General features: G+C 40.9%; 1 protein-coding gene across 1 annotated transcript; it reads right to left on the reverse strand.

Annotated features, from left to right (window-relative positions):
• Positions 1-39,850: 39,850 nt before the first annotated feature.
• LOC124788374 (piggyBac transposable element-derived protein 4-like) lies at positions 39,851-100,723 on the reverse strand. The gene is made up of 2 exons (XM_047255639.1): positions 100,519-100,723; positions 39,851-41,466 (listed from the first exon to the last, which is right to left on the reverse strand). Exons 1-2 carry the CDS (start codon positions 100,721-100,723, stop codon positions 39,851-39,853), a joined length of 1,821 nt encoding a protein of 606 aa, XP_047111595.1.
• Positions 100,724-144,179: the final 43,456 nt, after the last annotated feature.

Consider the following 144,179-nt stretch of genomic DNA (forward strand, 5'->3'; position numbering starts at 1 on the left):
GATTAGGTTCTCCAGGCTGTCCTCTGGAATGCAATTACACCAGTTATACTGGGTAAAACAACAACAAAATAATACATTATTGTGAAGCACATAGTATCTAACTAGTGTCTTAGGTGGGTCAAGTGCAGATTGTATTCTGATTTCTCTCCACCTAGGATTCCTGTCTTGGAGATGACACACATTGCTGCTGACATGAAACACAGACAATAAGTGTTATCATGCACCAGAAAGACATTATATTTAGAACTTCATCCCTCAGAGCAAAAGTTACTGGATATTTCTTCAGGTAAACATGGTAATGTGTCAGTTACTACATTGTTCTGTTCCATGACAAACTATTTTTAAATTGTATTACTGAAGTGAACCACTTCTGCATACACTAATTTGCAACTGAGAAGAAAGCTTAAAGGTTGGCAACCACAATATACTTTGGTGTAATTATCAACAAAATAGTGGTGGAATTTCCTGAAAGGGTAAATAATTGTGACAACTTCATATTCAATGGCTGTGTAGGCCCATTAGGAAAGGGTAGTGTACAGACACTTCATCTACCATCTAAACCCCTAATTTGGAAGAGAGAAGCTCCCAACCTGGTAAATGAAGCATCAGTTGACAAGCAAAAATCCTGGGACATTCATATGGTACACCAACTGTTTATTTGCTAGTGCATCTTTGATCTTATTAAAAGCAGACTGGATTACTTCAGACCCAATCTAAGGGATCAGTCTGCGTACAAAATTTTGTAATTGTTCTGCATATAAAAACTGGTTTGGAACAAAATGACAATGTTCATTGGCTAAATCTGAAGATACTTTTAACTGCACCTGTTTGGTATACTGGGAAGTTATGAACTCTTTGTATTTTTGTTTTGTCAATTACGATATATTGAGGCATAATAATGTGCCAGAAGATATTTATTCATTCTCTCTCTCTCTCTCTCTCTCTCTCTCTCTATATATATCTCTCTCTCTATATCTCTCTCTCTATATCTCTCTCTCTATATCTCTCTCTCTATATCTCTCTCTCTATATCTCTCTCTCTATATCTCTCTCTCTATATCTCTCTCTCTATATCTCTCTCTCTATATCTCTCTCTCTATATCTCTCTCTCTATATCTCTCTCTCTATATCTCTCTCTCTATCTATCTCTCTCTCTCTATCTATCTCTCTCTCTCTATCTATCTCTCTCTCTATCTATCTCTCTCTCTCTCTATCTCTCTCTCTCTATCTATCTCTCTCTGTCTCTCTCTGTCTCTCTCTGTCTCTCTCTGTCTCTCTCTGTCTCTCTCTCTGTCTCTCTCTCTGTCTCTCTCTGTCTCTCTCTGTCTAGAATTTTTTTTTTTTTTTTTTTTTTATATTGCCTTTAACATCATATTGCTGAAAGTATTCTAAAACATTCTCTACCAATGACATGTGCACTTCCAAAATTTGTGTGGCATTCATCAAATCACCCACATATAAAGTAATTCTTTGTAGTAATTCTGGGCCTAACACATCATGTAATGTTATTATAAACACACGAACACTCATGTTTAGAGTAACTGATGTCATTCTAAATGGGTAGGTATGACATGCAGAAATAAAAGCAGTGTACATTACAGGAGCTCTGTTTAGACTTATCTGTCGATACGACATACTCAAATTGATGGAAACGAGGTACTTGATCCTTGGCTCCACTGTACTTGGTGAACTAAATTTTCTGCTCAGATTCTCACACGATTATTATTTTATTAATTGCCCTCATGTCCAATACCAGCCTAGTGCTTCTCCTAGTCTTACCTACAGCCAACAGGGGGTTGCAGTGCTGTCTTTTTGATGGCTTCCAATCCATCATTGAATGGTTCATGTGGTAGAATGTTGTCTCAATGACATAGTCTACTTTATGCTCAAAATCTCTCATTTATGCACAGTATGGAACACTGCTAGGGAATGAAATTCTCATTTTCATCTTTTAGTTGACTGCAAAGAATTTTGTGATAGACACTCAGAGTTACACAATAGTTTTTACAAAAATTGCGTGAGAACAATGATATAGTAGTCCTCTCCTGTAGCAAATGCCAGAAGCAGTGAACTAAAAAAAAAGTGTGTTAACAGATGTAACAGTATGCAATGTCTGATCTCTGGCGTCTCAGATCATGTAAAATATTGTTGTATGGATGATGTAATATGTGCTGCAATCCATCAAGACATATTTGGATTTTCCAGTAGTAAATATGAAGGTACGAGTGATTAATGGAGACTGGATATAAGTATGGAGTGTGGGTGCCTTTAAAGAAGCACTATAACATTACAGATTAGGTATCTGAATGAAGATTGTTAATTGGAAGCCATATGGAAATTCACAAGAAGAAAGAAGCAGCTTTGGATTGCATCTTATCTGATAAATACCAATAGCATTGGGCAAGCTACAATTAAGCAACTTTTGCATCCCCCCAAAAATAATTTTTGGTACTAGTCAACTTGTACTTACCCAGCACTGCATTGTAACATATGTGTCACACCACTTGTATTTGGTTACATGAGTAATGAACCTAAGAAGTAAAATGAAAGGGTCACAGCCCACAGAATCTTTAATGCCATGCGTTTGCAATGTAATCACAGTGTCACACCACAACACTCCCAGCAATGTCTGATGTTCCAGTTGTTAGCAAGACTTTCTGCTGGAATAGCCCTACCTAACTAAGCTAGATTCTCCTCTCTGGAGGGTACCTGTCTACATACAGACAGGTTAGTGTATGTAACGGACACAGGTCTCCACTCTGCAGCACCAGAAATACAACCTGGAGCCTGAACTCCCATGCTGCAGTCACTACAGACCCTTCTGTTAGCAGAGCTACCATAGCTCCAGGTCACATAGCAATACAGGGGATATACAGTGCACTGTGCAGCCCAAATGGAAAAAGCCTGTCAGTAGGAAGACAAAGAGTTAATGATTATCGAGTTTTCCCAGTTACTGTAGCACAGTGCCTTAAATATAGGCCATGTCTTTTAGTTACAGACCCTGCTTCATATGAAAACAGTGGTCTACTACTGAAGGAGAGCTTTTGTGCCTAACCATTGCTACCTATAGCTGGGGCATCTTTCAAGGTTGTAAAAGTTGTGCAGTAATCTTGCATGCATTAAGTGTTGTGGGCACCCTTTAACTGTCTGAAACTCCTTGGGTCTTTCCTGCCAAGTAAAAGCAATACCATCATGACAATTATAGGAAATGCAGCTCCTTCTGGCAAGAGATAGCTAATTACAATATCAGACAATTAACGTTAACAGATGACACATCTTGCTGATCTTCACTCATACCTCACATTCACTTGAGGGTAGCAAGTTTCCATGTGATGTGCACAACTACTCTGGAGTAGTTATCTATGGAGTTCGTGGGGAAATCTTCATTGTTGCACAGTTTCTGATCATCATATGACATTGAGCAGTATTTGTATATTTTCAGTGATGAGGATTTCATAATCATGGAAATGAGCTAATTCTCTTGGTGATTTATTCACTGACCTGATGTGGCACTGGACAAATACACAACATGACATTGAACCACTTCTGCAGCTGCAAAGGTCTAAAAAATCCTCTAGTTCATACACCCCAAGAAATCAGCATTTTGGAACTAAGTATGTTGATTGCGGTGTTAAGAATATCTCACATGAAAGAACCTAGTGGCAGTCTTTTATATGCAAGTATTAGGTGAACAGAGTGTCTTTGGAATTCATACATCAAGAGCTTTCATACACAACTAAAGCATTTGGCATAACACTATGATGTGTATTTTATCTGTATGTAAGCTCTCAGGAGCTATGTACAATGTAATATAAAACTATGTTCATATGTGATCTTGCTTTCGTGTCCAGCATTACTATATCGTTATTACTCATAACCAGGCTCCAGCCAGAACATAACGTCAGCCAAGAGGTTCACCTGGCCAGCATCTTCAGGTGATTAATCCGGCACACTAACTCATTCAAACAGAAATTAAAGCATATAGCAGCTCCTGTGTACACTATCTAGGTCTACTACACTTGCACCACTCTAACTGTCCACCAGTGCTAAGCGTGACAGTGCACCGACAGTGAAAACTTGCAGAAATCGAATACCAAACACTTATTAAAAAACAAACAGAACAAGATACCCCTGTAATTCTGTTTATAATGGACATAAGGGGTATCACTTAAGAGAGATCTGAAACCCTGTTTTGTTTGACATTAAAAACTACTGTCTTTGTTTTGGGCATCAATTTTTAGCAAATTCAAGTTCTCACAGCTTTAAGTGTCTTTTCCTCAGGAACTATTTGCATTACAGAGTGAACTGGGTGGTGTTTTACTTGTGACAATTGAAGAGAGCAGTTTTTCTCACTTTCCTTAGGAAAGTGAATAAGGAAGTGAATGGAAGGTTTAATCAGATTGTGTCATCTTTTTTGGTGCAATGATTACAAATTTTAAGAATGTCCTATTTACTTAACTGCTTATCATGTTTTGTTTACTTCGCAATAATTTTTCTGTTCTCACCCACAAACTGTGTTTGAGTAACTGAGAATGAAAGTGATCTCAGCTTGTAGAATAGTGGTTTTCAGTAAACATCACATTCTCTATTCCAAAAGTTTGAGCCATGCACATTATAATTAGTATGAATGATTGTATGAATGTAACATGCAATTGTACACAGCTTGAAACAAAATGGAGAGAAAGTGAATTTCGGCGTTTTCAAAATGGGCATCTTCACTAGCCTGTATCATTAATTTATAACATGGAAGTAATATCACATGTGACGGTGAATTTTGGGTTCAAGTTTAGTAAACCCAAAGAAATCACTTTCCAGTCAGATCACTATTCTCTGGAAGACAAGAAAAAAAGGAAAAAGCCAGTGAGTGCAGAAGTTATGTCACAACACACGTTCACTTTTCTCAGTAATCACATCCCTCCACGACTGATGCAGCAGTGAAAAACACTCCTTTCCAGAAGCTCTGAATTCGGCAAATGAGAAGTTGCAGGATTTACTAGTGGGCCAACTCAAGTCAATACAAATATTCCAGGTGTCTTTCAATCAGATTGACAAATTTGATGAGCTGCTCACTGAATTACAACAACCACTATAAACTATTAACAATGATGCAGATGATGATTTACAGTTATTGCATACTGCAAATAGGAATTAATTTCTCTCCCTACAGTAGACAGATTGAGGTAACTTCTAAACTTTGCACACAAGCAGACAATTCAATTCATATCCAGGAAAGGAGAATCTGAAGGTTTGTTGAACAGAAAATATAAACATGAACATTTGAAAGCTGAATGTAGAGCAATATTGAAAATAATAAAATACTAGAATCTAAGAAGTTAGTGTAACATCCTTACACCTCTCACTGAAAGTTCTTCATCTGACCACCCTATGTTAGTGTGCTGAGTATGTAAGATAGCACTGGGCTCCAAATGTCAAATACATCCAACTGTGGGATGTAGTGTACTGTATCACATTGATCTTTAGCCGCATGTATACCATTATTGAGACACAGTGCAGTTGCAACTGTGTAGAAGTGCAGAATCCAAAATGAGAGGATTATTTTAATACCAGTAATGGTAGACTTGGCATTCAGAATAAATATTACTGTACTAACAAAGACCTGTTGGAGCATTAAAAAAAAAATTAAAAAAAAAATAAAAAAAAAAATCACTGCCCCTGGAATTAGTCAGTTTTTAGTTTTGTTATTCCACATAATGACTGACCAACTCTGAAAATTTAAAATGCCCTCATAATCTGAAACTGCACATTAGGAAATATATTATAAGTTTAAAACAGAAAGAAACAAGTATTAGATTTAGGCACTGTGAACTTGTCTTTAAGAAGTGTAACTGACAGCATGCTGCTACCTGGGGTCTGTTTATCCAGTATTTGAGAATGTGACCTCTTAATGGAATCCAATTAACTTTTAGCACATAAGTGGAAAAAGTTTAGGTAAGGTTTGTTATTGTACTTGAAGTCAAATATTTAACACACTAACTCACTGTGAAGTAATCAAACTCATTTTAAAGTAATTGGACTATTAAAGTTGCTTCACACACGGGAGTTTGATTGTTTAATGGATCTGTAATTTACTGGTACATTTGTACCTTGTCATCCATGTGCTACAAAATTTCCACAAGTAAATTAGGCACGTTTGGAAATCCACTGCATTAACCTGTTTGTATTCAAGATATCTACATGATAACCATGCAAGCATGTTATAAGTTTCTAAGAAACTGTTGTCATGATATGTCCATAAAGTTGTTTGTTCATAACAACAACATTTGTCAATATAATAGAAATAGTAACGTTAAGTAAGCATTAATCAAGTCAATATTCTGTCATTCATAGGTATTTATTTTTTAATTATTGTACAACAAGTTTCAGAGCTACATCTCCATTTTCACTGACTGTGTGAATGTAATGAGCATTACATTTGTTTCAATTTTTCACCTTACATCTAATGATACAATTGTATAGTTAACTTCCTTCAATTTAACATCAGCTGGGATGATGGCAGAGTGCAAAAGAGATGGAGAATTATGTCTACTAACATTACATACATCAGACCACAGAACTTCCTCTGTCTTGTGCATTGTTGAAATAGTTCCACATTTAGACTTACATTCTGAAACTATTTTTGAGATGTCTATGACTATACTACATACTAATAATACATATTTAACCAATATTACAGTGATGTGATGTAGATTATAATCGATTTACAATTATTTCCATTCACATAATTGAAGAAATAAAATATGACATTAAAAGATTATTTGGAGAACTATACACTAGCCATTTTAGTTTATGTACTAACACACTGAGCATAAATTTTACATTCTAATTTAAATACAGAGTGACTTTATACTCAGTGCTGTTTGCTATTTGCTGCTTCTATTGCTATATGAGCAACAGAGCAGGTCGAGGGGAAGGGGGTTTGGAGAGGGGGAAAAGTGTGTCTCACTGACATAAGAGCTGCTGATCATTAAACAGGCACTGTCATTACCACATCCTGTTGAGGTGCGGGCTGCTGCTTGCATCTTGACTATATTTCTTTTCAGCTGGCTGCTTTCTGATTAGGTGTAAGTAATAGTCCAATGGTACTAAATATTACTATCAGCTGAAAACTCATCAGAATACCTTGATGTGCCACATCTACTACAGTGAAATGTGCCAGAGAATATACTACCTGTAGTTTGGGACTAACTGCCATTTACAACCTCAGCATCTATAATGCTGATGGCCGTCAGGGAAGGTGAGACTTGTACAGTACCAGTGAAGCATGTTGTTGGCCAGGTAGTCCTCTTGAATTGCCAATTCCACCAAGGCTGTTGCCCTACATGCAGTTGATGTCCTTTGCCCCAAGTGAAGTACTGCAGGTCCACATCTGGCTGGAACTCTTCATATGATGGCAAAGATGGAGAATGATCATAAGCAACAAACAGTCACTGTCTTCATAGTAATAGTCACGGACAGTAGGAACAGTGCACACATCCGTGAGCTCCAGGACAGAGACCTTCAGACATCGTACTACTTGAGAGGCCGTGCACTGAAGAGAGACTGCCTTGGGAAGAAGTAACTTTTGGCAGTGTTCCATCACAGCATAGTGTAATCATTTTCACTTTGGTCTCCTCTTCAGATCTGGCAGCCACAATTATGTTCTTCATCTGCTGCACACTGTCATTGGTATTACAGAACAGGAGTCTGCTCTGTCTCATCCGTATTTATTCAGTAACCATCGAGTTCACCTCATTGATATACACCACTCCAGTATTGTCCATGTAGTAGTGGCAGCAATGTGAGATTATGTGTTTCCAAAACACCTCATAACGCCTTTCAGTGGAATCACAACCAAACCCAGCAACCCTTCTTCCAAGGGTGCTTCCTTATTCAGTAGGCTCATGTTTCCATACCACTTACTTCATGCAAAGAACATCCCCAACTGTGGTCACATTTTGTTACAAAACCAGAGCTTAATCAGAGTGATATCATATGAACACTGCTCTCTACACATCCACAATAACCCTTTCCGACCTCACCGCCTCTTACTTCGCATTCGTATTTGAGGATGATTATTTTCAGGTGTGTGCGGACATCTACATGGGTATGTTACCAGCCTTAAACAAATAACCTGCAACTTGGAGGACCAGGCTTAGTATTATGTGATTGCTCTACAAGGAATGCTGGCTTCACAACACCTGAGCATGCCCTCCTCCCCCCTTCCACATAATGATTAGAGAAAGAATATGAAAGACACCGCCCGGCTTCACAACCTAATACCATTGGGGTCGAAAAATCAAGAGTTGGCCAAGGGAGGCTGACAGGAAAGGTGATAGTAGTCTGATAAATAAGTGGAATCAATGTCAGAATTAGGTAACAGCTTAGTCAGTCATGTGGCGGCATTTTCAAAAACTGTCAGAGAGTGCCTGATGAAAAAGGAGCATTGTTGTATGAAGGACAGAGTATTTCCATGGATTGTGAAATTTTGTACATCATAGTTGTAGTCTAACTACAATTTTATATCAGTGCACAGAAAAGGAATCAAGTTGTTACTTATACAGTAATGACACTGTTACTGAATAAATATAACTTTTAGAACAAAACCTGTAAGAAGTGTCTGTAATGGTTATCTTTTATTGCACATGGGAGGTTGTGTACATCTACACAACAAAAGCTACATTCAGGCTACAACTTAGCTATCAGTACCAGCTCTCTGAGTCAAATAATTAGCTGTTATTCTTGAAACAAAGTTACTTCATCCCATCATAATATAAACAGTAAGTTATTTCTAACAAGCAAATTGTGCGACAATTTTTGTCTCTACCATTTAACAAAGCATGCCCAATACAGATACATTTTTACAACAGTCTTCATTACAGTGCTTGAAAAAGTTACATTAACTTAAGAATTTCAGTAAGATTAATATGAAATATTTGCTTCCTTTAAAGGAGAGCAAATTCCAATGACATTAATCGTACAAATGACAGTGACACCAAACTTATGCATTACAAATATCAAAGAGTTTCTCTTTCACAGTCAGTACTCCAAGCACACCACAAATTCCATTTTCACAAAGTACTTTGCACTGATGTTCACATGAATTTCCCAGTGTTATTGAAAAGTAAATAAATATGAAAAATTATCTAATTTTACACAAACTCTTCAGCACACTGTCAGACTGCAACAGTATTAACATACAAATTTCACGCAAGGAAATTTATGTATCAAATGAAAAATTTAACTGCAAAATCTAAAGTTTCTGTAACAGTTACTTCCACAATCAGGAGAGGGTGGTATGTCTGGAGAAGTTAAGACATGAGGAGGAACTCAATCCAAGCCCACAATCTGAGTCACCCCTTGAGGAGATGGTGAGCATACAAAATGATCAGATGGTAGACAAAGATACTTTTGTGTTTAAGTCTTCACACAAAGACATTCATGTGCACTTAGAGTCTCCCTAAAATTGTTAGATAACTATTGTCTTTGAGAAATGTATGACACTGCTGCTTCCTGAAACTTATAACACCTGCGTTCTGTCATTGACCATCCTCACAGTTCCATATAATTGACAAAACTGAAAATAAAGCAATGTAACAATGAAATAGTGTATTATAGTTGAAGTGTACTTTTAATATTTGCAGAAAAATATTTTGTCAATTGTCATACATTTCTCCACATAGGAAAAAAAAATTGTCCCAATCAAAATGTAAGGAATGCAAACATACATATCCAGTGCTTCAGACTATACACTGTCTGTCAGGTACACATGTTTCATTTAAGAAGCCAACAAGGTAATACAAAGTAGATCATACAGATAAAGAGCGTATATGTGGATAGTGTAGAGTGACAGTAAATGATAATTTTCAATGTATGTACTTCAAAATTTTTAAACTATTTACCCCATGATCAAACTGTATGTTCAGAGTGCATATACTGTATGTGTATATGCCACACAAGTATAATAAAAGAAACAGTGCACAAACCGCAATTTAAGTAAATGGCATACGTATCAAATGTCATGAGGAGTTTCATTATTAAGCCTACTTGAGTTCAATTTAATGAAATCATCAAGAAATATAGTAACACATTTATGTACTATATTTCTGAAGTTTATAACACTAAGACGAGATTGGAATACATGAGTGATTAAATAATCATATTAAATAATGTATCATCTGGAAGTATATAGAAAATCACATTGAATAGCAAGACAACACATCAAAATAACCTGAGAGCTTCATAATGTAATCACACACATGGTTTACTACTTTACTTAAGGGGCAGGGAGATCAATATGAATATATCACTGGCACTCTAGGTACCTGCATGTTATTTTTCCACATGCACAAAAACTAAAAGGAAATGGAAATATTCACAATTCAAGCATAATCATGGAAACAAAACATTTAGAGCAAAATACAGTACATAATGCCCACCAATTGATGAGGAAGTACTCATAGAGAGTGAAGGATTGGGAAAGCTTTGAAAGCACTAGAGGAGTAATATGTTTTTCTGTACTTATACATCACGTTCAGATTACACTGAACCCATCATTACAATTATTAACACAAATCTACACTCAAACCACAATGTTGAGTTCAAATGGTTCAAATGGCTCTGAGCACTATGGGACTTAACAGCTATGGTCATCAGTCCCCTAGAACTTAGAACTACTTAAACCTAACTAACCTAAGGACAGCACACAACACCCAGCCATCACGAGGCAGAGAAAATCCCTGACCCCGCCGGGAATCGAACCCGCGAACCCGGGCGTAGGAAGCGTGAACGCTACCGCACGACCACGAGATGCGGGCACAATGTTGAGTAATTAAGTAAAAACTGTCATGTGATATAACAAAAGAACAGGAGTCCTAACACTACATGACTGTGTAAAGATAGAACAAACGTTTATACTGTATACAATAAAAGCCATGAGTGGTCAGAAGTCTGAAATTCACAAAATCAGGAATGTAATCTAATTTTGTTGGCCCTTGTTAACTTCAAAGGCATATGATGGGATTAGAAGACAAGCAATATGGTGGCCAAAGTGTGTGCTAAAACATAGCTTAAGTTGGTAATGTAATTCTCAAGGGACTAAATGTATTACAACTCAAGTGCATATTTAAAATACACTGAAAGGAGGCAAAATATAAACCACAGAAAAACCCTCCATCTGGAGAAGCAGTAATAGCAAATCAACATTAAACAGTGAACCTATGATATCTTAAGGAACCAAACACTCAAGTTTTTAAATTATTTGTAAAGCAATCAGATGTTTGCAGCAGTTTAAATGTGTTAAATATCTGAATCACAGGCAAAAAAGAAAGAAAATTAGATAACGTTTGAACTTATGTTTGAAGTCACCAAGTTTTCTCAGTATGAAGCACTGCATTAATATAGTCTGTGTAATTTGCCAATCATGAGCTACACTGATTGAAAACACCATCATGTCCATATTACAGTCAAACTGTATTAAACCTTTGACCTAACATTATACCTGTTAATGAGTAGATCAAAACAGGTATTTAATTATTGACTGAATATAAAAATATATATAAAATGTTTAAATTCAAATTCTTGTTGCCCCTGGAAACTGTTACATAGCCACCATGCATCTGGTGCTGGGTGTCATGAACCAGGTTAGTCATTAGGTAGTATTGATGGAATACTGTTTGGGCATACAATAAATACTGATCTATATCCATTACTCTCTCTGATTTAGGCCAATGATGTACGTGCAGTTGTGAACAGTGCAGAGCAGTGGTTTCCAACCCATGGTAAGTTGACTGCAGTGTGGCAATGGACGCCAGCTACTTGAAGTCAAACATTTAACACAATAATTCATTTTTAAAGTAATCAAACTATTGACGCTGTTTTATGCAAGCGTGTTTGATTCTTTAAGGGCTCAGATGTTTACTGGTACATTTTTAACATGTGGATGATAATGTGCAGAACATACATGAAAAAAATAGTGATCTATGGAAACTCCACTTCAGTGACTTGCTTGTATTTAAAATATTGATGTGATAACCATGCAATGAGGTTATTACTTTACAACGAACTGTTATGAATGAACGACTTTATGGACATCACATAACAAAAATTTTTGTGAACATGCAGTAACACAAACAAATGTAGCGAGTCTTGAGTTTGTTGGTATTCTGTCATTCACAAATTGATCACTTATTTATTATTTTCAAATGAGGTTTGGAGCTACATCTCCATTTTCACCAACTGTATGTATCTAAAGAGCATTAAATCTGCTACAGTTTTTCACCCAACACACAAAAATGCAGTTGTTACATTTAAGGAGGTGAATTACACCTCATGTGGAATACTGGCAGAGTGCAAGAGCAATGCCACAATAATGCCTATTAACATTACTTGCATTTGACCACACAACTTACGTTTTCTGCATTGGTGTAATACTTCCACATTTTCACTTACATTTTGAAAAGACGTTATGACAATATAGCACAACTTATGCAGTAGGCTCATTCTCCATTCTGCTTACTTCATGCAGACAAACATATCTAACTCTGGGCACATTTCGTTCCAAAACCAGAGCTGAGTGAGACTGGTATCATATGAACACTGTTCTATGACCTGTTCCAACATCACCACCGCTTACTTGTAATTCATATCTGAGGATTATTATTTTCTGGATTTTGAGGACAATTTTTACATGGTCATATTAACAACCTTATATAACCCACAGCAATGAAGACTGAGCTTTGTGCTGTGCATTTGCTTCACAAGAAATCCTGGCTTCACCACACCTGAACATGCCCTCCTGCCCCCTTCCACATAATGATTAGAGAAAGCAAATGAAAGACACCCTCTGGCCTCGCAACCTAATACCATCGGGGTCGAAAAAACAAGAGTTGGCCAAGGGAGGCCGAGAGGAAAGGTGATAGTACAGTAGTCTGGCAAATAAGTGGAAGCAATGTCAGACTTAGTTAACAGCTTAATAGCTGTCAGTCATGTGGTGGCATTTTCAAAGATTGTCAAGGACCATATGACAAAAAGAAAATTGTATGAGGCATTAGATATTCTCATGGATAGCAAAATTTCTTGAATGAGTAACAGCACTGTTACTCATTAAACATAAATTTACAACATACACTCACTGCTCACATGATATCTTGTATTCCACAATGGAATTTATGTGCTTTTACACAATCACAGTTACATGCACATATATCATAGCTATAAACAGAAACTTCATTAAAATAAGGCCTGTAATATTTGAACCAATAATAATGAATGATGCTTGATCTGGTCAGAATATAAAAAATTAAGATTTTGTAACAACTCAACTGTAGGCCAATAATTTCATTATCTACCATTTACAAAATTATTTTGAATACAGAGAAGTATTTTTAAAACTCACTTAATTAGAATGCAAGAGAAGAGCATCACTAACATAAAAAACTTTTGTTTCCTTTCGAAGAGAGCATATTCCAATGACTTTGATAACAGAAAAAGGTAATGATGATTACATAATGTAATATGAACATCTAAAAATTTCTCTGAACACAGGAAAAATAATCTATTGTGGAATCGATACGAGTACTCAAACACACCACAGATTCAATTTTTATGAAGTACTTTGCAGAATTTATGTGAAAATTAGTGCAAGTTATTGAAAAGTAAATAAACATGAAATAATTATGAAATTTTACACAAACTGCCAAGTACACAGAAAAACTGCAACAGAGTATATACTGACATAAAAATTCATACAAAGAATTTCTGTATCAAATGAAAAAGTTAACTGTGAAAACTACAGCTTTTGTAGCAGTCATTTCCTCAGGATATGATGGTACATTGGGAGACAGTAAGAAAGGAAATACAAGCCCACAGTCTAAGGGACCCATCCATGGTGGTGGTAGTGGTCAGGGTACAGGATAGATAATGATCAAATGATATAACAGATATATTTGTGAGTGTGTGTATGTGTGTGTGTGTGTGTGTGTGTGTGTGTGTGCGCGCCTTCATACAGAGACATTGAGGTACACAGAGGCTCTGCCTAAAATTATTAAGCAAGTACTGTCTTTGAGAAATGCATGACACAGCTACTTTCTGAAACTTATTACAGCTGGTTTCTGTCACTGACCATCTTCACAGTTCCATATAATTGACAAAACTGAAGAAAACTCAATGTAACAATGAAATAGTATATAACATTGGAAGGGTTCTTTTGATATTTGCAGAATAAATTTTTATCAGTCATCATACATTTCTCCACGTATGAAGAAAAACTGTGGAAATCAAAATGTAAAGAACACAAACCGACATTTCTGGAGCTAAACACTATACATTGTCTGTCAGGTACATATGCTTCATTTAAGAAGCCAACAAGGTAATACACAGAAGATCATACAGATATGAGCATATATGTGGATAGCAACATACAACTGTTTCCTCTAATATTATATATATGTAGTTCTAGAACAAGAGTGACAGTAAATGGTCAGTTTCAATGAATGTGCTTTTTAAATTCTTGAAATATTTACTCAATGACCAAACTGTTTGTTCAGAGTGCATGTGTATATTACACACAAATGTAATAAAGGAAACAGTGCACAAACCGCAATTTAAGTAAATGTCATCAGGAGCTCCATCAGTAAGCCTACTCGAGTTCGATGTAATGAAATCATCGAGGAATTTAGTAACACATTTATGTCCTATATTTCTGAAGTTTATAGCGCTAAGATGAGACTGCAATACAAGAGTCATTAAACATTTATATTAAATAATGCATCATTCAAAAGCATATTGAAAAATACATAGCAAGACAACACACCACAATAACTTTAGAGCTTCATAATGTAATCACACACCTGGATTACTACTTCACTTAAGGGGCAGACAGATCAATATGAGTAGACCACTGGCACTTCAAGTATCTGCATATTATATTTTCATATGCACAATAACTAAATGGAAAGAGAAATATTCACAATTTAACCATAATAGTGGAAAAAACATTTAGAGCAAAATACAGTACATAATGCCCATCAATTGGTGAGGAAGTACTCATAGAGAGTTAAGGACTGTGAAACCTTTGAGGCACTAGAGGAGTAATATGTATTTTTGTACTTACACATCACATTCAGATTACACTGAACCCATCATTACAATTATTAACACAAATCTACACTCAAACCACAATGTTGAGTAATTAAGTAAAAATTGTCATGTGATATAACAAAAGAACAGGAGTCCTAACACTACATGACTGTGTAAAGATAGAACAAATGTTTATACTGTATACAATAAAAGCCATGAGTGGTCAGAAGACTGAAATTCACAAAATCAGGAATGTAATTTAATTTTGTTGGCCCTTGTTAACTTCAAAGGCATATGATGGGATTAGAAGACAAGCAATATGGTGGCCAAAGTGTGTGCTAAAACATAGCTTAAATTGGTAATGTAATTCTCAAGGGACTAAATGTATTACAACTCAAGTACATGTTTAAAATACACTGAAAGGAGGCAAAATATAAACCACAGAAGAACCCACCATCTGGAGAAGCAGTAATAGCAAATCAACATTAAACAGTGAACCTATGATATCTTAAGGAACCAAACACTCAAGTTTTTAAATTATTTGTAAAGCAATCAGATGTTTGCAGCAGTTTAAATGTGTTAAATATCTGAATTGCAAGTAAAAAAGAAAAAAAAAATAGATAACATTTGAACTTATGTTTGAGGTCACCAAGTTTTCTCAGTATGAAACACTGCATTAATATAGTCCATGTAATTTGCCAATTATGAGCTACACTGACTGAAAACACCATCATGTCCATATTACAGTCAAACTGTGTTAAACCTTTGACCTAACATTATACCTTGTTAATGAGTAGATCAAAACAGGTATTTAATTATTGACTGAATATAAAAATATATATAAAATGTTGAAATTCAAATTCTTGTTGCCCCTGGAAGCTGTTACATAGCCACCATGCATCTGGTGCTGGGTATCATGAACCAGGTTAGACATTAGGTTGTATTGATGGAATACTGTTTGGGAATACAATAAATACTGACCTATATCCATTACTCTCTCTGATTTAGGCTAATGATGTACATGCAGTTGTGAACAGTGCAGAGCAGTGGTTTCCAACCCATGATAAGTGGACTGCAGTGTGGCAATGGTCACCAGCTACTTGAAGTCAAATATTTAACACAATAATTCATTTTTAAAGTAATCAGACTATTGACTCTGTGTTATGCAAGCATGTTTGATTCTTTAAGGGATCAGATTACTTGGATTAGTGGCCTTTAACAATATTAGTTCAAGTGCTTACATCTACAGCATGAAATTTTACAAGCTAATTTAGACACAGAGTAGCTCTCTCTCTCTCTCTCTCTCTCTCTCTCTCTCTCTCTCTCTCTCTCTCTCTCTGGCTATGAGTAATAAGTATTCAAACCAACATTACTCGCTGACTTCTCATAAAAAACTGGGAAACAACTTACACATTTGAGGTGCCTGGCAACTGCTGGTATCTTGCACTGTATTTCTTGTAAGCTGTCTGCTTTCTAGTAAGTCTAAAGCAGTAGTCCATTAATACTTAATAATGTGCCATGAGTAACTACGCTGTTGAAGAGTGCCAGAGAATGCATGTGTGTAGTTAGGCACCCAAACTTCTATTCATTACCCTGGCTATTATAATGCTGAAGGGCATGTTAGCAAATCTGAGACACATACAGTACTGCATCAAGCACGCTACTTGGCAGGTAGAGCTTCTTATCTGTCACATTTCTATCACACTGTTATGGAAGGAAGTTGCCCTATAGGCAGTTGACATCTTTTCCGTAAGTGAAGGAGAGCTGGTATACATCTGGTTGAAACTCTTCATATTCCTGCTTGCAGGGATGCAGAAAAATCTTGAGTGACAAACAGTTGTCATTCTCCAAGTAGTAGACACCAATATAAAAATGAGGATTGGTGCCAACATCAGTGAGGTCCAGGATGACAGACCTTTGAATATGGTACCATTTGAGATGGTCTGTGGAAGATTTTGTGGACAGATCAAGCACACTTCCATCTGACAAGATATGTCAATACACAGAACTATCAAATATGGGCATAGTAAATCCACACTCAAATCAACCAATTCCCCTTCATCCTAAAAAGGTCATTGTGTGGTGTGTGGGTACAGCATCATTTACAAAGAGAAATGCTTTTGATCCTGTTACTTGTACCATCACTGCTAAGTGCTGTCAGTCTCTTTTGCACAACCACATCATTACAGCTCTCCAACAGCTTGTATGTGTGGTTGGGATTATTTTTATGCAAGATGGCGCACTTCCACACATTGCAAATCCAGTTAAGCAGTTGCTGAAGCGTCATTTTGGAAAAGCTAGAATAATCAGCCGCCATTTCCCTACATCTTGGCCATCCTGATCATTTGATCTTAATCCATGTTACTTCTGGCTGTGGGGCTACCTCAGGGACATTGTGTTCAGTGTTCTGATTGCAAACTTAGCTGCACTGAGGTCATGTATTGTGCAAAACATTCTGAACATGACCCCAGAAACACTTCACTTCAATCAGTTGTGGAACATGCTGTTTCTGATTTCAACTTGTTGCGAAAAACAGTGGGCAGGATATTGAACATATTTTGAGCCAATGGCACAGAAATTAATAATCTGATCTGATTTGATCTTGATTGATTCTTTTTATGCGGTTTTTGGCCTCAGGACAATTAAAAATCAAATTTTGTCATTCAATGTGATATGAACCTGTTGTGGTTGGTGGGCTTACATTACTAATGGTATCACACCTTTACACCCATATACACTGAGTAGCACAGTTTGTTTAATATGAAACACACATCTTAAGCATTGTTGTACAATTAATTTCTGTTTTGTGGTTGAAAACTATTAAATTATGATACTTGCAGTGCTATTGCTACGTTTTGTAACTATTTATTTTTCATCTGCCATACGATTTCCCCATCTCTGATAATATTCCATTGCAGTTTGATGTCATTCGTACCAGTGGTGTTTTTTCTACAATGATTTGAAAATTTAACTTTGAATATAATCACTCTATATATGCATAATCACAGTAAACAGCAAGTCAACACATCAAAGTACCACGGGAGCTTCATAATGTCAGCACACAACAATTAGATTATTACTCTACTAAGGAGGAAGGAGTTCAGTATGAATAGTCCACTGATACACTAGATAATTCTGAGTCAGCACGTGATTATTCCATAGGCACAATAAATGTAAACAGAAATATTCTAAATTCAACAACAATAGCTTAAACAAAAATTTAATTTAATACATCATATAAACTACTGAGCAAGCTATAACATAGATTGAGAAAATGTGAAAGGTTCAAAAGGACAAGAATCATAATATGTTTGTCTGTACCTATAAAATATGGTTCAGATAAGACTGAAATCATCCTTACAACTATCAATAGAAATGTGTGCTCAAATCACTATGTTATGTATGTAACCAAAAACTTACATCTGATATAACAAAAAAATAAGAGTCCTGTCATCTTGACTGTGTAAAAACTGTACTAATTTTGTGCAGTATACAATGAAAGCCATGGATAATCAAAAAGCTGATTGAAGTTAACAAAGCCTGACACAAACAGATTACATTCCTGCTTTTCTGTCAAAGGCATATTATCGGATTAGAAGACAAGCAATATGGTGGCTAAAGTGTTTGCTAAAATCCAGCTTAAATTGATAACATAATTCCCATGTAACATTGTATTAAGGCTCAAGCAGATAAAAATATTATGATAGATGTCCTAGTATAATCCATAGAACAAACCTCAGCCAAGACAAGTAGCTATAGCAATTTGACACTAAACAGCAAACCTCCAGTTCCTTAAGGAATGAAACTCCCACATTTTTAAATTATTTCTAAAGCAATCAGAAGTTTCTAGCTATTTTAAGATCTAAATATCTGACAGATATGTGCATGAAAAAATTTGGAGAAGGTTAGAACCTGCAGTTAAAGTCGGAAGTCATGAAGTACTCTCAGTATGGAATACTGCACGAATGTAGTCTGGGTAAGTTGCACATCACAAGCTACAGTGCCTCATTGCATCTACTCAAGGCATTACATCTACAATCCGCAAATCACTGCGAGGTGCATGACAGAGGCTACTTTCCACTGTACCAGTTATTAGGCATTCCTTCCTATTCAGTTCATGTATGGAGTGCAGTAAGAGTGAATGACTGAATGCCTCTGTGGTGACTACCACACACGTTGATTGCAGCTGATGCATAAAATTTGCGCCAACCACAGAGATTAATCTCCACAGTTCACATGGGAGTCACAGAGAAGAGAGCTGTTGACTGTGATTCTCAAACCTACCTTTTTTCTCTTTGTTGTCGATTCTCTTTTATGTATTCTCTTACTTGACAGCCTGTTATATATGAAAGAAATAAAAAGAGAGACTTGAGTTCACACTCCATTAGTTTCCAATTTCTAACTGTGTTTGCGTGGGTACACACCTACTTACGCAACATTGGTGACCCCGACTGCAAAACAAACAGCAGATATGGATATGGACACGCCAGCAGTGTCAAGACTAGCGGTTCGCTTACCACCCTTTTGGCCACACAACCCTATGCTGTGGTTCACACAGCTGGAAGCGAGTTTCATGTAAGCGGGAATAACTGCAGAAACAACTAAGTTTCCCCTCGTAGTAAGCCAACTCGATCATCGTTACACAACTGAAGTTCAAGATATCATAACAGCTCCTCCAACAGAGGATGCATATGAATGGTTAAAGACTGAACTGATATGTTGCTTAGCCATTTCTCAAGAAGACAGAATCCGGCAAGTATTGACGCAAGAAGAAATTGGTGACAGGAAACCTTTACTGTTCCTGCACCATCTCCGCAGCACGGAGGACCCTGGCATGATTCCAGATAGCATTCTGCATACCCTGTGGAGTTCCCACCTGCCACCACAGGTAAAAGCAGTCATCGGCACGCAGAACGAGACGTCACTGGACACAGTAGCAGAACTCGCCGACTGCATACTGGAAGCGATCACACCGAACACACAGGTCAGTGTTGTAGACATAACTGTTAGCGCAGCAGCTGCATCTACTATGGTGTCTTGGGCAGATTACAATGCACTAACGGCCAAGGTCAATCTCCTATGCACACAGCTCTCGAAACTAATGTCGAATGGCATCAATGTCAATCAGAGAAGCCATAGCCGATGACGACATGGAAGTCGTTTCGCATCGCAATCTACAACCGAGAACAGACAGACCATTTGTTGGTATCATAGTCGGTATGGAGAGCAAGCACGTAAATGCATTAGCCCACGTTCTTTCTCCAAATGCTTGTTCACCCACTGCTTGAATACTGCTCAGCAGTGTGGGATCCGTACCAGAAAGGGTTGATAGAAGAGAGAGGGAAGATGCAACGGAGAGCAGCGCGCTTCATTACAGGATCATTTAGTAATTGCGAAAGCGTTATGGAGATGATAGATAAACTCCAGTGGAAGACTCTGCAGGAGAGACGCTCAGTGGCTTGGTACAGGCTTTTGTTGAAGTTTTGAGAACATACCTTCACTGAAGAGTCAAGCAGTATATTGCTCCCTCCTACGTATATCTCGCAAAGAGACCATGAGGATAAAATCAGAGAGATTAGAGCCCACACAGAGGCATACCGACAATCCTCCTTTCCATGAACAATATGAGACTGGAATGTAAGGGAGAACTGATAAAAGTACTCAAGGTACCCTCCGCCACACACCGTCAGGTGGCTTGTGGAGTATGGATGTAGATGTAGATGCAGAAATTGGAGCGGAAAGTGGCAGTAGATGCTACCTCCTATCTTCCTGCATCTTGACGCCTTTTTATAACAGATGGTGCGCCAGGCAGGAAATTTTTAATCGAGACTGGTTCAGATCGCAGTATACTATCAAGTCCTTGCATTGTTACCGGCCATGCACAACATTTAACTTATCCACTGCCAACAATTCACAGATTTCAACATACGGATTACAACAAGAGAATCTGAACTTGGGACTCCCTAGAGATTTTAAATGGAATTTCACAGTAGCAGATGTCGCAGAAGCAATACTAGGAGCTGATTTCTTATCACACTTCAGACTTTTGCCAGACTTGGCCAATGCTTGCCTGATAGACAGTCTCACCAACCTATCAATGGCTTGTTATTATCGTGACACAGACTGTACCAGTATTAAGTTGGTTCAAATGGCAGACACAGAGTACCGTGCAGTCCCTAGCAGATTTTCCTGAATTAATGAAACCACCTGGAGCACTGCACAAAGTGTTGCATGATACAGTACACTACATAAAAATCACAGACTGTGTCATGTCAACCTAGGACACCACCACCAGAATGCCTCGCTATAGCTACAGCGGAATTCGAGCTAATGCTTAAAGGAGGAATTATACGCCCGTCATCCAGTCCATGGGCGTCAGCCTTACACCTCGTACCAAAAAAAGGTGGAGCCTGGCGTCCGTGTGGCGACTACAGAGCACTGAACGCCATAACTATTCCGGATTGTTATCCTGTACCTTTGTTAAGGGACTACAATCACGCGCTGCACGGTGCCACAGTCTTTAGTGTGCTAGACTGCGCAAAGGGCTATACACAAATTCCTGTAGCGGCAGAAAGGGTACCAAACACTGCCATAACAACACCCTTTGGATTGTTTGAAAGTAATTTCATGACGTTTGGTCTGGGAAATGCTGCACAGACATGGCAACGTTTTCTGGATTCTGTATTACGAGGATTGACCTTCTGTTTTGCCTACCTGGATGACGTTCTCATATATTCTGCAAACAATTTACAGCACAAGCAGCATTTAAAAGAAGTACACCAATGCTTAGAGAAGTTTGGAATAGTGTTAAATACAGCGAAATGCCTGTTTTGCCAACCTGAAGTGGAATTTCTAGGTCATCGCATATCCGCTACAGGTTCAGCACCCTTACCCGGAAAAGCTGAGGCTATTCTACACATGCCCAAGCCTATTATGGTCAAAGAATTAAGAAGATACCTAGGCATGTTAAACTTTTACAGAAGGCATCTACCACAGACAGCTGAACAGCAGGCACCATTAAACTCGTTATTAGCTGGCCCAAAGGTTCGCAGCAATGCAACCATGCAATGGAATGAGGAATCTGATGCAGCATTCGAAGTGACACATCAAAGCCTGGCTCAGGCCGCACTGCTGGCACACAATAAACTAGAAGCACCTTTGGCACTGGTGGTGGCACTAACCAGTTTGGTGTTGGTGCAGCCCTGCAACAATTGGTGGATGGCACATGGCAACCTCTAGCATACTATTCGCACAAGTTGTCACCAGCACAACAACGCTGGAGTGCTTATGATAGAAAATTTTTGGCTGTATATTTAGTGATCAAACATTTCAGACCACAAGTAATTTTTACCGATCATAAGCCCTTGACTTACACATTCAACAAGAACAGTGACAAATACTCCCCAAGGCAGTATTCTCAATTGGAGTTCATAAGCCAATTCACCACAGGCTTACGCCACATCGCAGGTTTAACTAACGTGGTAGCTGATTGTTTGTCACAGGTATCCAGTATAACACAGTCTGTAACTGTGGCCAAACTAGCACAAGCCCAGCAGGAAGATGATGAGCTAAACACCCTGTTGAGTGACGACAACACGGCATTGAAGTTACAGCTAGTCGATGTGCCCGGGAATATATACGACTACATTGTGACGTACAACATGATCAATCACGCCCTTACGTTCCAATCACACATCGCAGAAGAGTGTTTGATTGTCTCCACGGCCTATTTCACCCCAGTGTTCGATAAACTACCAGACTCGTGTCCGAAAGATTTGTATAGCCAGGAATAGACCCAAATTGCCGTAACTGGATTGGATCTTGCCCACGCTGTCCGCTATTCAAAGTGAGCAGACACATGAGCCCTCCAATTGGACAATTCCCAGATGTCAAGGCATGCTTCTTGCACATTCATCTGGATGTCATTGGACCTCTTCCACCATCAGGTGGTAATCGCTACCTGCTAACAATCATTGACAGGTATACATGCTGGCTGGAAGCAATACCTACCGATAACATCTTGGTGGAAACTCTGACAACGGCATTCATGTCAACCTGGATATCGAGAATCAGCTACCCACTCCACACAACAACTGATAGAGGATGACAGTTCGAATCAGAACTATTTGCTCAGTTAGCAAGATTCTGGGAATACTGCCATCACCACAACACCACCTACCATTCGGCAAGCAACGGAATGGTAGAAAAATGGCACTGTACCTTAAAAGCAGCCCTCATTTGCCACGGTACTAAATGGATGGAAGCATTACCCATTGTACTGTTAGATCCTAGGACAATCTTTAAACCTGATATGGATGCCTCCCCGGCAGAGTTTGTCTACGGAGAAACAATATGTCTGCCTGGAGAGTTTGCTGACGACTCAGGGGTACCGAATGCAGATGTCCAGTCAGAATATTTACAAGGATTGAGAGAAATGATCAAGGAAATCAAACCTGCGAAAGAGTCCAGACATGGAGCCCCGGTGTCATTCATGCACAACGATTTAAAAACTTGCACGCATGTATTGTTACGAACAGATGGCGTCAAACCACCACTACACCCGCCATACACTGGACCTCATCGCGTGATATGCAGAGATGCACACACCCTAAACATAGTACTGAATGGGAAACAAGTATAGTGAAACCTGCTTATATACTTCAAGACACTCTGGCAATGTCAGCATCGCACAGCGATCAGCACAAGACAACGATGCAGAACCCCACTCCGCTACCTCCGCAGTCAGTAAAGCAGCAGCCTTGATGCACCACGCATTCAGGCAGACAAGTGCACTTCCCTGCCCGCTACAGAGAGGAACATCTGAACTCCACTCTCACCAAGGGGTCTCATGTGGTGACTACCGCACACGTCGATCGCAGCTGACTCGTAAAATTCGCGCCAACCACAGAGATTGTTCTCCACAGTTCGCACAGGAGTCACAGAGAAGAGAGCCATCAACTGTGATTCTCATACCTACCTTTTTACTCTTTGTTATTGATTCTCTTTTATGTATTCTCTTATTTGACAACCTGTTATATGTGAAACAAATAAAAAATAAACTTGAGTTCAGACTCTGTTAGTTTCGGATTTCTAACTGTGTTTGTGTGGGTACACACCTACTTTTGCAACACCTCTGTGCATGCAGTAATTATTCTTATCTTATCCACATGATCCCTATGTGAGGAATACAGAGAGGACTACAGTACATTTGCAAAGTCATAATATAAAGCTGGTTCTTTAAACTTTGTCAGCAGACTTTCTCAGAATCAATTGTGTCGATCTTCAAGAGGGTTCCAGGTCAGTTCCCTCAGTGGATTACAACCTCTGACCATTCATACTGCCCTGATCTGTATACGTTCAATATGCCCTGCTAGACTTATTTGGTAAGGGTCCCACACACTTTAACAATATTCTAGAACTGTTCACGCAAGTGATTTGTAAGCTATCACCTCTATAGACTGACTGTACTTCCCCAGTATTCTGCCAATAAACTGTAGTCTACCACCTTTACCCACAACTGAGCCTACGTGATCTTTCCTTTTCATATCCCTGTGAGGGATTACACCCAGGTATTTGTATGAGGTGCCAGATTCCAACAGTTACCATTCAACATTTGACCTAAGATTATACCTCCTAATGAGTAGGCCATAGCAGGAATTTAATTACTGGCTGAAATTGAAAGATATTTATGAAATTTTGAAAGTCAAATTTCATTGGTCCTGGAAGCCATTACATAGGCAACATGCAACTGGTGCTGGGTAGCATGAACCAGGTTAGTCATTTAGTAATACCAGTGGATTAGTGTCTGGGAGAGAAATGCGTCCTGTCCTGGACCCTCTTCGCCTTTATTTATGTTAATTATGTACCTACAGTTGTGAATGGTGTAGAGTACAAATTTGCTATGTTTTTAGATGTCAAGCATTGCAACATCTTTCAAACAGTTGGCAGTAACACTTTATCAAAAGTTTTAACTAGTTTATGTTAATGCCCTTATTGTGTTTTGTTATCAATAACTCCACTGTGTCTGAATATGACACAGCAGTCCAGCTGCGTGGCAATGAATGTAATTTTGTGTATGAAAAAAAGGCAGTAATTCTACGTGGCATATTGAGCAGTTCATTGACTGAAAACTTGAGTATATTAGACGTCAATAAACATAATAGTATGGCAAGCATTTTCATTTAAGTACAATCTGTGCTTAGTAGCTGTTCAGGTTTTGGGAAATATGTTACCATAAACTTGCTAACATGAATGAAAGGGTTTGTGCATGACTGTGTTTGGATTATCATGGGCTTGGCAGTGAATGTGTAAATTATCAAATTCCAGAATATACCAAGGTTTTGCCATTATTTCCACCTTTCATTCAAAATTAAGACCTTTTCTGATGCTTGGAATAGTTACATTGTATGCTGCCTGGTGGAAGTTTCAGTACAGTACGTTTCTGCATAGCTTTCTTAGGTCCAGGTAATGGAAGAAAGAAACCATGCTGCCACAGACAGTCGAACTGGAGATGAGTGATCTGCATTTAATGAAATCTGTGCATTCAGAGAAAATCCATTAGTAAAGATCATAAATATAATTTTTTACTGATAACTAATACAATTTTAATATCAAATAGCAAACAAATTAGGATCAAAAAACGTTGTAAGGTTGTATAATGCATACAGCTGTAATTTATGACAATGTATTCAATCAATTATTGATTAACACTAAAAATTTTGTTATCTGAAGACAGCTCATTTATTATGAACTACGTATCAAAAATTATATTTATGGTCTTCACTAACAAAGAATTTTTATGAACCCCTATTTTTTTAAAGTGCAGTACAGCTAATGACATTAGCTGATGAACCAACCTGGGTACAACTGTCAAGAACTGGGCACGTTCTCAAGCAGAGAACATTAAACACTGTACTGGCAACTTCTTTGATCAGTGACAAAATTTCATGAGTTTAATGAAAAAAAAGAATAGACAACTGCATGTAAAAAGATACTGACACACTAAAACGACAGCTTCTTTCAATCTGCAGCTTCATTTTCATTAAGCACTATTGAAAGTGGCAGAATATTACTATGCAATTCCCAGACTTATTATCAACATCTAAAGTCTGTACTCATTTCACAAAAAAACACAAACTGAAATCAACTAATACAACACTATCCTGTACTTTAAAATTATTCTGTCAAAAATTCTGGAACCTGATTTCCAAGAAAACTAAAGTTCTTCTTAAAATATGTTTAATTAGATTTACAAAAATATAAGAAGCTATACTTCAGTATCCATTTCTCATTTAAAGTAACCAAAGTTATTGGGTATAAGTTTTCTGTCTCTGTAGGATAGATAATTGTTTATTTTCTTTAATAAGGAACAAGTATTTTGACATATGAATAGCTTAGGAAAAAGGCTAAATTTTTCGGAAGACAGACCACTTAGTTGATACTATAGCTGCCTAATTACAAGGCTGTTCAATTTTTTTCCCCATTAAACATGTTGCATGTTGATATCACAAATCGGACTACTTATTACATGTGTGTGTCATGTTCCATCAGACATACCCAGCACAACATACTTTTGTTCTCGATACAGTGACTGTAATTATCAATTTTTGGAGGAAGATACCAATATCAGCATCAATTGGACATTGAAACAATTCACTGGTGAAAGCTAAAAATTTGTGGTGGACTAGGATTTAAAACCAGATTTCCTGCTTTACATGAGCAGTCACCTAAAACATTCTGGCTACCTGAGCACACCCTTCATTTGATCCAAACTCTAAACCTATCCCACATACAAGATATGTTTGCAGCAATTTTCATATTCCCACTAGAGGTTTGAACCCTATCGTGCACATGCAGTGAGGATGTTATCAGTTAGCGTGCTTGAAGTTGTGAATTTGGGTCAGATAGAGAGTGTGTTCAGATAGCTGAAACAGCTAGGGCAAACACTTATGTGAAGCAGGAAATCTGGCTTTGAGTCACAGTCTGGCACAAATTTTCACCTTTAGCTACTGAATTATTTTAATAGCTTATTGCAGCTAATGTTAGTACCCCCTCAAAGTAATTGTTGATCAAAAAGTGAAAATACACAACTGGTCAGTTCTATTTAAAGTGGTAGTCCAGCTTTTGGGACAAAATATGCATTTGAATGTAACACTAATCCCAGCTGGCAACCCTACCTCAAATGCTCAGCTTACTGACCATTAGATATGGGCAATAAGTTACAAAATTCCTTCAGAGAGCTGAATCATTCTATAGAGTGAGGGACAGGTGGCTGGATAAAAAGGATATCTATTAAGAACCAAATGTTTCCTGTGATGTCAGCAAGTGGGATGAGTACTATAGGGTAAGTTGCTGCAACAGCCTGTGGTGTAACAGATGACAAGTGGTCTGTTGCATGCGCCATCTATCACCCCTGGCCTAGCACAAATTCTAATTAAATGATAAGCGTGTCAGGATTTCTTAGTTATGTGCATAAATACTGTGGCAGTATTTGGTTTTTATATGTGCAGATAATTCAAACACTGAGCCAGCAACTGGCGCGGACTTTCGTTGATGCGGCAAGTAGTGGGCCGCTATGGAGCAAACACAGTGAGGCTGACGACGTTACTCGCTGGAGGTCCAGAGTCGCAGCAGCAGGATACTCCGACACAGTTGTTGGACTTCGGAGGAAAATAATGAAGAATGTATTATGAGGAACTTTGTGTATAACAGCGAAAGTAGGAAGAAGCAATTTAATGGGCGGTAACGCAGTAGATGGTACCTCAAGAGCAGACTGTACATAGGTATCAGAAATAAATTGCTGTAACTATTGTAGAAAAGGAGTTCTGAATAAGAGTTATTACGAGAAGTAGTCAGGCAGCGTCAGTTACTGGTGAATGATCGCAATAGGTGACATTTTCTTCATCAGCTGCACTGTTCCTTCTTTCACTCGATGAATTTAGTCAACATTAAGCTGGAGCTGAACTACGCAAATAATAAAACTCATTAGTAGGGCGTCGACAGCGCACTTGGTGACCCTGCAATTGGAAGACAATTTTGCATCCTTGAACCTTGAAGCAACAAATTAATCTAATTAAAATAAAAATGTTTACATAAGAAAGTAGAACATATGAGAGAAGTGAAACCTTTTATTCTTTGAAAGTGATCAAGTATAACGAAAATCACAAAGTAACAAAGCGAATACAAACACATGATAAGACGGTTTAACCAGCACTTACAAACATCAAGAACAACCAACAAGTGACCGATGCTATGAGTTACAGCTATATCGCCAAAGAAGTTAATTACATCAGAGCAAACAATGCCAGCTGTGCTACAGCCGAGACACACCAGCAGACGATGCTAGCCAGCAAGCCAACCACTACAATTCACATTTGGTGAGCTACAACTGTTTAAATATAATTAACTACTATAATGTGATCAGTGATATTTGGAATAAAAAGTGATTTCAATACAGTAATGGTTATTAGAAAACAGAGAGAAAAAGGAAAAGATATAATGATAGGCAGTGATTTCTGTACTGTGTATTGTTGTTGTGGTCTTCAGTCCTGAGACTGGTTTGATGCAGCTCTCCATGCTACTCTATCCTGTGCAAGCTTCTTCATCTCCCAGTACCTACTGCAACCTACATCCTTCTGAATCTGCTTAGTGCATTCATCTCTTGGTCTCCCTCTACGATTTTTACCCTCCACGCTGCCCTCAAATGCTAAATTGGTGATCCCTTGATGCCTCAAAACATGTCCTACCAACCGATCCCTTCTTCTAGTCAAGTTGTGCCACAAACTTCTCTTCTTCCCAATCCTATTCAATACCTCCTCATTAGTTATGGGATCTACCCATCTAATCTTCAGCATTCTTCCGTAGCACCACATTTCGAAAGCTTCTATTCTCTTCTTGTCCAAACTATTTATCGTCCATGTTTCACTTCCATACACGGCCACACTCCATACAAATACTTTCAGAAACGACTTCCTGACACCTAAATCTATACTCAATGTTAACAAATTCCTCTTCTTCAGAAATGATTTCCTTGCCATTGCCACTCTACATTTTATATCCTCTCTAGTTCGACCATCATCAATTACTTTGCTCCCCAAATAACAAAATTCCTTTACTACTTTAGGTGTCTCATTTCCTAATCTAATTCCCTCAGTATCACCTGACTTAATTTGACTACATTCCATTATCCTCGTTTTGCTTTTGTGGATGTTCATCTTATATCCTCCTTTCAAGACACTGTCCATTCTGTTCAACTGCTCTTTCAGGTCCTTTGATGTCTCTGACAGAATTACAATGTCATTGGCGAACCTCAAAATTTTTATTTCTTCTCCATGGATTTTAATTCATATTCTGAATTTTCCTTTGTTTCCTTTAATGCCTGCTCAATATACAGATTGAATAACATTGGGGATAAGCTACAACACTGTCTCACTCCCTTCCCTACAACTGCTTCCCTTTCATGTCCCTCGACTCATAACTGCCATCTGGTTTCTGAACAAATTGTAAATAGCCTTTCACTCCCTATATTTTACCCCTGCCACCTTCAGAATTTGAAAGAGTATTCCAGTCAACAATGTCAAAATCTCTCTCTTAGTCTACAAATGCTAGAAATGTAGGTTTTCCTTTCATTAATCTATTTTTCTAAGATAATTTGTAGGGTCATTATTGCCTCACGTGTTCCACCATCTCTACAGAATTCAAACTGATCTTCCCTGAGGTCAGCTTCTACCAGTTTTTCCACTCATCTGTAAAGAATTTGTGTTAGTATTTTGCAGCCGTGACTTATTGAACTGATAAATCGGTAATTTTCACATCCGTCAACACCTGCTTTCTTTGGGATTGGGATTATTATATTCTTCTTGAAGTCTGAGGGTATTTCGCCTTTCTCATACATCTTGCTCACTAAATGGTAGAGTTTTGTTAGGCCTGGCCCTCCCAAGGCTGTCATTAGTTCTAATGGGATGTTGTCTACTCCCGGGGTCTTGTTTCAACTTAGATCTTTCAGTGCTGTGTCAAACTCTTCACGCAGTATCATATCTCCCATTTAATCTTCATCTACATTCTCTTCCATTTCTATAATATTGTCCTCAGGAACATCACCCTTGTATAGATCCTCTATATACTCCTTCCACCTTTCTGCTTTCCCTTCCTTGTATAGTACTGGGTTTCCATCTGAGCTCTTGATATTCATGCAAGTCATCCTCTTTTCTCCAAAGGTCACTTTAATTTCCCTGTAGGCAGTATCTATCTTACCCTTAGTGACATGTGCCTCTACATCCTTACATTTTTCCTCTAGCCATCCCTTCTTAGCCATTTTGCACTTCCTGTCGATCTCATTTTTGAGACGTTGGTATTCCTTTTTGCCTGCTTCATTTACTGCATTTTTTATTTTCTCCTTTCATCAATTAAATTCAGTATCTCTTCTGTTACCCAAGGATTTCTACGAGCCATCGTCTTTTTACCTAGTTGATCCTCTGCTGCCTTCACTATTTCATCCCTCAAAGCTACCCATACTACTTCTACTGTATTTCTTTCCCCCATTCCTGTCAATCATTCCCCAATACTCTCCCTGAAACACTATACAACCTCTGGATCTGTCAGTTTATCCAGGTCCCATCTCGTTAAATTCCCACCTTTTTGCAGTTTCTTCAGTTTTAATCTACAGTTCATAACCAATAATTTGTGGTCAGATTCCACATCTGCCCCTGGAAATGTCTTACAATTTAAAACCTGGTTCCTAAATCTCTGTCTCACCATAATATGATCTATCTGAAACCCTTTAGTATCTCCAGGGCTCTTTCATGTATACAACCTTCTTTTATGATTCTTGAACCAAGTGTTGGCTATGATTAAGTTATGCTCTGTGCAAAATTCTACCAGACAGCTTCCTCTTTCATTCATTGTCCCCATTCCATATTCACCTACTATGTTTCCTTCTCTTCCTTTTCCTACTACCAAATTCCAGTCACCCATGACTATTAAATTTTCGTCTCCCTTCACTATCTGAATAATTTCTTTTATCTCATCATACATTTCATCAATCTCTTCGTCATCTGCGGAGCTAGTTGGCATATAAACTTGTACTACTGTAGTAGGCATGGGCTTCATGTCCATCTTGGCCACTATAATGCATTCACTATGCTGTTTGTAGTAGCTTACCCGCACTCCTATTTTTTTTATTCTTTATTATAGCCACTGCTGCATTACCCCTATTTGATTTTGTATTTATAACCCCGTATTCACCTGATCATAAGTATTGTTCCACCTGCCACTGAACTTCATTAATTCCCACTATATCTAACTTTAACCTATCCATTTCCCTTTTCAAACTTTCTAACCTACTTGCTCGATTAAGGGATCTGACATTCCATGCTGCGACCTGTAAAACACCAGTTTTTTTTTCCTGATAACAACATCCTCCCTAGTCTGCTGATTCACAATGGCACACACAGGGACACATTGAATTTGTGTTAATGAGTGGTGGGTGAGGTACCAGAGTGATTGCTGCTGACTTCAATGTCCGGCATCCTGAGAGAAATGGTGTTTCACACACGACACTATTCAAGTTACTTGACAAGCCATGTATTGGACATCGAAGAACAACCACTGATGACAAGATGGTAAGAAATTTTGTCACTCTTTGTGGTAAGTCCACATCACTGCATGCACTGGTTATCAGTAACATCTGGTGTCAAGGTTTAAAGCTGTGTGTGTTGCAAACACACTTGTGGCACCTGTATTAGCTACAGTCTCAGTATCATCTCTGATGGCGATTCTGATTGGCAGGTGCAATTTGTGGACTGGGCTTTTGATCAGAGTAATAGGAATCCAAACTTCATATGACAGGTGTTGTTGAATGACAAAGTTAATTTTTATGTACAAGGAGAAGTAAATCATTTATACTTGTCAGATGCTAACACTCTGGTGCGTGGATCCCTAGACATGTGCTAATGGTCAAAAAGTGATCATCTGTCATGGGATTTGGGCCAAGAATCGTGGGTCCAGTGTTTATTGGTGGAACCTTGAATGGTGTGAAGTATCTTATTATGATCCATGGTTATGTGCTTCCAACACTGATGAATCAGAGGGTGATTCCCCAACCACCTTCCAATGAGACTGTGCACCTCCCCAATAAGCCACTGAAGTCAGACTGTTTCTGGCTGAAATATTTTAGAGGTCACTGGATAAGTAGGACGGGTTTTATTGAATGGCCACCACAGGATCCTGATCTTACAGCTGGAGCCTCAGATCCTGTGATGTGTGCAGCATGACTCGCAAAACTGGACTGGCACAATGAACGTCATATTGAGCATATGCTGTAATGCTGACTTTGACAAGTGTCCCAAAATTTCATAGATCATAACTCCTACACAAATAAAGGTATCTTACAACAGTTTTCACATGTTTATTCCTGAGAAAGAAGCAGTTCAGAATGATGTCACACATAATCCTCTCCCCATGTTATTTTAAATTTTAACTGTTTAGAAATGAACCTGAATAGTAACAGGTTTTTCACATAGTATTTTTCATTGCTTCACATTTCAGAGCTTTGTAACATGATGAAAAAGGGAAATACTGTTACTATGAACAAGTAACTTCCTGTTCCTCCCAAATGGTACCAGACTTTACAAGCCGCAGCATCCCATAGTACCTGTGAAGTTAGTGGTAAGGAAGACAAATGGTCTGCTTTGGTTTACTGGGAGCATATTAGATAAGTGCGGTTCATCTGCAAAGAAGACTGCATGTAGAACAGTAGTGTTACCTACACTTTTGTACTGTTTAACTGAATAGGATTTGCACCAGATTGGACTGAAGTACGACATCGAAGCAATTCAGAGGCAGGCTGCTGGATTTGTTACTGGTGGGTCTGATCAGCATGCAAGAGTCATGGGTATGCTTTGGGAACTCAAATGGGAGTCCCTGAATGCAAGAAGACATGCACTTCTAACAACATGACAGTTAAGAGAACTGACATTTGAAGCTGACTGCAGAACTAGCCTACTGCTGCCAACAAATATTTAATGAAACAACATATGGGAAACTAGGACTCATATGGAGAAATATACTCAGTTTTTCCCCTCACTCCATCTGAGACTGGAACAAGAAAGGTAACTACTAGTAGTGGTACAATATACCCTCCACGAAGCACTGTGCGGTGGTTTGCTGAGGATGCAGATATACCTCCAACGATACAGGTCATATGGAGTTCAAATAAACCTACTCTGTTTCTGCAGAAATGGAGTAATTATTCTTGCAAATCACCCTCAAATTCTTTTCTTCCAGAAAACCAAATTTAGTATTTGTATTGAGCCTACCATTGTCATTTGATTCACAATCAGATATCAGTTTTCGTTTTCTGATTCTCACATCCATGGCGGATTTACATTTGCCTTGAAACACTGATTCACTTATGTGTTTTTGCAAACAAATTACGTTATATTATTGCATTAGGTGAGCACTTGAAAATCATAAGTTTTTCAAAATTTGTATGTGGTAAGATTACAAATTATTTGACTACTGCAAATACAATGGCAGGTTGGCTAGTGCAAATAATTTCTATTCACTTGCACATTTTATAAATAAGAAGACTGGTCAATCAAAGGATACAATCTCACCTCTCCACTTTTACCAGTGACTGAGTGATTATTTTTCAGCATTGTTACCAGAATTGATCAGAATCCTTTGTTTTGAAGCTGGGTGATGTGTTTCAACCAAAGCTTTTGTCAACTGTGGCAATTGTAGCTTCTGATCTCTAAACCTGCATTATCAGATGGAGAGTTGCACTCCCCTTGATAGGAAGGGGTGCACTACTCAAAGTAAGTGGCTACTTGGTTAACCAAGCACTTGTGGAGTGTACATAAGGGTCTTAATCTAGGCGCTAATTTGAGGTCCTCTGGTGAGCACTTGGCAGTTGATTTGCAGATAGTCTAATCAGACTGCTTCCAGAATAAGGATATTTTAAACTGCCAAAATTCAACCAGTGTGTTGTTGAAGTTAAGTTTCTGAATTTACTCCTCTCCAGGAATTTCTCACACTCAAATTATTCTTGGGATTGAGAGGTGAAAAACTTGCAGCAGAAAGGTCTGAAATATTTAATGACGCATGGAACATTTATTGCAAAGGCATTGGACACCATAGGAGGGAGTGTTCATTGATGTTCACAAAAGTATTAAACCATTTAGGATGGAAAGGTGTAGCTCAAGTTACCTTGACATGAGTAGCAGGCCTAGGTGAAAAGTAATTTGTCAGGTGTTTTTACTGGACAGCTGATTCCACCACAGTAGTTTTAGAAAAATTCACGGAGGACTACACTCAGTAGCATAGGAAATTCACGTCTTTCATTAGCTGGAGGCAACTTTTGCTGTTTAAGAATAGACTGGTGCATCGATGGCTTGACTGTAGTGGTTATCAACAACCCAGCTTGTGAAGTGTTTTGAACATTTTCCAGAAACTGTCTTGAGCAACTAGTTCAACAGCCAAGATAAAACGGAAATATTTTAGACATTTTCAACTCAAGATCAAACTGTTGAAGATATTTTCATTCACTATTGCATTACGATCTTATATTCAGGGGTCTCATTGATGATGAAAGTGTGTTCTGAATAGAAGCATGTAATAAAGGTAATGCATGGTTTTCACTCTAGAAACTTTTCCAAAAAGCTCTTGAAATTGAATGGGTGTGGTGTTGACAGCTTCCAACTTATTTACTTCCTTATGAGATTTGTCGGTAATGATCAATGACAGAAATAGCTGTGTGGTGGCTGCACCACAGAAACGCGTGAAGGGTGTGATTGCAGCACAGCTGACAAGTCACTGGTGCCAAGCATGCATGTGGCCCACACACACACAGTTTTTCCATTATGTCAAAGTCTGGCAACAGTGTGTAACTTGCAGGTCGACAAGGCACAGAACAGGCGGGCAATGCGAGCTGGTCAACGTGACGTGACACACATTTCTGACATTTCTCATCACAAACCATGTGGGTCAAACTAATGAGTCTCGCCACAAATGCATACATGAAGAATTGTGAATTCATTAATTTCATAGTGTGCATCCATTCATTTCCTGGTGCTTTTTCTACCTTTTGCGAAGGTCACGACACTCCGTGGGATGTGCTGAAAAGTGAACTTCCAGAGATGCAGCCTTTTACTCTCTCAGTTCACACAGTCAACCCATGGCTTGCCACTGGAGTGTAAAACCTTCTGAAACACTGATATGACCTAACTGCAAGTACAACATGGTTACATGAATGGACATTAATGACAGATGTTTGTACTAACTTGCGAGATATGGAAAAATTTGTCATTGACAAAAATGACTCATCATTTCCAGTCACCAAGTCTGTCCCACAAGCATCATGTATGGGCATGCCAGTAAAGCCTGTTCACTGCACACTTATGTGTAGGCACTGCTAACTACATACCCCATCACTGGTGACTCTGATGTGATCTGAGACTAAATGAGATGATAAATGATCATCGGTTCAAAATGGTCAAATGGATTTGAGCACTATGGGACTCAACAGCTCAGGTCATCAGTCCCCTAGAACTTATAACTACTTAAACCTAACTAACTTAAGGACATCACACACATCCATGCCCGAGGCAGGATTTGAACCTGCGACCGTAGCGGTCACGCGGTTCCAGCCTGTAGTGCCTAGAACCGTTCGGCCACTCCAGCTGGCTGATCATTGGTATGACTTGACTAAGGTAAGATGGTGACAAGCCCTGCTCGCAAACAACCACAGGCTGTAGAGGGAGATACAATCATGCCCTACACAATCCGACATCGTGCAGCCTCAGACAGCCAAAGAAAATTTTGGAGCAGGAAACTCCACCACACTGATGCCTCCTACAATTGCAGGAGCACCCACAAGCACTGTATGGGTGTTGGGCAGGCTACATCCTTTTTGGCCCTGTGACCTTCTAATACGGTTTGGCCAAACAGAGGCTGTCTACATGAACATCTGTGTAACCTGTTACCTTGCAAAATTTGAGCTTGTAATTAACCAACTGTACCAAAAATGCATGGCTTAAGTGCAGGATATAACACTGACCTACCAATGCATTCATCATATAAACAACTGCAGAAAGAGCTGATCAAGCGGATCTCACCATGGAAAAAGCAATGGGTGCACTTAGTGCTGGACAAGAGAAATGCTCCAGCTCTGCCTGCCCCTGGCCAGCCCAGTACTCACAGTCTCAACTTATCACCATACTCTATCAGCTGCTGGAACACTCCCACATGCATCTACATCTACATCTACATCTACATCTATACTCCGCGAGCCACCTTACGGTGTGTGGCGGAGGGTACTTATTGTACCACTATCTGGTCCCACCTTCCCTGTTCCATTCACGAATTGTGCGTGGGAAGAACGACTGCTTGTAAGTCTCCGTATTTGCTCTAATTTCTCGGATCTTTTCGTTGTGATCATTACGCGAGATATATGTGGGCGGTTGTAATATGTCGCCCATCTCTTCCCGGAATGTGCTCTCTCGTAATTTCGATAATAAACCTCTCTGTATTGCGTAACGCCTTTCTTGAAGTGTCCGCCACTGGAGCTTGTTCAGCATCTCCGTAACGCTCTCGCACTGACTAAATGTCCCCATGACAAATCGCGCTGCTTTTTGCTGGATCATGTCTATCTCTTCTATTAATCCAACCTGGTAAGGGTCCCACACTGATGAGCAACACTCAAGAATCGGACGAACAAGCATTTTGTAAGCTACTTCTTTTGTCGATGAGTCACATTTTCTTAGAATTCTTCCTATGAATCTCAACCTGGCGCCTGCTTTTCCCACTATTTGTTTTATGTGATCCTTCCACTTCAGATCGCTCCGGATAGTAACTCCTAAGTATTTTACGGTCGTTACCGCTTCCAATGATTTACCACCTATGGCATAATCATACTGGAATCGATTTCTGCCCCTATGTATGCGCATTATATTACATTTATCTACGTTTAGGGAAAGCTGCCAGCTGTCGCACCATGCATTAATCCTCCGCAGGTCCTCCTGGAGTACGTACGAGTCTTCTGATGTTGCTACTTTCTTGTAGACAACCGTGTCATCTGCAAATAGCCTCACGGAGCTACCGATGTTGTCAACTAAGTCATTTATGTATATTGTAAACAATAAAGGTCCTATCACGCTTCCCTGCGGTACTCCCGAAATTACCTCTACATCTGCAGATTTTGAACCGTTAAGAATGACATGTTGTGTTCTTTCTTCTAGGAAATCCTGAATCCAATCACAAACCTGGTCCGATATTCCATAAGCTCGTATTTTTTTCACTAAACGTAAGTGTGGAACCGTATCAAATGCCTTCCTGAAGTCCAGGAATACAGCATCAATCTGCTCGCCAGTGTCTACGGCACTGTGAATTTCTTGGGCAAATAGGGCGAGCTGAGTTTCACATAATCTCTGTTTGCGGAATCCATGTTGGTTATGATGAAGGAGATTTGTATTATCTAAGAACGTCATAATACGAGAACACAAAACATGTTCCATTATTCTACAACAGATTGACGTAAGCGAAATAGGCCTATAATTATTCGCATCTGATTTATGACCCTTCTTGAAAATGGGAACGACCTGCGCTTTCTTCCAGTCGCTAGGTACTTTACGTTCTTTCAGCGATCTACGATAAATTGCTGATAGAAAGGGGGCAAGTTCTTTAGCATAATCACTGTAGAATCTTAAGGGTATCTCGTCTGGTCTGGATGCTTTTCCGCTACTAAGTGATAGCAGTTGTTTTTCAATTCCGATATCGTTTATTTCAATATTTTCCATTTTGGCGTCCGTGCGACGGCTGAAGTCAGGGACCGTGTTACGATTTTCCGCAGTGAAACAGTTTCAGAACACTGAATTCAGTATTTCTGCCACAGTATACGCTACCAATCTTCTGCAGGTGCAGTTTCTCCTGTGATTGGTGCATGTGCAGCAGCTTCCACACTCCCCGCAGCTGCTGTGGGTGCCACCACTGCAGCTCCACTCACCTTTCCAATGGGCAATGATTGCTTGTCTTTCATCAAGAGCCCACAAGCTCAATTCAGAAAAAAGGGGAATCTAAGAATTTAAATGGAAAAAGAAAATGATGAATCATCAGATCCAGATAGCTCTCCAACAAAGAGGAGATGATGTGATGATACAGTGCCAGCCCATCATGAGGTGTCTGGCAGCTGCTCAACCTCTGCAGAGAGGTCAATTGGAGCAGATTCTCACTAGCCAGCTCTGGAGTTCCTCTCCTTGAGGGGGGATCTGGGTGGCAGCCACACCACAGAGACACTTCAAGAGCATAACTGCAGCACAGCCGACAAGCACAGAGTGCCAGCAATCACACTGCCCAAGCACACAACTTTCCCATTATGGCAAATTTTGGCAATAGTTCATTGTGCTCCGGCTCTCACAGGATGAAGCATGTGGGCAGTGTGAGCTGGTCAACATTACACAAAATGTCTCTGATCTTCCTCAGTGCCAACCACATGGGTTAAAATGGCTCCCCACAAAAACATATGCAGTGTTGCACATTTGCTCAATCCATGGCATGCATCTGTTCATTTAGTGATGCATTTTTCCCACCCATGAAAGTCACAAGCCTCCATCAGCTGCACAAAAAACTGTACTTTCAGAGACGCGGCCTTTTCGGTTCATGCGGTCATGCCACGGCTCACCACCGGAGCGTATAGCCTCTGCTTTCATTGATCGAGCCATACTGTCAGTGCAATGCACCTGTACAGACAGATATTAATGACAAATGTTGTCTGTACCATCTTGTAAGGTATGGGAAAATAAATGGGTATCACTAATGAAAATGACTCTTCATTTCCCCTCATGAAGCCTGTCCCCTGAGCATAGTAAGTGGGTGCAGCCATGAAGCCAAATCATTCCATGTTTATGATTAAGTGATCCATTGGCCTAAGTGTGGCATAGAAGAAAGTGACATTTTCATAAAAATGTGTCACCTACATATTGATGCAAAGAATTTAATAGGTAATAAAACTCAATACAAACAAAATGAAATCTTATCTGCTTGACAAATAATTCTACTCTCTAGAACTAGTTAAGAATACAAATAGTCTTAAAGACCTCAACAGCGAGTGAGAATACTATTTCCTATCGTGTGTGTGGGTGCCAACCTTCCTACCACTATATATGAGTGGTGCCTTTCTCTTATACAGGCTTTTACAACTGGGTAGACACACAGCATGTTCTCCAGTTCCTATAATTGGTCATCTAGGAGTCTTGTCCAGAAGTTTATCACTTGGATGCAAATGACGCCACAAACCTAAGAGTAATGGATCCTCCCACAAGAAGAGGAAGCCATTTGTGGAAGGGCTATGTCCAGTGCACAGACTGGTAAGCAGAACCTGCTTCCAGCTTAGAGGGTGACACGAAGTCTAAAGTGTGTCATGACTGTGCGATCAACTTGGGGAACCACAGTTTAACACTCTCTGTACCAGGCCTATTTTATGCACCCGTCCCTAGAAACCGGGCAATTTTACCAATATTAAAAAAATTACTGCATCAAATCTACTGTTTGGATTGTGGCAAATTTGGTACCATCTTGAAGCTGCACATTTCTACTTTAATTCTGAGTGAAAGAAACTACTTTACAATGCACAGCTTTAAGGTACAGTTATAGAAATCACTTAGATGTTTTAAGAATTTAGAAAAAGTCATACGAATAAGGGAATACAATTGTGATTTATTTTTAACCAAAATTGTGGCACTACATTACATGTTTCTGATAGTATACAGTATTACATATAAATTTCACACAGAATCATATTGTTTTTTAGTGTGGAAAATTTTAAAGCAAGGTTCCAGGCAGAGTGCAACGCCACACTGTTCACATTCGTATCGTGTCTCTTTGCGAGAAGCCTTGCCACTCTGTTTCTTGCTCCTGGAACTGCACACGTGACACACACGAGCAGCATACTTCTTAGTAGTTGCAGGTATGTGCTGCAAAAAATGTCTCTTTGTTAGCCGACCTACAGTTCCTTCATTTCTTGGAATGAATTCAAGTGTGTCGTCTTCAACAAGCTGAACTGCAAGCACTGTTATAAAGTCTGTTATTGTAATTTTCTTCCTGTGCACTGCATTGTACAGCCAAAATGCATTTGATACTCCCATAAGCAGCAAATGGAAATATAATTTTCGCCACCATTTCACAGTTCTGTGCTGGAACGGATTGTACTGCAGGCGTTGGTCTCCAATATCCACTCCAATTTTATTGAGGTTGTAATCAAGTACCTGAAGTGGTTTCAATACTACAGACCCATTTCTCTTAGTATGCGTACCAAATGTTGCTTGATGCCTTGTAGACAATGTATACACATCTCTCTTATCTTTCCACTTCATTGCCAATACATTATCTTTACGCCGAAAAGACATTTCGCCCTTTTTCAGCTTAGCAGATACTAAATCTTTAGGCAATCCTTTCCTGGATTTGTTCACAGTACCAACAGCTCCAGTGCCTTTCTCTGCCAGTTGCTGAAATAGCTCTGGACTGGAATAAAATCGATCTAAATACACAGTGTGGCCTTTGTTCAGCAAGCTGCTGTCAGACAACAATCGCAAAATAACCGCAGACGAAGAATTGTCAACAATATGCTTACCAGCATAAACTTCAAAATTTACAACATAGCCACTACTGGCTTCAGCAACAGCATATACTTTCAGTCCATACTTATGAGGCTTATTTTGCATGTAAACACGGAAACTCACACGACCTCGAAATGGGCAAATTCCTTCATCAATTGTCACTTTTTCTGAGGGACGATATGCCTGGATACATCGCTCCTTCAAATTATTATAATATGGCAAAACTTTGTAAAGTGGATGAAATCCATCTTCGCCTGGTTTTTTCTGATTTGAATTGTCAACAAGATGCAAGCATGACAGTATCTGAGTGAAACGCAAACGGCTCATGACATGGGGACAAAAGTTACAACTAAGAACAGGATTAGTGCTCCAATGGTCCGCAATTTTGGGCTTTTTCGAAACACACATGTGGAAAATAATACCCAAGAAACGCCTCATCTCACTTATAGTCACTGGCTTCCACGAACTCAAAACTGAATGGGGCTTCAGATTATTTCCTCTTCTTTTCTTCTGTATTGTCTGTGATGCATACAAATTTGTCTGTCTCTTGAGTTCATTTACGTCACTGTCAGTAAGGAACACTTTACTGCAATCCAGTACAGAACTCGACTCATCAATATCCACTAGTATCTGCCTGGGTGTCGTGTTGACAGGCAGAGGTCGGTAGGTGTCAACTGCAGTCCACTCACTGTCTTTCGGATACGGCACAGCTGCTGGATTTGAAGCAACACCTTCAACATCATTCTCGTCTTCATCTGAAGACAAACTGTCATCAATCTCGTCTTCTAAAAAGAATATCACATTATGTGTAACTACATACATCGTTTACACATGTTCAACAGATATGTGCGTACTGCACAATTACGTGGAAAATTCGGAAATACGTACCTTCAAACACACCATTGCATTCAGAATCGTCTGAATCACTCTCTACATTATCCAGAGTGTCGCTATGATTGATCAAATCCGCAATTTCTGCGTCTGATAAACCGCGCCGAAACATGATGACAAACAACTGAATGATATACAGACTGAGAACGCAAAGATAAGTTTTAACATGAATTACAGCGCTGCCGTGACATCTATGGACGCATTTTGTTAATAAACATCTGAAAAACGTATAGCGCTGGCCAAACCCGTAGAAATAACGTTGCAGTGTTTTGAATGAAATTAAATGTAGCGGCCCGTAAATTTTACGGGCTTGGTGATTTTCGCGCGATCCCAGGCCCGTAAATTTTACGGGCTTGGCGCTTAGAGTGTTAAATGGCTGAAGGTGACAGACAGGTTTCCCACAGACACGTGATGAGACAGTTCGATAATGAGATGACAGCATGCCTAGGGATGGGACTCTGCCAAACACCACCATCCCAAAATGCTTCCTTGGCTGCTCTGTTGGCCATGTCGATTCCCTGTATCCTGATGTGGCCAGGTATCCAGTTAAAGATCATGTCCTTGCAAAGCTGTTGGAGCCACTGTAAGGAGTCATTATGTGCTAGTTTGTCTTCTTTATTTTTTCATTTGTTGTCCTCTGTGTCGATGTACTAGCTGCAAAAATAGGGGCTGGAAATGCAGTACTGTCTGCCGTAAATAATGAAGCCCACAGGTACACATTTGCAATTAAGAGTTGTTTACTTTCACTTCACACAACCTCCCATATACACATTTAATATGGCCAGTGCACTACTGTTTAACTTTCGATAACTCTCATTAATAGTTTTCAGGCAAACATCAACATACTGTTACAATAGTTTAGTGTTGAATATCTATGAGCAGTAAAAATGTAATTCACAGTTCTTCCAGAATAATCAGGTACATATGGAATAGACATTGTCATTGTTTTAACACATGGCCTAATTTTGTTACACTTATTGCACAGTTAAGTTGATACATTGTTGTTGATCTAACCAACATGGATTTCTCTTCTTAAACTCAGCCATGGACTGACTGTCTTGGGACCTAAAATTGGGCCCTTATATATCCTCACAATAATACGTGCTGAAGCTACACATTATTCGAAGTTAAAGTTGCAGAAATTACAATTAACCCTTTAACTGTTCTGGATGTGTTAACATGCATGCCTTTGTACCTGTCGCTGTGTGCTCTGAAGGTGTTTGCCACTAGGTGACCTGTGGACTACTACTACTACTACTACTACTACTAATATTTTAAGGCACTCAATTACTATACCTGATGTTTCAAAGTGCAGTTTCTCACAGGGAGTGTTGAGATCTAGGTTACTATACTTTTGTGTAGGCGGTGCTAAATATTAAAGATAGTAGTTGTTATAAGAGAAGGAAAAACAGGGAATGGTATACGCCACAGTTAGGGCAAATGAAAGACACTGTTATGCTCTATTCTGGTATGTACAAGAACAGCAAATCTGAACTACATATGGAATTATATTCCAGAGCTAAGTGTAATTATAGACAGGCTATTAATGATGCTAAGAAGCTATATAATACAGCCCTCATTGAAAAGTCTAGAAATAAATGCAAAAAAGTCTGGAGTATAATTAACTTTGTGGCACACACTAAAGAAAAAGACTTTTTGCCATATCCCCAGATGAATTCAATAAATTCTGCGTCCAATCTATTGGAGAAATATGCACCTCAATAGACAAACCTATAGAAAATGCCTATAACTTCATTGACAACTATTTTGAAAGGCCCCACCAGAGCATTTTCAACTTCACAGAGGTGTGTACCAATAAAATTCTGAAAACAGTTAAAAATTTCAAAGCCTCAGATAGCGTTGATTACTATGATTTATCATGTAACTTATTGAAAGATACTATTGACTGCATAATTGATCCCTTAACCTACTGTGTAAAAAAATGTCTAGCTAAAAACAAGTTTTCTGATGTACTAAAAATATCTAGAGTGGTCCCAGTATATAAGAAAGTTGATAAGAACTGTCCCGCTAGTTACAGACTAGTATCGTTAACTTCTGTTTTCTCAAAAATTCTCGAAACAATTATGTATAATCATGTTAGTATGTATTTAGATAACTTAAACTTAATCAGTGACAAACTATATGGATTCATGAAAGGTAAATCCACGACACATGCTTGTAAAATTTGTTCTGGATGTGTTTGAGGCTAGGATTTGCTCAGGTTACATTTTGTGATCTGAGCAGAGCGTTTGACTGTGTGGACCATGATACTTTACTGAATAAGTTATCCTATTATGGTTTTGCTAATAGCAGAATAAATATGATTAAATCCTTCCTTGAGAACTGCCAACAAGTAGCATGCATTAACAGGGAGTAGTCAGATCTGATTAATGTTAGGTCTGGCGTGCCACAGCGCTCAGTACTTGGAGCTCTATTGTTTTTACTTATTATTAATGACCTGCCATCTTTTGTAAACTCTCACACAATAAAGTATGCCAATGACACAACTTTTTTAAATAAAAGCTCAGATTTAAATACACTAAAAAATATAGTTAAAGATACCTTTGTTCAGAGTTCATTATGGTTTAGAGCAAATGGTTTTCTACTAAATGAAAGTAAGACCCAGGCACTTTCCTTCTGCTTAAGAGAGAATCATGACTTAGAAAGTAGAAAGTTTTTAGGTGTTTTAGTAGACAACAAGTTGACATGGGAACCACACGTCAAACATTTATCTGCCAGACTCTCAAGAGTTATCTATCTAATTAGAAACATAAAAATACATGTCCGTAATAGTTATATAAGATCAGCATATTTTGCTTTCTTTCAAAGTATCATATCATATAGAATCTTATTGTGGGGCAATAGCAGTCACATAAAGGGCATTCTACTTTTACAAACAAAATTAGTAAGAATAATAACCAATTCCGATAAGTTAGAACACTGTAAACCCTTGTTTGTTAAATTGCAATGCCTGACGGTAATAAACTTTTGCATCTATAATGCTCTATTGTATGTTAGGAACAATATTTTAAATATATCATTAAGAAGGGATGTGCATAGCCACAACACCAGGAACAAATCATGTTTAGATGTACCATATCAAAGACTATCCAAGTCACAGAATTCATATTTAGTTCTTGGACTTAAGTTGTACAATAAGTTAAGTATAGATTTAAAAGAGTTACCTGTCAATATCTTCAAAGCTAAGTTGTACAGAATACTACTAAATAAACCTTTCTACACAGTAGATTGATTGATCGACTGGGACAGGGACAGGGGCAAAGGCGTGCATGTTAAAATGTCCAGAGCAGTTAAAGGGTTAAAACTTAGTCATTAAATTAATTGAATACATAAAAAATTGGTTCTTTTCAACAGTTTCTACTATGGTGAGGGTTAAGCCAATTTAGTTGTTTAAATCATGAAATTAACAAATACTGTTACATATACAATACTTCTAACAAACTGTTAATTACTGTGGAATTAATTAAGGGGTGGCTTTAATAACTAGTTTTTGAATAGAGTGAAATAAATACGTAAGAATGCTAGTGTTTTGTCTTCCAAATGTTTAGATTATTACAGAATTTATATTTGTTTATATGTCAACAACAGAATTTAATTTGCAAAACAATTACTGATTTCACCCTATGATGAAGGATACTAAGTAGCAATAGTCAAAAAAAATTTTCATACCAATTACATACATAACACTAAGCACAAAATTAGATCAGGTGTTAAATTTTTTTAAAACTGGGAGCCAACCTTTTTCTTATATGAAAATGCAGGTTATACTCGTGTATGCTAATGGTAATTAGTCAGAAGAGGCTCACTGCAAAACAAGAGGGGAAGAAAAATTATCCTGAATTGCTTCATCACATCATCCCTCATTGGATTGAGTAGATAGATATTGCAAATAGCTAACTGGGCAATTTACTGACCACCAGTAACCCCAGACAGTGGGTTAAAATTCTACACACAAAAGAATAAACATATGAAATTTTATCCAAACCACAGTTCAAATTTTTTTTTCAAATTTATACTTATGTGAACTGGCCATACAAAAACCCCATACAAAATATTTACATACAGTGTAGTGTACATTTACATAAGATATCTACAAGTTATACTTCTAAAAACAGTTAAGCATCTTCATCATATGTGATTTCTTTTTTTGGGTAAACAAAGGTTACATTCTAAGATACATATTACTTGATTCAAATAATAAATTCCCATGGGTTGCAACAAGTTAAATTGCACTGTGCATTCCAGTTCACTTTCAGGCAGAAAATTTCACTTGCTCAATGTTTGGTATTTTTCAGAAGCACTTTCACACTTTTAATGAGCTGTTACCCAGTTTCTCATCAAGTCGCCCATGCCCGCAACAGGTACAAGTGGCAGTTAGTATGGAAGTGGTTCTCCTCCACCACAGCACGTTAAAAAATGAGACAAAATACACTACTTTACTACACTTACGTTTTCTTGAAACTTAAGTCTAAAGAAAAAAAAAAGTTTAACACTAATGGCAAATAATAGTTCTTAAATCATAAATAAGTACATCACATAGTTCTCATAACATTTTAACAATTAGCACTAAAATTGACTATAGTACGCAAGGTGTGGATTAGAATTTTTTATAAATAAAGTGCACATTACACCACAAAACATTACTCTAAGTCATAACTGCCTGAAAATGGTTAAACTTGAAAGATGTGGGTCTCTTTCCCAACTGCAAAATAGCAAAAACTCAAGATGTGCAGTAGTATATATTTACTAATCCTTACATTACAAAAAGAAAAAGACTTACGTGATGATAACTTAATTATTATTCAAATCAAAATTTCTGGGGATGGAAGTTGTACCAAATCATTGCCCCACTTCTCTAATCAACTCTAAGCACTAGTCTCATTCAAACTGAAAATTAAATCCTCACAAAAATCACAAAATTTTACCTAATAGTTGACCTGTCAGAATATTTACATCAGTCTATCGTCACAGTTATCAGCTAATCAGCAAAATTACTTTTCTTCATTTCAGTATCCACTTTAATCTCAGAATTCCTCAGAAAACAAATAGATGTTTCTAGATAACATATAGATTGAATAATGGAGCCTTATATGACTTGTAAATATTACTCTTTCTTTTAATCTCTCATTCCCAGCTGCAGTGTCATGAATTGCACAATATAAACAGTACCCAATGTTGCTTATTTCACAGTTAGATCATTAATATATTTACACCATATTTGTTTGTATACATTTATCTTTTTCATTACTCAAGCATGTCTGTCAGCTGCATTCTCACTTAGTTAACTAGTGGAGCACATTATTAAAAAATGTACCAACTGCAGAGACAGGCTCCCTAACCCTTAAGTCAATAACATTATTCACTCTTTTATTATTTCATTATCTAATAAATAAACACCTGCTCTGCTTACCTAATGCAAAACTGACTCTACTGAAAAACACTCCAAAGTAAAAGATTCTTATGCTATGGCAAACTTAATGCTCATTACCAACCAGACAAAATTATCACTTAGAATGTCTATTATTTCACTTTTCTCCATTAAATTACTTAACATTTTAGCTTGAAGTGTGATATACATACAAATCTTGCTTATTATTTCCACAAATTACTCTAGGCAACAATGTTTAAAGTTGTAATTTCCTTATGTTATATGAGGCTGTACCATGACACACTTCTATAGGTAAATTGTTATCTCAATATACTGATGCCATTGAAGACAAACACATCTATTATACCACAATTAATATTAAGACCTGGCATCCAAGATGGATCATACTGCATATTGCCTCCACTGCTGCACCAATCAGCAGATTACTTTAGATGTTAATTATCCTCCTCATATGTTCACACTTTTCATTTTCTGCTTACCTTACGTTTTAGACAGAAATTCTTTAACCAAGGTACCAATTTAAGCCCGCCTGGTTAGCCGTACAGTCTAACACACTTCTTTCTGGGTGGGAAAGCATATCAGTCCCTGGCACAAATTTGCCCGGCAGTTTAATGTCGAGGTCCAGTGTGCCAGCCAGCCTGTGGATTGTTTTCCATCTGCCTTGGTGAATGCGGCCAGGTTCCCCTTATTCCGCCGCAGTTACATTATGTCGGTGATTGCAGTGCAAACACTTTCTCCACATACACATACTCCAATATTACTCTACTATGCAAACATTGGGGATACACTTGTCTGGTGTGAGATAATGCATGAGACACAAAATTGGCTTTTCCTTTTACATACCTTACATCCAAATCAAATTGTTGCAAATACGCAGCCCACACAGTGAAATTGGTGTGCTTCACCCTGGACCCTGCATTTATCAAAGCATTATGATCTATATACACTATGGTCTCAAGTCCAAGCAAATAGTACTCAAACTTTTGAAACCCAGGAGTAATTGCCAAAGCCTCTAATTCTGGAATGTAATAGTCCTTTCATGTGGCTGTAATGTTCTGATAGCAAAAGCAATAGTTGTGTGTTCAACCCTCATCTCAGTAAGTATTAATTGGAAAATTTCTACCCCCAAACACTATAAACTTCCATCAGTACTCATACAAAAAGGCAGTGAAATATTTGGATGTCCTAACTTCTTACTATTTACTAATTTTTTTTTCAAACTCTGAAATGCCTCTCCACATTACCGTGTCCAATTCTACACCACATCGTTTTTCAACTAATTACCAGGGCAAGGATGGTTAAATGACCAATCTGATATGAAGCCAAACATAGCTTTAAAATCCTTCTTGTTCCTTGGGGGGTGGGAAATCTGCAATAGCAGCAAACTTTTCTGGATCAGGCTGTATACTTTCCTTGTTAATCCTGTGTCCAAAAAATGAAATATCCTTCTTTACAAATTAAGATTTACTTAATTTTAGTTTCATACCTCCTCTATACATAGTTGTCAGTATTTCATTCATAACCTTACAGTGCTTGTACCATTCTGCACTCACTACTAGGACATCATCTACATAGACTTATTTTATTGGTCAATAGCTCAGTCACGAGTCACATCAAAAGAAGTCAGAAATTTACATCCATGGAACTTTTGCTAAATTTCATCTACTTAAGCTGGTCTGTCACTCTCCTCTATTACAATTTCATTCAACTTCCTGGCATCCAGAACCAACCTGATACCACCATTCTTCTTCTTTACGACCATAAGTGGGTTATTATACTTGCTGTTTGACCTTTCAATAATCCCCCATGAGACCATATTTTGAATTTGTTTTCTCACTGTTTCCTTTTTTGAAAGTGGAATAATATAAGGCTTCTTGAAAAAATGGTTCATCATCCTTAAACTTTAATTTGCACTCAAAATATTTTACCAAACCTGGCCTGTCAGAAAATGCCTTACAGTTGCTCGGGAGAATACCCATTAATTCCTCCCTTTGATTGTTTGTAATACCTTCAACATCTTCAACTCTCTTTATTCTCTCCAATCTCACTCTCTCCTCCTCTTATTCCTCAGTAACCTGCTCTGTAGTCGAAACTCTTAATGGCAAATCTGATTCAGTTTCCACACACTTGTTCACATCTTCCAAAAATGATACTTCGTCCCTACTTCCGTTGAACTTAAAGCTAAACTCACTACTAGCAAAAAATCTACATTTACACACCATTTCAACATGGAACCAATACCATGTATTACATCAATGCTGAGATTTTGAATCACCAAGAAATTGCACTCCAACAGCTGTACTGCCAATTCCACTGTTCACAGTATCTCTTGTTTCACACTCTTTGATAGCTTGCCACTAGCACCAATAATTTTTTATTCCAGAAACGAGCATCACTATTATAACCTCTGTGTTCTTGATAGATTCAAAAAATGTCTGTGAAATGCCATTCAAATCATTACCACTGTCCAGTACACACTTAACTTGTATACCTTGTACCCTTGCTGTTATTACAGGGTGCCACACTCCCTTTTAACTTATCATGTGATCTTCTTCATACAACAAATCCTCATTAATCCTTTTCCTGGAAAAACTATCATCCTGCTTACAAAATTGATTATCAGACACAGTAAAATGACAGATAGCATCATCCTCTTCCTCATTACCTCTCTCAAACTCTGACTCTTCATTAGGCCTAATATCATCCTCCTCTACTCTTTCTTTACTTATGGCATGGGCATCATTATCAACTATAAATTGAAATACCTAACCCTCATCACTACTGGATTTGTCACTGCTATCATCATTAAAACTACTATCAGAATTACACCCACTACCACTTATACTGTCCTCAAATACTTGGCAAATTGGTTGATCCTTGTTTGCCGTTTAGACCACAAAGCAGAACACCTGAATTCTTTATGTTCTCTTAAAAATTTAACATCCATTTTGACACTTTGGACATCCTGAGCAACAGCAACATGCTCTGTTTCATCACTTTATTTTATTACAATAACTTCCTCCTCTCTTTTTTCAGAATGAACATTTGTTACCCACACCATCATTCAACATCTCATTAGAATTATAAATTACACTTGTCTTACTTCTATCATTTACATTACCCTTATGTGTGATCACAGCACAATTATACACAACTGGCTCTACATCACTACCTTCTCTAGTGCAATCCAAAACTGGAGCATTATCTAGTTTAAATGGTTTGATCCAGAATTAAAGCCATCTCCTCAATTTCTTTTACTTGAATTTCTCCTACCAATTCTGTGCCCATTCTGGCTATCCTCCACCCAACCATTCCTTGAATTTCTATTGTAATTAGTTCTGTTCATCTTATTTACCTGAAATTCTCTCCTTGATTGATTATAGTCATCAAAATTCTTCCTACCATCTTCCATTGATGGCTTCACCCTCTACACTTTATCAACATAATTCAAGAAATCACTGATATTACCCATAGGGGCAGGTACAAGCAATTATCTAAGTTTCTGAAGTTTCTAAACCTATAATTATTAATTCACTACCTAGCTCTTTGTCCAAATATTTCAGTTTGTATGTCCAAAGCTGACAGAAGCCTTCACAGTATCATTCCTAGAGTCAAATCTCTCTCCTCCCCCAAAATTTACTAAAAATTCTCTGCTGCTTCTCTTTCGACCAATATTCATCTAAAAACGCTTTCTCAAAGCTTTGCCATGAAGTACAACTATCAGCTATGTGAGCTGCCCATCCATAAGCATCCCCTTTCAAAAAGCCCCTCACAAATTACATTTTCTCTTTACCATTTCACATTTCAGGCAAATCATTAAATTCCATATTGAAATCCAGTGGATGCCCTATCTCATAGGGTTCAAAATTATTAAATTTCTTAAAACTAACAAATGAAAGACTGTTTGGTATACTATATAATCTATGGTTTTGATTTTGTATCTCTTCCCTTTGTTTCTCCGTTTCAGCCAATTTGGAAACTATATTTTTATTTACTTTTTTTATTTATTATTTAACCCAGTTTTCCACACAAAATTTCTTGGCACCTCTGACTTCATCTTTGCATCGTTTTTCAGAAGCCTCCACGTACTACTACCTAATTCCCATGGAAGAGGTGTTGGCCAACTTTTTCAGGATGAACTAGGATCAGAATACCAGGTTGCCATTTTTTTTTTCAACCTAGTGCTGGTCTGGAGCAGGCGACAGAGGATTTAGAATTTAGGATCACTTTGCAAAGATTTCACTAAGGAAGACTCCGTGGTTATAGTTGGTGAGGCAGGTAATAGTATTGACAGAGATCCTGGGTACAGTATAGAGTGTGAACTGCCAAAGATTGCATCACTATTGAAGCATACTAGTGTTGAGTTTGTATCTGTTCTTGGGTGCCGTGACCGACCTTATTTGAACTCTTCTATCAAGAGAGTTAATTTGGAGTTGGAACGGTTGCTTATGTCGGGTGCAGGATCACACACTGGTGTGGTTCCTGTTGATTCTCTCAATAGGTGGGATTATACTAGACATGGCCTTCACCTCAACAGGAAGGGGATGGGTAAACTTGCTGGGAAAATAGCAAGAAAGTTAAAGGGCGGGAGGCATTGTCATGAGTGATAAAATACCACTGGTTATAGGGTTCAGAAAAGACCCTTTTTTAGGGTAGGGAGGACAGAAAGAAAGCAAATTTTAAGAGAGGTTAGGACTGAGACAAACCTTCAGTTTGAGAAAGAAACCAAGAAACATAATTCTAGCTTATTGCATCAGCATAAACAGCCATCGGCTAAGAATTTTCAACACTCAGCAGATATTCTAACTTTACCCACTGTTAACTCAGTCAATGTGAAATGTCAGCTATCTTTATTGCATCAAAATATTTGAGGACTGAGAAATAAAATTAATGAATTAATTGTCTGCATAGATGACTTAGTCTTCAAACACAGCTGACATAATCTGCCTCTCTGAACATCATGTGACTACTGTTATAGAACTTTTAAGTGTTACAGGGTTTAGGTTAGCATCTCACTTTTGTAGATCAGAAATGGAGAAAGGAGGAATTGCCAAAATTATCATGAACTGTCATAAATTTAAGAACATAGACATTCATAAATTTTGCCTAGAACAGCATATGGAAGCTGTGCAAACAGAAGTAGAATTTCACAAAAAATCCTCCATAATATTAAGTGTATATCAAGCATCTGCTGGTAACTTTAATCTGTTCGTAAACCACCTTGAAGCTGTACTGGCCCATTTAACAACCAAAAACAAAGAAATAGTGGTTGCTGGTGGTTTCAATGTAGATTTCCTTAAAGACTCTACCAATAAGAACTTATTTGGGTTAGTAACACTATCATTCAACTTAATTCCCACTGTAAAGTTTCCCACTAGGGTAGCCAATTGCTCTCACACAGCCATTGATAGTATCTCTATAGAAAAGTCCAACGAACAAAATTATATTGCAAAACCAAGAATCAATGGCCTCTCAGATTGTGACATGCAGTCCCTTCTGTTAAATGTTAACACTGAACAGGATATAAAATCTGTTAAATCTGAGCTCAAGAGGGTAATCAATAAGCCAAAAATTGGTTATTTTAGGACACTCCTCAGAGACATTCACTGCACTGGTGTTTAGAGTGCTCATGGCATGAATGAAAAATATAGCACTTTTGCTAATAAAGTGCTTACCTTATTTGAACACTGTTTTCCTCAAAAATGTACCAAGGTTAGAGCAATGTCTACAAAGAAGCCATGGATTACTCAAGGAATAGCGGTATCTTGTAAAACAAAACGAAAACTGTATCTGTCAATCCAAAACAGTTCTGATGTTGATGCTATAGCACATTACCAGAAATATTGCAAATATTAAAGACTTTAATATGGACATCAAAGCAAATATATTACAAGGAAAAGAAAGTCATATCAGATAACAAAATAAAGACAATATGGGATATAGTGAAGGAGGAGACCAGTAGAACCAGACATGTAGAGGGACAAATAGCACTAAGAGTAAATGAAACATTGGTGACAGATGTGTCTAGTGTTGCAGACCTATTCAACAAACATTTCATAACTGTTACTGAAAAGATGGAGTTTTCAGGTTCTGTAGATGCTGCTATGGAATACCTCAGACCAGACATTTCAAGTAACTTCCATAATATGAATTTGACCCTCACTACCCCGGCAGAAATAATGTCCATCATAAAATCTTTAAAATCAAAAACATCTAGGGGGTATGATGAAATATCAACAAAGCTAATTAAAGAATGTGATTCTGAGTTAAGTAAAATATTAAGCTATCTGTGTAACCAGTTGTTTAACAGTGGAATATTTGCTGAATGGTTAAAATATGCTGATGTTAAGCCACTGTTTAAGAAGGGAGATAAAGAAATAGCATCAAATTTCCATCCAATTTCACTTTTGCCTGCATTCTCAAAAATTTTAGAAAATGTAATGCGCAATCCAATTCATAACCACCTTATCTCAAGTATCATACTGTCAAAGTCACAGTTCGGATTTCTAAATGGTTCTGATATTGAGAAGGCTATCTACACTTACAGTGAAAATGTGCTTAATTCATTAGGCAAAGATTTGAGGCAACTGGTATATTTTGTGATCTGTCAAAGGCATTTGACTGCATAAATCACAATATCCTTTTAAGTAAATTAGAATATTATAGTGTAATGGGAAATGTTGCAAAATGGTTCGGATCTTATATCTCTGGCAGGAAACAAAGGGTGATTTTAGGAAAGAGACATGTATCAAACTATCAGGCATCATCCAACTGGACACTAATTACATTAGGGGTCCCACAAGGTTCCATTTTTGGGCCCTTACTTTTTCTTGTGTATATCAATGACCATTCATCTGTAACATTACCAGATGCCAAGTTTATTTTGTTTGCCGATGATACAAACATTGCAATAAATAGCAAATCACATGTAGTCTTAGAAAGATCAGGTAATAAAATATTTGTGGACATGAATCACTGGTTCCTAGCCAATTCTTTGTCACTAAATTTTTAAAAAACACATTATATGCAGTTCAGAACTTGTAAGGGGTGTCCTACAAGTATATGCCTAACATATGACGAGAAGCAAATAGAAGAAATGGACAGTGTTAAATTCTTGGGATTACAGCTTGATAATAAATTCAAGTGGTAAAAGCATACCACAGAACTGCTGAAGCGTCTTAATAAATCTCTATTTGCAATGTGAATTGTGTCAGACATATGGGATATAAAAGTGAAAAAGCTGGGATATTATGCTTACTTTCATTCCATAATGTCATATGGAATTATTTTTTGGGGTAATTCATCAGGCCACAAAAACGTGCAGTCAGAGTTATATGTGGTGTGAACTCAAGAACATCCTGCAGAAATGTGTTTAGGGAACTAGGGATACTAACTACTGCTTCCCAATATATTGATTCTTTAATGAAATTTGTCATTAAAAATGTATCACTTTTTCAAACCAACAGATCAATTCATGGAATCAATACTAGAAATAAGAATAATCTTCACAAGGATTTAAAGTCACTTAGTCTTGTGCAAAAAGGTGTGCATTATTCAGGAACACACATTTTCAATAACTTGCCAGCAGCCATAAAAAGCTTAACAACCAATGAAATTCAGTTTAAGAGAAGCCTAAAGAATTTATCTGTGGCCAACTCCTCCTATTCCATTGCTGAATTTCTCAGTAGACCCAATTGATTTGTGTGTGTGTGTGTGTGTGTGTGTGTGTGTGTGTGTGTGTGTATAATCTAACTTCGCCATTTAAGTGCAGTAATATGTCCATTGTAAATATTTTAGTAGTTGTATTACACGTTTATTACCTAATAAATAAATTTAAAAAAAAATTTTATTTTAAATTCAGTGCATTAGTATTTGTAAAATGATTCTTTCATATAATGTTCATTAAAGAATGACGATCATTCCACTTGGGACCTGTGGAATGGACATTAGCTTATTTATTTGAGTTGTAAATATTTGTCATGTATTATTGTTTTTCTGACATGTTCTACATCCTGGAGTATCTCCTAGCTATGGATCACTTGGAATGAAAGTAAATGTAAGTTAATCCAATCTATAGTCATCACAAAGTTAGTTTCTCTCTTCTACACATTTACCACTCATCAATGTTAATTTCTCATTAATGATATGAATATAATAGAGGGAAATATTCCACGTGGGAAAAATATATCTAAAAACACAGATGATGTGACTTACCGAACAAAAGTGCTGGCAGGTCGATAGACACACAAACAAACACAAACATACACATGAAATTCAAGCTTTTGCAACAAACTGTTGCCTCATCAGGAAAGAGGGAAGGAGAGGGAAAGACGAAAGGATGTGGGTTTTAAGGGAGAGGGTAAGGAGTCATTCCAATCCTGGGAGCGGAAAGACTTACCTTAGGGGGAAAGAAGTGTATACCCCTTCTGACAGACAGACAGACTGCTGACAGACACATCACAGAGAATGAATTGTCACGCTACATTGGGATAGGGGAAGGAAGTGTTTGCAGAATATTGAAAGTGTTGGCGTTGAAAAAGGTTTGTGCCATGTGGGTTCCCAGGATGTCAACAGTGGCTCACAAAGAAACAAGAAAAATGGTATGAAGTGAACTTTTGGAACAGTACGACAATGGTGGAGATGAATTTTTTGGAAGAATTGTGATTGGTGATGAAACATGGCTCCATCATCTTTTACCAAAGACGAAGAGGCAATCGATGGAGTGGCATCATGGAAATTCACCCAAGGAAAAAAAAAAAATCAAACACACACCTTCTGCTCAAAAAGTTATGGCTACGGTGTTTTTCAATTCTGAAGGTCTCTTGCTTGTGGACATAATGCCAAGTGGAACCACCATAAATTCTGATGTATATGTGATGACACTGAAGAAACTTCAAGCTCGACAGATTCATGTTTGACCACATCAGCAAAAGCAGGATGTTTTCCTATTGCATGACAATGCATGGTCACATGTCAGTCAAAAAACCATGAAAGCAATCACAAAACTCAGATGGACAACACTGAAATACCTGCCTTAGAGTCCTGACCTGGCTCCATGTGATTATTATCTCCTTGGGAAACTGAAAGACTCTGTTTGTGGAACAAGGTTTGAAGATGATGACTCCCTTGCACATGCTGCCAAACAGTGGCTCCAACAGGTTGGTCCAGAATTTTACCATGTGAGTATACAGGCGCTGGTTCCATGATGGCGTAAGGCAGTTGAGAGGGGTGGAAATTATGTGGAGAAATGAAAATATTGTTCCTAATGGATATATCTACACACTGTAAAACTTTCAAACATGTAGAATAAAAGATGGATTTTAAGAAAATAGTGTTCATTTCTTTTGGAGTGACCCACATTTGAGTACCACTTACAATAATCAAGAAAGCTAAATATGCTGGGTATGCCTGCCAAAACAAACTGCTGACCCCGGACAAAACCTTCAAAATCGCCAGACATCTGTGTCAAATCATATTATTTTCCTAGGCACACACATTCTGTAGACATGATTTTACCCTGAACTCCAAAACAGTTACCAAAAACTACATTAGGCAACACCAAATTTTAACATTTTGTTTGTGGAGGACCCCCAACTCTTCTTTTGTTAAGCGATATTCCATTCCCCCAAACCCCTTACTCCCTTCCCACCACATCATTTGTCCACCGCTTGACTGACCTAGAATTGCCTCTGATCTCTAGTGCTACAAGGCACATCATTTATATAAATAAGGAGCAGGAGTGGCCTCAGAACTGACCCTATGTCGCCCCCCATTTAACTGTGCCTCACTCTGATTCCACATCGTAGCAATTCTCAGTGCTATGAAGAACGACCTTCTGTTCTGTTCTTAAGGAGATCAACAAATTGTGAGCCACTCCCCACATTCCACAATGGTCCAACTTCTGGAGCAAAATTTTGTGATTGACACAATCAAATGCCTTAATTAAGTAAGGTGACTAGTGTTTGAAACCTTTTATTTTATCCATCCAGTACCCCAAAGAGGTAATACACCAAAGAGCCAAAGAAAGAGGTACACCTGCCTAATATCCTGCAGGGCCCTTGCATGCACACAGAAGTGCTGCAACAGGATGTGGCAAGAACTCAACAAATATCTGAAGTATTGCTGGAGGGAACTGATACCAAGAATCTGTAAGAGTACGATGGGATGGAGATCTTTTCTTAACAGCACGTTGCAAGGCATCCCAGATATCCTCATATCTGGGGAGTTTGGTGGCCAGCGGAAGTGTTTAAGCCCAGAAGAGTGTTCCTGGGATCACTCTGTAGCAATTCTGGAAACGTGGTGTGTCGCATTGTCCTGCTGGAATTGCCCAAGTCTGTCATAATGCACAATGGGCATGAATGAGTGCAGGTGGTCAGACAGAGTCATATCTAGACACGTCAGGGGTCACATATCACTCCAATAGAAAATTTCCCAAACCATTAAAGAGTGTCCACCAGCTTCAACAGTCCCCTGCCGACAAGGAGGCTCCATAGGTTCATGAGTGTCTCCATACCCATACACGTCCATCTGCTCGGTACAATTTGAAACAATACTCATCTGACAAGGGAACATGTATCCAGTATCAACAGTCCAATGTCAGTTATGACAGGCCCATGCGAGGCATAAATATTTGTGTCATGCAATGAAGGATACAAGAGTGAGCCTTCAGCTCCGAAAGTCCATACTGATGATGTTTCATTGAATGTTTCACATGCTGACACTTGTTGATGGTACGCCATTGAAAACTGCAGCAATTTGTGGAAGGGTTGCACTTCTGTCATGTTGAATGATTCTCTTCAGTTGTTGTTGGTCCTTTTCTTGCAGGATATTTTTCCGGGTGCAGCTGTCAGAGTTGATGTTTTACTGGATTCCTGATAATCACGATACACCTGTGGAATGATCATATAGGAAAATCCCCACTTCATCAGTACATAGGAGACGCTGCGTCCCATCGCTCGTGCACCGACTATAACATCACGTTCAAACACAGATCTCAATAACCTGCCATAGCAGCAGTAACCGATTTAACAATTGCTCCAGACACTTCTTTTATATAGGTGGCACCAACCAAAGTTTACATATAATTGCATTTGAATACATATGCCTGTACCAGGTTCTTTGGCACATCAGCGTAATATAGCATTGTAGCGTTTTCAGTTGTTAGCACAGTTCTGAAATCGAACTGTACATTTGACAGCAAATTATGTGAAAGGAAATGATCAATTATCCTTGCATACTCAGCACTTTCAAGAAATTAAACACTGATGGTATAGAAATACACAAGTTGTAATGTAGGACCCCAAAATATTAAAACTGCAAAAAAAGTAAAGACAAAATCATTAAAAATTTTACAGTAAATGTTGAAATAACCTGAAATTACAGGTATAATGATGTTTAATGAAGAAGGCAAAGCACCTTTCCTTCATTTAATTTGTCAAGCGAATGCTGAGTGGTAAATCGTCTAAAAGAGATTGTCAGTTTCAGTGAGTGAGCGGTTCTGATTGTATCCCTGATAAGAATTGTTTTGTACATCTCTTCTCCACTGGCACAACTGCCAGAACTACTGAACACCCCAGTTAGTATATCCATCATATCCTTCCATGTGTCCACCTACCTGTCACTATCTCTGCTACCCTTCCCTTTATATAATCAATATTCCTGTTACTCATCTCTGATACAGCTTCCACATGCCTGATGTGAGTTCTGCAAGCAGTCTCTTATATAGACTTACTCAGTTCTCTAGTATTTTGTGAAAAAGTCTGCCACTTGATTCACTGATGAATATGCTTATGTAATCATTCCACAAACTGCTACACAGGTATCTGTACATGTTGACCAATTCAGATCACAACTCACTGACAGCGTAATCACAGGACACTACATTTCTCCATAATGTGAAGTGCTCAGTTTTAAATTTCTAGACATTTAAAGCAATATACAAATGTGACATGTTTAAAAAGTTGAAGAAAGGATTTAATATTTGCTCACTTCTTATACGACAATGTACAGCAATGAGGTGTGTCACTTTAGTTTTATGTGGTGAGAGAAACTGATTTTCGAAAGAAATCACCAAACTGCTTCACAATTCATAGAAGTACAAATACAAATTCAGTTTAATTGTATAAGTTTGTTTGGATGAACAGAAAGTATTTCTGAAGCAGATTATAATAATTTTAGTTCATCATAAGAGAATACTTGTACTTAAGGTTGTTCATCTTCTAATGAATGACAGCAAACTGATACAGAAAATGGCTGTGTACTTCCATATAATTATCACAATGCACCATGCAAATCAGAAGGGTGACAAAGATTTTTTAAATTGTGCATGCATAGCGTCCAAGTCTTTAACAACTTTGAGTAGTATGACTAATATCATAAATCTTGACAGTATGTTACACAATGTTAGCACTATTAAAACTTAGCAACATTTCATTGAAGATGGAAGGTGTGTAGGAAAAGCAATAAGACTGACAACACTGCAAGTGATCTAGGAATGCTGTGTTGTTGTTCTTGTGTGGGTTGGTGTAATCATACCTTCCAGATGCTCAGTCCAAATTACAGATCTGTATAGCTGTCACATTATCTTTGAGAGTGCTATCAGCAAAGTCGGGTTTTTGTTGTGTGTTATGAATATGGAACAGCACAGTATAATGTGTGGAATGCAGAAATGTGACATTTGAAAAGTTGAAACAGGCCTAAGGGGAACATTTCTTATCAAGAGCACCCCTTTTTCACTGGCACAAATCATTTCTGGAAAGCTGAGAACAACTTGAAGATAAACTTCACTCAGTGAGACTTTCAGCTTCAAAGACTAACAAAAAGTCTAATATTTGTACACTCGTCAGAAATCAAATTGACGTTTAACAATAAGGATGGTGGGCAACTTGTTAAACACTTTCACCATACATCAAATTTTGACTGAAGTTTTGTACATGTAAAAGGTTTGCACCAAAATGGTGCTAAAAACTCCAATTCAGCAGAAGAAATATGTGCACTGATTTTTAGAGGCCTACCAATGACCACAAATGTTACAGTTATGTGATCACAGGTGATGAATCCTAGATTTTGGAGTATGATCCTGAGACAAAGCAGCAAAGTGAGGAGTGGCACAGAGATTTCCACAACCCTTCTGTTGTGATTCACTAATCTTTCAAAGTGCCGCTGCGCAGTTACGCGCGTCCTCCACATGCGGCGCTGTCTGCCAGCCATGCAGCACCAGCGCCACGTAAGCGGCCAGCCAGCCAGTGGCTGCTAGACTCGGACAATTGGCGACGAGGTAGTGAATTTTTCTTTTTCATGGTTGACCCACAGGTTTCCATGGCTAATTAAGTCAACTATTGCAAGGTCTCATTGAACAGCAATCACTTCTCACAAATGCGATTCGTAATTTTGTCATGGCATCCAATGCGGGGTGTCTCTTGTCATGGTCTCTCCCTCCTTTTCCTCCTTACGATGAGACGGCAGAAGACTGGTCTGATTACGAAAAACGTCTTCGACAGCACTTCTTGGCATTTCATGTCTTGGACAACCAAACGTATAAGTCTCTTTTCCTTTCATGAATTTCACCTCAAATGTATCGGTTGTTGTCGCAATTGTCTCCTTTGAAAGATCTTGCGTCTATGTCCTTTGCTGAAATGTGCTCACTTCCGTCCGTATATTTTCAAAAGCATACGCATATGGTAGCCTATCGTGTTGCCTTTTATCGTTGTCAAAAACAACCGAATCAATCCTATCATGCTTGGGCTGCTGAACTTCACGGCCTTAGTTGAAAGTGTTGATATTTTACTGACGTTCACAAAGAATCCTACGCCGATTCCATGGTACGGGATGCTATTATCTGGTCGGCGCCCGACAAAGATGTCAGGCAACGTGCCCTTCAGTTGGCAAATCCGACTCTAGATGAAGTCCTATCCATTGCTCAGTCTTTTGAAATTTTTCGCGCTGCATGAGCACAAATAGAGGCATAGGGTGACATCAGGGATGTACAATCTCTGTGAGCTGTTGACGAAGCATGCGGTGTGTCCCCACCAGCCGACATGGCCGCAGTATGCTCCCAAGTGCAGCTTCAGCCTAGCCCTAAACAAACCTCTAAGAAACTGCAGCAAACCCCAAGGCAACTTCCTTCATGTACGCAGTGTTTTACAAAACATTCACGAGAGGATTGTCCACAGCGTTGGTCCGTGTGTCACAAATGCACAAAGAAGAGTCATGTGTCATCCGTTTGCAAATCTGACCGCATACATGATGTTCATGAATATGACGCTGATTCTGCTTCTTTGTTGTCTGTCAATAGTACTTCTTCCCTTTCAGGGAAGTTAACCCTCACTGTCCAAATACTGGGTCGGGATATTCGCATGCAGGTGGATATTGGTTCTGCTGCCACTATCATCAGTTCTCAGACGTATCTTCAGTTGGGTTCTCCAATCCTGCTACCTGTCACTAGGCAATTATGGACTTACAATAAACAGAAGATTTTTCTCTTGGGACAACTTGATGCTGAGGTATCTTACATCTGTAGTTTGCATTGTTCCCATATTTGTGGTCGACCATAGTAATGCGGAGAATCTTTTTGGTTTCGATGCCTTTCGTGTTTTTGGGTTCTCCATAGATGACTGTCAATATCGTCTCTGATGCTCAATTGGATTCCTTGTCAATGACATTTTTGTCCTTTTTTTGCCCTAGGTTAGGCTGTGCAAACGACTTTGAAGCTCATATCACGCTCAAATCCACTGCTCAGCCTAAGTTTTTTCAGGCTTGGCCCATTCCTGTGGCCCTTCGTGATCGGGTCTAACGGGAGCTGGATCGTCTCACTGCTTCAGGGGTCCTGCTTCCTGTCACTTCCAGTAAGTGGTCCTCTCCTGTCATTGTCGTTGCTAAGCCCAATGGTGATATTAATCTCTGTGGCGATTTCAAAGCCACTGTAAATACTAAATGCCTCATCGACACTTACCCTAAGCCTCAACCTGAAGAACTGTTCACTAAACTTGCTGGAGGCCAGTATTTTTCTAAACTTGACCTGTTAGAAGCCTATCATCAGCTTCCCCACAATGCTGCTTCCTGGCAGTTTCTGGTCCTTAACATGCCTTTTGGCCTCTATCAATACGAACGATTGCCATTCGGGATTGCCAGCACCTCTGCTCTCTTTCAGCGTTTCTTGGAACAATTATTGCTCACTGTCCCTGGGTGTATAAATTACATGGACTACATTGTTGTCAATGTCTCCACCACTGAAGAACATCTTCAGAATCTCTGCACACTTTTTGTGGTGTCACCACCAGACACCACACTTGCTGGGTGGTAGGCTTTAAATCGGCCGCGGTCCGTTAGTATATGTTGGACCGGCATGTTGCCACTATCAGTGATTGCAGACAGAGCGCCACCACACAGCAGGTCTAGTCTAGAGAGATGCCCTAGCACACGCCGCAGTTGTACAGCCAACTTTGCTAGCATTTTCAGAGACGACAGTTTAGCATAGCCTTCAGCTGCATCATTCCCTACGACCTAACAAGGCGCCATATTCAGTTACTATGTCTTCTGAACAGATAATATTGTGACTCATGTACTGTCAAGAGCGATGTTCATCATTAATGGACTAAAGTTAAGTATGAAACTAATTACATCCGCTTTCTGAATTCTAATTCCTTGTCATGTTCCAGACCTCATGTCAGTATAGTTCTTCCCTCCTCACGGCAGCCTGCATGAGCTAAGATGCGTGCATTTCGGGCTCCTCTAGTAACAAGGTGTTGGCTCTTCTGCCAACATGACATTTTTACATGTCTTAGAGACTGCTGGCATTAAGTGTAATTTGCAGAAATCAAAATTTTTTTCCAGCCTCTATCACGTACTTGGGGTTTCAACTCTCTTGGTATGGTATTTCTCCACTTCAGCAAACTGTTGCTGCAATCGATGCCCTTCCCCCCTACATCTGTTAAGGAACTGCAGGCCTTCTTGGGGAAAATAGCATACTATCACAGGTTTCTACCGTCTACTGCTTTGGTGGCTCAGCTGTTGCATTGCCTGTTGCATAAAAACATGCCTTTTCACTGGTCCGTGTCATGCGATGTGGCGTTCCAGAAATTGGAGACTATGCTGAAACAGGACCCGTGCCTGGCTACTTATCAATCTGGCCAACATCTTGTTCTTGCCATGGACGCCTCTCAATACAGAATTGGTGCAGTCCTTGCCCACCATTTTTCTGACGGTTCTGAACAACCCATTGCTTATGCCTCCAAAACGCTCACAGATGGCCAACAAAAGTATTCTCAAATTGAAAAAGAAGCTTTGGCCATTATTTATGCTCTTCATAAGTTTGGTGTTTTCCTCAATGGATCCTAATTTCATCATGTTACGGACCACAAACCACTTGTTTCCTTGTTTCATCCATCAACGTCACTTCCTGACAAGGCTGCACACCGCCTCCAGCGTTGGGCTCTCTACTTGTCTCGTTTCAATTATGAGATTCATTTCCGGCTGACAGCTCAACATGCGAATGCTGATGCACTGTCTCGCCTTCCCATGGGTCCTGATCTGGCATTCGATAGGGATGAACTCTTGTGTTTCCACCTGGATGTGCCCGAGCAGCGGGTTGTGGACGGGTTCCCCTTCACTGGGGACCGGCTGGTGGCTGGTGGCTGCTATGGGTTCTGACCCTACCCTCTCCCAGGTTTTACGCTGTATTCAGAAGGGTTGGCCAGATCATATGTCCGCTAAGACTTCTGATCGATTGCGGAACTACTACGCTTTGTGTTACCACCTCACACATAGGGATGGTGTTATCCTCCTTTCCACCAAAAATGCTTCACTGCGTGTTGTGGTACCTGCATCTTTGCATGCTTTGGTATTGCGTCTCCTTCACCAAGGGCACTGGGGTGTCTCTCGCACAAAATCTCTGGTGCGCTGTCATGTGTACTGGCCCAGCATTGACTCAGAAATCGCACATATGGTCGCTGCCTGCGGCCCTTGTGCGTCACAGGCCACCGCACCGAAGTCATCTTTGTCACCATGGCCTTCGCCTGAGAAGCCCAGGAAGCGTATTCATGCTGACTTCGCGGGACCTATTTTAGGTGCTTATTGGCGTCTCACTACTGACACCTACTCTAACTTTCCTTTCATTGTCCGTTGCCCGTCGCCTACCACCGTGGCAACCACAAAAGCTGTAGCTCGCATTTTCTCTTTGGAAGGCCTTCCCTCTACTCTCGTTACTGATAATGGCCCACAATTTGCCTCTTCTGATTTTGCTGATTTTTGTGCCCATCACAGCGTCATGCACATCATGGCCCCTCCATTCCATCCACAGTCAAATGGTGAAGCTGGACGTCTGGTCTGCACATTTAAGGCTCATATGAGGAAACTGCTGACTTCTTCTGCTGCTGCTGATGATGTGCTTCTCCAATTTCTGGCTTCTTACCATTTCACCCCCATTGGCGACCACAGCCCGGCTGAGCACTTACATGGCCGACTGCCCTGCAAGCTACTTCCTCTTCTGCAGCCTCCCACCTCACGGCCGCGGATGCCTTTGCTTGGCCAGTTCACCACCGGCGACTGTGTATGGGTACGGGGATATGGTAGGCAGCCAAAATGGAGTCCTGGCCGCATCTTACAACACTGTAGCTGATGCCTGTATGATATCCAGATGGACACGGGTGTTGCAGTGCGTCATTTGGACCAGCTTCAGCCTCGTGTGCCGGCAACACCTGTTCCGGATGCCGCTACACCACCTTCGGCTCTACCGGACACTCAGGATCCTGGAATATCTTATTACTCACAACACAGTCCTCTCACCATCATCTCAGTGCCACCACAAGAACTGACGCCAACAGGAGATGTGCCCATGCAGGAACCAAATGTCAGAACAACTCTACTTGCCTCCTTCTCCTACGGACGCGGACACATCACCCTTGTCTCCTGTTATAACAACCGGACTTGCCGCAACAGGCAGATTGGTGCATGGGGCCCCAGCAGATGCAACCCCCACGTCTCCTGTCATTTCAACCTGTTATCATCGGGGACACATCCGTCCATACAGGAAGCCTCCTCCTCAAGGCTTTATGGCCAGTCAAACAACACCTATGGATGTTAGCAATCTACAGGCCACCTCCATCAAGATCTGTGCAAAAATTGTAAGAGGGGGAAAAGTGTTGTGAATCGCCAATCTTTCAAAGTGCCACCGCAGCAAGGCCACCTAAGCGGCCAGCCGCGAGCAGCCGCTAGACTCAGACTCAGTTCTGATTTGACTGTTAAAGTGTACACACGTCTTACTTTGTTTACTTGATCTGCGAATTACATGTATTGTGTCGTCCTTGAAATATATTTATTTAACTTGAAGTTATAACACTCTCTCCAGGAAAAACTGCCTGTCAATTGTTTTACAAAGATGAAAGGCCCAGGAAAAGTGTGAATCAAGGGAGACTAGACACTGATTACAAATGAATGCTTCATCATGACAATGCCCCATGTCACACAACCCCTCCCATCACGAAATTTTTGATCTGAAGAGGCATTCCTAGTATTCTACAGCCCCCCATTCTCCTGATTAGATTCCTTGTGACTTTTCTCTTTCCTGAAACTGCAAAATGTCTTAAAAGGAAATCATTTTGAGACCTTGCAGATCATTCAAAAGAACATGACTGATCACATTAAAAGCTGTAACAGTTTAAGCCTTTCATTGCCACTATCAAGACTGGAAGTGATGACTCCACCAGGGTACAGCTGTCAAAGGGAGAGTATTATTGTTCAAGAAATATAAAAACTTGGTAGATAAATAATCAGTCTCTTTACTTTTTTTCACACACCTTGTTTGTGCATCTTTCATCATGTACTACTTTATTATCAGTAATTGCAACACCTGCAAAAAGACTGAGATTACTGTTAATACTATTTCCCTGTTCATTAATATACCACATTAACAACAGGAGCCCCAACATATATCCCTGGATGAGCCTGAAGATACATCTACATCTGGCGATGACTCACTACTTAAAATAATGTGCTGCATCCAGCCTAATGAGAAATCTTCCATCTGCTCACAATCTTCAATGGATAGCATATATCAGTGATAGTCAATCAGATCACTACCACCCACCAACAGGTATTCTATTAGGTTTTCATAAAATTCTGACAAAGTATTTGTTAAGTAATTATTGTTACATAATTGTTACTTTCTTAGTTTATAAGTCACCATTACTGTAGAACTGATGGGTGGGTAAAAAATTTTATTACCAACAGGAGATAAAAAATTCAACAGAAGGTAAAAACAGGTTGACTAGCCTTGCCATATACGGTCATTGTTTCATTTTTTTGTCAAATGCTTTCACAAGTCAAGAAATATTGCACCAACCTGACAGCCTTGAGCCATGGCTTTCAGGGCAGTGTGCAAGAAACGCAGAACTTGCATTCTGTAGGACTGATACTTTTGGAATCCTTACCTGTTGCCTTGGGGGGGGGGGGGGGGGGGGGGTGGCAAGGGGGGGAGGGGGGGCAAGGGGGGGGGGGGAGGTTCATTCTGTACAAGTTATCTCAAGGTATCTTACAGTGATTGTGTTTGTCTTTTCTGGATCTCTTCTCCTACCCTTCCTGGAGATCAGTGTAAAATAGGGACACTACTCCTGGATTTTCTTTAGTAAAGGAACATTCTGAAACACTGCACATCATTTCTGCTATTCATGTGCCACACTCCACTCCATTTCCTGTGTCGTCCATAAGTGCCTGGACTAACTTTTGTGCCACTTACTGCCTTTACAATTGACTGGAATTTCTTTGTGTTTTGTGAGATGTCTTTGGATAATATTCTGTTACAGTAATAAGTGAAGGCATCCCATTACTCTCAACAGTCACCTAGATTAATTTAACATCCCTGTCTATAATACTACGCTTTGTTTTATGTGTACTACGTAGAATGTTAGTCTCTTTTGGAGTTTCTTAAAGAGACCACAAACTGTGCACAGTACCTCCCATCACAAACTATTCTATCTATCCAGTACTAGTTCAACTATCCTAAGCTTCAGCTACAGTTCCACTACATCCTCCTCCCCAGAGTTATATGTTACCAGGTCCCCATTTAAAATAATAATACTACCTATATATGTAGTTTACTGAACATGTAAATAATTATACTAATTTCTGTTGCCCTTATACCTTCAGTAATTATTATAGGTACAAGTGTGTCACTATCAATGACCTGAGTTTCAATGTGAACATTACATGAATCAACGTCTAATGAGAGACACTTAATCACTATAACAGTACAAATTATGCAATGATTTCCAAACTCATCATTATATTGGTACAACTTACAAACATGAAACTTGCTGGCAGATCAAAACTACGTGCCACATCAGGACTCAAAGCTGGGAGCTTTACCTTTCGCAAGCAAGTGCCACTGACTGAGGGATCCATGCCCATCTTATGGCTTGCCCTCACAGCTTTATTTTCACTAGTATCTCATCTCCTACATTCCAAACTTCACAGAACTTATCATTACATCACTGTTAGATTTCTTCATCATCATCATCATCATCATCATCATCATCATCATCATCATCATCATCATCTTCATCATCTCCATCTCCATCATCTCCATCTCCATCATCTCCATCTCCATCATCTCCATCTTCTTCTTCTTCTTCTTCTTCTTCTTCTTCTTCTACTACTATTACAACTGCCCTTTTATGGACACCCAACAAGTGAAGGATTCAACAGATTCAGTGTTGCACAAACAGCTTCCATGAATTCAAACTGTCCCATCTGCCATCTTCAGTGTTCCCAAGGCAACAAGACCTGTATTTGGCAATTTTTCATGTCATAAAAGTCAAACTAACATTTCACAAATCGATGTTAGGCCTCTTAACTCCATCTGTCTGTGAAAACTAACTTCCAGTAACCAGTAACTCCATAATCAAAGAGTGTTCTGAAACAGCATGGATTTCTCTAATCTGTCAATAACTAGGCTTCTCTTATATATTTACACATTTAGCAACTTCCTGTATTACATTATAGTATTCTTTTCAGAAACTATTTTTGCTTCAACTGCAAAATTTAACAAAATGTATTTATGAGGTTTTCATTGCCTGCCACCAATATTTCATTTTTTCTTTCCAGCTCAAGATATTTGTTCTTCAAATCCTAGAAGAACAGCTTGTGATGGGATGGATGCTCTGCCATACACAATCACTGTGCAGCAGCTTTGATGGAAGCAGGAACTACTCCATAGCAGGTACAAAATAAAGTATAGGGTTGTAGATAGAGAGCTACTGAAGGAATCACGTTTCACTCTCAAAAGTTCGGAACATGAAACCTTGAAATGACTGTTTCCATTGTTGTTGTTGTTGTTGTTGTTGTTGTTCCTGTCTTCAAGACTAGTTTGATGCAGCTCTCCTTGTAAGTCCAATCTGTGCAAGCCTCTTCATTTCTGCGAAACTACCACATACTTGCATCTGAACCCTTTTCTTTACCGAAGCCTTAATCTCCCTCTGTCATATTTACACCTCACATTGCCCTTCATTACCAAACTGACAATTCCTTGATAGCTTTCATTGGGTCCTTTCAACTGAACCCATCTTTCAACGAAGTTATTCAATAAATTTTCTTTTTACCCAGTTCATTTCATTATCTGCTAATTTGTTATTTGGTCAACACCATTCTTACATACACATCAAAAGCTTTTATTCTCTTGTCGTCTGAAATGCTGATCACACACATCATTTACTACAGTAAAATAATTTTAGAAACGTTCCTGGCATTTAAACTGAAATTGGACGTTAACCCGCCCTCTTTTTCATAAACTGCTATTGCCAGTCTGCATTTAATTGCCCTTCTGCTTTGAAAACCATTTCACTGCCCAAATAGCAAAATTCACAATACTTGTAGCGTCTCATTTCCTAACATAATTCCCTGATTTAATTTGCCTCTATACCATTACATTGTTTTGCTTTGTTGATATTCATCTTCTCAACATACTGTCCACTGCACTCAAGTGAAAGCCTTGGGTCAATGACGTCGTGTAGATTCAGTACTTCTCTATTTCTGAAATGCATAAGACTCTGTACACTTATGGTTATTATCAAAAGTAGGACCATTGGAGAGTAAGGAAAAATTTATGACTGGGCTGAGGATTCTTTGATTGGAAGCACACAGCTAGTGTGCTAACTCTGGCATAGAGTTATTGACAGATGTAGAAGTGAAATCTGGTGTGCACTAGGAAAATGTGTCAGGACTGTCGTCGTTTTTATTGTACATTTGTGGCCTCATCTACATTATTAACCTCTGGCTTCTTGTGGATGATACAGTTATCTGTAATGAAGTATTGTCCAAGAGAAGCTGCCCAAACATTCAGTCAGACCTTTAGAATATTTAAAAGTGGTATATAGCTTGGCTACTTGTTTTTAAATGTTTGCAATGTGAAATTGTGCACTTCACAAAACAAAAATATGTACTACTATATAACTGTAGTACCATGAGTGACAATCAGAATCTGTGCAGATAAATGGATGTACCGATACAAAATATGAGGGTGATTGAAAGGGAAGCCTTAGAAGTTCAACAAAATTTCGGAAAGTTGTGCTCTGGGGTTGGTAGGTGGCAGTAGTGTTCCTTGGGGTTCAGAACGACAGACAGAAGACAGCACCATCCACAACAATATGGCTGCTTCCCTGTCAACATGCACTGCAAATGAGCAAGACTGCGATGCATTGATTCTGTAGTGTGGTATCAAAATTCATAACAGAAAGACAGTGCAGTATGATGGTTTGCGTTTGTCATTGCACCAAGGGTATGAGTGGTGTAGGACGTTTGAAAGTGGTCTAATTTCTGTTAAGGATGCCCCAAGACCAGTGCAGGCTCACTGTGTAGTAACGGATGAGAACACTGAGTTAGAGGAGCAGCTTGCAAAAGATAATAGACGCCTGACTCTGAACAAAATAGCTACAAGTTTGAAGATTAATATTGTTTCAGCACAGAATATTGTTCACAATGTACTGCAGTTCGATAAGATGTTTTTGAGTTGGATACCATGTCAGCTGACTGTCGAATCGAAAGAGCATCACGTCAGTGCCTGTGAAGGTGCATTTCTGAGAAAAATTGTTACAATCAATGAGACTTGGGTCCACTTTCACCAATGAGAAATGAAAAATTCAAGCGACGAATGGCAACACACCCCATTTCCGAAACCAAAAATATCAACACTCAGGTGTTTGCTGGAAAAGTCATGCTCATTCTCTACTGGAATGCAAATGGAATAATTCTGGAGCATTATGTAGGTTGTGGAGTGATGGTAACTAGAACTACTTATTCAGAAATGCTGAGAAATCAGTAGTAAATGATGAGGACTCTTGACTTTAAGAATACTGCTACAGCAAGACAATGCCAAATTGCACACAGTCCTTAAGAGATTGAGATTATTCAGGAAATTAAATTTGAATGTCTGATACATCTTCTTCATTCACCAGACCACACTCCTAGAGAATCACCTGTTAAATGCACACTCACAAGCAACGGTACATAAGCATTTCAGAAGTGATGAAGAGGTGAAAACCACAGTGCACGACTGGCTACACACATGACCAAAATAATTCTTTCATCTTGGTATCTATGCACATCCAAATTTGTGGAATACATGCATTCAGCATCAGGGAGACTACATTGGAAAATGACATGCAAGTGTTTTGTCCACTGTTCCAATTAAAAATATTACTACACTTTTAAGATTTTCATTTGAATCACCCTCTTAGAACAATGACAGAGTCTCAATCATATGTAAAGTAGGTTGACAGAATGAGGTTCATTGGCAGATAATGAGGGAAATGCAGTCAGTCTATGAATGACACTGCATACATTGTGTGGGAACTGTGACAAATAATTGACAAATACAGAAAAGGGAAGCATGAATGGTCACAGATTTGTTTGACCTCTGGGAGAGTGCCATGAATATTCAGAAAGTACTTAACTGATAAATGCTTTAATATTGACAAAAACTCCCCTGTGAAAAACTACTTATTATGTTGGTAGAATGAGCTTCAAGTGATAAATCTAGGAATATACTACAACCCACTATGTACCATTTCCACAGCAGTCACAAAGATGAGGTTAGACTAATTCAGTGTGTAAACAGGATTTACACAATCATTCTTCCCACTATACATATGTGAATGGAATGCACGAAAACTGCAACAATGTGCAGTGGAAAATATCTTCTGCCATCCACTGCACAGTGGTTTGCACACCATAAAAGTAACTGTAGAATGAATAAAACTGTAGATCAACTACCTTCCTGTCCCACTCTCTTCTTGACCACAACCGTCTTTTATGTCATTAAGCTCTTGTAACTGCAGTCTGATTTCTGAAGTCATAAAGTACTTTTCACTCACTGCATGTCACACCCACTACCTTGGAAATTTCAATAAGGGTTGTAAAGACAATATTATTAAAAGCTTTCTCTGAATCTACAAATGTTTGGAACACATGTTTGCCTTTCTTCAAGCCCTTCGAGGGTAAGTGGTTAGTTTGGTATTGTTGTTCCAGAACTGACACTACTGCTCTCCAAGATATAGTTTTAATGCTTTTTCCATGTAAGAAATTCATTCTTTATTTTGTAGCCATAGCTTATCAGGCTCACAGTTCAGTATTATTCACGTGTCAGCACCTACCTACTTTGAAACTGGAATTTTTACATGCTTCCTGACGTACAAGGATATTTTGCCCATCTCATATCCGGCACTTGAGGATCAATAATTCTTTCGTTGCTGAATCTCCCACTGATGTCCGTACTTCAGATGTAGTGTCACCTACTCAATGGACATTATTTCCTCTTAGGTTTTTCAGTGCTCCATCATACTCCCTTTGCATTATCATATCTCTCATCTCATCTTCACCTACTATTTCTATTGCTGTAATATTGTCCTCAAGTTTGTTTCCCTTTATACAAATTCTCTATATTTTCTTTCCACCTTTCAGCTTCCCCTTCTTTGTTTGGTACTGGCCAGCCATCAGAGCTCTAGATATTCCTTCAGCTGCTTCTCTTTTCTCCAATGGTCTCTAATTTTCCCCATAGAAGCAACTCATCTTTATCCAAATTATGCATGGCTCTAAGGCCTAGGCCTAGCCATTGTCTTGCAGCCATTTGTGCTTACCCATTTCACAATTTGTCAATTTTATTTTCCAGATATCTGTATTCACTTCTGACTGCCTCATTTGCTTCATATTTTATATTTTCTCCTTTCGTTAATCAAATCTCTCTCTTTTTTTTTTACATGTGTGACATTCTGCTGCTTTCCCTATTTTATCTCTCAAACCTAACTCTTCATCATTTACTGTATTAATTTCCCTGGCTTAGTTCAATGTTGCCTAACACTCCTTCAAACTCTCAAAGATCTCTGGTTTATACAATGTATCCAAGTTCCACCTACTGAATTTCGTACTTTCCCCCACATGAGACACATGAAACTAGTACCTTTTGTCTGCTTACATAATCCCTGTAACACCAAAGATACATTTGCTAACAGCTTACTCACTTTCTGTGAGGGTTCATGATCCACAAGAGTAAACTGCAGCACTGGGAGTGGGCAGGTACAGTTTGCCTAATGTCTGCAGTGGAAGGACAGCAAAGCAACGTCAAGATGCTTTAAGTGTGCATTTTAGTTCATTTATTCTCATGCTAATTACATTCAGCAGATGCTATTTTATTGTCAACAGAATATTAGCGCCATGTAGCACAAAAATACTCTTTCCACTGCTTTGTTGCACAAGTTTCACATGTGTGCTATACATTACACTGGATTTGTATCTTGTAGAAATGTTTATTCAACTGCAAACATTCTGCAGTAATTCTTTATCAGTTTTGGAACATTTTGATATTTTTGACTGTTAATATGTGAATTAGCTGTAACAACAACAACACCAACAACAAAGGAATAATGACTTTATTGATGGAAAAATAAGTAAATATTTATCCTTAGTGACAAGAGATAAGATGTCATGAGCTGGAGAAGCCATTTGACTTTGATGGAAATCTACAAAAGCCTGACAAAATGTCAAGCGATGATGAGACTTTTGTCCAACCTACTGACCTAAGATCTGTAATTTTTGTTGTAACTGCAACCGAGACAGACACGGGGTTGAAATGATGGAAAGTGCAGCGGAATGCCTGAAGAGGACACGACTATTTTACCTACAGAATATTTTATCAACAGGCTGCCCTATCATTAAGTCATGCAGTAGACCTGAATGCTCACTGGAAAAGTGTTGGCTCTAATTTCCCCTTGCTTTCAGAAACTTGCAGTATCAGAATGCCAAGGGAATGCAGGCTGATTTTACAAGACCACATCATTCAATCATGCTGACTGCTGTTCCTGCAACTACTTGATGGCACTGTCCTCATTCAGCAACCCACCTAAGTCACACAGCCTAGGCAAGGACCATGGTTAGTGGCATGGGGGACCTTCAGTGACACTGTAGCAGAAAATAATTAATGATTTTCTCATGAAGAGACAAATTCTGGTCATATGGTAATGACAACAGTGGCAACATAGTTAGCACACATACATTAATGGATTACACAGAAATGATATTTGAGGGTATATTCCAGTCACCAAAGGAAAAATAGGGGAAAATTTGTGCACTCACAAAATTTCCTACAATGCTAGAAGAGTGTGTTTATAAACAGCATCTATACTAAAAATTCCCACCAGTGATGGTGGGGGGTACTGAAAAGTTTACTTTCCTATATTCTTCTTACATAACTCTACTTCTAGTGAACATACATTCCAAAAAAAACCCTACATTAAATTTGCTAAAAACAAATGTCCTTTTCATTTTTGTCTAGGATTAACAGTTTCCACATAGTGGGGGGTGGAAAAGTTCCAGATAATTGATGTTAGTAAGGTATTTTATTTATTTTCAGCAGAATCACTTTATGAAACAACCGTAACTGTTTTCAGACTTGAAAGGCCATCTTCAGATGCTGCAAAGGATGACAAAAAAATCTTAAACTAAGACCTGAAACAGGTGCAATTATCTTCAGTTGATTTACTTGTGAACTCAGTACAATGTTCTGATGGTAAAAAATTAATGTTTATCTCTAAATGAAGTGGATTTTGGAACAAATATTTACAATGTGCCATCAAAGTGCAGTGGAGCATATTAACCCCTTCACTGCTAGATATGTGCCCTCTGCATTCTGTGCAAAGACAACATTTGTTTTGGCTGTACTGCTCGCCAGATGCTGATGCCTGATGCTCGTGCTGAGAGACGGCATTCTGGCTGATATGAAATTCTTATGCCATCTTTCAAAAAAAAAAAAAAAAAAAAAAAAAAAAAAAAGACTTTAGTACATCTCACAGTCTGACATCTTCACTCCATGAAGACGTGTGTTCCTTTTCATTTTCTATCATACTTACTGTGCTGCAACAAATTCACAGAATTTTAAAGCATTCACAGATGTAAAAATACATGGCATAAGCTTTCTTGCACAACTGGTTTTAGCTCATACATTGTAGTGAATGAAATGCAGATAAGATACTAAGATCTTATTTAAAACTCAGTGGAGAGCTGTATATCTTTTTGTTACCTAGTTATCAAGTTTTATACCCAGAAGACTGTCGCACACGATGTGCCCACTCGTGTCCTCGTACATCGTGAATCGTGTGGTCCTAATAGACATCTTGTCTCAAATGATTTCAGATATTATTGAAACAAGGTTTTTGCAAATGATATCGCACAATGAGGCACATTGTTGTACAATAAATAATTTTAACACTCTTATTTTCTGAGATACAGAAGTAGCTCAACCACAACAGTGAGGCAAGAGCAGTGTAGGAGACATTCAGAGATCCACAGCACTGTAGGAGAACCTGAGTAGTGTACGTACACACATCCATCGGAACTAGGAAATGACATTGCAGGATGTGTATATGTGCCGACAGCAGTGAAAAGGTTAAGGGAAATATATCGTGTTCCGGGGGTGTAACAGGGTGGAGGCAGAGAAGTGGGAAGGCGGTAGTGTGAGAAGAAGTATGCTGCCGGACTGTGAGCATGCAGTTCACACATTTGCAGGACTTCAGATTTAAGGTCAAGCACGTGATTCCCTAGTCTAGGTACCCAACTACATCACAAGAAGCAAGTACAGGTCGTCTCACTGAGCTGTATCTACACTCCACAGCTATCCCTACAAATCACCAGTGACACTGTGCAGAGGTGTCCAGGATTATTTAATTTCCACAAAGTGCATTGGCACTACACAGTACACACGAATGAGTTTGTCAATAGCAGCACAAAAAATGCTACTCTCAGGATCCACGTAAATTGCTGCACACTGTTCTGTTGATTCTCCTTCATCCTGTGCAGCACGTGCTGCTCTTTTAAGTTTACATACTTTCCCAGCATTTCCTGTCCTGTTCTCTTAAGCATAATTGCTGGTACTCACAGAATGAGCTGAAAACAGTAATCTGCTGTAATGTGTTGTTGGAATTATGTCAACATACATTAAGTTCTACATCACCTGGGTGACCTGATGCAGGCAAGAATTTCAACTTCTGGACCTCGTCATTTGGTCAGAAAGTTAAGGCCAGTGTGATGCATTCGACACCCCTCACACTGCAGAAAGTATTCCAGGCAGTGAAAGGAGCCACAAAATTGACACTGTCTAATAAGTATAGATGGCACATTACACTTTGTGCAGGTTCTTTAGTGTGGTAGTCAGTTGACAGCTACAGCTGTCGGGCATTTATACACGACAACTCACTTAGCAATTGCAAACGAGTACTTACTTGATAAACTGAAAATAGCCCCCGTATACAAGCGTAACCTCTGTCAAGTTATTTCGCCTATGCACAAAGGGGAATGGAGAGGAAATTCTGGGGGGTATAGTCTGTCTGTAAACATACAAGAGCAACACTTTTAATGTGGGAAGTCGCATTTCCTGGAAGAATATTGCAGCTGCCATACAGGATGACTGATACTCAATTACCCTTTGACAGGAAAGAGCAGTGTGCAGAGATTTATATAGATTTTGCCTATATGCAGGCCTACGGAACAGGGAACTGCACAACCCCAATATGGACACCTGCCTCCCCTTGCACTGATACATCCTGTTACACCCACAGAACACAATTTTTCTCTGAATATGACTTCACTGCACTGGTACACACATTTAATATTTGTTCCTAAACCACTTCATTTAATAGTTACATCTTTTATACCCCTGAAATGCTATTTTTAATAATTTGCCATTTTTACAATGCCTGCAATGCCTGCAATGCAGGCAGTAGTAATCCTAGGGAGTACCTTATTGTAGAATATTTAATGTAATTTAATTGTGTACTGGGAATTGTATCTGCCAGAAAGTGTGGTTTTTGATGTGTTTGAGAAAAAACATATAAAGTTACCTTTAAACTCCCACCACCACCACCACCACTGCACAGCACAGCACAACACAGCACACAGCAGCAGTGGGGATTCTTAGTATGTTGTCCATGACACTCCTTCCTGTCACTGTACAAATATTTGTGACTACCTGATTTTTCCCCTATTTTTGGTCTTTGTTAAATGGGTAGAAAAGGAAAGCAGAAATGCATTGGTGCATTTCCCAGTGTTCCTTTTCGAAGGAAGGTGATGAACTGCCAAACTTCTCACACCACTGCAAAAATGAGTGATTCAGTTATTTGTGTCAGTGGCATTTAGAAACAGTTAAAAATCCTTAAACCTGAGAAGTGATTTGGGCCCCAAATGAATCTCCATTATTCTATACACAACATACAGCAGAGATTGCTCCCATGTTAATTCTAATATGGTATATTGTTGATCTCTCAAGGAAAAAAATGTGGCCAGTGGCTGGAAAGAAGTTTACCCACCTAGGAGGAGGCTACCAAAAGTGAACCGCAAACCTAATTTCATGTCACTGATTCCCATCCATTACAGAATACTAGAATATATTGGGTGTATCAAAAAGATTCATCTGCTTTGGCATGCCTATATTTCTGAAACTAATAAACAAATACAATGAGTTGTTTTTTGATGAACAGAAAACTTAAAATGTTTTCTCATATCTTTTTATAGGTCTTCAATATGCCCCCCTTGAGATTCATGTCATATGTCAATGCAGTATTCAAACCGTTCCCACACTGCAGTGAGCATGTCTTGGGTTACAGCTTCAACAGCTGCTATTATGGGACATCTCAGTTCACTCATTGTTGTTGGTAAGGGAGGAACATAAACAGAGTCTTTATAACCCCCCCCCCCCCCCCCCAAGAAATAATCACATTTGGTCAGGTCCAGTGAACTTGGAGGCCAGTAATATAAGGCTGAATCATTTGGTCCAGTGCAACCAATCCATCATTGAATAATCCTTTGATTGAAAAATTCCCCCAGTTCCAGTTGCCAGCATGGTGAAGCCCCATCCTGTAGGTAAATGAAGCCATGTAAACCAGTCTCCAACTGTGGGAAAAAAAGAAAAAAAAATATCTGAAGCATATCGAGATATGTGCTACCTGTAACAGTGTTCTCAGCAAAGAAAACTGGACCAGACACCTTTTCATTCCATACCTGATATTCTCCCATAACGATGGTTAACCTTCCCATTTACATTAAATGTTGCCCCGTCACTGAACACTAGACATGGAAGGAAACTATCATCCTCCATCTTGCCAAGAATGAAATTACAGAATGTTTTTGTTTTCGCCTTCACAAAGAGCTTGCAGTAGCTGAATTTTGTACTGTTTCATGTGTAAGCGTCCTCGCAACACAAGCCAGATGGACATTGAGGGCATGTTGAACTGTCGAGCTACATGGTGAACACATTTTTGCCGACTCTTTGTGAAACTGTGGCAGATGCATTCAATGGCCATGTCAGACACTTGGGGCTGGCCCAGGGATTCGCCTTTGCACAAACAACCTGTTTCTCAGAATTGTTCATGCCATCATCTAATGCCCTGTGCTGTAGGAGGATCCACACCATACCTAGTATGAAAGCCATGCTAAACAGTTATTACATACTGCCACTGCACACCATTTTTACTAGAACTTAAGTGGATGCACAGTGCTGCTACCTAGTGGGAGCCATGCAAAACTCAAGAGTTTTATTTTTCCTACAGTGTGTCATTCATGGACACATCTCAAGTAACATAATAGCTGTGATTTTTTTTTTTTTTTTACTCAGTTGGTACTTCTTGAAATACCCTGTATTCTGAAATCAAACACAATGAAGTGTATCAACCAGAATTATGTCCTAGGTTCTAACTGGTATGGACTGCAAAAACAGCAATCACACAAAAATAAAACTTTGCTTTTTTCACACAAAAAGCCAGAGTTTGAGGCACTGACGTGGATACAGTATTCCTTGACTCCAGCAAAACACTCGACTCTATACAACACCAATGAATTTTACCAAAATCATGGCTGGTTGAGTTAAGAACAAAATTGTTACTACATTGAGTACTTCTCAGTAAGGATGATGCAGGGAATTACCACTCATGGACAGCCATCGACATATGTAGAAGCAATTTCGTGCTTGCACCCTGGAAGTAGGTTGAGACTCTACATTTTTACATTGTATATGGTGGTTATAATTAAACTTCCGCTACCTGAGGGGATCCCCATGAAAAATGGTTGATTGTACAACAAAAATTTTGTGTAAGAGAAATAACGCACGTCACGATACACAACCAGCAACACAAACCCTGCAGTGCTCAGTCTCAACGTTATTCCTATAATGTTGGGTACCCATACAGTCAATAGTTTCCTGTCTACAGAGGCTCAATTAGTGGAATTTTAATTAGCAGATAACTGAGTCAATGGCATTTCTGGGGGAGGGGGCAGCACTCTGCTGAGATGCAGGCACCTGTCCAGAGACATTCCCTCCCTCCTCGCCCCCCCCCCCCCCCCCCTCCCCCACCGCAACCCGGAAAAAAAAGAAAACCACAGAGAGAGAGAGAGAGAGAGAGAGAGAGAGAGAGAGAGAGAGAGAGAGAGAGAGAGAGAGTGAGGGAGAAGGGGGGGAGGGCACGGGGAGTGGAGAGAGAGGTTCCTTGCTATTACTGATCATCAGATGGGTACGTATTTGCTCACATGGAGCTAATCAGTAATCAAGGCTGTATACTCCACCTGTGGCTGCCTCTAACATAGGTGGCAGTGGTTTGTCACATTGGCTTGTTGCTCAGCCCAGTAGTTCAGATATTCTTCGTACATCCATATTTAAACTGGATGAAGGTGGGGCACAGCTGGTATAATTTTTATTAAAAATGAAATTCCTCCAGCTGTACGTAAGACTTTATATTGGCTACTAGCTTCAGTGTTGCATCAACATCATCTTAAGGCCCTATGTAACAACACCATACATGTAGTCTCTGAGCTAGTGTACAAAATAATAATATATTATAAATGTATTATATACAGGATGAATTCATTAAAAGTAGTTACATTTAAGGGGATACGGAATCGGATTTTGGGTTAAAAAAATCGAATTTTTTTTTATTGGCGTATTATATTCTGCCATGTTTCCTCTTTAAAATGACGTATCATACATAGCTCTACTACAATTATAACTATTTTATTTTTATATATTTGTGAGATCGGGTATTGCGCTTTAGTTATACACGTCTTTCGTGGCTGACCATGAACTTTTTGGCAGTACATTTAAAGTGACATGAATTCAAATATCCCGGTTTCCAGCGACTATTTATACACTAGTTGCCCGAAAATGTTTCTCTCTGGTTTCCTCAAGTTACTCTTTGACTTTATGGCGGGACTGTTTTGTAAACAGTGTGATATAAGAAAGTAGTTGTTGGTGAGTTATTTCGTATTTAGTGCTTCATTTTTTGCAGTGAAAATGCCTAGAGCTAAAGCAAAAGTATTTAAAAAGCGTGTGAACTGGCAAAAGAAAAGAAATAATGATTCATTAGCAAAGCAAAGCAGTTCATCATCATCACTGTTGGAAAATGTGAATCCACTTATTACTGATTTGCCGAACGAACTTACACCAAATGAAAACAGTGCTTCTCATAAAAAACTAAGAGATTTGGAAGAGAAATATAATTTACTTGATAGAGGGAATGAAGTTTTTGAACTCATTGATACGAATATATTGTGTGAAGCTCTTGAAAACAGTTTGTGCTGCAAAAAATGTCATGGAAACGTTTCTCTGAAAGTAGAATCCCATGTTGGCCTGGCTGCCCAGTTTAATTTAATATGCAGTGTTTGTAAATACAGCTGTAAGTTTCCAAGTTCAGTTTCAGTAACTGGAAATAATGGATACAAGAAAACTGAACTTTATAGTGTAAATATTAGGTTAGTTTATGGATTGCGAGCAATTGGTAAGGGCAAAGCAGCTGGTGATATGCTATGTGGTGTTCTAAATCTTCCAAGTGCACCTTCAAAGTTTGAAGCTTACAATTATGTACTAGGATCTGCAGTTGAAGATGTAGCACAGAAGTCAATGCAGGTTGCTGTGGAAGAAGCAGTGGAAGAAAATGACGGCAGTCGTGACCTCACAGTGGCGTTTGATGGCACGTGGCAGAAAAGGGGCCACACCTCCAACAATGGTGTTGTAACAGCAACTAGTGTTGATACTGGCAAGGTTATTGATGTTGCAATAATGTCTAAATACTGTAGGTGCACAGGCAGGCTGAAAAATGAACACAGTGATGACTGTATTGCTAATTATTATGGTAGTAGTGGTGGCATGGAGGTTGCTGGGGTGAAGAAAATTTTTCATCGCTCTTCACAGTGGTATAATGTTCGCTATGTCAAATATCTGGGAGATGGTGACTCTAAAGCATTCAAAGAAGTTTTGGAAAGCAAACCATATGGGAACAGTGTAAATATAAGCAAACTTGAATGTATAGGACATGTGCAGAAGAGAATGGGTGCCAGGCTGAGAAGGTTAAAATCAGTTATGAAAGGGAAAAAACTAGATGATGGGAAAACCTTGGATGGCAGAGGAAGATTGACTGATTCCATAATAGACCACATTCAGAACTGCTATGGCCTTGCAATCAGGCAAAATACAGGCAATCTTGAAGAAATGAGGAGAGCTATATGGGCTTTATATTTCCACACCGCATCCACGGATGAGCATCCACAACATGGTTTGTGCCCCAAAGGTGAAAACAGCTGGTGTAAATACAATAGGGGACTAACAACAGGAGAGAAATACATTCACCACCACAGTCTACCATCAGCCATCATGGCAGAAATAAAGCCCATTTTCAGAGATCTGGCTGACAGAAGTCTTCTGATGAAATGTCTTCACGGAAAAACGCAGAACCCCAACGAGTGCTTGAATAGTGTGATATGGCATCGTCTCCCAAAAACAGTGTTTGTCGGAATTAATGCACTACATTTTGGTGTGTATGATGCTGTGGCAACCTTCAATCTTGGAAATATAACTAAATGCCAGGTCCTTCAAAAGTTGGGTATGTGTGTTGGTTCCCGTACGGTACGTGCTATGTTCTTTTTAGATCAGCACAGACTAAGGCATGCTGATAATATAATCAAGACATTAGTGAAAAAAGCAAGACAGGTGCAGAGGGGTGCCAAAAGAAGACTTGAAGATGATTATGAAGACTGTGAAGGGGGTATTAGCTACGGATCAGGAATGTTTTAATCTTCTTTCTCCGTTTCCCGTAAGTTTACTTTTTACTTCATCTAGGAACATTATCTCAGGTACTGGTCAACCTAGAAGTCTGAAATTTGTATGACGTAGTGACATAGGTCCCTATTACATACTGAAACAACGATTTTTTAATTACTTGATTTACAAAAGACTTAGGGGTGATAGTCTAGTAAAAAGCGATGGAAAAATTTACTTAAAAATAAATGTACAATATCTCTGTAAGAAAATACTTTGACAATAAACTGTTGTTTCAGTATTGTTGTAACATATGAATGCACATACAGTAAAATTTTTACTTCTCTGTCTCCAGTAGTTTGTGAGAAAATGTTCCCTATAGTAGGCATATATTAACATTGCGGGGATAGGTGATTCCGTATCCCCTTAATTCATTTTCACTAAGATGCAATTTACCTTGACATTAACAATTTTTATGGTACAAATGATGTTAAATATGCACAGTTATTTCTGTTACAGATCAATACCAGACATTAGAATAAAAATGGGGGTGTATGTAAGTCTGGGTGACGTGCCATTACTCTTAGAGAGAATAATATAGGCATAAAACAGTACTAAAATTGTGTTAAAAGCAAATAAGAATACCCTAAAACTCTTCTTTGTGTGCATAGTTTAACTAACAGGAAGGAAAATACAGAATTGCCAATCTGACATATGTAAGGTATGATTCCATTGAAACTTCTTGACAGATTAAAGCTGTGTGCTGGACCGAGACTTGAAATCAGGACCTTTGCCTTTCGCAGGCAAGTGCTCTTGCACTTGTCCGCAGAAGGCAAACGTCCCGAGTTCGAGTCTTGGTCCGGCACACAGCTTTAATCTGCCAGGAAATTTCATATCAGCGCACACTCCACTGCAGAGTGAAAATCTCATTCTGGGTTTGATTCCACTGTTTATAAATAGTGAATAGTGGGAAAGGTGGAAAGGATTTAAGTTTGCATAACACTGTATCATCATCACTATAAAGTAACAAAGTGGAACAGGTTACTGAAACATCATCATTCATAACAATATGAAACACAAGTGAGGAGGAACTGGAAGAATGGTTTGGAACCCAGTTAATATATTAAAAGGTATTCAGTGGTGTAAAATAAATGCATATGAGTCAATTAATTAATCTACTCATTCCAACAAGAGAAACATAAGCTAACATGCCACCAAAACGTACCGTTTCAATGTCGGTGCCTCACTAAGGCCATGACCCAGGTCTAAGGTAATCTAATGTAAAAGAACAATGAAATACATAACAATGCTCCAAATAGAAGTAAACAGGGTGTTGTCAATCAAAGCAGCTCGTCACATATCTAAAATACTTTTAGTTCCTCTAATAACTAATTACTGAAGAAGAGTACAGCGTAAGGTACGCAAAGTATAACTCTCATATTGTTATACGTAATCCAGTCAAGAGTTGACATAAGTTAACAACAATCATTGAAATGCCTTGTCACCCACTTACTTGGATGACCAAAGTCTAACATTCATATCATCACTACACCATAATACTCAATTATTTCACCTATCCATATAAACCCGTTCTTGTATAAAATTACTAGTTTAAATATATTGACTATTCACTTATTTATGAACAAAATGTAACTACTTTTAATGAATTCATCATATTTATAATATGTTTATAATATATTTATTTTGTACACTAGCTCACACTACTGATGTCTGACATTGTTAGTTTTATGCATGCTGCTGTTATATACTGCCTGAAGATAGCGTTGGTGCAATGTCGAAACTAGTAGCCCAATAAATATAAAATCTTAAACACAGCTGGAGGAGTTTCATTTTTAATAAAACTGGATAGATATTGGTAAAGGTTCATGATTTTGACTGCTGCCAACCACAGCAATTTAATAGCAGACTGAATTTAAATTCATTTTTGTATGAAATTCTGGTTCTTCCTAATCACAGTGATAAATGCTTGAACTATGTATGAGGGTCACTCCAAAAGAAAGGCACACTATTTTTTTTTTAAAACCCATCTTATATTCTACATGTTTGAAAGTTTTACAGTGTGTAGATACATCCTTTAGGAACAATATTTTCATTTCTCCACATAATTTCCACTCCTCTCAACTGCCTTATGCCATCTTGGAATCAGCGCCTGTATACCCACATGGTAAAATTCTGGACCAACCTGTTGGCTCCACTGTTTGGCGGTGTGCACAAGGCACAAGGAAATCATCATCATCATCATCATCATCATCATCATCATCATCATCAAACATTGTTCCATGAAGAGCGTCTTTCAGTTTCTCAAAGAGATGACAGTCACATGGAGCCAGGTCAGACTGTAAGGAGGGTGTTCAGTGTTATCTATCCGAGTTTTGTGATCTTCCATGGTTCTTTGACTAACATGTGGCCGTGCATTGTCATGCAACAGCAAAACAGCCTGCTTTTGCCAATGTGGTCAAACACGACTCTGTCGAGCTTGAAGTTTCTTCAGTGTCATTACATATGCACCAGAATTTATGGTGGTTCCACTTGGGATGATGCCCACAGGCAAGAGTCTTTCAGAATTGAAAAACACCGTAGCCATTACTTTTCCAGCAGAAGGTGAGGTTTTGAATTCCCCCCCCCCCTCTCCTTTGTTGAATTTGCATGATGCCCCTCCATTGATTGCCTCTTCATCTCTGATGAAAAATGACAGGGCCATATTTCATCACCCATCACAATTCTTCCAAAAAATTCATCTCCACCATTCTTGTACTGTTCCAAAAGTTCTCTGCATACCTTTTTATTGTTTCTTTGTGAGCCACTGTCAACATCCTGGGAACCCACCTAGCTCAAACCTTTTTTAACGCCAACACTTTCAGTATTCTGCAAACACTTCCTTCCTCTATCCCAAGGTAGTGTGACAATTCGTTCACTGTGATGCATCTGTCAGCAGTCACCATTTCGTTAACTCTCTGCACATTGTCTTGAGAGTGTGCAGTATGAGGCCTGCCACTGCAGGGACAATCCTAAATACTGCCGTGCCTGCTTTCATCATGTAACCTGCTTGCCCATTGACTAACTGTACTGCGATCGACAGCAGCATCTCCATACACCTTTTTCAACCTCTTGTGGATGTTTCCCACTGTCTCGTTTTCACAGCACAAGAATTCTATGACAGTATGTTGCTTCTGACGAACATCAAGTGTAGCAGCCATCTAGAAGACATGCTGTGACGGCACCACTCACGGGAACAGGTTGAACTAAGTTTGGAATCAAGTGGGAAGGATGTATCTACACACTGTAAAACTTTCACACATGCAGAATGAAAATTGTATTTTTATGAAAATGTTGTGCATTTCTTTTGGAGTAACCCTCATACTTTTCTATTTCGGATACCACTGTACATTTTCATTTCAATGTTTGCAGGTTTTGCTACCACTAATGAATACGGGAGTCAGCTGAGTTATCAATGTCTTAACAGGGTTAAGGGTCTCTGGAAAGTGCTATCTTTACAACGTTAAAACAGCACTTATTTAACATGGTTAATCAGAAAGTATTTGACCTAGCAAGTTGAAATTTTTGTAGGTTATCTATTGGAGTATTGGCTACGGCTTAACAGAGTAATTTTTAAAAGTTTCAGTTCAGTTGTTAGAGATTAATTTCTTCCATTTGAATGAAATTTCTCTACTTTTTTGCCATTTTTTGTTTATAAAGAAATATAAAGGTTTCTGGAAAGAGAGTGTGTTAAGTTATGTGGAAGGGACTGTATTACATTTCCTGAAGATCTGAAGCAAAATGGCTTGGCAGATCTTGAGAAAACATGGAACGTATATGAAAAAATAAAACTTTTAGGAATTGAGCAACAAAGTTTGGATCACCTTTTCAGTGCATTCCAGATTCATAAGATGGATTACCTTTTCTTCTACAAACTCCTCTAGCAGCTTTCTCTCTGTTCTCTTGCTTGTTTTTTTTAGGCTATTTCCTGTCAGTAGCCTGAAGATGTAACATACCTAAGGTAAGCATCATTCATACGATGTTGAAACCTACCTTCATTCCTATGTTTTGAAATACTTTGCACCTTACAATGTTGCCATCATTGAAAGTAGCAACAGCATCACACACACCAAAGTGAACTGTTTCCTTTTCTCACAAATACAGTCTTGTGAATTCTTGGCTATGCATTTGTATTTGTATTTCCTTATTGGTCCTGTAAATCATGTTTAGGTACATATTTTGCACGAACGATGTAGGACAAGTCAGGTTGGTACAGTATATACAACATCATACACATTGTTATTTTGAAAGGAAAAATAATTTAAAATTATTCAATACATGTTGAATATTGATGACAAATTCAATATAATTAAATAAAATGATAGACTATTTGAGCAGTTAGTCTACACTTTTCTGATACTCTAAAAACTCGGAAACAGAATAGAAGCAGTGGTCAAGTAGTGGTCAAGCAAGTACTCTTTCTGTTTCACTTTAAACTTTTGTAAATTTTGCATCTGTTGCAAATCGGATGGCATGTGATTGTACAACAGTATGCCAGTATGATACACTCCTCTCTCACAAATGTTTGTACTTACTGTATTGACATGAAAGTAATGCTTCCACCTAGTATCACGAGGGTGGTAATCACTGTTATACTTGAAGATATTTCCATCTTTTAAAATACTTCCTTTTGTGAAATTTAATATTTCATACATATATAAGCAAGGAAGAGGCAATATATTGAGATTTTTAAATATTGGTCTACAGGAGCCTCTGTACTTAGCATGGCTTATTATTCTAACGATCTTTTTCTGTAGCCTAAATGTTTTGTTTGTACCCACGGAGTTCCCCCAAAAGATAATGCTGTACATCAGCAGTGACTGAATACTGCCATGGTACATTGTGATCACAGATGCACAGCTTGTATTTTGTGTAAGGATTCTTACTGCATACGCAAGTGTGTTTTGCTTTTTATTTACATGGTTTTGCTGAATATGTATACCTAAAAATTTTGTATCACTCACCGATGATACAATTTTTCCATCGATTTTAAAAATTGGTCTTGCAGGATGTAGTTTCTGAGAATTGCGGAAATTGACTGTCACTGTTTTTTCATTATTTATTATTAGCTTGTTTGTTCTGAACCATTGTGTCAAATTTTGTATTATACCTGTAGCTGTTTTTTGTAGGCTTTCCTCGTCACATTATTTGATTAGGATATTTGTGTCATCTGCAAAAAGTACTGTTGTCCCTTTAGTTATATTTCTGACAAATCATTAACATAAAGAATGAAAAGAATTGGCCCAAGGACTGATCCTTAAGGAACTCCATATGTATAGTTTTGTGCATTACTGTAAAAATTACAATTTTTTTGTGTTTTTATGTCTTTGTATTTTATCTGAGTGATCTGTTGACGGTCATGAAGGTAGGAATGTATCCACTTGTTTGGCAGGCCTCGTATTCCATAGTTACCTAGCTTCTGCAACAGAGTATTATGATCAATTACATCGAAGGCTTTACTAAGGTCAAGAAATATGCCAGACACATGTTGCTTATTATCTACTGCAATTAGAATTTCATTTAAGAAGGTATAAATAGCTGACTGTGTTGATCTTCCAGTTCAGAATCCGTGTTGTGCATCACTTATTATGTTTTCTTTATTTAGAAAGGCTGTCAGACTTCTAAGAAATAGTTTTTCAAGAATTTTACCAAAGCCTGACAATACTGATACAGGTCTATAGTTTGCAGCTTCATGTTTGTCCCCTTTCTTGTTCAGTGGTGTCACTTTTGCCATTTTCAGATTTTTCAGGAATACACCACTCACAAATGATGAATTGAAAATATCCGTTAATGGTTTTATGATAGATGTTACACTTGCTTTGATGATATTACCTGATGTTTCATCAGTACCTGCTGAATACTTATTGGGTAACCTTTTTATGATTCCTCAGGTTTTGTTGGAGACATGAATAGGGTTCTTGTAAGAATTTTTGTATCTAACTGGAGTGTATTGCTGTCTGATTGTGAGTTGTATTGTTTGGTAATCAGGTGGTGTGCTACATTATAAAAGTAGTTGTTAAATTTATTAGCCACTACTGTGGGGTTGATTATTTTATTGTTGTTTTCATGACATTCTATATTTTTGGGTGCTAATGATGTAGTACCTGTTTCTCTTTTTATGATACTCCAGGTGTCTTTAGTCTTATTCCTGGAATTTTTTATTTGTTTGTTGTTTTCAATTTTCTTTGTTTTTGTCATAACCTGTCTAAGTATTTGTTTATATTTGTTCAAAGTAATTGATAAATACAGGATTTGTGGTTTGGTATGAGTATTGATATAAGTTCCTTTTGTTCTGGTATGATATTTTTATTCCTGTTGTGAACCCTTTATTTGGTTTGTACACAGAATTTATAAGTGACGTTTGTTTAGGAAAGGCTATTTCAAACAAATATTTGTATGTGGCCATAGACTTATCAAACTTGTCATTTGTGTTGTTTGAACTGTAAACATCAGTCCATATTTCTCTTCTCAAGAGAGAACAAAAGTAATCTATGTTTTCATTATTAAACTTCCTCACAATAGCTCTAGTTTTCTGGGCTTTCATGTTTCCTGGAATAGAGATTGTTAGTATTTGGGCATTGTGATCACTAAAACCAGTGTTTGCAGTCTGTGTGTTGCAGAAATATTTATCTGTATTTACAAACACCTGATCTATGGTTGTTGCAGAAGTAGTGGTAATACGAGTTGGGTTGGTTATAGTTGGTTTTAGGTTAAAGGACTTCAGTATGTCATTGATTTCTTCTTTAAATTTACAACATTGAAATCTCCAAAAATGATAATATTTTTTAACAGTGTTGAAGTCCTCTAACAGCTCTTCCATATTATTATAAAAAACTTTTTTATCACCATCTGGTGACCTATATACACAGATGATTACAGAATTGCTAGTTGGCAGTTCTACTATAGAGAGTTCTATGTCTCTTTCTTTAGATAAGTTGTCAAATTTGGTTGCGTTAGTGAAGTCTATATCTTCTCGAACATATATGCAGCTACCACCATGCCTGCGTACTTCTCTACAAAATGTGGCAGCTAATTTAAACTGAGGTAGGTGTGCTAGTTCTATCATGTCTTTATTTAGCCAGTGCTCAGTAAAGCATAAAACAGAAATATCACTCATATCATTTAACAAGATATGTATTTCATTCATTTTATTGGAAAGAGACTGAACATTCTGATGGAACAATTTAAAGTATGAAACAGGGACTATATTGTGTCTTGCTAGACCACTTACCTCTTTTTTACATCTACTATTGTTAGCTGTAAAAAATCCTCCTTGATTTGAGGTGTGGGTGGTGTCTTCTTGCTAGCTAGTTCCCTGGATTCTGGGCCCTGCCTTTCATGTACTGTGGTGCTTCTAATGGTAATCCACTTGTCAAGTAGCATTTGTTTCATTTTAGGCACTTCTACTGCACTGGTTTTCACATTGTATTTATTTTGGTGAAACATTGATTTCTTCGGGTAGACTGGTTGATTCAGGGATACATGCATCTGGTTTGTACGATTGTTAATTTTAATTAACATAGACAGTCTATTGCATACTTGCTCCTTCCCCTGTCTGTTCAAGTGGAATCTGTGACGTGTGAATTTATCACGAGACAGTCATTCCATTTCAAAGTTTATGGATATTCTACTTTTGTTGCAAAATTTTGAGCAGTTCACTGTTTGAACTAAATGATGATTAAACATGTCAATTTTTTCGGTTATATGTTCTTTGTCAAATCTTTTGGGAACTGGATGCAAAATGATGTTTGTCTTGTTACTGAGTTGGAGAACACTTGATAACACATGTTGTAGTAGGAGTCTCCAGTATCGTACAACCCTGCCATTAATGTAAGAGTATCACTTGCGTTCAAGTCTTCTGCTAATTTGTCAATTCGATTAAAAACTTCACGGATAGGAGCATTTGGTTCAATAAAACTTTGAATGTCATATTTTGTGTCTAGTTTTGTCTCCAGAATGTTTCTGCAGTATCTGTCTTGGCCGTCACTCACTAATAAAACTTTCAGATTCCGTAATGCATTCCTTAACTCTTAACTTTGTTTCATATGTTCAGGTGCTTTATCTTCTGGAACACTATTGGAATCGTTCATTACAGTTTCGTTTTCGCTGATTGCCGTGTAAACACTGACTTCAGTTACACTTACACATTGCATTGGCTCTTTACCAGCTGACATCAGAACAGTTTCTTTATCTGAAGCTGCACTTGTTTAGATGCACTTTTTCTGGATACCGTTGGCATTGTAGATACATTATAACACGAGTGCATTTTTAGTTGCGATTTTAAATTGTGTGTGTTCGACGCGCTTTTTACGGTACACCACTTTTCACTGCTTACATATTTGATTAGTTCTTGTTCTAGCTCACTGATTCTCGCTAACAGAACGTTTCTATCCTCTTGGAACACTTTAATTATTTCATATTTTGATGCTGAGTCTGTTACGAGTTTGTGATCACCATGTGGCACCAAAACACAGTTTAATTTATACTTTTATTGGGGTTTTGATTTTTTCTGTGAGCATACTTTTTCCACAGTTATGGTGCCGCTAAGTCTCTGAAAACAGGTTATATCACCCCTTTACAATATCAGGCAGACTATGTTTATAGGTGTGCACATCACCAGTTAGCAATCCCTGGTTGTAGTTGCACCAGCTGTTTTCTCCTTTGATGGGGACTTTCATTGGTTGAAAAAAACCCAAACAGCCATCTCCACTTCAACATTGTGTGTACTTTGCCTAATAGCAAATACATAATAGTTTTGTATTTTGTCAGTTACACTGCCAGTTAACCTTCCCTTCCCATCTGATCCTTTGCCATCACTGAGGTTTTGTTTTTTTGTATGAAGCTTTCAGTCACCAAAGTCTTGATCCCATTCGTTTCTGTATGTGTCCAATACACACAAATTTCCACACTACATCATTGGTGTACCAGTTCAGTCCTTGAAGATGTCTGAAACTTTTAGAATCACTGCCACCAAATTAATTCACATATCACACTTTACCACACGCAACAAAACATTGAAATATGCTAGCAACACATGCCACTTCCATTCCTCCACTACTGCCACTATAGTTAGCTGCAAAATTATTTCAAGTGTACCTTTGTTTTTTGAGGACATCTACAATTTTTAGATATTACTGCTAAGTGCTATTTGGAAGACTCATTGTGCCTCAGGAAACTGCACCGACTGTAGCACCCTATGGATTGTATGCAAGGCATAGACACATTAATGTTGCATTCATAGATTTTGCTACCATTTTCGTAATTTTGAGCTATTGAAACACTGTTCCAGAAAGTTGTCATGTATGATCACTTACCACACTTCAATTCCATTTCACTGGCAAGTCCTACATGATTTTTTTACAATGTGTTCCAGACCAACTTCACTACACTGAGTACATCTTACACAGTTTGCAAAAATTAAGTTGAGAACTGACATATCGAATCTTTCAGTCACATCTGATTTTCCCATAAAATATTCATACTTTTCACTAACTGAACCTAGCTTCCTCTTCCAAGTACTTACTTTTCCACTTTCACTGCAATGGGCAGTTGAAGCAAGATAGTTAGGTTCACACACTTCATTATCATATTTATTGTTTATGGTAATAACATCTACCATTGGCTTTCCTACATTTCTTATTTTCTTAAAAGCCTTCAGAGGATTTCTAGCCACTTTAGGTTCACCCATGATTATCCATCAATAAAATAGAGACTTCAATGAACAGAATTCACAATGAATATTTTCAGGGTTACAAAAGAGTAAATAAACATAAAAAAAGATGATGATCGAGCGAGTGATATACACTGAACTATTACAGGTTGGCCAGAACACATTTCCTCTCTCATATGCTTTTACATTCATTAGTACAAGATTTGACAGCAGTTTAACAGCATCACAGTGGGTCACACCCATGCAAAAGAAAATTCAAAAATATTTTAAAAATCATTTTAGTCTTCTGAACTGAAGAAACTATGTATGAATTGAAAGTGGAAACTATGTAGATTTTTAAAATGCAAAAAAGTAAAAATTCAACATAACATGTTTTGAACTGAGAGCATGATTTAGCTCCCGCATAGGCAGCATTGTATCACTCACGATGCTGAGAAGAGAAGGGTATCGCTTGAGCCACCTCCAAATCCTTTCTGATGGAGGAATGCAGGCTGATATTGAGAGGAGCTCAAAATCTTCACAAAATGGCAGCCCAAGGTGTTGGAGATAGCAGTAGGATCCATGATAACATCGTCTGCTACTGTCAGACCAGGAATTGGTCAATGGATGTTGATCCCAGAGAGCCATTGGAGGTTGTCTCACATTACAGAAGATGGAGTGGAACTATTAAAAGACTTAGTGAATGAATCCAGCTAGCTTCTTTGCTATCCTGAGGAATGCAAGGACACTGACCATGCATCTTTTTAAAATATATGCAGTTTACTATCATAGGATGATGGTTAAAAATGTGGAGAGCATGTCCCCATGCGCAAATTGCATCTGAGCATGACTCAGTTCATCAAGAGATTGGGACATGCCACGGTAAAGAGAAAGTGCGATGTATGTAACATTCTGCAGGGTGGGATAACATCTTTAAGATATTGCACCTGGTCATCATAAATAGGGGAAATGATGTTTGTCGAAGGTTGCCATGAAGGAGTAAAGCCTCCAGTCAGTCTTAGTAAGCTATCATTTGGGTGTTCACATAGATGGGGAGGAGTCAGTAAACATGTAGCACATGGGAAATGGTCACTCAAGTATGCGTAAGAGGGAATGGATCACTCGAGAAGATGGGCAAGCTGGGCAGCACAGAAGAGTGTATTGAAATGGAAATAGGAGTGTGTGGATTTTGAAAGAAAGATGGGTGCTCCTGTATTAAGTCAGAAGAGATTACGGTGATTGAGAAGGTCAGCCATCTCTCAGACAAGTTCTGGCAGAACCCAAAAGGAGACGGTGTGCATTAAAGTCACTGAGCAGCAGAAAGGAGAGAGATAGCTGCCTAATAAGCTAGAGGAAGTCTGCCCTGTTGATATCAAATGGTGGAGGGATGTGAACTGTACAAAGGGAGAACTTGAAGTAAGGAAGGAAAAGGTGAACTGCAGCAGCTTGTAGGCAGAAAGTCAGGGAGATAGGTTGACTATGAATGTCATCCTGTATGAGCAGCATGGCTCCCCCATGAGATGCAATGCCGACCTTGCGGGGGAAGGTCAAAACAGTCTGTGAAGAAACGCCTTGGAGGATACTCATGATGAGAAAAATATGATGGGGTATCACCTCGGCAGTTGCCAAGTGCCAGCCTTCAGAGACACTCTGCTTCAGGGCATAAAGGCAGGAGGATCCCAATCCACTAGGTCTGCAGGAGCATCGGCATTTTTCTGCTCTTGGCCTGTAGAGTACAGTGCAACAAAATGGCTGGCGTTGTGCACCAGTGACACAGATATCGGACTGACGAGGATATCATGTGGCAACACCGTCAAAGACGATCTTCGAGTCAGTGAAGGAAAGACTGCTTGCCTTTGTTTCACTTCTTTGAATCTTTCTGGTTACCAGACAAAGACGTGAATGTTGGGTAGCTGGAGCAACATAGGAACACATCAAGAGTACTCCTTCTGTCCTTTCCATGCTGCCGGTTGTATAGCTGCGGTATTTGTCCCATGAGGTGAACATTTGATGATGCATTGCACATTTGAAGGATTAGATGGATACCCTACCATACCACTGGGCGATTTCACAACCATGGTGCTAAATTTGAATTTGCATGTCTGCTTGGCCACTTCTTCTGTGGAGTGAGCTGTAGCTAGAACAGTACTGTAGGTGCCATATGGTAGCATACAGGGTTTCTGACTTGCCAACAACTTGCGAGCAACCACGTAAGACACTTTTCCTTCACCCAGACCTCCTGAATCGCCTCCTTATTGAGGTACATGGGACAATTCTGGGAGGATGGGACAATTCTGCAAGGAGGCAGCACATACGCCATTGCAGATAATGCAGCAGGCTGAAGGAGGTGGACAATCACCCTTGTGCACATTAGTATGACAAGTTGAACATTTGGCCGGATGCCAAAAAGAACTGCTAGTGTGGTTGAAACTATGACACTGGTAGCAGCGTATAGAGTTCGGAATGTATGGTTGGACTGTGATAAAGGTGAGAAAAAGTGTGTGTGTGTGTGTGTGGGGGGGGGGGGGGCGGGGGAGCACTATGGAGGCATCTATCCTTTTCATCATCCATTGGATGGCAGTGACACCCTGATCAGGCAGGTATGTTTGGATTTCAGCCTCCGACACACTGTCAAGCAGCCTAGTGTAAATAACACCACGGAAAGAATTCAGAATTCAGAGCAGCTTGAAACTAACAGGATGGCTGAGGAGAAGTGAAGAGGCAAGCAGTTTTTGTGCTTGAGAATCAGAAATAGTCTCCAAGAGGAAAGTGCTACTCCACAAAAGAGAGCAGGACTTCACAGAGCAAGCATTTGCATTAACACCTTTCTAAATAATAAATGGATTTACCAATGCAAAGGACTCACCGTCTACAGTAAGTGAAACCATGAGGAACTGTGGTGCAACTGGGATGGTCTTTGAATCGTTAGATCATTCCACTTAGGCTTTGTAGATGATTGTCTTATTGCAATAAAATCCTCCATGATTGCCAGCATCTCTGATGATGTACTGCTTCCAACTGGGGGCCCCCCTTCTCAAGGCAGCGCACCTGCCTTAGGTGACTGTTTATGCCTCAGGTCACACTTACTGAACACCTGATGGAGGGACCAGTCGGCAATTTGGGAAGGTAGCTGCTCAGGCAATCACCCCTCCCTGGGCCTTGCCTACACAATGGAGGGGTATGTGTGAACCCAACCTGTAGACCCAAGTCTGGGAAATACACGTTACCCTGTTACCTGCTATGCATCAGATGCATGGGCCAGCCTACAGGAGTACACAGGGAGGAAGAAAAAAAAGAGGAACCTTGAATGCTGAAGTGGAAGGAGGACAGGTGAAGGTGAATGAAGAAAGAAAGAGGAATGAAAACACAGTGGTGAGACTGATCCAATGTGAGCCACGGAAAATGTGGAACATATTCCAAAATATACCCCAAACACGTTCCCCAAGGGAGGGTAAAAATAAGAGCAAGGGGATAGATATGCAGCACAGAAGGGAAAATATGCTGCAAAGGCTGGGGCCCTGTGGAAGCCAAGCACGAACCCACTAAAGAGCTGTGAGCTCCCTGCAGGTTTAAAAAAAAAGTGAAAAATTTATGAAAGGAGCTACAGAAAGCTTCTCACCCACTAGCCACTCTCAGTGCCTGCACCTGCTCAGTGCTGAATATTTCTGGAGTAACTATGACTGCAGGCAAAGCACTGTGCCCTCTCACAGCTGATACAGAACAAATGCTGTCTCTACATAGTTTCTCTGCAGATGTATTACTGCAGAATCAAACTGAATCGTTAAAACTATTTTCCATCACTAAGGATTTAATCTTGTATTTAGCTTATGGTGAAAGTGATTTGATTAATTAGATTTACATCAATAGTTCTTTCTTGCACACCCGTTTTTAAAGTTGAGCCAAAATACAATGATCCCTGGTGCTTGTGCTAATTGGCAATGAGTGCCAGCGGTATTTCCATAAAAAGCTAATTTAATTTACAGTGATAATCATGCTAACAGACTATTACAGAGCAGTGAATATATAGCTCTGAAAAGACTGAAATTATATTAAATGAATCCTAAACTATCATTAAGAGAATAAAACATAAAATATTGCTGTCACACAGTAGTAGCACTTTTATTAATAAGTGAAGTAGCTAATGTAAGCTTACTTTGAATAAGGTTCAGGGTTCATTACATAAAAACAATATTTCAAAGTTAATGCTTTAATAAAGTATGCCTAATACTTTCAGTCAAAAAGTATGTAAAAAGTGGTCTTTAATTGAGTGTCACAACCCAAAAAAAATTAAGGTATTTGAAAATAATCAATACAGTATTGTAGTTATATAGTAATACAGTACTAAACTAGTACTAATATTTAGATACTAAAAATTTAACATTGTGTATGTATTTAATTCTCTATTTTATAAAGATTTTTAATATTGCTCTAAATGCCATTATTAGGGCTAGAGTGTCTTTATAAAGGTGTAAATGTCAACCATCTGACTGGATTACTAAATACAAAGTTGTTGGTGACTGGTGAAATACCCAATTCATCCATAACATCTTGGTGGGCATGAAGAATAGCCAAATTGTCCAATCGATTCTGTCCCTTTGTTGATTAGAGATATGACTTCAGACATTTAAGAGTGTTAAATGACCATTCTGATTTTGCTGTCGTGATTGGAACTACTTGGAGAATCTTAATTCACTTCACCACTTCACATAACATTTCTACAACTGCAGGCTCTTGTGTAATGTACTTTCTTACATCAAGCACATTTTTTAAGACCAGTTGTTTTTAATTAGTGATATCAAATAACATATTCAAGAGTAAGTGCTGCCTCTGAATGTCTAGGTCATTTTTGAAAAACTCAGTTGATTTTTCCAAATTTGTTTCACCTCTGTTTACTAAAAGCAAGCACACTTTTCCAACCCATCTGCAATGACCTGTGAGAGTCCAGTTGAAGCAAACCGCTCTGTAATGCAAGATTGCACCATTTCACATACTTCATTGTAACAGCTTTGCAATATTCCTTTTGGGTTTTGAAAGTGTATGGTGCGCTGGCTTTGTTGTTTTCATACTTCTTGGGTATACTTTGATTCCTAGGAAGCGAAGGATCATCAACTTGTGAAGGTTTTTCTTTTAAACACAATTCCCAAAAGTGTTCAGAACAAGACACTAGAAGCTCGCATAGTCCATTGAGTTGGCCAAAGGGGTCACAGACTAGCTTGGTTGATGGCGCTCTCACATCATATGCTTCTGAAAAGTAACATCATTTTGTTGGATTCGCTATGGTATTTATTACGTCCTTGGCTAAAGCCATAATATCCCTCATAGATGAAAGATGTTCGAGACTGTCTACAACTGCCAGGTCTAACCTGTGAGCAGTGCAGTGCATATATCATGCTTTTGGTTGTATATCCAAAAATAACTTTTTTAGTCCTTTGAACTTACCTCTCATATTCGAGGCACCATCATAGTACTGTCCTCCAAAGTTATCCACTGACAAATCAAGATGAGCAAAAACATCTTTTAAAATACTAAACAGAGTGCACTAAAGAGAGTCTCATACAAGCCAATAGACTTCATTGATGATTAAGGAATCATTGACAGTATGAACACAAAATGACACTTGTTCATGAACTGAAGAATCACTTGTTTCATTAACCATAACATAAAAATGTTCAGTTTTCTTGATTGAAGCCAATAAACTTTCTCAACACATACTTTCCTAGTAGATCAATAATCTCTTTTTGAGTATCATGGAACATCCATTTACACCCCGAACGCCCTAAGCAATCTTTAAACTCAGGTACATCATTCTTCCGGAGTTCCAACAACTGAAAACATTTGAGATGATGTCTTCGTGCGATCTAATTGCTAGTCCTTATTGGTATAGGAATTGCACAGTACTAAAAATTTGTCTCAAGAGCTTTCTTCATATTATTGTCTAACTGTTCACTGAATTGGGAGGTCATACTTTGGTTAGTGATAGAATTTAGTTTCAGAACACCTTATTTGTCCATAAAACGTATTTTCATGAAGATGGGATTTTTCCAAAGCCTTTTTCCAGCTAGAAAATCCTATTGAAGTAAATGCATTCTTTTTTTAAGAAAATTGTAATAAATTTTTAGTATCTGCCTATTTGAAGGTTTTGCAAAAGACTTTTTTGGTAGATACTTCATATTCTAGCCATGTATAATTGATAAACTAAGACTTCTGATATGACCTTCCCTTACCAGATTGTCCAGGTTGTGTGTGTGAATAGTTCTTACCCGAAGACAATGAAGCAATTGATGACGCAATAATTGTTGGAGGTTGACTTGCAGTATCAACAACTTCTAAGCGTGCCTTTTTGGCATCACATTTATCCATTGCAAATTTAATTCACAATACACTAAGAGATTAAAGTAAATGAATAAAATATAGTCATACAAATTAGACCACTAGACACTAAAGTCAGAATACTAAACATGTCTGCACCATGCACTGAATCAAACTACCCACACTGAATGACTGTGACAGCAAGGTGGGCTATATATCACCGCAGTGTCATAATGTCTCAAAGCGTCAAGGTGATGCAAGGCGGAGAGTTCCAGGCACTTATGCTCCAGTCCTTTTGATGTCACCACAGCCTCAGTGCTGGCCTACCGGCACCGGCCTTTCCCCAAAATTTCACACACTGGGTCAAATACTAAGTGTGGCTGCAGCACCGTAACACTATCATGATTCACACCCCTCGTTTTCAGTTAACCTGCTTACTACCATAATAATTACTTGTTTTAACTCATTACTGAATGTATCTTAAAAGGGATCTATTGCAAACAAGGAAAATAATAAATTCCAACATAATTTTGGGATTTTAAAAAGCATAATGTAACTAATAATTTTCTAAAATTATTGGGAGAGCTCCCTGCTCCCGTTCCTCCCCACCCAAACGATTCTTGAGGGGGCTCAGGCCCCCTCAGGCCCATGGAGTCAGCGCCTGTGCCAGGTACTCAGCTTTGTTGGAACACATGCCTGAATAGCTGTGCTTGTCCACCTGGACAAAACAGCAGTCACCAAGTTGATACTCAATAATTTACTTGGTTTTATTTTAACGCCATGGAATTTGATTCCATGAGACACATAAGGTAGTGCAGGTGGGAAATATTATTGACAGTTTTCAAATTATTTTGTCTCTTTTATATATATCGTGTGCAAGAAGTGTCATTACTGCAGGATATTTATCTATAAAGTGAGTTGCTACCTTGATAGAATTCAAGATTCGAGGGATATTATTTATTCTTAATAGTTTCAATGACAATTAATGATACTTGTGCAATTGCACAGTTCCGTTCATCAGTTCAACTTAAGTTGTTAAAACTGCTGCATTTTGATAGGTTTAATAAACCTTATAAACAAGTACAACAACATACATGTTTATGTGTGTTTTAAATAAAGCAATAGCAGAGAGAAAATAGTTAGGGAAACATATTAATAACCTTTGGCTAAAATTATCACTGATCACTCTTGTAACACATATTACACCATGGAATCAATTTCAAACTGTGGTAGTTAAGTGTCAAAGAATATTACAAAGTTGTATCATTTATTAAAATCTTACCCTAAAAGAACTTAACAAATACTCGTGTTATATGCCGAAATAAGTTTCCTGAAATTCTTAATTGACATAAGAAGGCAGTTCATGTTTCTGCATGTGAATGTTAAGAAAGAACAACTGAATTGTGTACTCACCATGCACTGCATTAATCCCATAAATGAGACAGCCAATATTCTTGTAGTTGGACCAGGCACTGGGAATTTCATGATCATCTGAAATCTTGTCCTCAGAGCTTTCTGCTGGCACTCTTACCACCATCTGCTTCACCAAGATTAACAATGTTTTTCATGTGGGTCTCCATAATTCACCCTCTCTCGCAAGCACCTTCAATATTTTTTTTCACATGTAGAATCACCACATATCTACTGAACTTCAGTCAAAGCCTGACGAAAGTTTCGAAATTTGTGGTAAGTACCTATGTTACCAATCTTCTTAGGTCGTTGGTCCCTAGGGTTATACACTATTTAATCTAACTTAAACTAACTTACACTAAGGACAAAACACCTTGCAAACCATGGCAAGGAGTCTCAGGCCGCACAGCTCCCCTGTGCAGCTCGAAGCTCGATGAAGCAATTTTAACTCCTTGCTTTGTGAAAAAGGTGCACACTTATTATTTCTTGCTACATTTCCTTTTGCTTGAGCCCAAAGACACTCAATCGCATTGTACATGCAATGGTACGGTGGCAAACAAATAACCTTGTGACCAGCAGTTCTAGCTGATTTCATCATCAATCGTGTATACAAGAGTTTGTGGCTTTTTGAATTCCTAAGGGAGCAAACTGCTGATGTCATTGGCTCCTAGGCTTACACACAACTTAAACTAACTTATGCTAAGGACAACACACACACACCGATGCACAAGTGAAGACTCAAACCTCCAGCAGGAAGGGCCGCACAATCCACGACATGGTGCCCCTGACAGCGGGACCACTCCACATGGCAGTTACGGGCTTAACAAGCTGAAGCAGCTCTGCCTTTTTTGGTTCATCAGTGCAATTAACATTATGTCACTGCAACCAACTTAACAAATCACCTTTTCTGTTTGACATGGTCGGCACTTTGTTCACCTCGTTAGAAAAATAAGGTGCTTTATCTATCATTATAATAGACTCTGGAGGAATGTTCCAAAGAAGTTTATCCTTAAACCGTGAGATGTAGATCGCAGCATTCATTTCTTCGTGGAAATCTCCTGACTACTTTGAAGCAAAAGCCCACAAAGCATTGTTTATGACTGCTGAACTTGTTCCAGCATGGCAAACAATTAATCTGCCACCTTTCCCAGTTGTTTTTCATAGAACTGAAGAAATTGTGTCATCAGTCCAAATGTGTGAAACACGAGTATTTGTTAAGTTCTTTTAGGGTAAGATTTTAATAAATGATACAACTTTGTAATATTCAAGTCGATCTGTAAATATGACTTTGTCAAAGTCAATAGTGCACATTTTTTCTGAGGAAACTGCAGTGCAAATTTTGTGATTGTTGAATGTTTTATACCTGAAGTCTAAGGAAATCAGAACCTAAGAAGGTGACGTCATACCCCCGGAAAACAGACCTGCATCATGAAGTGAAACAAAAAGTTTTTTCCTAGTTGGTAATTCACCTTTACAGTAATAATTGTAAATATGGGCACAAATAGCACACTGATTAAAATTGTCAATGGCTTTCACTCGCTTCATACCCTTCCTGCATTTACCTGGCTTGCTAAGCATGAAGTCTTTCTCACCACTATCAAGGCCTATGCATTTTCTCTGAGTCACACGTTTCACTATAGCAGTTCCAATAACAAGCTCATTGGCTGTTTGTTGCACTACATTTGACACAGGGAGAATAGGTCCTTCATTATACCTCTCACTTTCAAAGTAATCCTGCACCTGAATATCAAATTCCCTCACTGCCATCCAGCACTAGCTGTTGCAACCGTTAGCTATACTGTCCGGAAGCAACAGGGTTGCTTTCAGTTTCTGCGACTGGAGTGGTCTCTCGGCACAGTAGGTGGATCCATGGATCATCGTGTTTTCACCCAACACTAGGATCTGCATTTCTCTATTGGTTCCTAACTGTACTAACTCAAGACTGAATAAAAATAAGCCATATATTACAGATAACCGTACGCTGTTTTCGTTGTTCAAATTGCCATATTATGTTGTTAATAGCAGAAAATGACATACACATTGGAATGTACCGTAAGCAGTGGTAAGAACATTTATACTTCACTTTGGTAAGTTTGTTTTGTGATGTGTGTGGAAATTTCACATGGTCTACTATTTGTTTCTGAGAATACAAAAATCTGAGTTCTTTGTCATCTGCCATCAGATTCTTTACCTGTAATAGGTACACTGTGTGAAGTGTTCTATCCAGGCACACATGCAGCTGTCCTTTGCAGATGGTAATCAGTGGTAGTGTAACAAGGAATCGCCGGATATGACTGTCTGCCTAACAATTTTTTTTTGTGCTGCACTTTTAATTGTTGCACGTAAGTATTCAATAGATTTTCCAACATTTTAAAGGTGTGAAACCTCTGTCTTTTCGTTGGCACATAAAATTCACTTATATAGCAGGTTCAGAATCATAAACAGTAAATTTAGCAGTTTCTTTTATACTTCGTGAATATATTTTCCATCCTTCTTTTTGATCTGGGCTTTGGACCAGCACTGGCAAAGTTAAAAATACATCTTTATGTTGTCTTTTGCTTTTTTATATTTTTTTCAATTTCTAAGTTTTTGTCTGATAGCATTGTTGTATTCGTTCTGTGCTGCAATTGGCAATTTGTTTCTGTGTGGTAATTTTCAAAACTGGGAATGACACACACCTTGCAAGTTTTACATTCGTACTTGCTTTTTTAATGCACTTTCTGTTTCCAGCAAAAAATGCATCTAGACAGTAGCCTACTTTACTAAGAATGCTCACTTGTTATACTGTTTGGAAAATCCCTTCCCAAAAACCTTTGAGGATTATCATCAGAATACCTTCCCCTGCCAGCTTTTCTGCACTCTGATGCATACATTTCTGGAAGTTCCCTTACCAGCGACCGATGAACTCTATCAGAAGCATACTACCTGTTAGTGACCTGTGAAGGACATGAGCATTTAAAACACACAGATCAAGAATGTGCAAAACGAACTCCTTATACCAGTTCATTATTTTTCATATACATCTGTCAGAGCTAAGCAGCCTATCAGAATGGTCAACTGATACCAAATTCAAGTTATATTCTACAATGATTTGTGGTTTCTTAATTTTCTCTCTAATATTCCTGTCAACAATTTCTGTGGTGTTACATGTGGTCAATGTCCACACTTCCCTTTTGTCACACCACTTTATTTGTTAGTGCAAATAAATTTAATGTCTTTCCATTTCAGTTTCTGCAGAACTTTCAGCATGTTGCATCTGTTCTTATGGATAGCGCCACATGCGTTTGTCCCATGAGTGTGAAGCCAGGAAAATTTCTGCGCTTAAGTACCAATTATCGAGGTAGTGGGTATTGTCCACGTTCTAAAAACAGTTTTATTAGTGTCGCCACTACATCACTACTTTTCCTCAAATTGTGGAACTTAGTTTCTGTTGATGTCCCTGTAGAAAAATGAAATCTAAGACAGACAGTCTTACAATCACATAACACAAATGTTTTTCGTCTGAATATACTCTTGTTTCAATGGAATGAATTGTGTGAAAGATAAGCGTCCTTTAAATAATAACAAACTTTCATCATTGCAGAGTTTCTTATGTGGATTAATTGCACAATGGAAAGCTGTACAAACTCTGTCATCAGTGTCCCTCATTTTAAATAATTAATCTCCTCCAGTATTGGCAGAGTTGTCACTGAAATTTAACATTCTCGTAAGTAACAAAAAACTGTCCCATGACATCATTTTCATTGAAGTCAAATTCATCATTAAGACATGATTTCTTCATAGGTATTTCACCATCACTTTCTGAGTCTTCAGATTCAGAAATACTAACATGTCTTGTTGAAACACCAGACTGCATTGAAACACTTGTTGACGTGGAAGGTTTATCACTACAGCTTTCCAATTCTGTGGAAGAGCTGAAACTTTCGTCAAAATCATATAGTTCATCCTCACTGTTGCTCCTTGTAAGAATCTCCATGATTTCTTCCTCAGTGCACCAACCACGTCTGCCACTTTCTTTGTAAAACATGATAGGAAAAAAAGACTAAAGAAAATTCTGATGAACACAAACCTGTAGTTTGAAGCCTAGGCCCACAACAGACAGAGGTTCTGATGACAAGCTATTAGCCAGAACTGTGAGAGGCTACTGAGGCAGGGGGCGGGAAGTCGACTGTACAAGTTACCTCATCATCAGCACTCAGGTAGCGGTGCATCTGTACTCATCATAAGTGCTCAGGGGCCAGCAAACTGGTGCGACTGAACTCATCAACAGCACTAAGGGGTAAACCAGCACCCGCAACTATACTCTGTAGCACCCATGGAGCGGCAGGCAGCATGTCGAGTAAACTCGTCAACAGCAGTCCAAGGGTTAACACTAAGTGAAATATTTATGAATGAGCTGCAGAAAGCTTCTCACCAGATAGCCACTTTCAGTAAAAACACTTACTACAATGCTTTGTTTCCCTTGCATCAAAAAACTAAGGGTAAAATTTATGAAAGAAACTGCCGACTGCTTCTCACCAATAGCCACTCTTGGTAGATAGAGTTACTCAAGCATCTGGCCCTGGGTGGAGGATCAGGATGAAGAGCGAGCATGATCCAGCTCCATCACAGTAAAGGCAGCATAGTAACACTCACCATTCTGAGAAGGGAAGAATATCATCTGAGCCGCCTCTGTTTGCTTCTGGTGGAGGAAGTCAGGGTGATAGTGAGAGGAGCTCGAAATTTTCACAGAAAGTGGTGGTGATAGCAATAGGGTCCACACTGACATGGTCTGCCGCAGTTCAGCCAGAAAGTGGGGAATGGATCCAGGCCAGTAATTAGGGAATGGATCTTGGTCCCAGAGAGCCGTCACAGATTGGCCCACATGATGGTAGACGGGTGGAAACTGAGGAAGAAGAAGAAGTAAGAGGTGCATCAAACATTGAAGTGGAGGAAGGCTGTGAGAAGTTGAACAAAGAAAGGAAAAAGGAATGAGAAACAGTGGTGAAACTGTTCTTATGTCAGCTACAGACACGCCACCCATGATCCCCAATAGACGGGGGGGGGGATTTATATATATATATTTTAAGAGGGTAGACATGTAGTACAGAAGGGAAAAGGGTTCTGCAAAGGCTAGGGCCCTGTGGTAGCCAAGCACGAACCTTCCAAAGATGGGCAAGCACCCTGTGGAACAAGGGGGAACCTATGAGACAAGCTGCAGAAGGCTTCACACAGACTAGCCACTGTTGGTAGATACTGGCTACTATAATGCACAACTCATCTCCCTTGCATCTAGAAACTAATGAAAAATTTATGAAAGAAGTCTCAGAAAGGTGCTCACCCACTAGACACACTTGGTTCATACAGTTACTACAACCTCTCACTTGCTTCCATTACCTCTTAACACAACGTGAAAGCAGTAGCAGAAAACATCATACCCTGTAGATGCTTTTTGTAGCTGTAGTTACTACAATACCTTGCCTCTTATTACTAATTGGAAAATTTATGAAAGAAGCTTCAGAAAGTTTCTCACACACTAGCCTGTCACTGTAGATATACTTCATTGACCAATTCAATCATCTCCCTTGCATCTTAAAAATAAGTAAAAAAATTATTAATGAAGTTGTAACAAGCTAACCACACACTATCCACTCTTCGTAAATATAGTTACAGCACTACTTTACTAATTCCCCTAGCCAATATTTGTAAGTAAAATATTTATGAATGAATCTGCAGGAATCTTCCTTGCCATCAGTCACTATCTGTAGATGATGTTACTGCGCAACAGTACAGATCATCCTAGATTCGTAACCCTAGGTGAGAAATTTATGGAAGAAGCTGCAAAAAGCTTCTCTACCAACATTCACTGTCTGTAGATATAGTTACTGAACACCTGTACATGTTGAACTTGGTTCATCACTCTAGATGAAAAATTTATGAAATGAGCTCCAGAATGCTTCATATCCATTTGCAACTCCCTGTAGATATAGTTATTGCACAGCCGTACACATCTCCCTTGATTCTTTCCCTGCAAAATTTATGAAAGAGGCTGCAGGAAGCTCCTCTACCACCAGTTACTATCTGTACATATGGTTACAGTACAGCTCAACACGTCACACTTGCTTCTTAACGAGAGGAAAAAAAATTATAAAAGAAGCTGCAGACAGATTCCTTACCACCAGACACTATCTATAGATATAATTACTGTGTAGCAGTAAACATCACCCTACATTCTTACCCCAGGCAAAAAATTTATGAAACAAGCTGCAGGAAGCTTATCTACCACCAGTAACTATATGTAGATAGAGTTACAGCACAGCTGAACACATCACAACTGATTCTTAAACAGACGAAAAATTTTTGGAAAAAGGCGCAGAAGTGTTCCTTATGATCATTCATTATCTGAAAGTATAGTTATGGCAGAGCTGTATATGTTGAACATGATTCTTAACCAGAGTAAAAAATTTATGAAAGAAGGTACAGAAACATTCCACACAACCATTCACAATCTGTAGATATAATTACCACACAGTTCTACACATTGAACTTGGTTCTTAATCCTGTGTGAAAATTTATGAAAGAAGCTGGCAAAAGCTTCTTACCCACTTGCAACTCCCTGTAGATATAGTAACTGTTTACTTGTACACATCGCCCTGTATTCTTAACCCTAGCTGAAAAACTTATGAAACAAAAAACTGGAGAATGCTTCTCTACCATAAGTCACTATCTGAAGATATAGATGTGACACAGCTGTAGTGTCACCAATGATTCTTAACCAGAGGAAAATATTTATGAAAAAAGCTGCAGAAAGCTTTCTTACCACCAGTCATTATCTGTAGATAGAGTTAATGCACAGATGTACACATCGCCTTGAAACTCTACCCTACGCAAAAGACTTATAGAAATAGCTGAAGAAAGCTTCCAACCAGCATTTGCAAGATGAATATATATGTACTGCTTAACTGTACATATCGCCTAGATTTTCACCTCTAAATGACGAAGTTATGGAAGAAGGAGCGGAAAGCTTCCTTACCGACATTCACAATCTGCAGATACAGTTACTCCACAGCTGTATGTATCACCTTTATCTTCTACCCTAGGTGAAGAAGTTATGGAAGAGTCTGCAGACAGCTGCCTTACCAATATTCACCATCTGCAGGTATAGCTACTGCACAGCTGTACATATCGCCTTGATTTTCTACTCTATGTGAAGAAGTACTGGAAGGAGCAGCAGAGAGCTTCCTTAAAAACATCTACCATCTGCAGATATTGTTACTGCACAACTGTACTTATCACCTTTATTTTCTATCCTACGTGATGTGGTACTGGAAGGAGCTACAGAAAGCTCCCTTGCCAACATACACCATCTGCAAATATAGTTACTGCACAGCTGTATATATCTCTTATTTTCTACCCTAGGTTTATTGTTATGGTTTTAGGGTGCAAAACCTCTATGGTAGGTCACGAAATCGTCCACAAAGAGGGAGTCTGAGACATTAGGAAGGAGACAATCCATAATTGGATTTATGGCAATGGCAAACAGTACAACACTTAGCACAGAGCCCTGGGCTACCGCGTTTTCTTGAGAGAAAGTATGAGAGAATGTAATGTTCACCCACACTTTAAGTGTGTGATCTGCCATAAATTCATGAATAAAAACGGGCAGTCGACCTCGAAATCTCCAAAAGAACAGTAAGTGGAGGATACCTGTCCTCCAACAGGTATCGTATGCTCTCTCCAGATCAAAAAATATTTCTACTGTTTGGCGTTTCCTGATAAAATTGTTCATGATGTAAGTGGAGAGAGCAACAACATGGTCAACTGCAGAACGATGCTTTTGGAAACTGCATTGGGCAGGTGTTAAAATATTTCAGGACTCCAGCCAACAGGCTAAACAGCAATTCACCATATGCTCCAAAACCTTACGTACACTACTCATGAGAGAAATGGGGTGATAGCTAGGGGAGAGATGTTTGTCCTTCCTAGGTTTCAGAATAGAAACTATGATACCTTCCTGCCATCTTCTGGGAAAAGTACTGTCGGTCCAAATTCGATTATAAAGGCGAAGGTGGTAACGCAGACTAGGGTATGATAAATGCAGCAACATTAGGACATGGATGCCATCGGGTCCTGGGGCAGAAGAGAGAGAAGAAGAGAGAAGAAGAGAGAAGAAGAGAGTGCTTGTTGTAGTTCCCACATGGAAAAAACAGTATTACAGCTTTTGCTATTTTGAGAAGAGAAAGCAAGAGGTCGCACTTACACTGCACATTTCTTCAGGAGAAAAGCAGGCGGGTAATATGAAGAGCTCGAAATCTCAGCAAAGTGTTGATCCAATGAGTTAGAAATTGCAATGGGGTCCACTAATGTACCATGTGCGACAGTGAGCCCAGAGACCGGGGAGAAACTAGGTGCGCCAGATAACCCTCGAATCTGACTCCAAACTTCCGAGAAGCGAGTGAAGGTGTTAAATGAGCTAGTGAAGTCCCAGCTTGCCTTCTTGCTATCGCGAATGACGTGACGGCATCGTGCACGGAAATGCTTATAGCGGATACAGTTGCCCAAGTAGGATGGTGTCGGAAAACCCGAAGAGCACATCGCCACTTACGCTTTGTGCAAGGCATGCCTCATTCCACCAAGGAACTGGGGGCTGCCAGGGCAAATCGCAGGTGCAAGGTATTGAATGATCCACAGCTGTAAGAATAACTTCTGTAATATGAGTGACCTCATCATCGATGCTAGGAAAGTGACGGTCATCGAATGCTGCTAGAGACAAAAAATGTGTCCAATTGGTTTGGGCAAACTTCCAGCATCTCACGTGCATATATGGCAGTTGTGGCTGCAATATAAGGACACATGGAAAGTGGTCACTCAAGTGTGTAACAGCAAGAGCAAATCATTCGAAGCACCGAGCTAGCAGAACAAAACCGACCAGAAGGTCCAAATCAGAGAAATTTGTTGTAGAGGCAGACAAAAATGTAGGGTCCCCAGTGTTGAGGCAAACAAGATCTGCTTGATGGAAGACGCCTATCAATAGTGAGCCATGTGGACAAGGTCACAGAGATCCCCAAAGTGGATGGTGGGCACTGAAGTCCCCAACCAGCAAATAGGGTGGTGGTGGAGGGGGGGGGGGGGGGTGGAAGCTGACCAAGAAGATGAAGGAAATCAGCTCTTGCCATTGGTGTGGACTATGAAATGTATACAGTACGAAGAGAGAAGTTGTATCCAGAAAGGGAAAGACGGACAGTGGCAATGACAGCTTGGAAGGAACTTTTTAAGGGGATTGGGTGATAATGGAGAGTATCATGGAGAAGAATTGTGAGTCCCCCATGTGCTGGAATGTCTTCAACAGAGGGGAGATCAAATTGCACTGACTGAAAATGGGGGAAAACAAAGCGATTGTGGGGACACAGCTTTCTTCCTGAAGACAGAAGATGACCAGCCAGTAGGATCATAAGAGGATAGGCAATTGATACCAATTGGCTCAAATGCCGCTGATATTCCAATGGATAATGGACATAGAGTGGACAGAAAAGGCAAGAATGTGACCAAGGTTGCCCTCAACTCAACGACTGTTCAGAGCCCGCAGCTGACAGCGTGGAATGGCATTCTGCTGAACGCAGAAGATCCTGATCCATATGTTGTGGTAGCAGCTCCTACGACCAGCGATCGGCCTGTTGATCGGCCACCTGCAGTGTGCCTCAGCAACACAGAAGACAGCTGAGGGCGGTTACCACCAGATCGTGCTGTAGATGAGACATGCCATGGCAGAGAAGGAGAGGAACTCGGTTTCTTATTAGTCTTCTTGAAAACAGGACGTTGAGATTAAGGAGGAATCGGTGGTTGTGAAGTTGGCGTACGTAAAAAATCTTCACAAGTAGGCTCTTTTTTGGAAGTCCAGGAATCTGATTTTGGGGCTTGGGATTTAGCAGAACCCGATGAAGACTGCACCACAGAGTGAGCAGCTGAGAGTGGGGAGGTTCAATGTACGACCTCTGCGCTGGCTGATCTGATAACTGTGGCATTAAAGCTGAGATCACAAGTCTGCATGGCTGCCTCCTTCGTAGGCCGAGGAGAGGCAAGGCCAATGCTGTATTTACCTGTGTGAGGCACAGTGGGTTTCGACTGGCAAATAACTTTCGAACAGCAAATGTCGACACCTTTTCCTTCACGCTGATTTACTGAATGAGCCGTTTGTCTTTAAAAATGGGACAATCTCAAGAGGAAGCAGCATGGTCACCCACACAGATGATGCAACAAGGGGATGGAGGTAGACATGCATCCTCAAGGGCATTCTTGCCACACACAACGCATTTGGCCAGATTGGAACATGACTGACTGGTATGACTAAACTGCTGACACCGATAGCAACGCGTAGGGTTTGGGATGTGAGGGTGAACAGAAATTATCTTGTAGCTCTCTTGTATGTTCAATGGAAGTTGAACTCTGTCAAATGTCAAGAAGACAGTACGGGTTGGAACAAAGACCATGTCAACCCTTTTCATGACTCAATGAACAGCCGTTATGCCCTGGTCAGACAGTTAGTTTTGAATTTCCTCATCAGACAATCTGTCGAGGGAGCGCGTATAAACGACCGCACATGATGAATTAAAAGCGTAGTGCACTTCCAACTGGACAGGGAAAGTGTGTAGCAGTGAAGTAGGCAGAAATTTTTGTGCCTGGAGGGCACCGACTGTTTCTAACAAGATGCCATTTTGTAATAGGGAACAAGACTTAACAGGATCTGCAATTGCATCAAGACCTTTCTGAATAATGAAAGGGTAGACATGGGGGGGGGGGGGGGGGGGGGGGGGAAGTCTTGACCTTCATCTGACCAAGAAACAACAAAGAACAGTGGCACTGATGGAAGAATTAGCGGTGGCCGAGACTCATTTAACTTTCACTTATGAGCAGACATAGTAGATAATGAGGAAACCATTGCAGAAGTAGCCCCCCATGATTACCGGCATCTTTGATGGCACGTTCCTTCCTTGTGGGGGCTCTCTCTGAGTGCACTCATGCCTTAGGTGACTGTTCACACCTCAGGTCACACCTTCCATGTAACAGACGGAGGAAACTTTCGTAAGGCATCAGCTCGGGTAATCACATCTCCCATTGCATGGCAGTTACCAGGGGGTACAAACGTATGCTAGTTGTCTACTTGGGGCAGAGAATAACGCATGGGAATGCATGGGACAGCCTTCAGACATGCACAGGGAGGATAAAAGATAAAAGAGGAACAAAGAAAAGGAAAGGAAAGGAAAGAGGAGAGGTCTCAAATGCTGCAGCAGAGAAAATAGTAAAGAAAAGAGGTGAGCAAAAGAGGAAAACAGAAGGAGGACAAAGACTTGCCAGTAGAGCAATCGAAAAAGAGAGACTGTTTCACAGTTTCGAGCATCTGTCTCCATATGTAGGAATTAACGTACTCCAAGTGGAGAGAGAGAGAGAGAGAGAGAGAGAGAGAGAGAGAGAGAGAGAGAGAGAGAGAGAGAGAGAGAGAGAGAGAGAGAGAGAGAGAGAGCATGCAATGGTGAGATGTGAGGGGGGGGGGGGATGGGGGAGATGGGGGATGGAGAAGGATGTGGAATAAGAAGGTATAGAGCCCAGAAAGAAAGGAAGACTACACTAGCTAGCACTGCTGCCCTCGGTACACACGTATCTACAAAAGAGTTGTGAACCCCGTGGGGGGGGGGGGGGGGGGGGGTGTCTCCTCAAGGTCATGAAGTACTAAGAGGAACTGAAGATAGATACCTTAAAAACATTCACGATCTACAGATATAGTTACCACACAGCTGTATATGTCACTTTTATGTTCTACCATAGGTGAAGAAATAATGGAAGGAGCTACAGAAAGTTTCTTTACCAACATTCAACATCTGGAGGTACACTCAGTGCAGAGCTGTATATATCTTCTTCATTTTCTTCTCTAAGTGAAGAAGTACTGGTAGGAGCTGCAGAAAGCTTCCTTACCAACATTCACAATATGCAGATATAGTTACTGCACAACTTTATATATCCCCTCTATTTCCTACCCAATGTGAATAAGTACTCGAAGGAACTGAGAAAGTTTCCTTACCAACATTCACCACCTGTAGAAATAGTTAACGCACAGCTTTTTTTTTTTTTTTTTTTTTTTTTTTTTGTGGTTTTAGGGCGCACAACTTCAATGGTCATTAGCGCCCTGGCTACGTTAAGAATGCACCGCGAGGCACAAGTTTAAAACAACAACTAAACTGGGAAAACACGATAAAAGACACACTGACTGGCATAGGATTAAAAAACAGCATCATCAAATATCCTGAGAGAGGTTTGTCAAATTGATAAAACGAAGAACACGAGCAGCTGCTCGTGGGTCATCCGCTAAAATGGCATCTAAAGTACATGGCAGGTTAAGATCTAGACGCAGTGTGTTAAAATCCGGACAGGACATTAAAATGTGGCGGATCGTCAGCAATTGTCCACATGGGCAGAACGGCGCCGGTGCAGCCGTCAGCAGATGGCGATGGCTGAACCGGCAGTGTCCAATTCATAACTGGGCCAAAACTACCTCCTCCCACCGAGAAGGGCGGGAGGATGACGTCCAAGCCACGGAAAGAGGTTTTAAGGCCTGAGGCTTGTTGTCTGTAAGTGCAGCCCAATCGGCATACCACAGCGATAAAATGCGCCGACAAATAACCCTGCTAAAATCGGATGAAGGGACACAACAAGAAGCTGTCCGAGGCTGGAGGACCGCAGCCTTGGCCGCGGCATCTGCAGCTTCGTTCCCAGGGATACCGACATGGCCAGGGACCCACATAAAGCTAACCGGAGAACCGACGTCCACCAGCTGCCGAAGAGAGCGTTGGATCCGGTGCGTGAAAGGGTGAACCGGATACGGATCACTGAGGCTCTGGATGGCGCTCAGGGAATCGGAGCAGATGACATAAGCAGAATGTCGGTGGCAGCAGATGTAAAGAACAGCCTGGTAGAGGGCAAAGAGCTCAGCTGTGAAGACCGAACAATGTCCATGGAGCCGGTATTTGAAACTTTGTGCCCCGACAGTAAAGGAACACCCGACCCCGTCATTGGTCTTAGAGCCATCTGTATAAATGAAAGTCATGTTGATGAACTTCGAACGAAGTTCCACAAAACGGGAGAGGTAGACCGAACCGGGGGTAACCTCTTTTGGGAGCGAGCTGAGGTCAAGGTGAACGCGAACCTGAGCCTGGAGCCAAGGTGGCGTGTGGCTCTCGCCCACTCGAAAGGTTGCAGGGAGTGAAAAATTAAGGTGTTGAAGGAGGCGACGAAAGCGAACTCCAGCAGGTAGCAGGGCAGAGACATACAACCCGTATTGACGGTCGAAAGAGTTGTCAAGAAAGGAACGATAAGACGGGTGGTCGGGCATTGACAGTAGCCAACAGGCATACCGACAAAGCAGTATATCGCGCCGGTAGGTGAGTGGCAATTCGCCAGCGTCAGCATGAAGACACTCTACGGGACTAGTATAAAACGCTCCGATCGCAAGTCGTAAACCCCGATGTTGTATGGAGTTGAGGCGGCGTAAGATGGATGGCCGTGCAGAGGAGTATACGAAGCTCCCATAAACCAGCTTGGAGCGGACGATCGACCGATATAGACGAAGTAGGATGGTTCGATCCGCTCCTCACGACATACCACTGAGAACACGGAGGACATTTAAAGAACGGGTACAATGGGCAGCCAAATATGACACATGTGGAGACCAGCTAAGTTTCCTGTCAAATGTAAGGCCTAAAAATTTGGTTGTCTCCACGATTGGGAGAGCAACGGGACCGAGTTGTAAGGACGGTGGGAGAAACTCTTTGTAGCGCCAGAAGTTAATACAGACCATCTTCTCGGCAGAAAAACGGAAGCCATTGGCGACACTCCAGGAGTAAAGACGGTCAAGAGAATGCTGAAGACAGCGCTCCAGGACACGTGTACACTGCGCGCTGCAACAGATGGTAAAATCGTCCACGAAAAGGAGCCTGATACATCAGCTGGGAGGCAATCCATTATTGGATTGATCGCGATGGCGAAGAGAGCGACGCTCAAAACTGAGCCCTGTGGCACCCCATTCTCCTGGCGAAAGGTGTCCGACAGGACAGGACAGGACAGAACCCACACGTACCCTGAACTGTCGATCCATTAAAAAGGAACGAATAAAAAGAGGGAGGCGACCGCGAAGGCCCCATGTATGCATGGTGCGGAGAATGTCCGCCCTCCAACAGGTGTCGTAAGCCTTCTCCAAATCACACAGCCACGGTCGGGCGCTTCCGCAAGAAGTTATTCATAATGAAGTTCGACAAGGTAACCAGATGGTCAACAGCAGAGCGGTGCCTACGAAATCCACATTGTACATTGGTAAGTAGGCGTCGAGACTCGAGCAGCCAACCAATCGAGAGTTAACCATTCGCTCCATAACTTTACAGACACAGCTGGTAAGCGAGATGGGTCGATAACTGGAAGGCAAGTGCTTGTCCTTCCCCGGCTTAGGAATCGGGACAACAATAGACTCGCGCCAGCATGCGGGAACATGTCCCTCAATCCAGATGCGATTGTATGTACGAAGAAGAAAACCTTTACCTGCAGGAGAAAGGTTCTTCAGCATCTGAATATGAATAGAATCAGGCCCTGGAGCAGAGGACCGTGATCGGCCAAGTGCGTTTTCGAGTTCCCGCATGGTGAATGGGGCATTATAACTTTCACGATTCGAGGAGCGGAAGTTAGGTGGCCTAGCCTCCTCTGCCTGTTTGCGGGGGAGGAAGGCAGGGTGGTAATGAGCGGAGCTCGAAACCTCTGCGAAAAAGCGGCCGAAGGCATTGGAGACATCCTCAGGGGCCACAAGGACGTCATTCGCGACCGTCAAGCCAGAAACTGGTGAGTGGACCTTAGTGCCAGATAGCCGGCGCAGGCTACCCCAGACAACAGAAGAAGGAGTAAAACTGTTGAAGGTGCTTGTGAAAGCAGCCCAGCTGGCTTTCTTGCTTTCTGTAATAATACGACGACACTGAGCACATAATCGTTTATAATTGATACAATTCGCCACTGTAGGGTGGCGTTTAAAGGTGCGTAAAGCACGTCGACGAGCTCGTAAAGCGTCTCTACATGCTGCGTTCCACCAGGGGACCGGTATGCGACGTGGAGAAGAAGTAGGGTGAGGGATGGAATTTTCAGCAGCAGTGAGAATGACATCCGTGAGGTGTGCGACCTGACGATCGCAGCTTGTGAAGGTTTGATCCTTAAAGGTCGCAATGGAAGAGAAGAGCCCCCAGTCAGCCTTGGAGATGGTCCAACTAGAGGAGCACGGAGAGGGGGTATGCTGCAGGAGATGGATAACACACGGAAAGTGGTCGCTCGAATATGTATCAGAAAGTGCATACCACTCAAACCGGAGTGCAAGTTGGGGAGTACATATAGAGAGGTCTAAATGGGAATAGGAGTGAGATGTGTCCGAAAGAAAAGTAGGGGCGCCAGTATTGAGGCAGACAAGAGTGAGCTGGTTGAAAAGGTCTGCTAACAGGGAGCCCCTCGGGCAGGATGCTGGAGAGCCCCAAAGGGGATGGTGGGCATTGAAGTCTCCAGTTAACAAAAATGGTGCAGGTAGCTGAGCAATAAGTTGCATCATGTCTGCCCTGGTAACGGCAGATGACGATGGAGTGTAAACGGTACAAATGGAAAATGTAAAAGTGGGAAGAGTAATGCGGATGGCAACTGCCTGCAGGCCAGTGTGCAACGTGATGGGATCATAGTAAATATCATCCCGGACCAGCAACATAACCCCTCCATGAGCTGGGATACCTACCACAGGGGGTAGGTCAAAACGCACAGAGGTTTAGTGTGCCAAGGCAATGTGATCGCATGGGCGTAGCTTCAATTTCTGGAGGGCTACGACTAGCGGACGGTGCAAGCAGAGCAGCAACTTCAGGTCCTCTCGGTTGGAGCGAATGCTGCGAATATTCCAGTGAATAAGTGCCATCGTAAGAAGAAAGGAAAATGAAAGAAGGGGTCACCTTGAAGGCCGCTGAGGGCCTGGCTTCGAGCGAGCACCGCCGCCGCTATCAGTAGGCGGACAGTCATCGTCCATTGGGTCTATAGGTTCATCGGCCATCTTGGGAGGATGGCCGGGAGGGGGAGCTTCCTCCGCCGGTGAACGGCCAGATGTTCGGCTACCAGCGGTGCGGCCAGGCGAAACGGGTGACGGCCTGGGGCAGCAACCGCTGGGTGGCGCAGGAGAAGAAATGCGCCGTGGCGAAGAAGGACAACTGTGCTTCCTATGAGCCTTCTTGGAAGGACGTTTGTATGAAGTCTGCACGGGACGGTTCCTTCTTGAAGGTCCGTGCATCTGACTTCTGGGTCTTCGTCTTAGCAGAAGCCGATGAAGTGGCTGTGCTGAAGGTCAGATCGCATGTCTGGGTTGCCACCTTCCTGGTAGTCCGAGGAGAGGCGAGGATAGTACTCTATTTCCCTTACTATCTACCCCTGATGAAGAAAAACTGTAAGGAGCTGCAGAAAGGACCACTTCTAACATTCACCATCTGTGGACATAGTTAGCGCACACCTGTACATGTCTCCCTTTCTTTCTACTCTTGATGAAGAAGAACTGTAAGGATCCTCAGAAAGCACCATTTCCAACATTCACCATCTCTAGACATAGTTAGTGCACACCTGTACATGTCTCCCTCACTGTCTAAGCTGGATGAAAAAGAACTGTAAGGAGCTGCAGAAACCACCCTCTCCAACATTCTCCATCTGTAGACATAATTAGCTATCATCTATACATATCTCCCTTACATTCTACCCTAGATGGAGAAGAACCATAAGGAGATGCAGAAAGCACCATTTCCGACATTCACCATCTGTAGACATACATAGCGCACAGCTGTACATCTCTTCCTTTCTTTCCACCTTAGATGCAGGAGAACAGTAAGGGTCTGCAGATAGCATTCTTACCAACATTCACCATCTGTGGACACAAATAGTGCACTGCTGAGTATGTCTAATTTACTTTCTATCCTAGGCGAAAAAGAACTGTAAGGAGCCTAAGAAAGCACCATTTTCCAACATTCACCATCCGTAGACATAGTTAGCACACAGGTGTAAATATCTCCATTACTTTCTACCCTACGTGAAGAAGAATGGTAAGGACCTGCAGAAAGCTTTCCTACCAACATTCACCATCTGTTGACGTAAATAGTGCACTGCTGAGTATGCCCCCTACACTCTCATTCCTAGGCGAAAAAAAAAAAAAAAAAAACTGTAAGGAACCTCAGAAAGCACCGTTTTCAACATTCACAATCCGCAGACATTGTTAGCGCACAGATGTATGTATCTCCATTACTTTCTACCCTAGGTGAAGAAGAACTGTAAGGAGCTGCAAAAAGCACCATTTCCAACATTCACTATCTCTAGACATAGTTAGCGCACTGTTGTACATGTCTGTCTTACTTTCTACCCTAGGTGAAGAAGAACTGTATGGAGCTGCAGAAAACTTTCTTACAAACATTCACCATCTGTGGACATAAACATTGCACTGCTGAGTATGTCTCCTTTACTTTCTATCCTAGGCAAAAAAGAACTGTAAGGAGCCTCAGAAGCACCATTTCCAACATTCACCATCTCAAGTCATAGGTAACGCACTGCTGTACATATCTCCCTTACTTTTTAAACGAGGTGAAGACGAACTGTAAGGCGCTGCAGAAAGCAACATTTCCAACATTCACCATCTGTAGACATAGTTATCGCACACATGTACATGTCTCCCTTACTCTCTACCATAGGTGAAGGGGAATTGTAAAGAGCTGCAGAAAGCAACATTTCCAACATTCACCATCTCTAGACATAGGTAGCGCACAGCTGTACATGTCTCCCATACTTTCTACCCTATGTGAAGCAGAACTGTAAGGAGCTGCAGATAGCTCTCTCACCAACATTCACCATCTGTGGACATAAATAGTGCACTGCTGAGTATGTCTCGTTTACATCCTATCCTAGGCGAAAAAGAACGGTAAGGAGCCTCAGAAAGCACCGTTTCCACCATTCACCATCCGTAGACTTTGCTAGCGCACAGCTGTACATGTCTCCCTTACTTCGTACCCTAGGTCAAGAAGAGCTGTAAGTAGATGCTAAAAGCACCATTTCTAAAATTAAATATCCGTTGACATACATAACGCACAGCTGTACATATCTCCCCTACTTTGTAACCTAAATAAAGAAGAAGAGAAAGGAGCTGCTGAAAGCACCCATTCCAACATTCACCATCTGTAGACATAATTAGCTCGCACCTGTACATGTCTCCCTTCCTTTCTACCCTAGGTGAACGAGGACTGTAAGGAACCTGAGAAAACACCATTTCCTACATTCACCTTCTCTAGACATAGTTAGTGCACACCTGCCCTTGCCTCCCTTACTTTCTACGCTTGATGAAGAAGTACTGTAAGGAGCCTCAGAAAGCACCATTTAAAATATTCACCATCTGTAGACATTACTAGCGCACAGCTGTAGATGTCTCACTTCCTTTCTACCCTACGTGAAGAAGAACTGTAAGGAGTCTAAGAAAGCACCATTTGCAACATTCACCATCTGTAGACATTACTAGCGCACAGCTGTACATGTCTCCCTTCCTTTCTACCCAAGGTGAAGGAGGACTGTAAGAAGCCTCAGAGAGCACCATTTCCAACATTCACCATCTGTAGACATTACTAGCGCACAGCTGTACATGTCTCCATTCCTTTCTACCCTAGGTGAAGGAGGACTGTATGGAGCCTCAGAAAGAACCATTTCCTACTTTCACCTTCTCTAGACATAGTTAGCGCACACCTGACCTTGCCTCCCTACTTTCTACGCTTGATGAAGAACTGTAAGGAGCCTCAGGAAGCACTATTTCCAATATTCACCATCTGTAGACATTACTAGCGCACAGCTGTACATCTCTCCCTTCCTTTCTACCCTAGGTGAAGGAAGACTGTAAGGAGCCTTAGAAAGAACAATTTCCTACATTCACCCTCTCCAGACATAGTTAGCGCACACCTGACCTTGCCTCCCTTACTTTCTACGCTTGATGAAGAAGAACTGTAAGGAGTCTAAGAAAGCACCATTTGCAACATTCACCATCTGTAGACATTACTAGCGCACAGATGTACATGTCTCCCTTCCACTCTACCCTAGGTGAAGAAGGACTGTAAGGAGCTGCGGAAAGCACCATATTCAACATTCACCATCTGTAGCCATAACTAGCGCACACCTGACCATGCCTCCCTTACTTCTACGCTTGATGAAGAAGAACTGTAAGGAGCTTCAGAAAGCACCATTTCCAACATTGACCATCTGTAGACATTACTAGTGCACAGCTGTACATGTCTCCCTTCCTTTCTACCCTAGGTGAAGGAGGACTGTAAGGAGCCTCAGAAGTCAACATTTCCTACATTCACCTTCTCCAGACATTGTTAGCGCACACCTGACCTTGCATCCCTTACTTTCTACGCTTAATGAAGAAGAACTGAAAGGAGCCTGAGAAAGCACCATTTCCAACATTCACCATCTGTAGACATTACTAGCGCAAGGATGTAGATAACTCCCTTCCTTTCTACCCTAGGTGAAGGAGGACTGTAAGGAGCCTCAGAAAGCACCATTTCCAACATTCACCATCTGTAGACATTACTAGCATACAGCTGTACAAGACTCCCTACCATTCTACCCTAGGTGAAGGAGGACTGTAGAGAACCTCAGAAAGCACCATTTCCTACATACACCTTCTCTAGACATAGTTAGCACACACCTGCCCTTGCCTCCCTTACTTTCTACGCTTGATGAAGAAGAACAGAAAGGAGCCTCAGAAACCACCATTTCCAACATTCACGATCTGTAGACATTACTAGCGCACAGCTGAACATTTCTCCCTTCCTTTCTACCCTAGGTGAAGGAGGACTTTAAGGAGCCTCAGAAAGCACCATTTCCAACACTCACCATCTGTAGACATAGTTAGCGCACACCTGACCTTGTCTCCCTAACTTTCTACGCTTGATGAAGAAGAACTGTAAGGAGCCTCAGAAAGCACCATTTCCAACATTCTCTATCTGTAGACATTACTAGCGCACAGCTGTACACGTCTCCCTTCCTTTCTACCCTAGGTGAAGGAGGACTGTAAGAAGCTGCGGAAAGCACCATTTCCAACATTCACCATTTCTAGACATAGTTAGCGCACACCTGACCTTGCCTGCATTACTTTCTACGCTTGTTGAAGAAGAACTGTAAAGAGCCTCAGAAGGCACCATTTCCAACATTCACCTTCTCTAGACATAATTAGCGCACACCTGACCTTGCCTCCCTTACTTTCTACGCTTGATGGAGAAGAACTGTAAGGAGCCTCAGAAAGCACCATTTCCAACATTCACGATCTGTAGACATTACTAGCGCACAGCTGAACATTTCTCCCTTCCTTTCTACCTTAGGTGAAGGAGGACTTTAAGGAGCCTCAGAAAGCACCATTTCCAACATTCAGCATCTTTAGACATTACTATCCCACACCTGACCATGCCTCCCTTACTTTCTACGCTTGATGAAGAAGAACTGCAAGGAGCCTCAGAAAGCACCATTTCCAACATCCACCATCTTTTGACATTACTAGCGCACAGCTATACATGTCTCCCTTCTTTTCTACCCTAGGTGAAGGAGGACTGTAAGGAGCCTCAGATTATACCATTTCCAATATTCACCTTCTCCGGTCATAGATAGCGCACACCTGACCTTGGCTCCCTTACTTTCTACGCTTGATGAAGAAGAACTGTAAGGAGCCTCAGAAAGCACCATTTCCAACCTTGACTATCTGCAGACATTACTAGTGCACAGCTGTACAAGTCTCCCTTCCGTTCTACCCTAGGTGAGGGACGACTGTAAGGAGCCTCAGAAAGCAACATTTCCTATATTCACATTCTCTAGGCATTGTTAGCGCACCCCTGACCTTGCCTCCCTTACTTTCTACGCTTGATGAAGAAGAACTGTAAGGAGCGTCAGAAAGCACCATTTCCAACATTCACCATCTGTAGACATTACTAGCCCAAAGCTGTACATGTCTCCCTTCCTTTCTACCCTAGGTGAAGGAGGACTGTCAGGAGCCTCAGAAAGCACCATTTCCAATATGCACCATCAAAAGTCATTACTAGTGCACAGCTGTGCATGTCTCCCTTCCCTTCTACCCTAGGTGAAGGAGGACTGTAAGGAGCTGCGGAAAGCACCATTTCCAACAGTCACCATCTCTAGACTTAGTTAGCACACACCTGACATTGCCTCCCTTACTTTCTACGCTCGATGAAGGAGAACTGTAAGGTGCCTCAGAAAGCACCATTTCTAACATTCACCATCTGTAGACATTACTAGGGTACAGCTGTACGTGTCTCCCTTCCTTTCTACCCTATGTGAAGGTGGACTGTAAGGAGCTGCGGAAAGCAGCATTTCCAACATTCACCATCTCAAGACATAGTTAGCACACACCTGACCTTTCCTCACTTACTTTCCACGCTTGAGGGAGAAGAACTGTAAGGAGCCTCAGAAAGCACCATTTCCAACATTCACCATCTGTAGACATTACTAGCGCACAGCTGTACATGTCTCCCTTCCTTATTCCCTAGGTGAAGGAGGAATGTAAGGAGCCTCAGAAAGCACGATTTCCTACATTCACCCACTCTAGACATAGTTAGGGCACACCTGACGTTGCCTCCCTTACTTTCTACGCTTGATGAAGAAGAACTGTAAGGAGCCTCAGAAAGCACCATTTCCAACATTCACCATCTGTAGACATTACTAGCGCACAGCTGTATGTGTCTCCCTTCCTTTCTACCCTAGGTGAAGGAGGACTGTAAGGAGCTGCGAAACCACCATTTCCAACATTTACCATCTTTAGACGTAGTTAGCGCACACCTGACCTTGCCTCCCTTACTTTCTACGCTTGATGAAGAAGAACTGTAAGGAGCCTCAGAAAGCACCATTTCCAACATTCACCATCTTTAGACTTTACTAGTGGACAGCTGTACATGTGTCCCTTCCTTTCTACTGTAGGTGAAGGAGGACTGTAAGAAGCCACAGAAAGCACCATTTCCAACATTCACCATATGTAGAAATTACTAGCGCACAGCTGTACGTGTCTCCCTTCCTTTCTACCCTACGTGAAGGAGGACTGTAAGGAGCCTCAGAAAGCACCATTTCCAACTTTCACAATCTGTAGTCATTACTAGCGCACAGCTGTACATGTCTCCCTTCTTTTCTACCCTAGGTGAAGGAGAACTGTAAGGAGCCTCAGAAAGCACGATCTCTAACATTCACCATCAGTAGACATTACTAGCGCACAGCTGTACATGTCTCCCTTCCTTTCTACCCTAGGTGAAGGAGGACTGTGAGGAGCCTCAGAATGCACCATTTCCAACATTCACCATCTGTGGACATTACTAGTGCACATCCGTACATTTCTCCCTTACTTTCTACCCTAGGTGAAGGGGGACTGTAAGGAGCCTCACAAAGCACCATTTCCAACATTCACCATCTGCAGACATAGTTAGCGCACAAATGACTTTGCCTCCCTTACTTTCTACGCTTGATGAAGAAGAACTGTAAAGACCCTCAGAAAGCACCATTTCCAACATTCACCATCTGTAGACATTACTAGCCCACAGCTGTACATGTCTCCCTTCCTTTCTCCCCTTGGTGAAGGAGGACTGTGAGGAGCCTCAGAAAGCACCATTTCCAACATTCACCCTCTCTAGACATAATTAGCGCTCACCTGACCTTGACTCCCTTACTTTCTATGCTTGATGTAGAAGAACTGTAAGGCGCCTCAGAAAGCACCATTTCCAATATTCAACATCTGTAGACATTACTAGCGCACAGTTGCACATGTCTCCCTTCCTTTCTACCCTAGGTGAAGCGGGACTGTAAGGAGCCTCAGAAAGCACCATTTCCAACATTCACCATCTGTAGACATTACTAGCGCACAGCTGTACATGTCTCCCTTCCTTATTCCCTAGGTGAAGGAGGACTGTAAGGAGCTGCGAAAGCACCATTTCCAACATTTACCATCTTTAGACGTAGTTAGCGCACACCTGACCTTGCCTCCCTTACTTTCTACGCTTGATGAAGAAGAACTGTAAGGAGCCTCAGAAAGCACCATTTTCATCATTCGCCATTTGTAGACATTACTAGCGCACAGATGTACATGTCTCCCTATCTTTCTACCCTAGGTGAAGGAGGACAGTAAAGAGCTGTGGAAAGCACCATTTCCAACATTCACCATCTCTAGACATAGTTAGCGCACACCTGACCTTGCCTCCCTTACTGTCTACGCTTGAGGAAGGAGAACTGTAAGGAGCCTCAGAAAGCACCATTTCCAACATTCACCATCTGTAGACATTACTAGCACATAGCTGTACATGTCTCCCATCCTTTCTACCCTAGGTGAATGAGGACTGTAAGGAGCTGCGGAAAGCACCATTTCCAACATTCACCATCTCTAGACATAGTTAGGGCACACCTGACCTTGCCTCCTCTACTTTCTACACTTGATGAAGAAGAACTGTAAGGAGCCTCAGAAAGCACCATTTCCAACATTCACCATCTGTAGACATTACTAGCACACAGCTGTACATGTCACCCTTCCTTTCTACCCTAGGTGAAGGAGGACTGTAAGGAGCCTCAGAATGCACCATTTCCAACATTTACCATCTGTAGACATTACTAGCGCACAGCTGTACATGTCACCCTTCCTTTCTACCCTAGGTGAAGGAGGATTGTAAAGAGCTGTGGAAAGCACCATTTCCAACATTCACCATCTCTAGGCATAGTTAGCGCACATCTGACCTTGCCTCCCTTACCTTCTACGCTTGATGGAGAAGAACTGTGAGGAGCCTCAGAAAGCACCATTTCCAACATTCACGATCTGTAGACATTACTAGCGCACAGCTAAACATTACTCCCTTCCTTTCTACCCTAGGTGAAGGAGGACTGCAAGGAGCCTCAGAATGCACCATTTCCAACATTCACCATCTGTGGACATTACTAGTGCACATCCGTACATTTCTCCCTTCCTTTCTACCCTAGGCGAAGGGGGAATGTAAGGAGCCTCAGAAAGCACCATTTCCAACATTCGCCATTTGTAGACATTAGTAGCGCACAGATGTATATGTCTCCCTTCCTTTCTACCCTAGGTGAAAGAGGACAGGAAAGAGCTGCGGAAAGCACCATTTCCAACATTCACCATCTCCAGACATAGTTAGGGCACACCTGACCTTGCATCCCCTACTTTCTACACTTGATGAAGAAGAACTGTAAGGAGCCTCAGAAAGCACCATTTCCAACATTCACCGTCTGCAGACATTACTTGCGCACAGCTGTACGTGTCTCCCTTCCCTTCTACCCTATGTGAAGGAGGGCTGTAAGGAGCTGCGGAAAGTGCCATTTCCAACATTCACCATCTGTAGACATAGTTAGTGCACGCCTGACCTTGCCTCCCTTACTTTCTACGCTTGATGAAGAAGAACAGGAAGGAGCCTCAGAAAGCACCATTTCCAACATTCACCATCTGTAGACATTACTAGCACACAGCTGTACATGTCACCCTTCCTTTCTACCCTAGGTGAAGGAGGACTGTAAGGAGCCTCAGAATGCACCATTTCCAACATTTACCATCTGTAGACATTACTAGCGCACAGCTGTACATGTCACCCTTCATTTCTACCCTAGGTGAAGGAGGACTGTAAGGAGCCTCAGAATGCACCATTTCCAACATTCACAATCTGTAGACATTACTAGCGCACAGCTGTACATGTCTCCCTTCCTTTCCACCCTAGGTGAAGGAGGACAGTAAGGAGCCTCATAAAGCAACATTTCCTACATTCACCTTCTCTAGACATAGTTAGGGCACACCTGACCTTGCCTCCCTTACTTTCTACGCTTGATGAAGAAGAACTGTAAGGAGCCTAAGAAAGCACCATTTCCAACATTCGCCATCTGTTGACATTAGTAGCGCACAGCTGTACGTGTCTCCCTTCCTTTCTACCCTAGGTGAAGGAGGACTGTAAGGAGCCTCAGAAAGCACCATTTCCAACTTTCACAATCTGTAGACATTACTAACGCACAGCTGTACATGTCTCCCTTCCTTTCTACCCTAGGTGAAGGAGGACTGTAAGGAGCCTCAGAATGCACCATTTCCAACATTTATCATCCGTAGACATTACTAGCGCACAGCTGCACATGTCTCCCTTCCTTTCTACCCTAGGTGAAGGAGGACTGTAAGGAGCCTCAGAAAGCACGATCTCTAACATTCATCATCAGTAGACATTACTAGCGCACAGCTGTACATGTCTCCCTTCCTTTCTACCCTAGGTGAAGGAGGACTGTAAGGAGCCTCAGAAAGCACCATTTCCAACATTCACCATCTTTAGACTTTACTAGTGGACAGCTGTACATGTGTCCCTTCCTTTCTACTGTAGGTGAAGGAGGACTGTAAGAAGCCACAGAAAGCACCATTTCCAACATTCACCATAAGTAGAAATTACTTGCGCACAGCTGTACGTGTCTCCCTTCCTTTCTACCCTACGTGAAGGAGGACTGTAAGGAGCCTCAGAAAGCACCATTTCCAACTTTCACAATCTGTAGTCATTACTAGCGCACAGCTGTACATGTCTCCCTTCTTTTCTACCCTAGGTGAAGGAGAACTGTAAGGAGCCTCAGAAAGCACGATCTCTAACATTCACCATCAGTAGACATTACTAGCGCACAGCTGTACATGTCTCCCTTCCTTTCTACCCTAGGTGAAGGAGGACTGTAAGGAGCCTAAGAATGCACCATTTCCAACATTCACCATCTGTGGACATTACTAGTGCACATCCGTACATTTCTTCCTTCCTTTCTACCATAGGTGAAGGGGGACTGTAAGGAGCCTCAGAAAGCACCATTTCCAACATTCACCATCTGCAGACATAGTTAGCGCACAAATTACTTTGCCTCCCTTACTTTCTACGCTTGATGAAGAAGAACTGTAAAGACCCTCAGGAAGCACCATTTCCAACATTCACCATCTGTAGACATTACTAGCCCACAGCTGTACATGTCTCCCTTCCTTTCTCCCCTTGGTGAAGGAGGACTGTGAGGAGCCTCAGAAAGCACCATTTCCAACATTCACCTTCTCTAGACATAATTAGCGCTCACCTGACCTTGACTCCCTTACTTTCTATGCTTGATGTAGAAGAACTGTAAGGCGCCTCAGAAAGCACCATTTCCAATATTCAACATCTGTAGACATTACTAGCGCACAGCTGTACATGCCTCCCTTCCTTTCTATCCTAGGTGAAGCGGGACTTTAAGGAGCCTCAGAAAGCACCATTTCCAACATTCACCATCTGTAGACATTACTAGCGCACAGATGTACATGTCTCCCTATCTTTCTACCCTAGGTGAAGGAGGATTGTAAAGAGCTGTGGAAAGCACCATTTCCAACATTCACCATCTCTAGGCATAGTTAGCGCACATCCGACCTTGCCTCCCTTACCTTCTACGCTTGATGGAGAAGAACTGTGAGGAGCCTCAGAAAGCACCATTTCCAACATTCATGATCTGTAGACATTACTAGCGCACACCTAAACATTACTCCCTTCCTTTCTACCCTAGGTGAAGGAGGACTGCAAGGAGCCTCAGAATGCACCATTTCCAACATTCACCATCTGTGGACATTACTAGTGCACATCCGTACATTTCTCAATTCCTTTCTACCCTAGGTGAAGGGGGAATGTAAGGAGCCTCAGAAAGCACCATTTCCAACATTCGCCATTTGTAGACATTAGTAGCGCACAGATGTATATGTCTCCCTTCCTTTCTACCCTAGGTGAAAGAGGACAGGAAAGAGCTGCGGAAAGCACCATTTCCAACATTCACCATCTCTAGACATAGTTAGGGCACACCTGACCTTGCCTCCCCTACTTTCTACACTTGATGAAGAAGAACTGTAAGGAGCCTCAGAAAGCACCATTTCCAACATTCACCGTCTGTAGACATTACTAGCACACAGCTGTACATGTCACCCTTCCTTTCTACCCTAGGTGAAGGAGGACTGTAAGGAGCCTCAGAATGCACCATTTCCAACATTTACCATCCGTAGGCATTACTAGCGCACAGCTGTACATGTCACCCTTCATTTCTACCCTAGGTGAAGGAGGACTGTAAGGAGCCTCAGAATGCACCATTTCCAACATTCACAATCTGTAGACATTACTAGCGCACAGCTGTACATGTCTCCCTTCCTTTCTACCCTAGGTGAAGGAGGACAGTAAGAAGCCTCAGAAAGCACCATTTCCTACATTCACCATCTGTAGACATAGTTAGCCCACACCTGACCTTCCCTCCCTTACTTTCTACGCTTGATGAAGAAGAACTGTAAGGAGCCTCAGGAAGCACCATTTCCAACATTCACCATCTGTAGACATTACTAGCGCACAGCTGCACATGTCTCCCTTCCTTTCTACCCTAGGTGAAGGAGGACTGTAAGGAGCCTCACAAAGCACCATTTCCATCATTCACCATCTTTAGACATTACTAGTGGACAGCTGTACATGTGTCCCTTCCTTTTTACTCTAGGTGAAGGAAGACTGTAAGGAGCCACAGAAAGCACCATTTCCAACATTCACCATATGTAGACATTACTAGCTCACAGCTGTTATGTCTCCTTTCCTTTCTACCCTAGGTGAAGGAGGACTGTAAGGAACCTCAGAAAACACCATTTCCTACATTCACCGTTTCTAGGCATAGTTAGCGCACACCTGCCCTCTCTCCCTTACTTTCTACGCTTGAAGGAGCCTCAGAAAGCACCATTTCCAATTTGCACCATCTGTAGACGTTACTAGCGCACAGCTGTAGATGTCTCCCTTCCTTTCTACCCTAGGTGAAGGAGGACTGTAAGGAGCCTCAGGAAGCACCATTTCCAACATTCACCATCTGTAGACATTACTAGCACACAGCTGTACATGTCTCCCTTCCTTTTTTACCCTAGGTGAAGGAGGACTGTAAGGAGCTGCAGATAGCACCATTTACAACATTCACCACCTGTAGACATAGTTAGTGCACACCTGGCCATGCGTCCCTTTCTTTCTACGCTTGATGAAGAAGAACTGTAAGGAGCCTCAGAAAGCACCATTTCCAATATTCACCATCAAAAGACATTACTAGTGCACAGCTGTACATGTCTCCCTACTTTTCTACCCTAGGTGAAGGAGGACTGTAGTGAGCTGCGGAAAGCACCATTTCCAACATTCACCATCTGTAGACATAGTTAGTGCACACCTGACCTTGCCTCCCTTACTTTCTACGCTTGATGAAGAAGAACTGTAAGGAGCCTCAGAAAGCATCCTTTCCAACATTCACAATCTGTAGACATTACTAGCGCACAGCTGTACATGTCTCCCTTCCTTTCTACCCTATGTGAAGGAGGACTGTAAGGAGCTGCGGAAAGCACCATTTCAAACATTTACCATCTGTAGACGTAGTTAGCGCACACCTGACCTTCCCTCCCTTACTTTCTACGCTTGATGAAGAAGAACTGTAAGGAGCCTCAGAAAGCACCATTTCCAACTTTCACCATCTGTAGACATTACTAGCGCAAGGCTGTACATGTCTCCCGTCCTTTCTACCCTAGGTGAAGGAGGACCGTAAGGAGCCTCAGAATGCACCATTTCCAACATTCCCCATCTGTAGACATTACTACTGCACAGCTGCACATTTTTCCCTTCCTTTATACCCTAGGTGACGGTGGATTGTAAGGAGCCTCAGAAAGCACCATTTCCTACATACACTTTCTCTAGACATAGTTAGCACACACCTGACCTTGCCCCCCTTACTTTCTACGCATGATGAAGAGAACTGTAAGAAGCCTCAGAAAACACCATTTCCTACATTCACCATCTGTAGACATAGTTAGCGCACACCTGACCTTCCCTCCCTTACCTTCTACGCTTGATGAAGAAGAACTGTAAGGAGCCTCTGAAAGCACCATTTCCAACATTCACCATCTGTAGACATTACTAGCGCACAGCTTTACATGTCTCCCTTCCTTTCTATCCTAGGTGAAGGAGGACTGTAAGGAGCCTCAGAAAGCACCATTTCCAACATTCACCATCTGTAGACATTACTAGCGCACAGCTGTACATGTCTTCACCCCTTTCTACCCTAGGTGAAGGAGGACTGTAAGGAGCTGTGGAAAGTGCAATTTCCAACATTCACCATCTGTAGACATAGTTAGCGCACGCCTGACCTTGCCTCCCTTACTTTCTACACTTGATGAAGAAGAACCGTAAGGAGCCTCAGAAAGCACCATCTCCAACATCCACCATCTGTAGACATTACTAGCGCACAGCTGTTCATTTCTCCCTTCCTTTCTACCCTAGGTGATGGAGGACTGTAAGGAGCCTCAGAAAGCACCATTTCCTACATTCACCATCTTTAGACATTACTAGTGCACAGCTGTACATGTGTCCCTTCCTTTCTACCCTAGGCGAAGGAGGACTGTAAGGAGCCTCAGAAAGCACCATTACCTACATTCACCTTCTCTAGACATAGTTAGCGCACACCTGACCTTGTCTCCCTTACTTTCTATGCTTGATGAAGAAGAATTGTAAGGAGCCTCAGAAAGCACCATTTCCAATATTCACCATCTGTAGACATTACTAGCGCACAGCTGTACATGTCTCCCTTCTTTTTTACCCTAGGTGAAGGAGGACTGTAAGGGGCTGCGGAAAGTACCATTTCAAAACATTCACCATCTGTAGACATAGTTACCGCACACCTGACCATCCCTTCCATATTTTCAACGCTTGATGAAGAAGAACTGTAAGGAGCCTCAGAAAGATCCATTTCTAACTTTCACCATCTGTAGACATTACTGGCGCACAGTTGTACATGTCTCCCTTCCTTTCTACCCTAGTTGAAGGAGGACTGTAAGAAGCCTCAGAATGCACCATTTCCAACAATCACCATCTGCAGACATTACTAGTGCACAGCTGTACATTTCTCCCTTCCTTTCTACCGTAGGTGTAGGAGGACTGTAGGGAGCCTCAGAAAGCACCATTTCCTACATTCACCATCTCTAGACTTAGTTAGCGCACACCTGACCTTCCCTCCCTGACTTTCTACGCTTGATGAAGAAAAACTGTAAGGAGCGTCAGAGAGCACCATTTCCAACAATCACCATCTGTAGACATTACTAGCGCACAGCTGTACATGTCACCCTTCCTTTCTACCCTAGGTGAAGGAGGACTGTAAGGAGCCTCAGAAAGCACCATTTCCTACATTCACAATCAGTAGACATTACTAGCGCACAGCTGTACATGCCTCCCTTCCTTTCTACCCTTGGTGAAGGAGGACTGTAAGGAGCCTCAGAAGGCACCATTTCCAACATTCACCATCTTTAGACATTACTAGTGCACAGCTGTACATTTCTCCCCTCCTTTCAACCCTAGGTGAAGGAGGACTGTAAGGAGCCTCAGATAGCACCATTTCCTACATTCACCATCTGTAGACATAGTTAGCGCACCCCTGACCTTGCCTCCATTACATTCTACGCATGATGAAGAGAACTGTAAGAAGCCTCAGAAAGCACCATTTCCTACACACACCGTCTGTAGACATAGTTAGCGCACACCTGACCTTCCCTCCCTGACTTTCTACGCTTGATGAAGAAAAACTGTAAGGAGCGTCAGAGAGCACCATTTCCAACAATCACCATCTGTAGACATTACTAGCGCACAGCTGTACATGTCACCCTTCCTTTCTACCCTAGGTGAAGGAGGACTGTAAGGAGCCTCAGAAAGCACCATTTCCTACATTCACAATCAGTAGACATTACTAGCGCACAGCTGTACATGCCTCCCTTCCTTTCTACCCCTGGTGAAGGAGGACTGTAAGGAGCCTCAGAAGGCACCATTTCCAACATTCACCATCTTTAGACATTACTAGTGCACAGCTGTACATTTCTCCCTTCCTTTCAACCCTAGGTGAAGGAGGACTGTAAGGAGCCTCAGATAGCACCATTTCCTACATTCACCATCTGTAGACATAGTTAGCGCACCCCTGACCTTCCCTCCCTGACTTTCTACGCTTGATGAAGAAAAACTGTAAGGAGCGTCAGAGAGCACCATTTCCAACAATCACCATCTGTAGACATTACTAGCGCACAGCTGTACATGTCACCCTTCCTTTCTACCCTAGGTGTAGGAGGACTGTAGGGAGCCTCAGAAAGCACCATTTCCTACATTCACAATCAGTAGACATTACTAGCGCACAGCTGTACATGCCTCCCTTCCTTTCTACCCTTGGTGAAGGAGGACTGTAAGGAGCCTCAGAAGGCACCATTTCCAACATTCACCATCTTTAGACATTACTAGTGCACAGCTGTACATTTCTCCCTTCCTTTCAACCCTAGGTGAAGGAGGACTGTAAGGAGCCTCAGAATGCACCATTTCCTACGTTCACCATCTCTAGACATAGTTAGCGCACACCTGACCTTGCCTCCATTACATTCTATGCATGATGAAGAGAACTGTAAGAAGCCTCAGAAAGCACCATTTCCTACACACACCGTCTGTAGACATAGTTAGCGCACACCTGACCTTCCCTCCCTGACTTTCTACGCTTGATGAAGAAAAACTGTAAGGAGCGTCAGAGAGCACCATTTCCAACAATCACCATCTGTAGACATTACTAGCGCACAGCTGTACATGTCACCCTTCCTTTCTACCCTAGGTGTAGGAGGACTGTAGGGAGCCTCAGAAAGCACCATTTCCTACATTCACAATCAGTAGACATTACTAGCGCACAGCTGTACATGCCTCCCTTCCTTTCTACCCTTGGTGAAGGAGGACTGTAAGGAGCCTCAGAAGGCACCATTTCCAACATTCACCATCTTTAGACATTACTAGTGCACAGCTGTACATTTCTCCCTTCCTTTCAACCCTAGGTGAAGGAGGACTGTAAGGAGCCTCAGAATGCACCATTTCCTACATTCACCATCTCTAGACATAGTTAGCGCACACCTGACCTTGCCTCCATTACATTCTACGCATGATGAAGAGAACTGTAGGAAGCCTCAGAAAGCACCATTTCCTACACACACCGTCTGTAGACATAGTTAGCGCACACCTGACCTTCCCTCCCTGACTTTCTACGCTTGATGAAAAAAAACTGTAAGGAGCGTCAGAGAGCACCATTTCCAACAATCACCATCTGTAGACATTACTAGCGCACAGCTGTACATGTCACCCTTCCTTTCTACCCTAGGTGTAGGAGGACTGTAGGGAGCCTCAGAAAGCACCATTTCCTACATTCACAATCAGTAGACATTACTAGCGCACAGCTGTACATGCCTCCCTTCCTTTCTACCCTTGGTGAAGGAGGACTGTAAGGAGCCTCAGAAGGCACCATTTCCAACATTCACCATCTTTAGACATTACTAGTGCACAGCTGTACATTTCTCCCTTCCTTTCAACCCTAGGTGAAGGAGGACTGTAAGGAGCCTCAGAATGCACCATTTCCTACGTTCACCATCTCTAGACATAGTTAGCGCACACCTGACCTTGCCTCCATTACATTCTATGCATGATGAAGAGAACTGTAAGAAGCCTCAGAAAGCACCATTTCCTACACACACCGTCTGTAGACATAGTTAGCGCACACCTGACCTTCCCTCCCTGACTTTCTACGCTTGATGAAGAAAAACTGTAAGGAGCGTCAGAGAGCACCATTTCCAACAATCACCATCTGTAGACATTACTAGCGCACAGCTGTACATGTCACCCTTCCTTTCTACCCTAGGTGTAGGAGGACTGTAGGGAGCCTCAGAAAGCACCATTTCCTACATTCACAATCAGTAGACATTACTAGCGCACAGCTGTACATGCCTCCCTTCCTTTCTACCCTTGGTGAAGGAGGACTGTAAGGAGCCTCAGAAGGCACCATTTCCAACATTCACCATCTTTAGACATTACTAGTGCACAGCTGTACATTTCTCCCTTCCTTTCAACCCTAGGTGAAGGAGGACTGTAAGGAGCCTCAGAATGCACCATTTCCTACATTCACCATCTCTAGACATAGTTAGCGCACACCTGACCTTGCCTCCATTACATTCTACGCATGATGAAGAGAACTGTAGGAAGCCTCAGAAAGCACCATTTCCTACACACACCGTCTGTAGACATAGTTAGCGCACACCTGACCTTCCCTCCCTGACTTTCTACGCTTGATGAAAAAAAACTGTAAGGAGCGTCAGAGAGCACCATTTCCAACAATCACCATCTGTAGACATTACTAGCGCACAGCTGTACATGTCACCCTTCCTTTCTACCCTAGGTGTAGGAGGACTGTAGGGAGCCTCAGAAAGCACCATTTCCTACATTCACAATCAGTAGACATTACTAGCGCACAGCTGTACATGCCTCCCTTCCTTTCTACCCTTGGTGAAGGAGGACTGTAAGGAGCCTCAGAAGGCACCATTTCCAACATTCACCATCTTTAGACATTACTAGTGCACAGCTGTACATTTCTCCCTTCCTTTCAACCCTAGGTGAAGGAGGACTGTAAGGAGCCTCAGAATGCACCATTTCCTACATTCACCATCTCTAGACATAGTTAGCGCACACCTGACCTTGCCTCCATTACATTCTACGCATGATGAAGAGAACTGTAAGAAGCCTCAGAAAGCACCTTTTCCTACACACACCGTCTGTAGACATAGTTAGCGCACACCTGACCTTCCCTCCCTGACTTTCTACGCTTGATGAAGAAAAACTATAAGGAGCGTCAGAGAGCACCATTTCCAACAATCACCATCTGTAGACATTACTAGCGCACAGCTGTACATGTCACCCTTCCTTTCTACCCTAGTTGTAGGAGGACTGTAGGGAGCCTCAGAAAGCACCATTTCCTACATTCACAATCAGTAGACATTACTAGCGCACAGCTGTACATGCCTCCCCTCCTTTCTACCCTTGGTGAAGGAGGACTGTAAGGAGCCTCAGAAGGCACCATTTCCAACATTCACCATCTTTAGACATTACTAGTGCACAGCTGTACATTTCTCCCTTCCTTTCTACCCTAGGTGAAGGAGGACAGTAAGGAGCCTCATAAAGCAACATTTCCTACATTCACCTTCTCTAGACATAGTTAGCGCACACCTGACCTTGCCTCCCTTACTTTCTCCGCTTCATGAAGAAAACTGTAAGAAGCCTCAGAAAGCACCATTTCCTACATTAACCATCTGTAGACATAGTTAGCCCACACCTGACCTTCCCTCCCTTACTTTCTACGCTTGATGAAGAAGAACTGTAAGGAGCCTCAGGAAGCACCATTTCCAACATTCACCATCTGTAGACATTACTAGCGCACAGCTGTACATGTCACCCTTCCTTTCTACCCTAGGTGAAGGAGGACTGTAAGGAGCCTCAGAAAGCACCATTTCCTACATTCACAATCAGTAGACATTACTAGCGCACAGCTGTACATGCCTCCCTTCCTTTCTACCCTTGGTGAAGGAGGACTGTAAGGAGCCTCAGAAGGCACCATTTCCAACATTCACCATCTTTAGACATTACTAGTGCACGGCTGTACATTTCTCCCTTCCTTTCAACCCCAGGTGAAGGAGAACAGTAAGGAGCCTCAGATAGCACCATTTCCTACATTCACCATCTCTAGACATAGTTAGCGCACACCTGACCTTGCCTCCATTACATTCTACGCATGATGAAGAGAACTGTAAGAAGCCTCAGAAAGCACCATTTCCTACACACACCGTCTGTAGACATAGTTAGCGCACACCTGACCTTCCCTCCCTGACTTTCTACGCTTGATGAAGAAAAACTGTAAGGAGCGTCAGAGAGCACCATTTCCAACAATCACCATCTGTAGACATTGCTAGTGCACAGCTGTACATTTCTCCCTTCCTTTCAACCCTAGGTGAAGGAGGACTGTAAGGAGCCTCAGAATGCACCATTTCCTACATTCACCATCTGTAGACATAGTTAGCGCACCCCTGACCTTGCCTCCATTACATTCTACGCATGATGAAGAGAACTGTAAGAAGCCTCAGAAAGCACCATTTCCTACACACACCGTCTGTAGACATAGTTAGCGCACACCTGACCTTCCCTCCCTGACTTTCTACGCTTGATGAAGAAAAACTGTAAGGAGCGTCAGAGAGCACCATTTCCAACAATCACCATCTGTAGACATTACTAGCGCACAGCTGTACATGTCACCCTTCCTTTCTACCCTAGGTGAAGGAGGACTGTAAGGAGCCTCAGAAAGCACCATTTCCTACATTCACAATCAGTAGACATTACTAGCGCACAGCTGTACATGTCTCCCTTCCTTTCTACCCTAGGTGAAGGAGGACAGTAAGGAGCCTCATAAAGCAACATTTCCTACATTCACCTTCTCTAGACATAGTTAGCGCACACCTGACCTTGCCTCCCTTACTTTCTACGCTTCATGAAGAAAACTGTAAGAAGCCTCAGAAAGCACCATTTCCTACATTCACCATCTGTAGACATAGTTAGCCCACACCTGACCTTCCCTCCCTTACTTTCTACGCTTGATGAAGAAGAACTGTAAGGAGCCTCAGGAAGCACCATTTCCAACATTCACCATCTGTAGACATTACTAGCGCACAGCTGTACATGTCACTCTTCCTTTCTACCCTAGGTGAAGGAGGACTGTAAGGAGCCTCAGAAAGCACCATTTCCTACATTCACAATCAGTAGACATTACTAGCGCACAGCTGTACATGCCTCCCTTCCTTTCTACCCTTGGCGAAGGAGGACTGTAAGGAGCCTCAGAAGGCACCATTTCCAACATTCACCATCTTTAGACATTACTAGTGCACGGCTGTACATTTCTCCCTTCCTTTCAACCCTAGGTGAAGGAGAACAGTAAGGAGCCTCAGATAGCACCATTTCCTACATTCACCATCTCTAGACATAGTTAGCGCACACCTGACCTTGCCTCCATTACATTCTACGCATGATGAAGAGAACTGTAAGAAGCCTCAGAAAGCACCATTTCCTACACACACCGTCTGTAGACATAGTTAGCGCACACCTGACCTTCCCTCCCTGACTTTCTACGCTTGATGAAGAAAAACTGTAAGGAGCGTCAGAGAGCACCATTTCCAACAATCACCATCTGTAGACATTACTAGCGCACAGCTGTACATCTCACCCTTCCTTTCCACCCTAGGTGTAGGAGGACTGTAGGAAGCCTCAGAATGCACCATTTCCTACATTCACAATCAGTAGACATTACTAGCGCACAGCTGTACATGCCTCCCTTCCTTTCTACCCTTGGTGAAGGAGGACTGTAATGAGCCTCAGAAGGCACCATTTCCAACATTCACCATCTTTAGACATTACTAGTGCACAGCTGTACATTTCTCCCTTCCTTTCAACCCTAGGTGAAGGAGAACAGTAAGGAGCCTCAGAATGCACCATTTCCTACATTCACCATCTGTAGACATAGTTACCGCACCCCTGACCTTGCCTCCATTACATTCTACGCATGATGAAGAGAACTGTAAGAAGCCTCAGAAAGCACCATTTCCTACACACACCGTCTGTAGACATAGTTAGCGCACACCTGACCTTCCCTCCCTGACGTTCTACGCTTGATGAAGAAAAACTGTAAGGAGCGTCAGAGAGCACCATTTCCAACAATCACCATCTGTAGACATTACTAGCGCACAGCTGTACATGTCACCCTTCCTTTCAACCCTAGGTGAAGGAGGACTGTAAGGAGCCTCAGAATGCACCATTTCCTACATTCACCATCTGTAGACATAGTTAGCGCACCCCTGACCTTGCCTCCATTACATTCTACGCATGATGAAGAGAACTGTAAGAAGCCTCAGAAAGCACCATTTCCTACACACACCGTCTGTAGACATAGTTAGCGCACACCTGACCTTCCCGCCCTGACTTTCTACGCTTGATGAAGAAAAACTGTAAGGAGCGTCAGAGAGCACCATTTACAACAATCATTATCTGTAGACATTACTAGCGCACAGCTGTACATGTCACCCTTCCTTTCTACCCTAGGTGAAGGAGGACTGTAAGGAGCCTCAGAAAGCACCATTTCCTACATTCACAATCAGTAGACATTACTAGCGCACAGCTGTACATGCCTCCCTTCCTTTCTACCCTTGGTGAAGGAGGACTGTAAGGAGCCTCAGAAGGCACCATTTCCAACATTCACCATCTTTAGACATTACTAGTGCACAGCTGTACATTTCTCCCTTCCTTTCAACCCTAGGTGAAGGAGAACAGTAAGGAGCCTCAGATAGCACCATTTCCTACATTCACCATCTCTAGACATAGTTAGCGCACACCTGACCTTGCCTCCATTACATTCTACGCATGATGAAGAGAACTGTAAGAAGCCTCAGAAAGCACCATTTCCTACACACACCGTCTGTAGACATAGTTAGCGCACACCTGACCTTCCCTCCCTGACTTTCTACGCTTGATAAAGAAAAACTGTAAGGAGCGTCAGAGAGCACCATTTCCAACAATCACCATCTGTAGACATTACTAGCGCACAGCTGTACATGTCACCCTTCCTTTCTACCCTAGGTGTAGGAGGACTGTAGGGAGCCTCAGAAAGCACCATTTCCTACATTCACAATCAGTAGACATTACTAGCGCACAGCTGTACATGCCTCCCTTCCTTTCTACCCTTGGTGAAGGAGGACTGTAAGGAGCCTCAGAAGGCACCATTTCCAACATTCACCATCTTTAGACATTACTAGTGCACAGCTGTACATTTCTCCCTTCCTTTCAACCCTAGGTGAAGGAGAACAGTAAGGAGCCTCAGAATGCACCATTTCCTACTTTCACCATCTGTAGACATAGTTAGCGCACCCCTGACCTTGCCTCCATTACATTCTACGCATGATGAAGAGAACTGTAAGAAGCCTCAGAAAGCACCATTTCCTACACACACCCTCTGTAGACATAGTTAGCGCACACCTGACCTTCCCTCCATGACTTTCTACGCTTGATGAAGATAAACTGTAAGGAGCGTCAGAGAGCACCATTTCCAACAATCACCATCTGTAGACATTACTAGCGCACAGCTGTACATGTCACCCTTCCTTTCTACCCTAGGTGTAGGAGGACTGTAGGGAGCCTCAGAAAGCACCATTTCCTACATTCACAATCAGTAGACATTACTAGCGCACAGCTGTACATGCCTCCCTTCCTTTCAACCCTAGGTGAAGGAGAACAGTAAGGAGCCTCAGAATGCACCATTTCCTACATTCACCATCTGTAGACATAGTTAGCGCACCCCTGACCTTGCCTCCATTACATTCTACGCATGATGAAGAGAACTGTAAGAAGCCTCAGAAAGCACCATTTCCTACACACACCGTCTGTAGACATAGTTAGCGCACACCTGACCTTCCCTCCCTGACTTTCTACGCTTGATGAAGAAAAACTGTAAGGAGCGTCAGAGAGCACCATTTCCAACAATCACCATCTGTAGACATTACTAGCGCACAGCTGTACATGTCACCCTTCCTTTCTACCCTAGGTGTAGGAGGACTGTAGGGAGCCTCAGAAAGCACCATTTCCTACATTCACAATCAGTAGACATTACTAGCGCACAGCTGTACATGCCTCCCTTCCTTTCTACCCTTGGTGAAGGAGGACTGTAAGGAGCCTCAGAAGGCACCATTTCCAACATTCACCATCTTTAGACATTACTAGTGCACAGCTGTACATTTCTCCCTTCCTTTCAACCCTAGGTGAAGGAGAACAGTAAGGAGCCTCAGATAGCACCATTTCCTACATTCACCATCTCTAGACATAGTTAGCGCACACCTGACCTTGCCTCCATTACATTCTACGCATGATGAAGAGAACTGTAAGAAGCCTCAGAAAGCACCATTTCCTACACACACCGTCTGTAGACATAGTTAGCGCACACCTGACCTTCCCTCCATGACTTTCTACGCTTGATGATGAAAAACTGTAAAGAGCGTCAGAGAGCATCATTTCCAACAATCACCATCTGTAGACATTACTAGCGCACAGCTGTACATGTCACCCTTCCTTTCTACCCTAGGTGTAGGAGGACTGTAGGGAGCCTCAGAAAGCACCATTTCCTACATTCACAATCAGTAGACATTACTAGCGCACAGCTGTACATGCCTCCCTTCCTTTCTACCCTTGGTGAAGGAGGACTGTAAGGAGCCTCAGAAGGCACCATTTCCAACATTCACCATCTTTAGACATTACTAGTGCACAGCTGTACATTTCTCCCTTCCTTTCAACCCTAGGTGAAGGAGAACAGTAAGGAGCCTCAGAATGCACCATTTCCTACATTCACCATCTGTAGACATAGTTAGCGCACCCCTGACCTTGCCTCCATTACATTCTACGCATGATGAAGAGAACTGTAAGGAGCCTCAGAAAGCACCATTTCCTACACACACCGTCTGTAGACATAGTTAGCGCACACCTGACCTTCCATCCCTGACTTTCTACGCTTGATGAAGAAAAACTGTAAGGAGCGTCAGAGAGCACCATTTCCAACAATCACCATCTGTAGACATTACTAGCGCACAGCTGTACATGTCACCCTTCCTTTCTACCCTAGGTGTAGGAGGACTGTAGGGAGCCTCAGAAAGCACCATTTCCTACATTCACAATCAATAGACATTACTAGCGCACAGCTGTACATCCCTCCCTTCCTTTCTACCCTTGGTGAAGGAGGACTGTAAGGAGCCTCAGAAGGCACCATTTCCAACATTCACCATCTTTAGACATTACTAGTGCACAGCTGTACATTTCTCCCTTCCTTTCAACCCTAGGTGAAGGAGAACAGTAAGGAGCCTCAGATAGCACCATTTCCTACATTCACCATCTGTAGACATAGTTAGCGCACCCCTGACCTTGCCTGCATTACATTCTACGCATGATGAAGAGAACTGTAAGAAGCCTCAGAAAGCACCATTTCCTACACACACCGTCTGTAGACATAGTTAGCGCACACCTGACCTTCCCTCCCTGACTTTCTACGCTTGATGAAGAAAAACTGTAAGGAGCGTCAGAGAGCACCATTTCCAACAATCACCATCTGTAGACATTACTAGCGCACAGCTGTACATGTCTCCCTTCCTTTCTACCCTTGGTGAAGGAGGACTGTAGGGAGCCTCAGAAAGCACCATTTCCTACATTCACAATCAGTAGACATTACTAGCGCACAGCTGTACATGCCTCCCTTCCTTTCTACCCTTGGTGAAGGAGGACTGTAAGGAGCCTCAGAAGGCACCATTTCCAACATTCACCATCTTTAGACATTACTAGTGCACAGCTGTACATTTCTCCCTTCCTTTCAACCCTAGGTGAAGGAGAACAGTAAGGAGCCTCAGAATGCACCATTTCCTACATTCACCATCTGTAGACATAGTTAGCGCACCCCTGACCTTGCCTCCATTACATTCTACGCATGATGAAGAGAACTGTAAGAAGCCTCAGAAAGCACCATTTCCTACACTCACCGTCTGTAGACATAGTAAGCGCACACCTGACCTTCCCTCCCTGACTTTCTACGCTTGATGAAGAAAAACTGTAAGGAGCGTCAGAGAGCACCATTTCCAACAATCACCATCTGTAGACATTACTAGCGCACAGCTGTACATGTCACCCTTCCTTTCTACCCTAGGTGTAGGAGGACTGTAGGGAGCCTCAGAAAGCACCATTTCCTACATTCACAATCAGTAGACATTACTAGCGCACAGCTGTACATGCCTCCCTTCCTTTCTACCCTTGGTGAAGGAGGACTGTAAGGAGCCTCAGAAGGCACCATTTCCAACATTCACCATCTTTAGACATTACTAGTGCACAGCTGTACATTTCTCCCTTCCTTTCAACCCTAGGTGAAGGAGAACAGTAAGGAGCCTCAGATAGCACCATTTCCTACATTCACCATCTCTAGACATAGTTAGCGCACACCTGACCTTGCCTCCATTACATTCTACGCATGATGAAGAGAACTGTAAGAAGCCTCAGAAAGCACCATTTCCTACACACACCGTCTGTAGACATAGTTAGCGCACACCTGACCTTCCCTCCCTGACTTTCTACGCTTGATGAAGAAAAACTGTAAGGAGCGTCAGAGAGCACCATTTCCAACAATCACCATCTGTAGACATTACTAGCGCACAGCTGTACATGTCTCCCTTCCTTTCTACCCTACGTGAAAGAGGACTGTAAGGAGCCTCAGAATGCACCATTTCCTACATTCACCATCTGTAGACATAGTTAGCGCACCCCTGACCTTGCCTCCATTACATTCTACGCATGATGAAGAGAACTGTAAGAAGCCTCAGAAAGCACCATTTCCTACACACACCGTCTGTAGACATAGTTAGCGCACACCTGACCTTCCCTCCCTGACTTTCTACGCTTGATGAAGAAAAACTGTAAGGAGCGTCAGAGAGCACCATTTCCAACAATCACCATCTGTAGACATTACTAGCGCACAGCTGTACATGCCTCCCTTCCTTTCTACCCTTGGTGAAGGAGGACTGTAAGGAGCCTCAGAAGGCACCATTTCCAACATTCACCATCTTTAGACATTACTAGTGCACAGCTGTACATTTCTCCCTTCCTTTCAACCCTAGGTGAAGGAGGACTGTAAGGAGCCTCAGAATGCACCATTTCCTACATTCACCATCTGTAGACATAGTTAGCGCACCCCTGACCTTGCCTTCATTACATTCTACGCATGATGAAGAGAACTGTAAGAAGCCTCAGAAAGCACCATTTCCTACACACACCGTCTGTAGACATAGTTAGCGCACACCTGACCTTCCCTCCCTGACTTTCTACGCTTGATGAAGAAAAACTGTAAGGAGCGTCAGAGAGCACCATTTCCAACAATCACCATCTGTAGACATTACTAGCGCACAGCTGTACATTTCTCCCTTCCTTTCAACCCTAGGTGAAGGAGGACTGTAAGGAGCCTCAGAATGCACCATTTCCTACATTCACCATCTGTAGACATAGTTAGCGCACCCCTGACCTTGCCTCCATTGCATTCTACGCATGATGAAGAGAACTGTAAGAAGCCTCAGAAAGCACCATTTCCTACACACACCGTCTGTAGACATAGTTAGCGCACACCTGACCTTCCCTCCCTGACTTTCTACGCTTGATGAAGAAAAACTGTAAGGAGCGTCAGAGAGCACCATTTCCAACAATCACCATCTGTAGACATTACTAGCGCACAGCTGTACATGCCTCCCTTCCTTTCTACCCTAGGTGTAGGAGGACTGTAGGGAGCCTCAGAAAGCACCATTTCCTACATTCATAATCAGTAGACATTACTAGCGCACAGCTGTACATGCCTCCCTTCCTTTCTACCCTTGGTGAAGGAGGACTGTAAGGAGCCTCAGAAGGCACCATTTCCAACATTCACCATCTTTAGACATTACTAGTGCACAGCTGTACATTTCTCCCTTCCTTTCAGCCCTAGGTGAAGGAGAACAGTAAGGAGCCTCAGATAGAACCATTTCCTACATTCACCATCTGTAGACATAGTTAGCGCACCCCTGACCTTGCCTCCATTACATTCTACGCATGATGAAGAGAACTGTAAGAAGCCTCAGAAAGCACCATTTCCTACACACACCGTCTGTAGACATAGTTAGCGCACACCTGACCTTCCCTCCCTGACTTTCTACGCTTGATGAAGAAAAACTGTAAGGAGCGTCAGAGAGCACCATTTCCAACAATCACCATCTGTAGACATTACTAGCGCACAGCTGCACATGTCACCCTTCCTTTCTACCCTAGGTGTAGGAGGACTGTAGGGAGCCTCAGAAAGCACCATTTCCTACATTCACAATCAGTAGACATTACTAGCGCACAGCTGTACATGCCTCCCTTCCTTTCTACCCTTGGTGAAGGAGGACTGTAAGGAGCCTCAGAAGGCACCATTTCCAACATTCACCATCTTTAGACATTACTAGTGCACAGCTGTACATTTCTCCCTTCCTTTCAACCCTAGGTGAAGGAGAACAGTAAGGAGCCTCAGAATGCACCATTTCCTACATTCACCATCTGTAGACATAGTTAGCGCACCCCTGACCTTGCCTCCATTACATTCTACGCATGATGAAGAGAACTGTAAGAAGCCTCAGAAAGCACCATTTCCTACACACACCGTCTGTAGACATAGTTAGCGCACACCTGACCTTCCCTCCATGACTTTCAACGCTTGATGAAGAAAAACTGTAAGGAGCGTCAGAGAGCACCATTTCCAACAATCACCATCTGTAGACATTACTAGCGCACAGCTGTACATGTCACCCTTCCTTTCTACCCTAGGTGTAGGAGGACTATAGGGAGCCTCAGAAAGCACCATTTCCTACATTCACAATCAGTAGACATTACTAGCGCACAGCTGTACATGCCTCCCTTCCTTTCTACCCTTGGTGAAGGAGGACTGTAAGGAGCCTCAGAAGGCACCATTTCCAACATTCACCATCTTTAGACATTACTAGTGCACAGCTGTACATTTCTCCCTTCCTTTCAACCCTAGGTGAAGGAGAACAGTAAGGAGCCTCAGAATGCACCATTTCCTACATTCACCATCTGTAGACATAGTTAGCGCACCCCTGACCTTGCCTCCATTACATTCTACGCATGATGAAGAGAACTGTAAGAAGCCTCAGAAAGCACCATTTCCTACACACACCGTCTGTAGACATAGTTAGCGCACACCTGACCTTCCCTCCCTGACTTTCTACGCTTGATGAAGAAAAACTGTAAGGAGCGTCAGAGAGCACCATTTCCAACAATCACCATCTGTAGACATTACTAGCGCACAGCTGTACATGTCACCCTTCCTTTCTACCCTAGGTGTAGGAGGACTGTAGGGAGCCTCAGAAAGCACCATTTCCTACATTCACAATCAGTAGACATTACTAGCGCACAGCTGTACATGCCTCCCTTCCTTTCTACCCTTGGTGAAGGAGGACTGTAAGGAGCCTCAGAAGGCACCATTTCCAACATTCACCATCTTTAGACATTACTAGTGCACAGCTGTACATTTCTCCCTTCCTTTCAACCCTAGGTGAAGGAGAACAGTAAGGAGCCTCAGATAGCACCATTTCCTACATTCACCATCTCTAGACATAGTTAGCGCACACCTGACCTTGCCTCCATTACATTCTACGCATGATGAAGAGAACTGTAAGAAGCCTCAGAAAGCACCATTTCCTACACACACCGTCTGTAGACATAGTTAGCGCACACCTGACCTTCCCTCCATGACTTTCTACGCTTGATGAAGAAAAACTGTAAGGAGCGTCAGAGAGCACCATTTCCAACAATCACCATCTGTAGACATTACTAGCGCACAGCTGTACATGTTACCCTTCCTTTCTACCCTAGGTGTAGGAGGACTGTAGGGAGCCTCAGAAAGCACCATTTCCTACATTCACAATCAGTAGACATTAGTAGCGCACAGCTGTACATGCCTCCCTTCCTTTCTACCCTTGGTGAAGGAGGACTGTAAGGAGCCTCAGAAGGCACCATTTCCAACATTCACCATCTTTAGACATTACTAGTGCACAGCTGTACATTTCTCCCTTCCTTTCAACCCTAGGTGAAGGAGAACAGTAAGGAGCCTCAGATAGAACCATTTCCTACATTCACCATCTGTAGACATAGTTAGCGCACCCCTGACCTTGCCTCCATTACATTCTACGCATGATGAAGAGAACTGTAAGAAGCCTCAGAAAGCACCATTTCCTACACACACCGTCTGTAGACATAGTTAGCGCACACCTGACCTTCCCTCCCTGACTTTCTACGCTTGATGAAGAAAAACTGTAAGGAGCGTCAGAGAGCACCATTTCCAACAATCACCATCTGTAGACATTACTAGCGCACAGCTGTACATGTCACCCTTCCTTTCTACCCTAGGTGTAGGAGGACTGTAGGGAGCCTCAGAAAGCACCATTTCCTACATTCACAATCAGTAGACATTACTAGCGCACAGCTGTACATGCCTCCCTTCCTTTCTACCCTTGGTGAAGGAGGACTGTAAGGAGCCTCAGAAGGCACCATTTCCAACATTCACCATCTTTAGACATTACTAGTGCACAGCTGTACATTTCTCCCTTCCTTTCAACCCTAGGTGAAGGAGAACAGTATGGAGCCTC

Source organism: Schistocerca piceifrons, chromosome 3 (genome assembly GCF_021461385.2).
Source record: "Schistocerca piceifrons isolate TAMUIC-IGC-003096 chromosome 3, iqSchPice1.1, whole genome shotgun sequence".
In the NCBI taxonomy this organism is placed as follows: Eukaryota; Metazoa; Arthropoda; class Insecta; order Orthoptera; family Acrididae; genus Schistocerca; species Schistocerca piceifrons.

Excerpts from the sequence above, each read along its gene's own strand:
- LOC124788374 (XM_047255639.1), bottom strand. The coding sequence starts at position 100,723 with ATGGCAGTGAGGGAATTTGATATTCAGGTGCAGGATTACTTTGAAAGT. Across the intron at positions 41,467-100,518 it reads CTTCATGCTTAGCAAGCCAG|AAGACGAGATTGATGACAGT; the intron begins GTAAATGCAGGA and ends TATTCTTTTTAG.